Genomic DNA, 111,244 nt, shown 5'->3' on the forward strand with positions numbered 1-111,244 from the left:
CTTGACCACTGGAGATCCACTGGTAGGGCCTCCGGAGGAAGGAGCAGATGGTCTGGGCAGGGTTGGGTGGCCCTCAGGATGCCTTCTGGGACGCCCCGCTCTGGGATCACCACATGCTTACAGGCAGATCAGTGACGCATTAGATTAGCTGCCTGATCATCTTCGGGTGGCCCTTCTCTGCCCCATCTGGACATCTGTGGAAACTCAGCTTGGAGATGAGGTGTCCCGCTCTAGACAACAGGGAGACACACTGATTAGCTACAGAAAGGAGAGGGGCCCTTACAGTCAACCGTGCTGAGGATTCTGGGATCTGACAGGCACCAAAAAAGAGTGAACTGTCCTGTCCCCTGCTTTGCCCACCTGAGAAGTGCAGGTGATGCGGGGCTGGAGCCAGACCAGCAGTCTCTGCTTCTCCACTTGTTTACTTTGAGCAGGTTCCTTAATCTCTCTGAGCCTCATCTGTAAAGTGAGCATAATAATAACAACACACACCCCCTTAGGTGGATAATTCAGGTAAAGCACTTAATACAGTTCCTGGCACGTTGGAGACACTCAAGTTATTATTAATAATTTACACAATAATTAATAATACCATTATAAAATATTTTTGTCATTATCGAACTAATGGACCCACAAGCAAAACTCAGCCTGGACCCCCAAATGCTCAGCCCACTCTCTTGTCAGAAACAGAAGCACCATAGAGGCCAGCAATGAGGAGCCTCCCAAACCACCCAGATCCATCCGAGATGAAACTTTGGGAAATGTTTCCCAAATCCAGTCCTAGGCTTAGTTTCACTTAGTTGTACTCCACTTAGTTTCACTCTTGTTTTCACTTACTGTGGCTGCTGGAGCCCACCTGGGCAGGGCAGGGCAGGGCAGGGCAGGCAGGTTGCAGAGGGATCTGAGAGCATCTTAAAGACCCCAGCCACCTGTGTCATTGGGACGGGAACTGTGGCCTCCCCCAAGGACCCAGCTCCCACCACAAGGGCAGCAGCTGTCCTAAAACAGAGTCACAAAGACAGCAGTGTCAATCTAAAGCAATGCTCCTTGCGTGCATTTCCAGACCCTTGGCCCCTGAGCCAGCCAATGGCTGGTCCGTCAGTCCCAGGGCAGCAGCTGAGCCATCCGCGCTTGGCAGCCATCTCTGGTTGGAGAGAACTCTGAAGCCCTCTCCTCAGAGCCTGGGCTGACCTGGGCGGGGTCAGAGGGCAGGGCTCACCTCAGGAGCTCGGGGTCCACGTGCCAGCCCCAGGAAGACAGACAGACAGACAAGGACAATGTGGGCAGAGGCAGAAAAAGGAAGGACATCCTGGAAGGAACTTGCACAGCAGCAGTCCAAGTTATCCAAGAGATGTGGCTCACACAGTCTCCATCAGGAACAATGAAGACTATCTCCCAAGTTGGGAAAGCTCTATGGCGGGGCGGCAGGAGGACCGGAGGGGAGAGCATATGGGACCTGGGCAGGCATTCAGGCCTTGGAGGCTGCGCAGCAGACCCTCTTCCACACCACACCTCCTTCTCCCTTTCCAGACCCTTCTCTGTGGTTCCAGGTCTGTCCCAAGCCCCTGTGACCCCCTCCACTCAGGAAGACATGGAGCCATGTCCCAGGCTTGACAGGTATGCTTATTGAAAACTCTGATGCTGGCCTGGCCCTGCCAGCTGTTTCTAGCATCTGGACCACTCACCAGTCTTGTCTGTGCGAGCTGGACAGCAGGTGGACTAGCGGGGGGTGAGAGAACAGTGACAGCCTGACGGGGCCCACTGCCACCACAGATGGCTTGTCCCTCCTCCTCCAGGCCCCAGCCTTCCTGGGCACACCTGCCACATGACAGGAGCAGAGCAGGAGAGATGTGTCACTCACCTGGCTGAGCACCTAGAATCTCAGAGCTGGCAGGGGCCTTGGCCATCTTTAACCCCTTCGGGTTACCAGTGAGGCTCAGAGAGGGCGGAGCACTTACCCTAGAACACACAGCCAGTGACTAGCAGAGCCCAGACTACCTTTCAGACATTCAGACCCCCAATCTAGTGAGCTTTTCATGACAATACACAGCTGGCTGATTGAAAATGGGCTTGGATCCATAAGCACTGATGTGAAAAGGTGCCCAAGATCTATTATATAATTTTAAAATATTTTGCAAATCATGATGTATTGTGTGATCCATTTGCATAAAATAATACTTATAACCCATGAAATTATATACATGAAAATAGTAAACCTGGAGGCATGTGATTTAAATTTGTTAAGGTACTTTCACTATCTATTTTTAAATTTCCTCTAATGTTCGGATATTTTGACCAAGAGCCCGTGTTACTTTTATAAGCAAGGGAAACAATAAAAATAAACACGTAAGGTGGGCAACGGAGGCGGCCCTCCACCCCACTTGCTTTGCGCCACTAACTGGGGATTTCTGATTCGCAGCCCTTCCTCTAATAGGGGATTTCTGGAGGAAACAAGGAGTTTGCCTCCATAGGTCTCTAGGGTTTGAGGATAGGAGCCACTTTCTTTTGCCTCCTCACCGCACCCCTCTCCAGCCCTTCCGTTCTGGGCTGGGCAGGGAAGGTGGGGGCAGGCAGGCCAGACAGCGCCAGGAGCTGAGCTGCCCATGCATTATGGAAGACGCGGGCGCCTGGCTCGCTCCCTAGCCCTTAAATGACAGCAAATGAGGTAAAGCCAGGAGGGTGGGGACGGGAAGGGGGTGGGAGGGGGGCAGAAGGAAGCGGTCTCCAGGGCCCCGAGCGAGCGTCGGGAGCCAGCCAGTGAGCGGAGCCTGGGAGAGGGAGGAGCACATCTTGATGCAGAGATGCTGCAGTGGCTCCAGCGCGCGCGCGCGCGCACACACACACACATACACGCGCGCGCGCGCCCTCACCCGCCACCGCCACTGCCGCCGCTGCCGCGCCAGGACAGCAGGGATCAGCTGAGGCTGAGGCGAGCCGGGAGGAGAGGAGGGCGGCCCAGGGGGCTATGAGCAGCGTCCACCTACCCCAGCCAACACCCTTCTTTCAGCCCAGGTAGGTGCCAACCGCTTTTGTCTCCGCCAGTCCTGGGGCTTCCCAGGGCGCTGCTGTGGGCAGGGGCTCCGCGTTCAGTTTCCTGGCAACTTGGGAGGGGGCAGGGACAGGGCAGGAACCCCAGCTGGCTGGCAGGGGCCAGTCTGACTTCTCACCCCAGCCCCACAGGGGCCACCAGGACTGGAGATGCCCTCCGCCCTACGTGGGTGGCATCCTTCAGGGCCCTAGCAGGCCAAGCCTGGCCCGGAACCTGGACCCCAGCAGTGTGTCCAGGAATTCAAGCCACAGGCTGGTAGCAACAACTGCCTCCGGAGAGGGCAGAGGCTATGGGCCTGCCCCACACCCCTGGTCCAGGGCTTGACTCTCCATGAGGACAAGTCCCAGGCCCTGACCTGCGCCCAGATATCCCTAGAAGGAATTGAGCCTGACTGCCCAGACTTGAGGTCCCCCTGGGTCTGCCTGTGCAGGGTGACCTCTTTGCAAAGTCTTGCTTCTGTTCGGCAGAGGGGAAGGCTGTGGGAGACAAGGAGAGACTGGAGCACAAGTTTGGGCAAAGCCCTGTCCTGGAGCGGGGACATAGGGAGGAGAAACTGAGGCAAGTCACATCCCTTCCCCCCTCCCCAACCTTATCTTCTCCTCGGATCCCTCCCCCTCAGCCTCACCGATGGGAAGAAAGGATTTGCAGAAGTTTGGCTTTCCAGTGGGGAAAGGGGCTAGGCTAGAAGGGGGAGGGGTACCATTTAGGGGGTCTAGAAAGAGAGGGCAATCCTTCTGTCCAGCACTGTAGGGCTTACATAATAGCCAGTGGTGGGGGAAGCAGCCCCAGCCAGTGCCCAGAGATGAATCCCATCACCTTCTCCAGGAGGGATTCCCAGGTCTGGGAGGCAAGGAGTGGGGTGAGCTAAGACAGTGCCTGTGGAAGGAGGGTCCTGACCCTACACAGGGAAAAAGCCAGGGACCCTTCAGCCACAGAGCACTGGGGGCTGAGCCTGTATCCCAGGAGGAAAAGTTGTCAGTCAAGGTTGTTTGGAGGTTTGGGAATCTAGACAGACCAGGATGGAGTGAACTGTGAGTACCCACAGCCCCTGCCCTGGAGAAGGGCAGGTTTTTTAGCCCCCAGGTTTCCTGCCCTTAACTTCCCCCACTTCATGTCCAGCCTGCAACTGGTCAGACTCTTATCACCCTTTCCTTTCAGCCTGACTCCCCAAGGCCCCAAACTCCCTTCCCATTCCAGCTGGCATCCTTTCTCTTCTGCTCAAAGGGAAGCAGTAAGAGGAAGAGCCCAAATAACCCAGGAGGTCGGTGATCTGACATCACTCTGGGCAGCAGTCTCAGGCTCCTCTCCCAACCTCCTGCCTGGAGAGCCCCTACCTCCACTTAGCCTCTGAGTCCCCGCCTCCCAGTTGCACTCAGAGGGAACCAGACGGAGCCACCGGAACCTGTGGGAGAGGCTGGAGGTGGAGCAGGGAGATGGTGCCCTGACTCCTGTCCTCGGGGGGAGGGAGTTCTTCCCTTAGACACAACAGCATCCATGCCCTTCCCCAGGGTGCCCCAAGTTAACCCCTTCTAGCCAGGCTGCAGGACCACTCAAGGAAGGCTTTGACCACAAGGTCAAAGTTCTTCCTAATTTCCCATGAGATCTATCAGGAGTTGCCAGCCGGCAAGAGGGAGGTGGGAGGTGAGACAGACAGGGAGGGGCCGCAGAGCCCACGGCATCAAAGTCACCCAAGATCCACCTGTCCTTCTGGGGCTCACCATGAGCAGTGAGGGGAGCAGGGGTGCACTGCCCTAGGAAAGGTGTCCCCTGCTCTCGCTCTCTCTTATTCCCCACGCGTCTTCTATGCCCCACCCGGCCAAGCTCTCTCCTCGCATTCCCTTCCTGGTCGAATGCACTCCTCCACCTACCCCGCACCGTTCCCCCTGCCAGATTTCACTCCTTATGCAACTCCATTCCAGCACCTTCTCTGCCAGCAGTTGTTCAAATAGAGACACGTGTGGGATGGGCCTCTGAAGAAGTGTGCTCAACGGGATGGTTGCACACATTGTCTCTGACCAACTGACCACACTTGCTCCTCAGGAGTAAGTACAAAGAAGGAGGTACCCCCAAGGTATCCTCTCTGACTTTAAGGCCATCAGGGAAGCAATACCTTTGGGGTGGTTTGGAGAATGCACTGTGCCCCACCTCCCAGAAACATCTTCAGCCAAATGTTTGTGAGAAAGCTTATCTACACACATTTATGCCTGAGGTTGGAACCACAGGGCTGAGGACTGATACACAGGGAAAGAAGAACTAGAGCAAAAGATATGCCAGTGAAGCAGGAGGGATTGAAGCTAGACTGCAGGAGACACTTCCTCACCAGGAAGACGTGCCATGAGGAAGTAGGGCAACCTCCTTTCCAATGACTCTGTGAGGGTGTGGAGAACTGGGGTCCGTCCAAGCTTAGAGACAGTTCTGCCTAGAAGTAGAGTTTGGGCTAGGTGACCTGTTAATTTCTCCCAGCCTCAGGTTATCCTCTTGCAAATGGTACAGGGGGAGGTGACTCAGGAATCCATAAGAAGACAGACATCCTTTTCTCTCCCTCCTGCATGCTGACCACCTCTCAACCTTCCGGACCTCCCTAATCTAGACCAAACCCCCCAGGACTTTGCTAACTTGGAACATTCATGGGAGTTCCCATGGGTTCTGTGCCCCAGTGGTAACTGTCCTGGAGTAAAGAAGTACTTCCATGGGTTTAATGAGTTCTCCTGATGCAAAATGAGCCCATGTTTCCTTGTTTACCCAGAGAGGATGCAAACAAAAGCAAAAGTGTGTGACATTCTCACCCAAAACCGAACACACTCTATCCCAGAGCATGTGCAAACCCAAGTGCACCTCAGCATCTTTATCTGATGAGCCCCACCCCACACTTGGGGCACACATCCAGATGAAACCTGCTGGGTCTTCTCCAGCCTAGCCCACATCCTCTCAATGTCCACCGACCTCATAGACCAAAAGGCTCCCGACACTGGCTCTGGCTGAAGGGTGGCCTTCCTGCGGTGCAACCCAACAGGTACAGTTAATCTGGGCCCTAGAGTGGAAACTAGCCTGAGGGGAGGAGCAAGTTCAAACCCACCTCGACCAGGCTTGGTTCTGAACCAGCCGTCCAGGAATTAGAGGGAGTCACCTCTCAGCAGAGATGAGGGGACATGCAAAATTGCTCCAGTAATTTCTTCCCGATTTGGATCTTCTGAACCAAGTTGAAACAATCGCTCCTATGCCTGATGTCTCAAAAGGGCCCCCCTCCCAAAGCCCTCACTCATTCTGCCCCCAGACCCCACACGGAGTAGGCAGGCAGGTAGGAAAACCTCGAGTCTGGGTGCTACTTGCCCGCCCCCAGGTCCTCCCAGGAGAATGCAAGGCTCTCCCCTTCTGCCCACTCCCCACTTTGAGGGGTCTCTTCAGTGGAGAGGGTGGGGACAGAAGGGCCAAAGACTCCCGGCTGCAGATCAAGGGCCGGACTTCCCCGGCCCGTGCCGAAAGCTCAGGCAAACCCACGAGCCTGGGAGTCACAGCTCTCCCCCGAGGGCACGGCAGTGCCAGGGCTGGGGCCTCAGGGAACCAGCTGCGAATACAAAGAGGCTGCAGAGAACACCGAGGGGTGGGAGGAGAGGGAGCACACAGAGCAGGCTGGGGAGGGACCCAGCTGCAAGGCCGCCCTGTCACCAAGCAGTCCCTGTCCCCCAGTGGGGACTGAGAAGGTCCCTATCCCACCCAAATATGCCCGGAGGACCTCCTCCAGCTCAGGGCACCAGCCCCGCCCGCACCGAGGCCTCTCAACTGCAGTCCTCTTCCTGCCGGCTCCTGCCACCAGGCACGCGGGCCCACCAGGCCACTGAAGACACCCCATCCTCCCAGGGGGTGTGGGCGTGGCTCAGACCTTCCCGGAAGACAGTGGTCCCGTCCCAGGTGGCAATTCCTTTCGTAGGCAGAGTCCCCTCCCATCGTACACCCCACAGGCAGGAGGTGCAGTGGCTGAGGCTGCGCACCTGTTTGGGGGGCCCGCGTGGGTGTCCGAGCCAGGTGCTCTCCTGCACACGCGGCGTCGGGACGTGTCTCTGTGTGTCCTTGTGCCTTGTCTGGAACGGCATGCCCGCCGGTGCTGGCCCAGGCCCGCCACGCCTGTGGGGTACAGCCCAGGGAGTCTGTGGGAGACTCTCAGCGTTCTCGACACATGTGAGCCTGGCCCGAATGTCGCGACTGTGTGGAAGTGAGCCCGACCCACAGCCGGGCCCAGTGTCTGTCGACACACTTGTGTGTCCCTCGGTGTGCTGGGGTCCGTGCTCGAGGCCCATGACGGTTCTCAGTGATGAGCTCTGATCTATCTCAAGCGCTTACTATGGGCTAGGAATTGTGCTGACCTCACAGGGTCCCGGGAGGTGGGTACTACCCCTCGCATCCCCATTTTGCAGATGGAGACTGAGGCTCAGAGAGGTTAAGTAATGAACGTAATAACTGGGGTTACGCTGGTTAGTTATACTAAGGTTACACTGGCTAGTAAGTGTCAGGTCTGTCAACGCAAGAGCCCACCCCACTAAGCCAGCGTGCTGTGCTGCTAGGTGGAGCACGGTAGGGACACGAGGGGCTCCTATAATACCTGTCAGCTTACAACAAGTCACTTAGTCTCTGCCCTCAAATGGGCTCCAAACTCCTTCTTTTCCTACCACCACCCATCCCAAAGCTGCTCAAATCTCCATTGTCCAGGGGGAAGGAGAGACAGGCTTGGGGCCAGGAGCTCAGTACCCCAAGGGAAAGCACTTGGGTGGAGTGTGTCTTTCATTTTCCGACTGCCTCTTGCAAGGGCCCTCAGCCAGCAAACCCTGGAGTCCAGCTCACAGCCTTCCATCCCCAGCTGTCCTCCGGGCCCTTTGTCTCCTGGGCCCGGCAATTCGGCCAGCTCTCCCTGGTCTCCCGGAACCCCAAGCAGCCTATGAGCCCCCCACGTTCTCCCAGGACCGGCCCCGGATGGTGACAGCCTGTGTCCGCCTGTACCAGCCTGTGCCTGCACCCCTGCACCAGGGCAGCTGGCCGGGGCCAGGCCTGGCTGGCTCAGGGTCCACAGGGCCAGCTCTAGGCCTGGCATAGCTCCACGCCGGCCTTGCACTTGACAAAAAGGCCTCCTCCATCCTGGGTATTCTAGAATGTGTCACAGGGCAGATGGTATGGGGAGACGACTGGCCCATGCAGCTCGTGAGCACATCCCCTGCTGCACTCAGCTGGGCAGGGAACTCAGCAAAGGTGGTGTTTTTATTCCTGCCTCCCCAGCACTTAGCACAATGCCTGGCACATGGTGTTAAATACGCAGTGGGAATGGACGCAGAACAAGGCTGCATGCCAACTGCCTCGTGTCAGGGAGGAAATAAGCTCCGACCTTTGACCCAGGCTCTGGGGGGTGGGGATGTGCGTTCACACAAGGCCTTAGCACGGAGCGGGCTTGGCTCAATGTACATCTGATGGGGTTGATCAGCCTCTAATGCTCCCCGAGGGCAACCCTAGGTGCTTCCTGGTACCAGCCCCGCCCCGACCCATGTCTCCTCTGAGGCTGCAGGTCTCAGGCCCCAGGGGGTGCCCAGGGCCCTTGAGCCCAGAAGTGACTGATAAAAGTCCAGGATTAAATCGAAGTTTAGGATGAACAGAGGGATTGTATTATCCATGATGTATGGTAATTACTTATGGTAAGAGAGATACCAGATAATTCTGACCACTGTGGGGTGGAGGTGAATGATCCAGGGTGCAGGGCTCCTGGTAGATCACCGGGAAACAAGGCAGGGCTGGGACACAAGACACAGACACACAGATACACACACACACAGAGGCATATATTCAATACACAAAGACCAGATATACTCATACACAGACACATGCATATACACAGAGACACAAGACCAGACCACACATGTACACAGGGACATAGAGACAGAACACACAGATACGCACAAACATCACACACATGCGTACACACGCACACACGCACACCCACCCCACTCTCTCCAGCACTGCTGGTGGGCAACAGCAGACGGGCAGCAGCAGACTCGTCCCTGGAGTCTCCAGCCCCGGCCGCAGGTCCCTGCCCGTCTGTTTCCGTTTTGCTCGGACACACTCAGGATAAGTGCCTGTCTCCCCGAGCCCACACCCTACCCCCTCGCTGAGCTCTCAAGACTGGCAGGCAGACAAAGGGCAGGAAGCAAACGATGACTGAGCACCTTCTCTGTGCCAGGCTCCGGACGGGGCACACCTGTGCCAAAGGGGTGTTTTCAAACTCTTCGGAGCTGCGGAAACCTTTGAGTAAAGGGAACCTCAGAGGGAAGTCCAGCAGATAAAGCAAGTATAAGTGGAGTTGCTCTGGCTGAAGTGGGGAGGGGGCCTGGTGCCCCATCTTCTCTCCACGCCCCTATCCCCACCGCTACCCGAAGGCAAGTCCAAACAGCCCCAAGACTGCCTCTGCAGGGCACTCTGTACCTCACTCCACACTCAGAACAGCTCTGCAAAGGAAGCGTTACGATCTCCACTGCGCAGATGAGAACACTGAGGTCCACCAGGGGAGAGAACTTGTCCAAGCTCCCAACACTGTTAGGAGATGAAGCCAAGGTCACCAACTCCTGTCCATCGATTCCAACGCCTGTTGTGGTTCCCAGTGCCCCAGTGGCTCCCTATCATGAGGACAGCTTCCTGCATTTGTGTACCATCCAGGGTCCTGTTTCTAGATTCTTCCATGGCTAAGCACCCTGCTGACCCCAGTAACCTGAGAGCATGTGTGAGAGTGTATGTGTGTATGAGAGAGAGGGAGGGAGTGTGTGAGTGAGAGACAATTTGTGTGAGAGGGCGTATGAGGGGTGTGTGTGTGTGTGCGTGCCCTGGGGTTGCCCTTGGGCAGCACTGAAGACTGGTCAGCCCACTGTGTGAGTGTGAGTGTGAGCATGTGACGTGCAGGCACACAATCACAGCTGTTCTCAAGCAGTTAAGTACAACACACGAGTGATACCTATTCTGCGCTGAGGGTGCTGGGGGCGTGTTGGACGGGCTGGAAGTGCTGAATCTCTGGGTTCAAGCCTGGAACTGAAAGTGGCAAGGATAGGGAGGGACAGGTGGAGAGGTGGCACCTGGCCCCCTTTCTGACACAGGGAGGTGGGTATGAGGCTGGAGTTGGGGCGGGGGAGGGAGTGCCATCTGTTTAAACACCACTCCCGCCACTCGAATCGGAACACCAAGCTTCTCAGCCTATATCCTCCCTGACGGGCCCTGGGCCCACTTCTCCCCTCTCTTCCCCCCACCCCCTGGCTGCTCCTTCGGTGCCAGCTGTGGCTGTTGGGAAGGCAGGAACGGGTGGTGGTGATCAATATTGAGGTTTAAGGGCATTTGGGAGCCCTCTATTTCCTGGGGAATAGAGCCCGCAGTGAGGCCGGGAGATCCTGAGCTTGCACCGGTCTTCGGACTCTGCACTGGCCCCAGAGGCAGACTCAGGTCATCAGCAGCCTGCCATCTCCCCCTCCCCACTCCCACCCAGGGGCAGCGTTCCCAGGCCCTCGGCCACCCTGCACTCTCTGGGAGAATCACAGTCTCAGAGCTGGAAGAGACGCTAGAGAGCACCCATTTTACAGATGAGGACGCTGAGGCCCAGAGATGGCATGGGTCTTGAAGCCAGTTAGTGGAAGAGCCCCCAGCCGGGCTCGCTCCCTCAACCTTAGATCACCTCCTTCTGCTCTTAGTTTTCTGCAAAGCAGGTAGCAGGGCAGAGAAGCGGAATATGCAGCAGGACGATCTGGCCCCCAGTAGCCTGGGAGCCCAGTGACCCAGACTCAGTCTGATAACCAAGAAGCAGGCCCCTGAGATCCCACACTCCCCCCACCCCAAACTGGGCAGGACAGCCTGGAGATGGGGAGTTGGTGGAAGGCTGGACCTGCTCTCCCCCCAGGATGAGGCCCCCCTCTCTCAGACTGATGGAGGGAGGCTCTGATTTGCTCTCGGTGCCCCCCAGGGAGCAGGTTCTTCAGGGCTCCAGGATCTAACCAAATCTCCGCTCATCTCGGCAAGAGGGAGGCTCCTCTAGGAGCTGCGTTAACTCTTTCGGCCCAGAAGGCCTGTCCAGGCCCACTAGCCCATCTGGTTGGGAAACCTTACTAAGGGGGCCAAGGTTATGGCTCCATCATGTACAGTACCTAAGTGCCTTACCTGGGGTCCAGGTGAGAGGGTGTGGGCGAATCAATGAAACCCCTCCTCACTGGTAGAAAAACAGGCTGGTTCCCAGAGACTTGCTGCAGCTCCCAGAGGGGCTTATTACCCCCAACCCAGGCAGCTGTGTGCGGGGCAGGGGAAAGCGGGCCCGATTCCTAGAAGATGTTACTAGTTCCCCAAACCCAGGCACGGGCCCTGCTCTCTTCTGGCCCTGCACTGAGAGCTATTACCGGGTGAGCAGGCGCTGGCTTCTTGCCTCCCAATTAGTCACTGCTTTCACTCCCTGAGCAACACCCTGCTGGCTGCATGGGAGGTGGGGTGAGGGTACAGGGCAGAGCCAGACTCGCAGGGGGCCAGCAGGAGGCACTCGGCCCTGGGAAGAGCTCCTTGGTAATGGCCAAGCCCCTTCCCCTGGGGCCCTGGGGAGGGTGAGAGCAATTCCAGCCCCTCCCCAGGCTGAGGCAAAAGCATCGCCGCTGACCCAGATGTACCTGGAGCTGGGAGGGGCGCTCCTCAGCTCAGAGTCCTCCCCCGCCTTTCTGCCTCCCTAGGTCCTTCTCAGCCTCCAGCCAGACTCTCCCTGTGCAGGGCTGAGGCTCCTCTCCTCCGCTCCCCACTTCTGCCTGGAATGCTCACCATGGGGACACCTGCCAGGAGGAAATCACACTTGCTAATGCTGGCCGCTGTGGCCCTTGTCTCCACTCCAGGTAAGAGGGCTTGTCTGGACTCCGAAGCCTAGCGGGCATGATCACAGCGTTATATCACTGCTATTATGTTAGTGATGTGACTACAGAAATAATTGACTGCACTGCGTGGCACTCCAGTTTGAGGCCATTTCCTTATAAAAGTTTCCTGTTTGTGGAGTTTACTTTCCCTTTGAGATTAGGAGGAGAGGGAATGAGTCTTTGTCGTATTGTAGATGATCCAGAGAGGGTGAGGGACTTGCCCTGGGTCACACAGCGAGACTATGGCACAACCAGATCTCCATGACATCAGCCCAGAGTTGCAGCCTCTTAAGGCTGCAAGATTAAATTTAAAATTAGTTGCTTAGTTGTACTAGCCACATTTCAAGGCCTCATAGCCGTATGGGATAGCACCGTTTATAGAATATTTCCATCATCACGGAAAGTTCTATTGGATAGTACTGCTCTAGGGTGCCCTGACCACACAACTCTGGGAGGGTTCCTCAGGACAACAGTGAAGCCTGGCAAATGGACCAAATGTGGAATGGGATCTGGGAAGAGATGAGGCAGAGCAGGGCGTGGCCCAGGAAAAAGGCAAGAGGGACCCAAGCAAAAGTTCTCATGCCAGGGGTGCTTCAAGTGGGGAGAGGGGAGGAAGGCGTTTGGCAGAAGGAAAAGGAGGGTACGGAAAACCGAGCAGTGCAGCACAAGGGGCCCGGGCTGGCTGGATTCTGGAGAGTGGGCTAGGGAGGCGGTATGGGATCCCCAGGCTGTCTGAGCTGGGGGAACCTTCCAACAGCCTGCTGCTGCTCGGAGGGGCCTACTGGAACCGCTGCTTGGCCTCTCCGCCCTGACCCTCAGCCCGGATCAATAGACGTTTCTTTTTTTCTTAAAGATCTCCGTGGGAGAAAGGGTACCCATCCTCTGGTGTCCTTCTGGAGTTCTAGCTATACCTCAGGCTCCACACCCCCACCCCCCACCCCACAGCCCCTGCAAGGCTGCAACCAGCACATTTTAAATTCTTCGTCTCACCAGGGAAGGACTCCACTGGCATAGTTTCAGATGTTCTCATTATGTCCTAACTGCCTCCCAACCCAGCATCCAAGTCAGTGAGGCTGCTGGGAAATAGGGGAGCCTCCCAGGCCCCCAGCTCCAGGCCTAGCTCCCAGTGCCAGGGCCCCCCAGATCTGGAGGAGCTGCTGGGCTGGGGAGCCCAGGCTGCAAGGGGCAGGAGACACCCACCCCAGAGAGAGTGGCGGACGTACCCGGGCTCCTCCGCGTTCCCCACCCTCAGGGTCAGTCAGTGCTGGGACCCCATCATCTGAGGTAAGCAGTATGTGCAGCCTCCGCGGTCCATAGACCCAGAGAGGCAGGAAGGCCAAGGGAGACGGGACCTGGTCTGCCACCTCCAGCAACCGCAGAGGCAGGAGCGGAACATCCCATGGCTCTTCCCACCCCCTAGGAAGGGGCCTCAGCTCTTGGCTGTCTTTGCGCACCTACCCTGGGGAGGCAGCTTCGGATTCCTGCACCCCAGTGCAAAGACGGGCAGCACGGCTTCCCCTCCACAGTCTCAGCTCCCTAATCTCCTTCCTCCATGAGATCCTGAAACCTGTGTTTGGGGGAGCAGAGTTGTCAGGATAGGGATTCAGGAGAGAATCAGAGAGGATGCCGAACAAGGACAGCACAGAGTGGGTGGCTTTCCCTGGGAGTGTGTGTGTGTGAGAGAGAGAGAGAGAGAGCGAGAGAGAGAGAGAGAGAGAGAGAGAGAGAGAAAGTGCATGTGTGGGTGGATGTGTGTGTAGCCTCAGAGGGAGGTGTGGGGTGAGTGCGGGTGTGTCTGTGGATGTTTGAGAGGGTGGAGATGTGAGTGCGTTATTATTGCATGGGGGGCATGCTACATTTGGGGGGATGATGAACGTGTATAGAAGGCCTTACACACAGCGCATGGCTCTCAACTCTATCCACTCCTCAGAATGCCCGTGAGGCCCTTTTAAAATCTAGATTCCTGGGCCTCACTCCTAGAGATTCTGATTCGGGACCTCCAGGATAGAGCAGCATCTCTGATGGTCCTGATGGGAAACTGAAGTCAAGAATTCTGAGCCCTGTGGTTAAGGACGCTGGCTATGGGGGGAGGCTGGCCAGGGTCCACACCCCTAGATCTGCTCCTTCTCTGTGTGACTTGGGGCAAGTTATTTAACCTTCGAAGTCTCAGTTTTCACATTAGCCAAACGAGAAAATGGCACTGGCTACTTTGTAAAGAGGTTATGAGAAGGAAATGTGGAGCATGGTATTTGGTAAAGAGTTAGCCCTCGATAAATAGCATCTATTCTGTTATTATGAATGCCTAGATGTAGATATAAATAAGTATATGTGGACATTTGTAGCCCTACGTGCATGGGAACGGGTGTGTGTATAAATGTGTGTATCTGACTACTGGAGTAGCTTAGAGAGTCATGTATGTATATATGTGTGATGTCTGTGTGCATATAAGGAAGTGTGTATACGTGAGAGGTGGAAAGTATGTGTCTGTGGATATTGGGTGAGGGTGTGTATATGGCTGAATGCCGGAGAGAAAGCTTTTTCTGGAAGCTTAAAGTATCAGTGTGCCCCGGGCCCACTCAGCCACCATCCGCCCCCCTCCCCCCCCCCCCCACCATCCAGACAGAGTTACTGGAAGCTGCTATTATGCAAGGTTGTTCCCAGCAGCCTGGCTGCCTCCGCTACCCCTCCTTTCCCTCCCCTCCCGGCAGTCCCAGCTGGGGCAGGGGTCCCTACCCTCCACCACCATCATTAACTTAGGATTAAGCTGGGCTCTCCAGCCGAGAGGATGCGCTGCCATCTCCGAGGCCTGGGGCGGCGATGAGGGACAGTGATGGGTGGTGGGGAGGGCGGATGGGGGATGCCATTTCAGGGAGCCCTGCCTCCTTCCTCATTCTGAGAGCTGCTTGACAGCTGCCATCACTCCCAGGGGTCCAAGGCTGGGCCTCAGCTGTGGCACGGGGCCCACCCCCACCCCTGGACCAGGGCTGACAGCTGGATGCACCGGGAGAGCAGGCACTAATTGGTTAATGGGGATCCCCCACGACCCACCAAGGAGGGCCTGAACTCAGCTTCATGGAGGGTTAGGAGCCAATTAGGGGTGGCCTGGCTCCTGCCTGACACCACAAAGGCAAAGAATGACCGGCCACACCAGTCCGCAGACAGAGGCAGATGTGAAACACTGCCCTCTGCCTCCCAGAGCCTGCCCCGGTGAGCCTGGACAAGGGGACATGGAGAGCAAGGCATCTGCCCCGGGAGGGGGCCAGGCAGGAAAATGCCATTTGCATGCGGGATACCCATCTGCCCAGCAAATTCAGGAACCCGAGGTCTAGAGCTGCGCGTGCCACAGGCTTGCCCTGTGACTGTGGGCAAGTCGCTCCCTTTTCTGGGCCTCTCTTTCTTGAAATGTCACAATGGAATTTTATAAAATGCCCCAAAGCAACGTGTACGTCATCCACCCACCACTGAGCCTTCCTCTTCCCCTGACCCCCCCCCACCCGGCCCCCTCACTTGGGTCCAGGAGACAGTGGCTGAGTACACAGCCTGTGTCAAGCTGAACCCTGCTACAGACCCTGGGAGGGGGGTTCATCTTCTTTCCATTTCACAGGTGAAGACGCTGAGGCTTAGAAGGGTCCTGTAACAGCTAATAGAGGCCCAGGGCCAGAGCACGTTCTCTCAGGACGCCCTCCCCAGAAGGAACACTAGGCTCCAGGGCCACACCTCCTCTCTCCCCCTTTTTAGCCAGTGGCTTCCATGCATCTCTCAAGGCCCATCTCACACCCTGCAGGTCAGCTCTTCCATGAGTCCCCTGACTGCTTCCACTCCGAGGGTCCCTGCTCTTGAACCTAAACCACTATTATGGCTCTCACCTACTGTCAGTTTTCTGTCTTCCTCCCTGGGTCGCAAGCTCCTTGAGGAAGAGGGACTGTGTCTTACTCATTTTGCTACACAGGGCCTCGCCCAGTGCTAAGTATACAGCAGGTACTCAATATCTGAGTATAGGAGGGGTGACTGACTGAACTAAGTGACTAGGTGGGGTCTGCCCAACCTATTGAAATTCAAATTTTAATTAATTATAATCAAATAAAATTTAAAATCTGGTTCCTCAGCTGCACTAGCCATATTTCAGGGGCACAGTGGCTAATGGCAAATAGCTACTGTACTGGACAGGGCAGAAAATGGAACCTTTCCATCACTGCCAAAAGTTCTATTGGACAGCGCTGCCCTGGAGGCCAGGCTCCAGCTGGCCCCTAGGCCCTGAGACCTCTGGTGGTGTCCCCCATCTGCAGCTTGGAGCTCAGCCTGGGGATCCCCGGCCACCTTTGGGCCTGTCTTTGAAGACCAGCCCCTCGGTCTGCTATTCCCAGAAGAGTCCACCGAGGAAAAGGTGACACTGGCATGCCGTGCCCGGGCCAGCCCTCCGGCCACCTACAGGTGAGACCCTCGCAGTGGTGCTGGGAGGCCCTGGGCAGTGGGCAATTTTTCGTCACATCAGCCCCTCTCCGCCCCCACTGCAGGTGGAAGATGAATGGCACCGAGATGAAGCTGGAGCCAGGCTCCCGCCACCAGCTGGTCGGGGGCAACCTGGTCATCATGAACCCCACCAAAGCCCAGGACGCCGGCGTCTACCAGTGCCTGGCCTCCAACCCAGTGGGCACCGTCGTCAGCAGGGAGGCTGTCCTCCGCTTTGGCTGTGAGCCCCACGGGGTGCCGGGACGCTTTGGGGTAGAGAAGACAGGGCTGGAAAAAGTGTCCAGAAGGGCGGGTGACTACTTCCCCATGGAGCCTGAGCTGGGGAGGGAGGGTCCCGCAGGCTTGGAGGACAGCGCCTGAGCACAGGGTCTCCACCTCCAGTCCTGCAGGAATTCTCCAAGGAGGAGCGAGACCCAGTGAAAACCCACGAAGGCTGGGGTGTGATGTTGCCCTGTAACCCACCCGCCCACTACCCAGGTGAGTCAGGCCCCTGGGCCATGTTAGACAGAGGGCACAGGAGGGGCTTCTGGCCGCTCAGCAGAAGAGGGATGGAATAAGAGGTGGTGAGTGACCCTTGGAAGCACTGATCCCGGGGTGCCCAACTCTAAATGATTCTGTGCCCCACCCCCCATCAGACTGGGAGGTCCCCAAGGGCAGGGGCTGTTTCCCCAGCAGACAGCACTCGCTGAGGGCAGAGATAAAGTCGCATCTTCCCTCTAGGTCTCCCCTCAGCCCCAGTTCAGAGCACAGGGGCTCTCAGGACAGGGTCTACGGATCCCCAGCAGCGCGTTGAGGTCCTACCCAGAGTTGCTCCATTAGCCCAGCACCCCCGGTTTCCTCAAACTCCCCATTCCTAGGCTTGTCCTACCGCTGGCTCCTCAACGAGTTCCCCAACTTCATCCCTACGGATGGGCGTCACTTCGTGTCCCAGACCACAGGGAACCTGTACATTGCCCGGACCAATGCCTCAGACTTGGGCAACTACTCCTGCCTGGCCACAAGCCACATGGATTTCTCCACCAAGAGCGTCTTCAGCAAGTTTGCTCAGCTCAACCTGGCTGCGGAAGGTCAGGGTCAGCGGGCAAGGCGAGGAGGAGGGAGCTGAAGGGGTCAAGGGGTATTGGGAAAGGGGGTCTTCCCTTTGAAGTTGTGAAGAGCAGCTCAAAGGGCACAGGGTCTGGGCCTGGACCCCAGGGTCTTCCTGCTACATGGCCTCAGACCCTTGCTGCATGCCCCCAAGCGGAAAGGGAGTCAAGAAAGTGTGGGCTCTGAGTTGTGCTGAGATCCTAAGCACAGGAGCACCCGATCTGGATCTGATGTGTGAACCCTCTCTCCCCAGACACCAGGCTCTTTGCCCCCAGCATCAAGGCCCGGTTCCCAGCAGAGACCTATGCGCTGGTGGGGCAGCAGGTCACCCTGGAGTGCTTCGCCTTCGGGAAGTGAGTGGTGGGGGAGGGAGGAGACAGGCCAGGGCACAGCCTCTCAGAGCCCCTCAGGGAGAGGGCAGGCAGGGCCGGCTCTCAGTCATCTCGGTGCCTTCGCAGGGTCTAGCAGAGTGCCGGACCCACGGTGGGTAGCAACCGCCACTCACTGAGCACTAACCCTCTGGGGGAGACATCTTCCCAGCAACGTGCATGATAGGCTCAGGCAGCTTGTACAACACCCCAGGCTGGGGGCAGGTAGCATGGTGCGTGGACCCCAACCCAGCCTGCCTCGTTCAACTACTAGCTCTGTCACTTGCTGGCTGGGAGACCTTGGGTAAACCACTTAACCTCTCTGTGCCTCGGTTTCCCTATTTGTACATGGTGATAATAATAGTACCTACCTCATGGGGTCGTTATGAGGATTGAATGAACTAATATATGTACAGTGCTTAGAATAGCATCTGGTATTTAGTAAGTATTCTGTGGATGCTAACAGTTATCTCTTAAAATAGAAAATGTATAATAGAACTCTTACTCTCTCAGAAAAAGGACTCACTGGAACAGGGCTAAGCAAATAGCAGGTACTCAATAAATGTTTGTAGAATGAATGAAAGAATGTGATTTGTGCATTGGTCCCCTCCTCCCTCACATATCTCCTGTGGTTACCCAAGATGCCCCCTGCTTTGTGGAAAGTTATTGGGCTTCCAGAAAATCCATATTTAAAACACATGAAGGGTAATGCGTTACCTTGTAAGACTCACCGATACCTCAGTCCATTTTAGTACACAGATTACTAACAACTTAATCCCCTTTGAAAAGTAGAGGCAAGGCCCTGTTGGGGAGAGGAGGAAGGGGACCCATAAAGAACCGGATTGCAGGCCGCTGCTGAGGAGGGCAGGCCCAGAAGAGGCCAGGGCAGGGTGGGGTCAGCCATGAGGGCAAGTCAGCTTCAGGGAACAGACCACCTGTGCTCTGAGCCTCCCTGGGAGAGGCCCCTCCTCCTCTCCTGGCCGCTCTCCCTGTCTCTTCCCGGCCCTCCTCCCCGTCGTCCCCACCTGCCCAGCATCTCAGGGGGACCTGGGTTGGGGGAGGAGTTGCAGGCACAAGGGAGTCTGCCTAGCTCAACCCACCCCCTCTGGCTTTGTCTCCCCTGCCAGCCCCGTCCCCAGGATCAAGTGGCGCAAAGTGGATGGCTCCTTGTCCCCACAGTGGGCCACAGCCGAGCCCACCCTGCAGATCCCCAGCGTAGGCTTCGAGGACGAAGGCACCTACGAGTGTGAGGCGGAGAACTCCAAGGGCCGCGACACCGTCCAGGGCCGCATCATCGTGCAGGGTACAGAGCCGGACACCCTCGCCGCCTGCCTTCCCCTGTCCTTGAGGAAGCCGACCCAGCAGTCAGGGAGGAGATTAGGCAGCCCCTTGCTGAAACTTTCCTGCCCACGGGGTGCACTGGGTGGGTATGGGACCAGACGAGGCTGGTGCTGTGGTCAGCTCAGAGCTTCAGTCAAGGTTGCAGAAAGCACATGGAAAGCATTAGAATGACTTAAGTCGCTAAAAGAGTTACTGGCGGTGCCAGTTGTCTTGAACCTGCTTCTCCCCACCCCGGAATGCGGCTGGCGCCCTCTGCTGTCTGGCGCAGGAGCTGCAGCCCTGCAAATCCAGTCCAGTTAATTCGCGGAGCTCCTCCCAGCTCCTCCCCAGCCCCTCCCCAGCCTTGCTCTCCCTTGCTCCCCGCAGCTCAGCCCGAGTGGCTCAAGGTGATCTCAGACATGGAGGCTGACATCGGTTCCAACCTGCACTGGGAATGCGCAGCCGCCGGCAAGCCCCGGCCCACAGTGCGCTGGCTTCGGGATGGGGATCCTCTGGCCTCCCAGGTAGGAGACCTGGGGCTTCCTTCCACACACACAGCACACCTTCCTCTGCTCACCTGGTTCCCTCACCCTCCAGATCTCCTCCCCTTCCGCACACTGGCAACCTTTCTGGGCCAATTAGGGTGCCACAGCGTAGTTCTAGGTGCTTCTCTCCATCCCAGAGTCACATGGCCTCAGGCTGGTCAACTGGATAGAGTCTGGAGGGTCCAGGGACCTGAGTTCAGGCCCAACTCAGCCACAAAAGCACTATGTGGTCCTGAGTGTGTCACCTGCCCCTCTGGCTTCCGGGTGCAGACGTGTGGGGAGGCCAGGGGAATCTGTGCGTCCTGGGATTCCAGGTGGCCCTGGATAGGACTGGGCATACAGGCGCCCCCTCCAGGCAGCCCGGTCTCCACTGCATCCACCCCATAAGCCCCCACCCAGTGGTCCTGATCTTCTGCACAGGCCCGGGTAGAAGTGCTGGCCGGAGACTTGCGATTCTCCAAGCTGAGCCTGGAGGACTCAGGCATGTACCAGTGTGTGGCGGAGAACAAGCACGGCACCATCTACGCCAGTGCCGAGCTGGCCGTGCAAGGTAAGGGGCCCAGGGAGAGAGGACATCCCCGGGGACACCCAGGTTGGGGGCGTTAGGGGTTGTGAGTCGCAGCATTTCTAAATGCACATGCTCACCTGGCAGTTTTCCTTAGTTTTCCAACAGCTTCTGAGTAGAACTCAGGGATTTAAGACAGGAGATGAGACACTAGATGGAGCTCCCAGAGGACAGGGTCTCTGGCTTGACCCGCGTCTGACGTGGAAAAGGAAATGTCTGCCGCCATGAAAAAAAAGTGGCAAAAGTCACTGAAAGCCAAATCAGCTAGATTTGGGTTTAATGCAGCCCCTTTGCCTGTGTGACCTTCGGCAAGTTATTAATCTCTTTGTGTTTCAGTTTCTTGAATAATAAAATGTGGGCAATAATAGCCCAGCCCTCATCCAGCTGCTGTGGGGATGAAAGGAGATGGTAGAGCTAAAGCGTAAGGAACCTGCCCATCACATAACAGGTGCCCAGTAAATGTCAGCTAGTCCAGTATCCTTAGATGTGTGACTTAAGCTTGTAGTCTGTTTCCTCATCTGTAAAATGGACAGAACGGTACCTACCTCATCCAGTTGTAGTGAGGCTTAACTAAGACTCATTCATTCATTCAACCAATATTTCTTCAACACCTCCTAAGAAGTGAACACGAAAAATAAGGTCTCTGCCTTCAAGTATCTTACAATCCAGTGGAGAGAGGGGGGCAAATAAACACAAAATCAAACAATTAAATAAGATAATTTCAGACAGCCATAAAAAATACAGTAAAGAAAATCCCGCAGAGTGCTGTGGGTAAGGTGGGCCAGTTAGAGGGGATGGTCAGGGAAGACCTCTCTGAAGAAGTTGCATTTGGGATGTGAACCAACCATGTGAAGATCTGGGGGCTTTCCAAGCGAAATGTATAGTAAGTGCAAAGGTCCTGAGGCAGGAAAAATCATGTCATCTTCACGGAACCAGAAAAAGAAGAGGAAAAAAATGGCCCAGGTGATAGAGCACAATAAGTGAGGGAAGGAATGGAGCAAGATGTGATCTGAGAGGTAGGGACTCCTTTGTGAGCCCTTGGGAGGCGTTGGACTTCATTCTGAGTGTCTGTTTCGTGTTTTTAAAATGATATTCCTGGCAGCTGGGTGGAGAAGAGATTGTAGAAAGAAAATGCAAAATCAGGAAGGCCAACCAGCAGAGATCTGGTGGCAGTGGGGGTGATGAGGAGGCGCTGGATCCTGGCTATTTTGGAAGTGGTGCTGCTAGGGGGTCACTTGTGGATTGGCCATAGAGGGAACATAAAATGTTTAACATGTAGCCAGGTGACATCTGACGCCAGGGCAACGAGTGCTGGTTCGATTCCCTGCGTGACTGTGGGGCGCTCCCCCTTCCTTCCAGCACTTGCCCCTGACTTTAGGCTGAATCCTGTAAGGCGTCTGATCCCCGCAGCCCGAGGGGGAGAGATCGTTATCCCCTGTCAGCCCAGGGCAGCTCCGAAGGCCGTGGTGCTCTGGAGCAAAGGCACTGAGATTTTGGTCAACAGCAGCAGGTACCAGCCCCACCCCACCTGAGCAATTCCTGCTCACCCTCTCTCTCCCTGGAGGTGAGTCCCCTTCCCGTGACTACAGTGTGTCACTGGGTTGGCCAGATCTGCTCTGTCCTTGCTGCAGAGTGACTGTAACTCCGGATGGCACCTTGATCATAAGAAACATCAGTCGGTCAGATGAAGGCAAATATACCTGCTTTGCTGAGAATTTCATGGGCAAAGCCAACAGCACGGGCATCCTGTCTGTGCGAGGTAAGGACCATGGTTTGGCTGAGGTTGGTGACTCAGCCACCACGGGGTGCCGTCCCTCCTCGCCATTGGGCTCTTGTGTTCCCATGTTCCTCCTAGTTTGTTTGTTTGTTTGTTTTGCGGTACACGGGCCTCTCACTGTTGTGGCCTCTCCCGTTGCGGAGCACAGGCTCCGGACGAGCAGGCTCAGCAGCCGTGGCTCACGGGCCCAGCCACTCCGTGGCATGTGGGATCTTCCCGGACCGGGGCACGAACCCGTGTCCCCTGCATCGGCAGGCGGACTCTCAACCACTGTGCCACCAGGGAAGCCCCTAGTATGGTTTTGAGGCTACCCCAGGATTCGGTTTCTCTTGGGACTGCCCCCAAACACCGCCATCCGGGATATGCTCCTGCCTCCCTCCCACGCACTCGTGGGGCTGCTGGGAGGTCAGGATGCTGTTGGCCACGCTGCCTGTTCTCTTTCCTGGGGCTCAAGACAGAGCCTCTCACCCTGCCCTGCCACCCCTGCCTGGGCCTACTTCCTCCCCTTCCACTCAGGGGCCCTTTGTCTTGGTAGATGCAACCAAGATCACTCTAGCCCCCTCCAGTGCCGACATCAACTTGGGAGATAACCTGACCCTGCAGTGCCACGCCTCCCACGACCCCACCATGGACCTCACCTTCATCTGGACCCTGGATGACTTCCCCATCGATTTCGACAAGCCTGGGGGTCACTACCGAAGGGCCAGTGTGGTAAGGCCTGAGGCCAGAGAACCCAGGGCTCTTCTCTCCTTCTGGGCAGACAAGGGACCCACGAGAGCCATCAACACCCCCAAAGCTTTTCCCCTTTCCCCCAGGAATGCCATGATGGCAAGCTCATCCCTGGGTTCATAAGCACCCTCCCTTAGACGGGCAGTTCCCTGGATTCCACCCGACGTCTATGCATTTAGAAGAGGGTTAGGGTCAAACCTGGAATTTCACACACCGAGCAAGACTCACTCCCCTACTCTTGTTATCCTGCCCCCCAGCGCAGATGATATCACTAACTTGAACCATCACTGACTGTCTTCTGTAAAAAAAATGTCGTTTAATCCCCAGTGGTACCAAGTAGAGACTAGCTGATCCCTCCCACGGAACAGAGAGGAAGAGCGAGGTGCAAGGGGTCTGGGGAAGTAACAGAGCAGGGGACTCTGAGCCCCGCCTCCTGTCCCCTGACTCATGCACTAGCCAGGGCTGCTTCCTCTGACCCGCCCCGCTTCCTGTCCCCCGTGTGCAGAAGGAGACGGTTGGGGATCTGACCATCCTGAACGCCCAGCTGCGCCACGGTGGGAAGTACACATGCATGGCCCAGACGGTGGTGGACAGTGCATCTAAGGAGGCCACAGTCCTGGTCCGAGGTGATGGGTTTCCCACCCCACCCCCACCGTGACACCCTCAGAGGCCAGCTGGGCTATTCTGACCTTCGCTCCCTAACTAACTCCCACCTCTCCCTGAAAGCCGTGGGAAGGGCTCCTAACAAGTCTGTTGAGCTGAACTCATCCCGTGGTTCTTCGCAGGTCCTAAATGAATAAAATATTCTTTCTCCAAAGCTAAAATTGTAAAAAAATCCACTCCACCACATCCCAAGACTGGAGAACTTGCTGAGGCCAGAAGTTTCAAAGCCTCATGCTGGGAAATCTATACACATCTCTGTGAGAGAGCCTCTGTGACCCCTCCAGCCTTGGACACATCCTTCCTCCTCAAAACACCCCATCTGCCACTCACTACTGCCCCCATTCCTTGCCCTCCCAACCCGGTGTATGTTTCCTGCGCCCTCTGCTGCTCCCTCTTGGTACTGCACCAGCCCAAGCGAGCCTGAAGGAGGTTGGCTCAAATTTGTTGCTCTGACCTCTTGGTGCAGGTCCGCCAGGTCCCCCAGGAGGCGTGGTTGTGAGAGACATCGGTGACACCACTGTCCAGCTCAGTTGGAGCCGTGGCTTTGACAACCACAGCCCCATTGCCAAGTACACCCTGCAAGCTCGTACTCTACCTGCAGGGAAGTGGAAGCAGGTTCGGACCAGTAAGTGTGAGGCCCCACCCAGGTCAGTACTGATTAGGCCTGGCTGTAGGGGGGCGAGGGGGGGTGCTGGGGGTCAGAGGCCAAGGCTGAGCCTGGAGCTTCGAAGAGGGACAAGTGTAGACCCCCTGCCTGCAGGGAGCTCCCAGGCCATTAGGCAAGATGGTCACACAGGCGGCAGAAGAATGGGGAGAGGCTTGGAGAGGGAGGCACTCAGTCTGCACCCTTGAAGCACTGGCAGGACTATTAATGGGGCAATGAAAACATTCGTGGGGGTGTGGGATGCACACAACATCTTACAAAGGCTCCAAGGCAGGGAGGTCTACGAGTTTCCCAATCATTCCTGAAAAAGGTATTGAACTGTTAATATAGCGGGTACCACCGTGAGAGCTGGGTATAAAAAAGTGATTCATACCCAGTCCCTGCCCTTTCCATCTAGATCAGTAAATGAAGTGCAGAACACTGACTCCCTGGTGCCTTGCAGATCCCGCCAACATCGAGGGCAACGCCGAGACCGCCCAGGTGCTGGGCCTCACGCCCTGGATGGATTATGAGTTCCGGGTCTTAGCCAGCAACATCCTGGGCACTGGGGAGCCCAGTGGGCCCTCCAGCAACATCCGGACCAAGGAAGCAGGTCAGAGCCCTGGGTGAGAAGTAATGTCAGGGCACAGACCCTAGCCCTCCTTAAAGGGAGCCCCAAGCAAGCAGCAATTACATGGAGTTCCAACCCTGCTCACCAGGCTTCGGACTCTAACAAAACAGATGAGAAAGAAACACAAGTCAGAGCAAGGCCGCAACACTGCACAACGTACTGTGCCTTGGGCCACAGCCTGTCAGGGCTGGAAGCCATCCAGTCCAAACCACTCATTTAAAAAACAGGCCAACCTTACAACTGCATGTGAATCTACAATTGTCTCAAAGTAAAGAGTTTAATTTTTAAAAAAAATGGAAAAACCATTCCATGTGAAGGAAGGGTCACACTGGCAGAGCCTGGACTTACCCAGGACCATGGGGTGATGGGCAGATATCCTCCCTGGAAGTGCACGAGCTGCAGGAATCAGTTAATGAGGAAGGTGTGTGTGTGTGTGTGTGTGTGTGTGTGTGTGTGTGTGTGTGTGTGTGTGTGTGTGTGTGTGTGTGTGTGTGTGTGTGTGTGTGTGTGTGTTCAGGGCACTAAGTAAGCAGCTGGTGCTCTAAGTCCTTCTTTAGATGGTTTCTTTGGGAGCAGGAAGAATGGACAATCTGCCCACAACCCTCCCTGAAAGGCAGGTAGGTGTCAGAACCTGAGTGGGGAAGGAAGGGAAGAGGTGAAGGGGAAGGCCCAGAATGAGAGCCCTGGGATCCTGAGACCAGCAGCATGGAATCAGGACCTGCCTCCCCTCCATACCCACCCAGGCCTGCCCCACTGAATGTGTAATGAGGGTCTGCCTTTTTGTGTCCATAAACATGGTTTCCTGTGTGCCCCATGCTGACTCTCCAGGCTCTTTCTGGAATCATTCAATATTTTTTACTTGTACCTCTCCTGAGTAAAGAATTCCAGAAGGAGCACTTTCTTTGATTGAACTTCTTGGACAGTCAAAGGGTGAGGGGTGGTCTCCTTCACTGTAGTATCCAGGAGTTGAGCACAAAGACAGCTATGATGCAGAAGAAAGATGATGAGATTTCAAATCAGAAGAGCTGAGTTCAAATTCAAACTGTGACATTTATTAGCTGTGTGACTTCAGGCAAGTCACTTAACTGCTCTGGGCCTCAATCTTTCCACTCTGAAAAGGGTAATATTAATGCCTACCTCACAGGATCAAATGGGTAATGTGTTTAAGTGCCCTTTGCAAATGAGAAGGCCCTAAAGTATCATCAGAACGAAGTGATAAGTGTCCAGTTGCTGGATCATCTACAGAAATATTTTAACCCTCAGCCAAGTTACCCCCTGCCAAGCTTCACGATCTAATTAAATGCATTCTTGTTTTAATATCAGCCTTTTGAATACTAGAGACAAGTAGGAAATTAAGTCTGCCATGAAAATAAAAAAATAAAATAATAGAACAACCTGTAACCCAAAAGAAATGTTTTTTGGATTAACTGCAGTTCTGAATTATTTATTCCCCTTAATTTAAAGCAAATTAGAGTTGGTCTCTGCTACTTAGTTTAAACCAACAAGAGGGATCAAGATAATGATCATTTATGGAGTGTATACTATATGTATATGCTAGCCACTGTCTTGTTTAATTTTATTCTTCTTACAGCCTTTGAGAGAAACATTATTATCCTTATCTTACAGAGAGGGGAATCAGAGGCTCAGAGAGGTTAAGTAACTCGTCCAGAGAAACTCAGCTAGTAAGTGGCAGAGGTGGAATCTGATCTCAGGTCTGCTTGACTCCAAAGCCCACGTCCAGAGGGACTCTTGAAAGACAAAACCAGGTCCCATTGGAATAGTTTCAGAAGGATAGGTGTTAACTCTTCTCTAAATGTTTGGTAGAACTCACCTGTGAAGCCATCTGGTCCTGGACTCTTGTTTGTTGGGAGTTTTTAAATTACTGATTCAATTTCAGTACTGGTAATTGATCTGTTCATAGTTTCTATTTCTCCCTGGTTCCGGTTCAGTCTTGGGAGATTGTACTTTTCTAAGAATTTGTCCATTTCTTCTAGGTTGTCCATTTTATTGGCGTGTAGCCAGGGCCCACTGGAAGGGTGTCCTTGTCCTAGGATGCTTTTTGGTCTCAGACTCAGAGCTTTTGTTCCCTCACTGCCCATTAACTGTCTGTGTCCCTTGGCCCTGACAGCCCCCTCGGTGGCACCCTCAGGTCTCAGAGGAGGCGGTGGAGCCCCTGGAGAGCTCATTGTCAACTGGACGGTAAGCTGCAAGGACAGAGGCAGGGCTATGCCTCCAGTTCTCTGGGGGGACAAGTTCTACCCCACCCTCACCCCCACCCGCACCTGGTGGGACTCGTCTCAGGAGTTGAGCAGCATGCAGAGAGGACCCAGACAGAGCCACTGCACGGTCCTGACTCCAGAGCAGACAAGGTCCCTCCCCTCCCCTGGTACCCACTGCAGGATGGAACCACCGCAGCCCTGGGGCCACCCCTCTTGGTGAAGGCTGGGTGGGGCTGGAGGACGGGCAGGAAAACGCAGCCGCGGCCCCTCGCCCATGCCACGCTCTTGCCCCTCAGCCCATGTCCCGGGAGTACCAGAACGGAGACGGCTTCGGCTACCTGCTGTCCTTCCGCAGGCAGGGCAGCACTAGCTGGCAGACCGCGCGGGTGCCCGGCGCCGATGCCCAGTACTTCGTCTACAGCAACGAGAGCGTCCGGCCTTACACCCCCTTTGAGGTCAAGATCCGCAGCTACAACCACCGCGGGGATGGGCCTGAGAGCCTCACCGCGATTGTGTACTCGGCTGAGGAAGGTGGGCCACCCCGGGGCCCATGCGGCATCCCCACCCCAGCAGCGTGTCCACGGGGTGTAGGGTGCGGGAGCGCTCCTCACACCCCTGCTAGGTTCCGCAGGTGGGGTGGAGAGGACACCTGGCTTCTAAGCCACTGGCTTCCTTCCTAGCCCTTGCTACCTCGTCTCCCCTCAGGCCTAGAGGAGGGAGGCTCTCTGGAAAGAGAAGTGGGCCCCGGGGGATGCTCTGCACCCTGCACCCTGGGCTCCATAAAATCCTAAGAGGGGGCAGTCCCAGCTGGCAGCTGCTCTGTAGGGTACAGGGAGTGCCCGGGAACCCAAACCCATTCTGTGTCGGTCTTCAGAACCCAGGGTGGCCCCTACCAAGGTCTGGGCCAAAGGGGTCTCATCCTCAGAGATGAACGTGACCTGGGAACCGGTGCGGCAGGACATGAATGGTATCCTCCTGGGGTATGAGGTGAGCACTGACCTGGGCTGGGAGAGGAAGGGGTCGGGGGGTCAAGGCGCGGGGGCACCTCATGGCTTGCTAGTCCTCCTCCTGGAATCACTCATTCACTAACCAGGCACACAGCACGCAGTCTATGCAGCACCATGGACGCAACCTCAGCTAAGCCCCTCTAGCTGATGCCTGTGGACAGCCTTGAAGTTACTGCTTGGCTCGAGCCGGCACTGGACGCTGTGGGAGCCCAGGGGAGGAGGAGTAGGTCCTGGAAGGGGCGTAGCCTGCCCGTTTCATGCCAGAGCCCAGTTAGCCTGGCATCCTCAGGGCTGCAGAGAACAGCATGGCCTCCTCTATGTACCAGCCGCTCATCCTGTCCCTGAGGAACTCTGGGCCCAGCAGTTTCTGACCCAAGACTTGGGCCCACTGGTGACTCCACACTGGGGTACATGCGGGGGTGGATGGAGAGTGAGAAAGCGAGAGGAAGGGAAAGAAGGGCAAGCAGGAAATGTCATTGTCTAAGGGAGAATCATCATACTAGTGATGTTGCCAGTTCCATTCAGGAGAGTCAGCTCTGGGCTTTAGCACAATGGGTTAGGCGAGCCCCACTGAGGAGATAGCTGCAAACTCTGCCATTGATTTGGAAGAATATCTAGAAGGCCTTGGTGTTACGAGGTCTATGACAATGGGTTTGCATTTACTCCGCAGCCCTCATAAGCTTGCTGGAGTGAGGGCTGGGGGACTACTTTGCAAGTACAATGTGCGTTTCATAGCCTTTAACAGAGTCCCCACGGGATTCCTTGAATTAATTAAATGGGGTTGGTTTCAGCAGGCCATCGCTAGGTTGAGTCAGTGCCCACACCCCCGCTCCCTCGTTCAGCCCACGTATTAAGCTCTCTCGTTGGACTGGGCACTCTGCTGGGCACCAAGAAGGGAGCAGCCACTTACACCAACTTGTCCCTGCTCCCTTGGAGCTCATGATCTAGTGTCTAGGTTCTGAGACCCGAGACTGAGTTACAAGCACCAGCAAGGAGCAGGATGCAGGTGTCCAGAGCCAGGGTCAGGGTAGCCCCGAGGTCCTGGGTTTGACTGCTGACCCTAGGGTACCCCTGCCCCCTTCAGATCCGCTACTGGAAAGCTGGGGACAAAGAAGCAGCTGCTGACCGAGTGAGGACAGCAGGGCTAGACACCAGTGCCCTAGTCACCGGCCTACACTACAACACCAAGTACCACGTGACTGTGCGGGCCTACAACCGGGCCGGCACTGGGCCTGCCAGCCCTTCCGCCAATGCCACGACCGTGAAGCCCCGTGAGTCCGTCAGCCTGGGTGGGGGTTGGGCGGTATATTTTGGAGGCGGTGCCTCTAGGATCACTCTTTCCCCGAAAGACAAATGCTCCAGCCCACAAGCCCTGGGCAGGACAGAAACGAGGCAGCACGTCTAATAATAACGAGGGAATGGAATTCATGGCCTCTGAATTGCCTCCCTTTTCTCCAAACTTTGTTGGAGTGTGTTTCTCAGGCAGCGGTGACAGAATGTTCTGGGTCCAACTGCTTTGGGAAGACATCTAGAAAAAGGCTGGCTAAAAGCAAGGGGGTGAGTGGTGGGGAAACATTGGGAAGTCTCCCCAACTCTCTCCCTCCTCTGGCAGCTCCACGGCGACCCCCTGGCAACATCTCCTGGACTTTCTCAAGCTCCAGTCTTAGTATTAAGTGGGACCCTGTGGTCCCGCTCCGAAATGAGTCTGCAGTCACAGGCTATAAGGTAAGGAAGGGATCAACCAGGCATTGAACGCTGAGGAAGAGCTCACTTGTATTTCTGGCAAACACAAGGGAGCTGCAGTTTCTAGCCAGAAGGATCTGAGTTAGATGTAAGCAGAGAGTTTGCGATTGTGAGAGGCGTGAAATCCATGAGCAGTTCTTCAGGGAGCAGGTAGTAGCGACTAGAAGAAAATGGTATGACTGCGGAAAGACAGGGTTCAAGGGGGCAGCAATGGACTGGGTGAAGTCTGGGTCCTTCTGGTCTAAGGAGTCTGCAGAACCAGTTCAGCTGCTTGCAAGCTTTTCTCTTCCCAGTGGGGAGCTTGTTCAAGAGCCTGGACCTGGTCAACAGGAAACGGGAGGGGTGAGGAGGCAGGACCTCGAGGGCCCAGAACCATATGGGCTCCTCCCATTCCTGGGGCTAGGGAAGAGGAGAATCAGTCCTGGTGTAAGGAAACTCTTGCCTGGCTAACCCCCTTCCCACAGATGCTGTACCAGAACGACTTACACCCGACTCCCACGCTCCACCTCACCAGCAAGAATTGGATAGAAATTGCGGTTCCTGAAGACATTGGCCATGCCCTGGTGCAGATTCGGACCACAGGGCCAGGGGGGGACGGGGTCCCGGCAGAAGTCCACATCGTGAGGAATGGAGGTGCTGTCTCTCCCCTTATCCCCCAGGAGTATCAGGGTCCATCCAGATGCCTGATGCAGGAATCATTCCCACCCAAGCCAGACCCCAACCCAGCCAGTCCCCAAGGGGGAAAAAAGCAGGCAGGCAGGAACCAAGTGCAAAGTAGCCCTGGAACTGCCCTTGCTGCCCCCTCCTTCCCACTCCCAAACATCCCTGAGGGCTGAGGTAAGTGCACTCCTTTCACGGGAACAAGAGCAAAGGCCCTACAAAACACTGCAGAAGGAGGGCTTGAGAACACCTCCCCGTCCTGAAGCCAGCCCTCCGTGAATCTCCTTAGGAAAGGTCTGGATTCTGTCCTGAGGGTGGGACAGGGATGTGCAGGTCCCAGGCCCAGCTCACTCAGCCCATTTCCGCCTGCTGGTTTCAGGCACAAGCATGATGGTGGAGAACTCAGCAGTCTGTCCAGTCCCACATCCTGGCACCGTCCTTTGTCACTCCGTGGCGACACTGATCCTCATAGGCTACCTGGAGCTCTGATCTCGGCACCCCTCCCTCTCTGCCACAGCTGGACACCCACCTCCGATGGACAGAGCCAGCTGGCCCCAGCCCCTTCCCAATGCCAAGGTGGCCCAACACTGTGCCTGAGAATGACTGGTTTTAAATACCTACTTTAAGCAGTGCCCTTTTCGTAGGAGGTAGGATATTTCATATTCTGCCACAGGATAGAACCCATGCGAGGAATTTTTTTCTTTAAAGCAAGAGGCACCAGACAGTAACTTCCATGATGATACTGAACCCTATGCCTGGGCCCTCTAGGGTGCCTGGATGGAAGGCAGGCCTACAGGAAGAAGGGGGTTTAAACAGGCATCTGCGCATCAGCGGAGATAGCACTCTGGGACCGCATATGGACTCTGCTCCAGAGAGCGGAGTCCTAAGCCCGGGAACACCGGACAGGAACGGGACAAAGCTTAAACAGCAGCATCTCTCAGTCTAAGGAGAGGGCCAAACCTGGGGACCAGGGACTCTCCTCCTTTCTCCTCTTAAAGGACAGCACGGCTGGACCCTGACATTGTCCTGGATAACTCCCTGGAGGCCCCTGCCACCTACCTTGATGGCTGAGAACCAGTGCTCTGGTGTCTGAGGCCGGGAGCCTGAGCCCCTGCAGCTCCGGGGGGCGACGCTCCCGACTGCTGGGTGGGAGCTAAGAGGGGTTGAGAAGCTGAGACTCCTGGTGGAAAGGGGCACCAGACTTGGCCTGCGGCACAGTCACAATCAAGGTGACGTTGCCCTCTTAGCCAATACTGCCAACCCAACCCTGTCACCCCAGAGTGACAGAAGCCACTACAGGTGGCTGGGTGACTAAAGGGCTTGTCTTGGGCAGGTCCCCCACCGCACCAAGCCCCAGCCTGCACGGTCCCTCGCAGGTTTGAGTAGGAGGCAGGAGTGCCTCCACCGTCCTCCTCCAGCAAAATGCAGCTGTAATTCTGTGTGTCTGGAGTCAGGAGTCTTCTGAGAAGGGCAAAGGATAAATGCGGCCCTACCTGCTCGCAGGAACGCCCTGGGCCACATGGCGACCCGCCCCCCAGGCTGCCTCGGATGCTCTTTTGCATTCCCCCAGAAGACGAAGGGGTAAATAAATGGGACATCTTAGCTTGCGCTCTGGGTGTATTACCAGTCACAGCACGTCAGAGCTGGAAGAGGCTATAGACCTCACTGGGCCCAAGCCACCACTCTACAGATGAGGTAACAGAGTTGGAAGGGGCAGGGCCTTCCTCAGGTCACACAGCCTGTCAATGATGGGGCTGGGATAGCACTCTTCTCCAACCTTCCTGTCCCAGGCTCTTTGTCTACCCAGAGGAAGGGGGCAGTGCTGAATGGCTATGACCTGGTTAAGAAGGTGGTTAAGAAGGGCGCTGGGCTATGAAAATTCTTCTTCAAGAGGTGCAGGTGGGTGATGGTGGGGTGCTCGGCATGGCTGGGTCCCAACCCAAGGCGCATGCAGACTACAGGAGACCCCAGTCTTTCTTTGCCTTCTGAGCCTAGCTTCTGCTGGGACCTCAATATGCAGTGCTGGCTTGAAGCCCCCTGCTCCCCTTGCCCTTGCTCCAAGAAAAGAGGCCAAAGCAAGGGCAGGGATTCCCCAAATCCAGGCAGCAGTGGTGGCACAACCAGGAAACTCCAAAGCCTATGTTGTGACAGGTGGCCCTTCACATATAGGAGCAGCGGGACATCTTGTAGGGCACAGGCCCCCTGAGCCTGGTTTCTGTAGTTTACAGTTAGAGCTCTATTTTGTTATGGTTTTTAAATTTTTCAAGTCCTGCTCTATTTTCCTGGGCAGGTTTATGTTGGTGTTTACCCACTACAATTTTTTAAAAATGTAAGCTCACATGCCTTCTCCCTGCCACCACTGAACCTACCAGCCTGCCCCTGGCCCAGGACTGCCTCCTTGGAGCCCTCCAATCAAAACCTCCTCACCTGCTCCCACCCTTCACCCCCATGCGAGGTGCTGGGGGCTCAGCTGAGTGACCATTCTTCCACTGCAGGGACCCAAACTTGTCCTAGCATCCACCCTGGTCCCCCATGGCTGTGATCTGGCCTGTACCCAGCTCTATCAGAAAGGGGATGCTGAAAGTAAAAAACCTCCTTCCAGGGTTTAGCCGATTCTTTCCTCACTGCCTCGGCTGCGGGAGGAGCAGCAAAGGGACAGGTGTCTAGATGCTGGGCCGAGAGGGCTGACCTCGACTGCCACAGGGACTCACCTGTGCAGCTGGCGGCTGCAGCCCCTAAGCTTGCTTGAGGCAAGAGAGAACGACTGAGAGTCTTAGTTCTGTGGAGGCACACAGACCCTCTGGGAAACCCAGGAAGGGTTTTTCTAACTAGGAGAACTCAGCCTCAGGAAAACGTAAGCCCCGTGCAGGAAGAACTTGTTTGGGGGACACAGAGCTGGACTAAAATGGATGTTCCTGCAGGCCAAGACTCAGGCAGAGTGCTGGTTAAGACTGAATAAGACAGCAGGTGGCTTGAGGACACGCAGGCACGTGAAGGGGAACAGCCTGTTGGTGACGTGGCTGCCCAGGAGCTGGTGTGGAGGCAGAAGAAGAGATCAGACGGCTTCTCAGAGTCCCTTCCTGCCCAAGAGGCCCGACTGTCGCCTTCGCTGCCCGCACGCGCTGAGGCTCGCTCCTGCTGTGGTAACGACTCGATCCTGGATCTCTCCCCTCTCACACGCCAAGCCCCAGACAGGCAACCAAGGGGAAACAGCCACAAACCAGTACTTCACCCTACAGCTCAGTGGCCAGCAAGTGCCTGAGGACTAGGGACAGGCAGCGCTTCAGGGCTCGGGAGAGTCTCCGTTCTGTGTACATTGGGGCTCAGCCTATAGCGCCCTTTGCCCCAGCCCTGGCTGCTCAGCCCTGGTTGCTCCAACAGCCCAGATGTATACCTCACCCTTGGGGGGAGGGCAGCTCTCTTCAGGTGGAGTCTCAGGGCCCAGCGCGATTGGGTTACCTACTTTCATCCAGGGAATCAAATGATACAGGTGGTCCCAGGGAACAGGAGGGCCATGGGGTGGGGGGGCTCTTTTTGATAAAATGACAGGAGAGCCATCAGAAAAAACATCTTCAAGGAGACCCTGGACTGAGTAATTGAGGGGCTTCTTCCTTTTGTAGGGACCTCTGAGAAATTTTGACAGCTGTTTGTCTTGGGGTCTAGGGTAGGTGAAGACTGGAGGGGACGCTGCAAGTGTCCGTCAGGGCTGGGATTCTTGGAATCAGAAGGTGCTCAGCACAGGAAGAGTCTTGGAGCTCCTGCCCGCTGCAGCATGCAGGGGGGAGTGACTGCAGTCACAGTCATTTACGGGGCAAGGCTCACCCCAGGCATTCTTTTCCCAGCATATACTGCTGCCTCTTGGCAGTCGCAGGAGCCACGCTAGTGTACTCTGGGCAAGAGCCCGAGCTGGCTCTAGAATGTTTCACTCCCTTCATCTCTTCTCCAGCTAGAGGTCTGTGTGCTTCCTGATCTCAGAATATAACAGCCTACTGGGCTCCTCTGTATCGGAGGGATAAACAGTATCCTCAAACCTGGGTTTGAGGCACAGGTGCAGCTATTTCCCTGGCTCAGACCTAACCTGGGCTTCATCCTGGAGATGAGCAAGGTTGCCAGAGAGGCTCCTGGAGTGGCATGAGGGATTAGATGGGCACTTTTAAGGAACTTCAAAGAGCTCCATGGAAAGAGGTGCTTGGTAGCTGTATATATGGTCATAGGCTTTGGGAAGGCAGGACAATAAAGGGAAACTGGAGAGGAAAAAAAAAATGGGTCTGATAGCTTTCCCCAGAGCCCTAGGAAGCCTCATGCCCTCAGATGGGGTGCACCCTGCTTTGGCCCCCAGACTCCAACTGACCCACCCCCTCCAGGGCCTGCATAGCTTAGAAAAACTCACAGTTGGGCAAGGGTTGGGGCTTCACTGGACCACTGACTTAACTCAGTTTTTGTTAAAATGGACCCGCTCCCACTGACCTACTGTCTGTCTCTCTTACACTTCTTATAATGGTAGTTATTTATTGACTCTGGTAGCAGGCAGTTCTTAAATAAAGACGGTTTCTCAACCTGCTGAGGCAGCTGGCACCAGCTGTGCGTGTTTTTATCCTCAGACTAAAGAGTATCTCCTTGTCCTGTTCTCTAACCCTAGGCTTTTACCCAACACCTTCAGCCTTCACACAGTCACCGCTAAGGAAGTCACAACACACGGTCCATATTGCTTCATTCAGTCCTGGGAGGGGAGAAAAATTAGGCCAAGCAACTTTAAGGCAGGCCTCAGCAGAGCAGGCATTCTCCTAGGCTGGCTGGCTTTACCTAACAGGATGGGCAGTAAACAGTGCTCATCTGATGGTACTGCTCAAGCTTCCCTGATTTTTAAGACATTTGAGGTACAGGTTTCTCCCGCTCCTCAAAAGTAGAGTGTTCCTATGAAATCTTTCTTAAGCTGAAATGGTGTAAAGCAAAGAAGCAATTACCTTTTTTTTGAAACAGTGAAAATCCTTCAGATTTCTTTTCAGTTAGCGAAAACAGGTACTAACGTAGGTTTCTCCTAAAACCAAAGTGGTGGAAAGTGAACTTTCAAAAAGCGGGGGATACCTGTACTGACTCAGCAGTACCAAAGGGAAGTCTTCTCCCTGCGGAGACATAGTGACCCCCACCTGGTGAGAAGGTGCCTCTAGCCTCTCTTCACAACAACCAAAAGAATTTGAATTTCTAGTCACATTTTCCAGCTGCAACACTACCATGCAAGGACATGCTCAAAGTCAAGTGGGACCACACCAAAAGGACAAAGGAGTTGGCTTGAAGGGACTTCTGGCCAAAACTGGGAACAATCTGAACATCAAAAATATGACAACAGTAATGGATTATATATAATTCACTGAATATAAAAGAGAATTCATTGAAACGTCAGAAGAATAAAAAGAATAGCATTTCTTTACAGAAAAATGCAGGGTAATAAATACAAAAATGAATTTAAAGAATCCATCATTTTGCAATCCCCAGCACGTAATAATAAGGCAAAGACCATGAATGGATTCTAAAACGCTTGTGAACGTTTTTTAGAAACCAGATAATCACAAAGCATCACCCCACAGATTACAAAAGGAAAACATATACAGGTCCACCACTGGAGAGATCTGGCAGTCACCACCTTAACCAAACGATCAAGCTTAGCATCAACCATGGGTCACCCTGACATTGTGCCTCCCGAGGTCATGCAATAAGTACATATTATTTTCGCTGGGCTCTTGTCAAAAATGTTTAAGATTCATTCCTCAGGAATCTACTCATGAGGAAATAATTGTGGGACACTATGCAAGACAAATGGCCTCTTCAATATGAATGTCATGAAAAAAAGAAAAGTAGGGGATCTGTTGTAAAACAAGACTTAAGAGAAATAATAATCAAATGTAATACGTGAACCTTCATTTGATCCTAGATCAAACATCAAGTTAAAAGTTCTAAGATTTTAGAAATTGGGAGAAACGAAGTATCAACTATTTGTAAGATTAGGAAACTGTTAGTGTGATGAAGTCATTGTAGTTATACAGGTGAACGTCCTTATTAGGAGATGCATACATGATTTAGGGGTAAAAGGTCACAATGTCTGTGACTAGCTTTCAAGTGCTTCACATAAAATCAATATGTATTTAGAGAGGAAGAGAACTGGAGCAAAACATTTGCAATCGGTGAATCCAGTTAAAGGGTCTGTGGATGTCATCAAACCTTTCTTTCAACTTTTCTATGGGTTGGACTTTATTTTTATATATAAAATAGAAGAAATAACAGAGATCCACTGGTCATAATTTAAATTGAATTAGCATCCTCAGGTTAGGGCTCAGGAATCTTATTTTTCAAAAGCTCATTCGGGTGATTCAGACACACGGCCAGAGAAGATAACCACTGGTCCAAGTCTTGTTTCTGCTACTTCCTCTGTGCTGAGAAAAAAGTGAGGGGAAGAAATGCTAATTATCTCATATAGAATTAGCTCAGCTGGCGGCCCAAGAGCAATTTCCCTGATAGTTCCACAAGCCAAGGCAATTATCTCAGACACAGTCTGAATGGCCTCTGAAGGTCTTAAGATTGGTTTTCCTGTTGAGGAAGGAAGGTACTAGTCCTCCGTTACGGGGCCTTGGCTGCTGTAAGAAACCTCCAGCAGCACAAGCTTCAGGGCACTGAAAGAGCTAGAAGGACAGGAACAGGGAGCAAGCCTAGGAACTGTTCAGGGGCAATCTACCAGCTGAAGAATCCAGGGTTTCACCAGGAATTCAACTTAGCACTGAGCACAAAGGTTTCACCTGGGAGTGTATAAGGGGTGCAAATAATTTATTAACATTTAGTGACTGTCTCTTACATACCTGAGTCAGAAGTCATTACTAACACCCTCGGCTCTGCCACACATGGGCATATGCCCCCAACAAAGCGATATGTTCAATGTCTATTCTAAAAACGCTGGTGTAAGTTTAACCCCAAACCAGACTGATTATGGGACAATTTAAACAACTGCAAGAAATTTTAAACTAAAGGGCAGAAAAGGTTAGGTTTCCATACAGCTACTGGGAATTGTTTTTATTGAAGAGGAAAAAAACACTTTCACTAGAAAAGCTATTATATCCTTCTACACGATTATACTGCTCGGAAGGGAGATCAAGGTAGGGAGGCATACAAGTTGTAAAGGGTAGAAAATGAATGCAAACTTGGAAGACAGAACTCTTCCCAGGAGCAGGGAGATGCCTGCAGTCAGGTTTCCTGGGTACCTAGTGGGCAGAGAAGATCTGGAAGAGATCCATCTGGGACACAGAGTTAGGGAATATTGCCCACAGCTACCATGATGTTGCCCCGCATCACAACCCCCACTCACTCCTGTGGTAGTGGAAGCCCCCCCACTTAGTTAATCCACAATCCGGCAGGCAGAACACTCCCCTGAAAAGCTAGTTTGGCTTCCTGAGCAGCCAGCCCTTCGGCAGCAAGGTTTGTCAGGTCTCAAGGATGGCACTGCTGTGGATCACCCTCAGTGCACCGCACAGGGCGATGCTCACCAACACGCCACCAGTCACACCACTGGCAATTCCTATCCCCACAGCTATGGTCACCTTCTTTTTCCACGGTGGGCGCTGAGGCCTGGAATAGTTGTCCAGATTCACTTCCAGGCCCTCATCTACTAACTTCTGATCCTCAGTAAGGGACTGATGGAAATTCAGGTTCACCAAGTCAGGAGGAAGGACCCTCAGCCCGAAATAGAGCCTCTTGACAAGTCTCAAGTTCTTTAACAGCTGCACGTCACACCGGTAGGTCCCAGAGTCATACTCCTGAGCGGACTGAAACTTTATAAAGTGGGAACTGGCTCGGAAGGGTTTGAAGACTTCATCATCAGTTGAGATGATACCCCGAGCAAGTCTCCAGGTGAATCGGAAAGCTTCCTGTCCAACCTCCAGGATGTCTGAACTCAGACAGCTCAGCTTAAATTCCTGCCCTATGAGAACGGTGAAATGGAGCATTCCACAGATCCAGTTGGTCAGACATTCCAAGCGCTGAGACTTACACTTCCTTCTCACTCCATCAGGGCCCACCTCACAGACGGTCTCCTCCTTATAGCCAAGGCCACAGGTGACAGTACAGGTTGTGGCATTGACAATAACTTTCCCCACAGCTTCTTGCAGTTTCTCAGGAATGGCCAGTGTTTTAGGTAAAGTCACCACCAAAGGGAGATAGAAGGCCAACACCAGGTTCCCAAGGATGAAACTAGTGGCCAAAGTCTTCATGTCTTAGTAGGCATTTCACCACCCTCAGCCAACACCCGACGTGTTCCAGCTAAATCCTCCGCAACGTAATTTAATTCCTTCGACATGAGATAGCCTTCAAAGTCGAAAGATATGATGCATGCATTGTCAATAAAACAATACAACTTAATAAAAGTCCAGTCCTTATTAACAGGTGAGGCCACACGGCAGAAAAAATGTCACAAGGTTGTTGCTTTACTATCACTACTTGTTAACAACCACCTTACCAGTCTTCATTCTTTTCCCATCCTTTTAATGCATTTAAGTCCACCTCTTGGGAAACAAAGATGAAAAGACTTCAGAAGCTGAAGTGACTTTCCAAATTACCTCAATGTATAGTAAGGCTGTACCATTCCTCACCCTTTCCCCTCCCCTCCAAATTGTAGGCTCTGAATTCAAAGGTTTCAAAATACCAGCTAAATCTGCCCAAATAAGAAATCAAATACCAAGTCTAAAAAAAAAAAAGAGAGGATTAACTTGAATTAAGTTATTATTAACTTTAAATGCTCCTAAACCTTCTATAAAAAGGATTAAGAACTCTGGACTGAGAGGCAAGTGATTTACCCTTCCTGAATTTGTTTCCTCCTTTGTAAATTAAGACCTCCTTGCCTATTTCAGGAAGGTCACTTTGAGCATCAAAAGTGATAAACTGTACATGAAAACACTTTGTAAAGTGTGTAAGGAATTTTAAAAAGAAATGAAAATTCACGAAGGCAAGGGCCAAATGGGCTTTTAGAATCAATGCTTAGCAGCAAGACAGGCGATGTTAAATGCAACTCCTCTCCCACTTCTAGGCACTCTTCGTTCCTAAGGGTACCGAAGATATATTCTGGGGGAGAGGATATATAATTCTTCCTGACTCTCAGTCCAGTCCCCCCAACCCCACAGAACGAGAAAGGAGCTCATCATTCACTTGGGTCAAAGTTGCTATGCAACAGCTATGATGTCAAAAAAGATTCTCAGTCACATAACAGGATTAATAAGTAGACACTCAGATTTGGAGATGATTAAAATCAAAGACTTAAATAGACTTTATGAAACATCTTATTCTTTAGGAGACAATAAGTATTCGATGGATTTCAAGGCTATTTAATCTAGGGAGAAAAAGTGCTAATGAAGAGGAATTTATCTGTACTTACACTTTAAGAAAGGTCCTTGGAAGGCAGGAACTTCCTGGCAAGAGTTTTTGTAAGCTCCACAATGTCTCCTAGCACTGAGGCCTCTACAGAGTAGTTATACACTTACTGAGCTAAGGAATTGGAAGAGAGGGCATTCCTACATGATCCTTTTTTCACTAACTTTTTGCTTGAATTGTTTCTTTATATTCTTGTCCAAAGGCAGGTATCTGGACTACCTGGCCACTCCTTAGCCCTTCCAGCTGTTATTTCTACACGGAGAAGATCTAATATCAACAAAGTAAGCTGCATTTTCTGTTGTACAGAGTGAAGTGGCCGGTGACTTTCAGAAGTGATCAGTGTCTACAAACACACACCTACACCTGTTCTTTAATAAACATCAGGTTTTATTTACAAAGCATTAAAGCTTCAGCAAGAAGTACCCAAGGCTAAGTCTCATCTCGTACAAAACTACAGAACATTAGAAAACAAAACACTGGGGGGTGGGCAGGTGACAAAAGGGAAAAAGAATATGCATATATTGTACAAATCGAGAAAATCAAACTGAAATAGACAGAAGGTTTTAGGAGCTGAAACAAATTCCAAAAGCATAAATAATTATTAGGAGCTGCTGCCAGAGACACTCTGACAGGGCTGAAGTTGACTTTCTCAGTAGCCGGTTTAGGAGGTGGACAGAGCTTGAACATCCCAATGCTCAGGCAGAGGACCCCCAGCTACTCTGCATGTGGAAATAAGGCAGAAACCTCTTGTATCACACAGTTTGCATACTACTGCACTGTACAGTACAAAGAGAAACAAAATGGAAATAATGTCTGCAAAACAAAAACATGTCTAGTGACCCACCTACCAATCTCAACCACTGGTCTAATATGCAATAGGAAATGAAATTCACAAAATGAGCATCTGAGGAAAAAGCAGTGGCATCTAAAAATATAGACATTTTGCCACTGACTCAGGGAGAGCTCTTGCTTCAACTACTGAACGTTTTGGTTCTAAAGATGGAATGGAAGAGGCTCTTGTTGATGTGTTCTACTTTGATTTCTATGCTAAAATCCAAAAGGTAATCACCTCGTTTGGCTACCTATCGGAGCAACCACCAACTGACAGAGATTTCCCAACAAGCACAGTGTTTAACTCTCCTTTGAAAATACTGTGAAAATGATGATCTAGATTAAGCACTTCCAGGCAGCTCAAAGCTCTGCTCAAGAGAGGCTGGAGAGGCCCCTCCCTCCACACCTGGTTTCTTCACTCTGGATTTTCAGAGAATTTCAAACACCTAGTGTACACATCCATCCAATCTGCTACTTTTTATACAAAGAACAGCAAAAGCAAAAATTAAAATTTTTTTTTAAAAAGCTAAGCAACCTTTCACAGAAAGGAAGTGACTGGAAACATGTAGGAAGGAAAAGGGGTGTGGATACAAGGAGGGGAAATGCAATGACTGATGGGAAGGACAGATGTCCACGAGCAATGATAAAAAAAAAAGGTGCTTAGATTTTTTGATTTGAACTGTGTTGTCATTGCTTTGATTTTGGACGGTTTTATTTTAGTCCTTGCATAGATTCCCCCACCCCCAGCAAAAAAGAAGTCTGCTGAGAGACACCTCGGTTTGTTTCTGGCTCTGGAAGCCAGTACAGGTAAAGCAATATAAACTACTGATGATTCTTTGCTGGAGACAAATGAACTAGCTATCTTCAAAAACCATGATTAATGAGAATGAACCAATACTGGAGGGAACCATGCAATGAAAAGGATACAAAGAAAAACCTGACTCTCTTATAGCTCAACTTCTGGAGCAAAATGTTACAGTATGTGAACAAAGAGGGGGCCTTTCTTATCTTTCTTTCCTTTTGGAAAATCTGAAATCTTTCCAGCACTTTCTTTTCTGCCCATCTTTGTAATACAATACGGAAATATAGGAGGTATCTGGTGAGTGGGTAAGTTTAAAAATGGAAGAAAGAATGTGCAACAGACGTTTTTCTAGGATACAGGCAGCAAAATTACAGATAAGAACAAGTCACTCAAGGACGTGCACTGTGGAGGGAAGGAAAGTAGGAGATAGGAAATGACAGGCCGAAATGGTGCTGGGTACAGTAAAGACAGACAAGCAAAACAGGAATCTCTTCTCCAGCAACATAACAAGCATTAAAGTTTAAATGAGTCAAAACTCCTGTTTGATGTCTTCACAAATCCTCATTCCTGAGAGCCTATTTGGACTTATGCTTGAAAGGGAAGGGGACATATATTCTTCTTCCTTAATTCAATTCTTCATTCAAACATAAAATTCACTCCTTCCACCTCCTGGGTGGAAGACAGAGGCCTTTGTTTTAAATTAAAGTCAATCTCAAATGACTGACCACAGTGTCCAGAGGCCACACGATGGCAAAGTAGGGAAGAACAAAGAACTTCAAGGGCCTTCATAACAGTTCTGAGATCGCTCCCCCTGCTAAAGAGATGAGACATAAAAAGATTTCTTTTAGCATCAACTTAGACCAGTTACTTTCAAGAACACAAATACAGATGCTGGACGATGCATTACAAGCACACATGGGCTAAGAACTTCCCCCCTTTAAGTTAAAACCAACTCCAACTCCCAATTACTCTTTACTGAAGCAACAAATAATCCAAACCCCACCCTCCCTCAGTACTTTTCTCAGCACTGCCCCAAAGGGAGAAAAAAAGGCAAAATGATCAGACTTCTACACATTTTCCAAGCTTCTAACCATTCTCCAAGGTGTTAACATACAATGCTTCACATTCCAAAAAGTGCAGTTAAGTAGAGGAAAGGAAATTCTAGGGTACTACTGCCTCTTTCAATCTTTCATATACTAAACTAATTCGCCACTAAATGATTAAAGGTGAGCAACAAACCCTTTTCCAAACACCCTTGTTCCTTAAATGATACTCTCAGCTCCTCAGAATCCCAAATATGGTGAAATGTTAATGAAAACTACTGTTGGCATTTCTATGCGCCAACAACTGATCAATAAATAAAATCCTAAATAGTAAAATCAAATGAACACTTCCCTGATTACTCCATAGAAGCTGTTCAATCTCTGAGGGACATCCTTAAATGGGTTGCTGTGAAATATTAACTAGGAAGTGTAAAAAGAGATCAAGGTGAAGAAAGTCCTCCCAGTGTCATCTGGAATGGGGAAGAACATTCCACTTGAAGGTAAAATAGTTAAAAATAATTGCCCAAGTTGTAAAAAAAAAAAAAAAAAAAAAGTACCCATTTATAAACCTTGCTTTTAACCTGATTTTAAATAAGTTCAAGCACAGATGAAAACTGGCAATAAAAATAAATTCCAATTTGCCTGAGAAGAGACTGAAATTATGAGATACAAACTCTCCTGGATGCTACATGTTAAAAATCAAATTTAAACTTTATATAGTTCAGTAAGATAAAAAGTATATTTAAGCATCTGTTTTTCAGATCTTTCAACATAAAATATAATAATTAACTTCTTGAATTGATTTTTTTAAAAATCGTGAGATAAAAGAATCTACTCCACAGGGCTCAGTAACAGGCCTTTAACACTTTAAGGCTAGCTTCTCTGACTGTTTCCACAGGTACCCTGACCAATCTAGTTTAACAGTTTAAAAAAAGACAACATTGACATTTTAAGCCTAACTCATGAGAGGAAAAAGTGGCTTGCATTAATAATGGGCACTCAAGATGACTAATGAGCTACATCATTATACTGATTATCTGAGGTCAGTTAATGTTTTTTCTTTAATCGCTCTCTTTCCTGTGAACAGACCAAAAACAAAGCTTGTTGAGGCATCAGGCAACAAACCAATACCAGAGCAAGCAAGTCTGTGAGCAAGATAAGATACACAGCAACAGCAACAAAGCAGAAGATCTCCAGGCTACTTAAAAATCTGCCCCAAGTATTATTTACCCGCAACATGACAGAAATCTCCAGTAATATAAAATTAAGAAAAATTCAGCTAATGGTAAACAGCTGTTATTGGTACCTCCCCAAAGCAGCCAAGCCAGGGTGGCTTAAGAAAACACTTAATTTTCAAACATTACCTTAGTCAGCTAATAAGACCACACAGAATGAGAATACCCAACTAGCCATCTAAAAATATGATTTTAGCAGGAATTCATAAATTAGTCTTTGAGAGACTGATCATTTTTCAAAAAGGGCGGGGGGGGGAAGCCCCTACCAATCATTTAAAACAATCAGATTCAGCAAGTGAACAGAACATAGTTCAGAGGCCCAGGGTGGGGGGCCAGCACCAGGAGGGCAGTGGTGCAGCCAAAGGCAGGGAAATCAGCGCGGGGCCTGTCGGCCCCCAGAAGTGGCACCTCTGCTCAGTTTGGCCTCAACAGACCATTCCCTTCATGCCCACCAACCCACAAGGCCTTTAGACCACATATGTGACAGACCACAACTTTGTCACACTTGCTACCGAGGGTGTTTACTGCCAAGGAGCCCTACTTCTAGGGCAATCTTTGAGCGGTCACAGGGCAACCGGGACACTGGTGGCTCTGCTCACATCTCAAGTTTCGATCCTGAGGACTGTCCTCTGCAGAGTATCTAATAAGGTAACCAGGGGGAATCTGATAGATGGTGCTATGTCGATCTGGACTTTCTGAAAAGTCCCCGGCTCAGGGTTACCCTTAAGCTTCACTGATGGGTCCTCCCTCATCACAGAAAGTGTGTCTTCGTGGATGTGAGTCCACTGGTACTGTTCAATACTGATGAGCTGTTTGATAGGGAAGAATTTTCTACAGTCTCAGATTCCAGATGGCTACATTACTTCTATTGGCGGTCTATGTGTCTTCCAACTGTCGCCTGAAATGCATAATCTCCTGTTGCAACATGCAACAGACTATAGCAGCTTTGTCAGGCCTATCAGGGCTTACTGAACAGTTTCTTCAGTAACTGATGAATTGCAGATATTAACAAACAGCTGGCATTTATCTAACTTGAGCAGTAGCCTACACCTACAATCTGCCTTCAAATGATTTGGCTCTAATGCAAAAGCAGGGCATTTGCGGGGAGGTCCACAAAGCACTGGATCTATAAATACACCCATCAGACTGAACTAATCTTTCAAGATGGTTCAGCCTCAGCCACTGAGGATCAGGATTCATTTCTTAATATCTGGTGGAAAATCCACAGTGACAGCATGCTGCTTTTTACTGAAACTCTCCAAGGTGTGGAAGAACGTGAGACATAAAGTTTTTATTACCTCAGAGGCCTGGGGGAGCTATGTGAAAATGAACAGCATGTGTCAGCCAGCCTCTGCCTGCTCTGGGCCCTCCAAGCTGAAAATGGTATTGGATGAAGCACCACCCTCGCCCGAAGAAACCCACACAAAAGGTATGACAGGTTGTCCTGAAACTGAGACTTCTAATGGCGCGCTATATGATACTCAGTTTCAGCACTCTCCCCCAGACTCACAGCCTTCATAAAGACCCAAACCACACTGCAGCTAGTGGCTAAAAGCCCTTCTGAGGAAGTGTCAGGACTAAACCACAATGCCTTTTTTGAGGTTTCTTAATGATCCTGCTCCTCAGCACACTCGGGAGTTTGATCTGGCCATTTCAGTTTTGGAGATTTCCATTCAGGAAAAGGCCAAGGAACCAAGGCAAGAGAAGAAGAAGATGGGAAGAAGGAAGTAGAGGTTACACGGGGAAGTATGCGATGCAGATAATCATGAGAAGTTGGTGAAATGTTTGCAGTAATCTAGACAGTTGTTTTGTCTGTGTGGTGTCAGAAAGCGTATCATCACCCTGGCCTTGTTATGTAAAAGTCTCCTCTAGTCCTTTCAAAGGGTGAAGCCGTTAAAATAACTGCCTCCATTTAAGGCTGACCAACTCAAGTCCCTGATAACAATAATGAAGAAAATAAAAATCCAGTCTGAAGCACCCTGCTGTTTCAAGACACAGGTTCTAGCCTTTAACGAGGTCGGTACCTTTTTTAACCTTGTCAGCTGAGTGAGTGGGAATAAACTTCTAATAGGCCATTGATAATGATATCCAGTCTTGCTAGAAGGAGTTTTGAAATGCTGACATGTACAAACACTATGTATTTCACACACAGATCAAAATTTCAATGCAGTATTTTGAAAACTTCAGGGAATAAAAAGGCCCATTCCTTTACGGCTAAGTAAACTTTCTAAGCAAACTTTCTAACATCTCATTTACATGTTTTTGAAGCATAGCTAAAAAATACCACTGCTGTTATACTCTAAGCTGTAAAATGTAACAGTACTTCATGGTACCTTTGACAAAAACCCAATTTGAGAAATGTCAAAAATATTTAGTAACTGTTAGTGATCATATCAGCTATAATTAAAAGTTGAAATCACTGTATTATAGAGAGAAAATTTTAGTTTTTAAAAACTTCAAATGGTTTATTTGCCATACACTTAGTATTAAAAAGCGAATGATTACTTACAGATAGATTCTGAAGATGCTGGGAAAGTATGTCTTAGAGTATTTCAATTAATTCAATATGTTTGCCTACATTTGAAATCACCCTGAAGCATTTCAGCTCTTGGGGCCAGGGAAATCTATTTGAACTTCAAATTGTTTCTTCTATAGTGGCATCTGCTTATGCAAGAAGTGGGTTATGGAAGGATGGTTTTTATTTACATTAGTCAATTACTGACATGCAATCTTTGCTGGCAATGTCCATATAACTCTTCCAGGCTATTTTTAAAAATATACAGACATGGCCCTAAGTGGACTGAATGTGGAGATGGTAACTGATTATCGGTGGAGTACCATAAATATTGTTGCTGGGAAAAAAAATGCTAGTGCTCCAATGGTATGGTGTTGGACTATGAAAGTCTAAATCTAGTGAACTTGAGGGGGAATACTCAAAATGATGACTAATTGAGTCTGTTTCAGCTTCTCTGCAGAAGAGAATTCATGTTCACAATGATTAACTGGCTTAAGGAACTCTGTTTTGCATATCATCACATTTGGATTAACACAATTAAAATTTTAAAGTGGGGGAAAAAAACCCCTAAACACAAACACTGATATTTTGTTAGTCCTGCCTCTGAATCTACTGACCTAGCCACAGAAAACTGAGAGTAATGTATTAACTAAAGCAGTGCCTAAATATAAAACAAAACAAAAAGTTTCCAAAGCCCAACAATATTTGAGCAGAAATGAACTTGAGTTTGCTTACTATTTTCCAAACAAAAGACCATTTAGCCTAGATTCACAAGTATTTGACTGGAAATTGAAACTGTTCTCCATCCTCCAATAAAAATCCCTCAATTATATAGAAGTGAGAAAACAGTAAGTTTCAAGAGGCTTAGGTGTTAAGAAGCTACAAAGTTTGTCTTTTTGGTAATCTCCTGTTTGAAAAAACAAAACACCTCATCTTCTTCCTTAACATGATGGTACTACAAACAACTCCATCACTGCTTCTAGACTACTGAAAGAGAGAAAAACACCACCTCTGGGATTTGAACAATTTGAAGAGAGAGAAAAAAGATGCTACAGTTAAATGGTCAAGGGCTGTATAAAGAAGTTCATATTTCTGGTTATCTGTTTGGATCTTTCATTTGAGACAAAACAAAAAACCTAGGAGCAAACACAGATTAAAAAAATGAATTAAACCAGGGGTTCTTACCCTTTTTCAGGTCACAGATTCCTACAGGAATCCAGTGAAATGTACAGGCATCTTCCCCCAAAAATTATTCATAAAATATTTTGCATAAGACCAAGGGAATGGAGATCCCCTGAAACCTGGTTATAGACCCAAGGTTAAGAGCCACTGAATTAAGCCAAATCTGGTTTAGCCTGCCCTCAGCAGTAGTTTAAAACTCAGAGAATATCTGCCACTGGGGAAAAGGAGGGAAGGAAGGAAAAAATGCTGCAGTTAAACGGAGTCAGGGGCTGTACAAAGCAAGGCCACGAAGCAAGCCAGACAGTGCTCCCAATGTGTCCTTACCTGTCAAGGGCTGGCTGAGCTCCGCCTGCACTTTACCCTTCGCTGATCCTTCCAGAGGTAAACCTCTGTCCCCTTTGTAGAGTTTCGGTTTAAATGGAGAATCTTTCTCTTTACCTTTTGATCCTTTAGGCCGGCCTGCTTGCTTCTTCTTGGATTTGCCATCCCCCTTCACACCCAGTAGTGGATGGACTTCTGTAAAAGGACAGATAGGCAAAGAAAGAAATCCACACATCACCCCAACTGAGTATGTGCCATGCCACCTATCCATGAGCAAAGAATTCTGCTCTTGCATCTCAGGTCCACTAATACAAGAAGAAAAGTTTGTTTTGTTTATTAATTATAAACTACAGAAGTGTGGCTCTTAAATGAGAAATAGTTCCTTGGCCACATGGCCTATGTGATTCATACGAAGCCACAGCAGCTCTAAATGGAAAAGGTAGCTCAAAGACACACTGACACTTTATCACACAAGCCACAACAGGAATGCACATGTGCACACTGGCATGTGAGAGCAGAAAGGGAATGGGCTTTGGTACGCAACAGGCCAGACTCAACCATGTAATTAAAAAGGCTTCTAGAGTCAGACTGTAAAAGTAGGTAGGAAGAATTAAGGTTGTCCAAGTCTGACTAGTACTTTACTACCTAATGAGAATCTTGGGGGAGAGGTAGGGTATTTAAACAAACTGAGCCAGATGTCAGACTTAAAGTATGTCATCTGAGGCAAAGTACTGAGGGCAGAATCTCCCCATTTTAAAAGAGACGTGAAGCAGATGAAATTATTACAAAGTTGTAAAGCACTATAAAAAAGACTCATGGGAAAATTCCTTTAAGGGAAAATCACCCAAACAGGAAATTACCAGATTGTGCTAGAGAGTGGCCTCTGTCAGGCGAGGGAGAGAAAATGTGGCTCTTACCATCATTTGGTACTCCTTGCAGTTCAATATTGGTTGTTTTGGGTTTCTTCTTAGGTGGCTGGGACCCATCTGTTGAAGACTGCCTCTTCTTCTCTGAACTAGCCCCTTCGTCCATCAAGGAGGTTTGGACTGCATCCGGTGGGGGGCCATAAGGATTTTCTTCTGGGTCTTCTACCTCAGGGGCAATGGGTAAATATAATAGAGCCTTTGAATCTTCCAGCTCTTCATCACTATTTGGAACAGGATCAGAAAAGGGATAGGAAAAAAGAGGAGAAAGTTGCTTAAACCGTGAACCCTTCCTCTAGGGCAGAATCATCTAACCATAAGCAACACGTATGGATCTAAAATTTCAAGAAAGCCAAGACAAATAAAAAGAAATCAGACAGGGGCTTCCCTGGTGGTACAGTGGTTAAGAATCCGCCTACCAATGCAGGGGACACAGGTTCGAGCACTGGTCCGGGAAGATCCCACATGCCGCAGAGCAACTAAGCCCATGCGCCACAACTACTGAGCCTGTGCTCTAAAGCTCGCGAGCCACAACTACTGAAGCCCACGTGCCACAACTACTGAAGCCCATGCACCTAGAGCCCGTGCTCCACAACAAGAGAAGCCACCGCAGCGAGAAGCCCGCGCACCACAACAAAGAGTAGCCCCTGCTCGCTGCCACTAGAGAAAGCCCGCGCGCAGCAACGAAGACCCAACGCAGCCAAAAATAAATAAATAAACTTTTAAAAAAGGAAATCAGACAACACAATTAATAAAATCAGTAGTAAAAATAAACGGCATAAACAAATTATTTCACTTCCTTAAGATTTTTCTATCAAGGGAGAAGGGAAGGGATTTCTTGCGCACCAAAGGAGTTATCTCTGAGGTCAAAGGCAGATGGGCCTGAAGGAAGAGCCGGGGAACTGAGCAGCACAACCAGAGACTGAGGAGGAGGAGCACCCCAGGCCCAGCCTTCAGCGGCAGCTCACCTGCTACAGAAGGCGGCAATAGGGTCCACACTGGTGACATCCACTTCCTCATCCTCTGCAGCATCAGCCCCTGCAGGACAAAAACACAGCAGAGGTGTGAGAAGAAGTAGAAAACTGCTTTTTACATATAGCTTATGGTTTTCATAAACTGAAATCCAGGAGAAACAAAGGAGGAAAACCAAACAGTTTGTTTTACTTAGTCGTTCTGCAAATATTTACTGAATTTCCACCACACGCTAGGCACTGGGAATAGAGCAATGCCCCAGGAAGTTGGGAACGGTTCTTCAGTAAAAATTTTAGAAGTCTAACTGGGGAGACACATACACACAGATAATTTCAGTTCCAGAATCTGTTCCTGTTACTGTAGCACAGTAAGTGCTGCAGTAAAGGTTTGTGCAATGTGCCAAGGAGATGGGAAGGAGAAAGAACTTCTGCGGAAGTTTGGGAAGGCTTCGTACAACACAGTCCAATAACACGAATACAATCCAGAATATACTGCAGCCCTGACGGTCTTTCTAAGGCACAGGAGGCATGTAAGTTATCTAATATCACAAAAGTGAGGACCAGCACTTTCAAGCTGGAGAGAACTAATTTCAATCCCAATTCCCCGATTCCTGACATCATCAAGTGGCCCAGCAGTCAATGACCCGTGGCATTAATTACTCAAGCTGACAGTGCCAACTGGGCACATTAAGCATTCATACACACAAACCCCTGCCAGATGCAAAGCCCTGTGTTTAGACAACGATGGGGCTATAAAATGAAATCTTTATTCTCAAGTAACTTCCTATCTAGAAGTTCAGAAGCCAAGAGATAAAAATAACAATGATTACGATCATAATCATAATAGAAGAGAACATCTGAATGCTCATTATGGCCTAGACACTATAGTGAGCCCTTTACATGAATTATCTCATTTATTCCCCACAACCCTAAAAGGCAGGTACTATTGTTATCCTTATTTTACAGAAAAGGAAGTTCAGGTTTAAAGAATAAGTATTCTGCCCAAGGCAGTCTGACTCCAGAGCCCATGCTCTTTACCTTCATCTTACTGACAAAGGAGTGACAATACGCAAACAGCAGCTGAGCACCCAGCGTGTGTGGGTGGCTTTGTTAGGTGCCCCATGCAAATCCTCATTTAATCATCTGCAATTAGTCAGGAAATACAAAGTGAAACGTTAAGAGAGCTGCTTGAGCCCTAGGAACGCCCATGTAAACCCTGAGTCAATGCCTTACAAATAAATATTCTAAAAACACTGTCAAAACTGTGTAAGCTTAGGAAAAAAAATTAGACTAAGTGCTGAAATGAATTTTCAACACAAATTAAGAATGAGTACTGAGTAAAACAATCATTTTTCCTTTGGGAAATACTACCTGCAATTGAGAAATATTACCTGTCTGTTCAGGCTCACTCTTATCTTCATCTTCAATATCAAACTCTGATTCCCTTTCTTCATATTCTACATTTTCATCCAATTCTTTGAAGTCTGGCGCAAATGCACTCCAATTTTCCTATGCCACAAACAAAACATACTACTTAACTGTGTGAGAAAGCAGCGGTCTGTAACCTAGACATTAATGATATAAATAAAAGGACTGACCATGAACAAGACTCAAAATTCTGAGATCAAATTTGGCAGATAATAAAAATTAGGTGTCTACAGTTTTATTACCTTAAGGCATTTCCTATCTTAAACATTCCATGGTATTAACTGTAGTTCTTTCATAAATAACAGCCTTCTTTAATCTTTTTAAGATGTAATTCTGAGGTAAAATGTTAAGTTTTCTTCTGAGTACACTGATTACAAATATAATTAAAGGTGTTCAAAATAAAACCAAGATGTAAAACAGAAGCTAACTGAACTGAAAATAAGAAAAGCACAAGAAAACTCTATCTCAGATGAGCAACAGAAAAACGTACCAGGAAGTACACTAGATTTTCTCCCTGAAAACAGAGCTGGTAAATTGACTTTGGACCAAGACCTTACCATTAAAATAAAGCAAAACTAGATGCACTGAACTATTTAATTAGAAGAATCATATGGAAAAGAAAGTATATAAGGTAATTTTGGGCTTACTATTTGTAAAGTTCTTTGATAAAAGGAAAGGGTATCTAGCTTCAAAGCAGTTAAACCAGAAAAATACTTACTACTTGATTTTGTGCCCAGATAGATACCACTCCACTAGAAATGGATGCTATGATGGGTCGAACAGGATGCCACTAAATTTTAATGAAGCAAAGAAAAATCAATTCTAAGGATGAATCCAAGATTTTCTGTATTACATAAGTAACAACAGCAACCTCTCATCCTACTCACAGCTACATCCAAGAGGAGCTCTCCTCTTGTCCCATGGAGAATCTTCACCAGGTTACCAATACTCTTCTCCCAGATGTACAGGGCATGCTGCCGGGCTGACCCTGCGACTATGTATTCCCCATCCCCAGAGAAACAACATTTCTTCCATGGGGTCCTAAAGGACAAAGAAAGTACCCAAATAGAACCAGAACCTGACCCCAGGCCATGAATTAGCACATATTCTTCTAGGTTGTGATACATACCTATTCACCAAGTCCTGCAGTTTCTGCATGGGTTCAGGCTCTCCATCTCTTCCACAGGTTAAGATTTCTCTGCCATCATAAACTCTAATTATTCGATCTGCTGTGTTAATTAAAAAGCAACTACAGAAAAGATAAAAAAATATCAACACCAGAGGTCAGAATCTGTTCCTGTTAACATTTTCCATGGCTACCAGTTACTTAGAACAGTACCATAAGACAACTAACAAATCAGGGAGAGACTGAGTGAAAATCTAAGTAATAGACTAGACTACTGATATATCTACTTGTCACCTTCCAAGCCAAAATATAGCGTGAAGTGAGAAAACGCTTTACTTCTCTTCCTGTGTAATCCCTGAACCCTAGATGCACAAACTAATCAGCAGTATTTGACTAAAATCCAAAACCTCTAAATTGAAACCAGTTTCCCGAATTCACAAGCTTACAGTTAAATATATATAAATACTTCATTCCTCTGGCCTGCTTTATATATAGTATATTCTTAATGAGTTAATAAACTAAATATATCATTCTGGATTGCCCAATTTTTTACTGTGATAACACTGAGTGTTGGAAACCTGTCTAAAACACAAGTTATTTTACCACCTTCTTACAGACTTCATTGTCTCTTGCTTCAAGAGAATTTGAACATTAATGTCCTCTAAGTATGTATGGTGGTTCCCATACAAAATAGGATGACTGTTACTTCTCTTACTGACAACCTATTTTCTTGTTGTTTCTGTTGATACATAAATCTACTTCTAGCTGGGTAATCAAACTTATCAGAAAAACATCTGAAATTAAAAGGGTAAAATAAATAGGTTTTATGTAAGTAAAGTGCATATTCAGTTACTATGTGAATTTGTGATATCAATTCTGATTATAATATAACAGCTCACTTTTACCCAGTGTTTACCATATGCCAGACATTTTGGTTCTATGCACAGACCACTCAGACATCTTTTCTGTAAAGGAACTGCCTGTTAACCTCCCAATAAGATGTGACTGCTGGCTCAAAGCAGTAAATCTTATAAACTTAAGAACCAGATAGTGACAGTTTCTATAACTATTTTCTAAGTAAACTTAAAAAAAAAAATAAGTATAATATACACAAAAACTGTGAATCTCAATGTATTTTGCATTCTACTCACTTTTAAAACTGTCTCTAAAAAGACAGGTCTCACTTACCTGCCCTTCCGAGCAAACTCTATTGACTTAATGGCTGTGGTATTGCTTGTTCCAGTTGTTACTCTGAAGGAAGCAACAAGATCCTGAGAATCTGTTTTTAGGACCAAGATCTAAAGTTTAAAAGAGAAAAATAATAAGTATTCTGATAACTTACAGTAATTAGATTTGACTTCTGTTTCTGAAGCTGGGCAAAGACTGGGTGAAAATATTAATATAAATATCTCTATTCCCATGTATTCAACTTGATCAACTGCTATTGCCTTTTACCTCTTCAATTAAAGGACACTGTCTTAACCTATTGTTAGAAGATAATGTTTAACATTATCCAGAGTCAAAAAGTAGAAGCAACCCAAGTATCCATCAACAGATAAAATGTGACACATACATACAATGGAATATTATTCAAACTTGAAAAGAAAGGAAATTCTGACACATGCTACAACATGAATGAATCTTAAGGACATTATGCTAAGGGAAGTAAGCCCATCACAAAAAAACCAAATACTGGATGAGTCCACTTATACAGGTACTAGAATAGCCAAATTCATAAAGATAGAAAGTAGAATGATGGTTTCTAAGGGGTGAAAGGGAGTAGGAAATAGCAAGTTATTATTTAGTAAGTACAAGGTGAGTGCAAGATGAAAAGAGCTCTGGAGATAAACGATGGTGATGACTGCACGACAATGTGAATGTACTTTACACCACTGAACTGTACACTTAAGAATGGTTAAGACGGTAAATTTCGTTAAGTGCATTTTACCACAATAAAAAAAAAAAACCTGCCACTCTCTAAAGCAGCCATGAAACTGTACTAGCCCACACGTCCCAGTCAAAAAAAAAAAAAAAAAAATCAAAGTGCACTGGAACTCAAACTCTAATAAGCTTGAAAAGGACCCTAAAGCTCATCAAATCCAACTTCTTAGTACACAAAACAATACATTAAGCTAGCCTAAATTATACAATATTTGCAGACCAAGATATCAGACATTTTATCATCAGTACTCCATTGATGATATGATTTTTAAATTTTATAATTTAGTAATGGCCTTTCATTACTAGCATCCAGTAAAGGCCCCCCCATCCTTCTCTAGGTCAAATTACCTCTGACTGCTCTAAATCCAAAGAACAGAAATTATTAAGGCATGAGAGAAAAATAGGCTATATTTACCACAGGCAGGAGGCATGCTTAGTCAAGGGGTAAAAGAAATTTCAAAGAAAGAACAAGCAAACATGAAATGAGCCAATGTACAGGATGACTGATGCATATTTCACCAGCTTCTAAGCTTCTACGCTTACCTTGCCTTTTGCATTTCCTGTATAGATATATTCTCCTCGCCTATCAAAAGATGCAACCACGTTCAAATCGGAGTCATCGTCTACGGGCAGAACAACATGTTTGGAATCTGAAAGGGTCAACATGACAGGAGCAGATTTCATGGGACACACGAGAACCTTGTTCCTGTTTAAAAATATGAATAGTACATTGGCTGTTGCTATGATATCAGAAGGCTGACTCTCTGCTCTTTTCTGTAATTCCTATCTACTACCTCATCAACTCTCCCAGCCCAAGCATATTTAAAATAGTGAAAAAGCCTAAACTCTAAATTCCTAATAATAGGGAAATGACTGAGTAAAGTTATGAGATCTTACCTTGACAAGATAAAATGTAATTATTAAAAATAAATATGAAGATGTAGCAAACTGGTAAAATATGTATGAAATAAAGTGAAAGGCAAAATACCAATTAAAACTATGTAAAAATACATATTTGCGTACATCTAATAGACAAATGCTTTGTGAGCTAGTAAGTGCTTTGTGAGTTATGAAGCGCTATACAATAAGCTTTATACTTAAAGAGAACTTGCCTAAAAGAAAACCTAGAGAAATGAAAATAGTTATATCTCAGTAATAGAATGATGGGTAACTCTTTTTCTTAAATATAGTTTTCATAATGAACCGTTTCCCCTACTAAAGAAATTCAAATTGGAGGAAAACCCCAGGTAAAGAACAGTTATTATACTTATTTCTACCTTTGCCCATTTCTGAAGTCTTAATTAATATAGGCCAGTTTTTAACTATATACTATAACAGTCTCTTTAAAATCTATTCACTAGATCCAGATAATCTGGAAAGATTATTTTATATAGAAGAGGTTGAAGAGATGTGGGCTTTTGCATCCTAAAACCTTAAACTGAAATTGTCATGGGCCTGGAGATAGAATTAGACCCACCCCAGGAGAGAATAGCACAGATTAAACATACTGATCTCGCGGATGATACTGGACTTTTAAGATGGGTGAAGGGAATCGAAACCTCTGGTCGCAGTCGCCTGAAAGGACATCCCACTGTGACACTATGTTATCAGTGGAAGCACTCACGAGCTTATGACCATCTCGACTCCAGCTGAGAAGGAAAAAGGGTAACTTAGCACACATTCTAAGTATATCATATCATCCTTATAGATAAAAAAGCATGAGTCACACTTATTGCCCTAACTGCATGGGTCACCAACGTTTCTTCTTCTTTATTTTTTAAACATATACTCAAATCCACAACAAGCTTTCCTAACTAAGCAATAAAAAAGAATGTTTTCATGACATCTTCATATCTAGTAATAGAAGCTCTTAACAGTTCAAGATAACAGTACAAGTGGCTCAGTGAAAAAAGGGAGACTCAAACATTTTAGAAAAGTATAAAATCAGCTGGCCCTTAAGTGTTGATTTAACAAAAAGCAGGTTTTCTTCCCCTTGGGGGGAGGGGGAGGAGTAGTTGAGCTTTCTGAAGTTGTCCCAGAAGTAGCACTATCATAGTATAAGTGAACCAGTACAGATAGGTATCTGTTATTTAAAATAATTAAGAAAAGAATTAAGGAAGGAATTAATTCCTCCTGCTAAGTACAGTTAAACATCCTAACATTATATAGAAAACAAACATAAAAAGGTAAAGAGAAGACAGACTGTCTAGGGACTACAGGATATGAGGAACGACACAGCAGTGAGGTCCTTAGATTTTCTTTTTGCCTCATATATCCTGGACTGGGTGACGGACATGCCAACAACCCATTAGCATCAATAGGCACACACAAAAAAAAGTCTCCAGAAGAGCCAAAGGACTAGGAAAGGACAACCAACAGATGCTAACACACAGATGACACAGGTGTTAGTATTACCCGACAAGGATTGCAATGCAGCCATCATTAAAATGCTTCAACAAGCAATTACAAACATGCTTGAAACAAATGGAAAAAAAAAAGTCTCAGCAAAGAAACAGAAATATAGAGAAAAGAACCAAATGGGAATTTTAGAACTGAAAAATATAAAAACTGAAATAAAAAACTCAAAAGATGGGTTCAGCAGCCAATGGAAAAGAGGAAGACAGAATTAAAAATTCCCAATCTGAATAGGAGAAAAAATGGAATGAAAAAAATTAACAGAGCCTCAGGGACCTGTGGGACTATAATAAAAGATCTAATATCTAATATCCATGGCATCAGAGTCTTGGAAGGAGAGAAGAAAGAGAGTAAGGCTTAAAGGTATTTGAAGAGGGCTTCCCTGGTGGCGCAGTGGTTGAGAGTCCGCCTGCCAATGCAGGGTACACGGGTTCGTGCCCCAGTCCGGGAAGATCCCACATGCCGCGGAGCAGCTGGGCCCGTGGGCCATGGCCGCTGAGCCTGCGCGTCTGAAGCCTGTGCTCCGCAACAGGATAGGCCACAACAGTGAGAGGCCCGCATACCGCAAAAAAAAAAAAAAAAATGTATTTGAAGAAATAATGGTTGAGAGAGGATATGGGAATATATGTATACATATAGCTGATTCACTTTGTTGTACAGCAGAAACTAACACAACATTGTAAAGCAATTATACGCCAATAAACATGAAAAAAAAATAATGGTTGAAAATTTCCCAAATTTGGCAAAAGATATAAAACACACAGCCTCAAGAAGCTAGGCAAACTTCAAACAGGATGAGCTCAAAGAAATCCACTCCAAGACACAACCTTCTGAAAACTAAAGACAAAGAAAAAAATCTTGAAAGCAGAAAGAGGAATGACACGTTACCTACGGGGAACAATAATTCACACGACAGCAGATTTCACACCAGAAACCATGAAGGTCCAAAGAAAGTGACAGTTTTTCAAGTGCTGGAAGAAAAGAACTGTCATCCCCAATTCTACACCCAGAGAGACTAACTTTCAAGAACAAAGGGGTAATCAAGGCATTTGTCACCAGCAGATCTACCCTAAAAGAACGGCTCAAGGAAGTTCTCTAAGCAGAAAGGAAACAATAAAAGAAGGAATCTTAGAACATCAGGAAGAAAGAATAATGAAAAAGGTTTTAAAAAATTAAATACTTTTTTCTAGAGTTTTGATGTTTGAAGCCAAAATTATAAGTTATATAGGTATCAATATACATAAAGGAAATGTTTAAGACAATTATACTATAAACAAGGGAGGGTAAAGGGATGTAAAGGGAAGGTTTCTGTACTTCACTTAAACTAGTAAAATGTCAACACCAGTAGACTATGATAGGTTATGTATATACCATGTAATACCTAGCAACCATTAAAAAGCTATACAAAGAAATACACTAAAAAATACTACAGGGGCTTCCCTGGTGGAGCAGTGGTTGAGATCCTGCCTGCCAATGCAGGGGACGTGGGTTCGAGCCCTGGTCTGGGAAGATCCCACATGCCACGGAGCAGCTGGGCCTGTGCGCCACAACTACTGAGCCTGTGCTCTGGAGCCCTCGAGCCACAACTACTGAGCCTGCGTGCTACAACTACTGAAGCCCGTGCACCTAGAGCTCGTGCTCTACAACGAAGAGTAGCCCTCACTTGCCGCAACTCGAGAAAGCCTGTGAGCAGCAACAAAGACCCAGTGCAGCCAAAAATAAATAAATAAATAAAAGAATAAAAAATACCACAGATAATCAAAATGGAATTCTAAAAATAGTTCAAGTAACCCACAGAAAGGCAAAAAAGAAAACAGAGAAATGAAAAACAGAAGAGACAAACAGAAAAAGAAACCCAAAATCAGTCTTCATTCAAATTTTGCAATGAAGAGGAGTTGCTGCTGAGGAACATAGAGGACGCAACACAGTTCATGGTTAAGAACAGAGGCTCAAGTCAGATTTATGCTCAAGCCTAGACATTACAACCTTCTAGCTGCGTGATCTTGGGCAAGTTATACAGCCTTTCTGAGCTTCAATTTTCTCACTTATAACATGGAAATAATAGTATCTACCTGCAGACTCTCGAGAGACTTAACATTAATACATAAAAAACTCTCAGTGCAATACAGTAAGTGCTCAAAAACCATTAATTATATTAGAGACAAGATAAATGTATTCCCAGACTTGTAACTCACAGCAGAGGAAGGCAGGAGTAAACTGAGGAAGTGAATGTGGAGGGACTAAGCTCAAGTCTGCATACAAAGGACTCAGGTGCCTGTGTCTCCCACAACCTCTAGAACACTCCCAGTCAATTAGAAGATCCTTCTGGAGAATCTAAAAAAGAAGATGCCTACAGATACTGTAACTTGAGGGTTGATAACAAAAAAGCCAATGGTCCACCCAATTTCAGTAGATGATGGGAGGGTAAAAGGGTGAGATAAAGCTCACATATACTGTAATAAAAAGTCACGGATAAGTTCTTGAAATTAACAAACTAAGAAGAAGTAATATGCATAAATACTTTAGAAATATGAAGACAAATATTAAGAGAAACAAACCAAAAGAATGGAAGTACACTGGAAATGGGACATTATTGGAATATTGGGAATGGGAAGAAACAAGGGACAGCTTCTGCTGCTGTTCCCCTAAGCATTTTAGCACAATCTGACTATGAAACAGAATGTTAGCTATATTTCCATTTTTCCTTTAAACCCTCTGCATTTTAATAACTTTTTCTTTCATAGCAGGCTTGTATTTCTGTTATAATAGAGGGAAATCTATTTTTAGAAATTAAATTATAATCAGAGGTGAAACTAAGAGGGGTTTTCCCATTAAAACTAACAATATATTCTTCAATTCCAAATTCCATAAATTCAAGAATTAGGGATTCTCATACATCCTCACATCTGACAATACTGTTTCTTTCCAAAATACAGACAGGTCTTTACTAAGTCTAATATCTTAGAGTCTTAAACATCATTTCATTCTACCTATGGCCCCCATCCAGTGACTGAATATCTTCTGTAGCATCCCTATGAAGAGACAGCAAGCCGAAGCAGGGCCAGTCCCACTGGTAAGTTCTTTCCTGGGCAGTCCATCCCATCCATAGGCACCTTTGCTTGGGAGCTCATCTCTATTCTAAGGTAACATTTGTTTCCCTATAAATCCCGTTCACTACCTACCAGTCCTGCTTCTTCTCCTTAGGTCAATTTTTGTCTTGCACATGTCAGTTCTTTAATAGCTGAAGACAGCTATCATGCCTATCCAAAACTTCTCTTTGGTGAAATTTTCTTAGTCCCTAACATGTTCAAATACTACACAACAATTAAAATAATACATAAAGTTATATACTAAATGAGGATGAATCAAAGAAAAATGCAAAATGCATATAACTACAGATCATAACTCTCATGTATACTTATATATACCAAAAATTAGGGAACAGTTAAATAATTATGATGCATACATACTAAGCAATACTATATATATCGTATGTACACACACACACACATATATCAACACAGAAAAACATCCACTATATATTAAGTGGAAGAGCAAGCTAAAAAACAAAATGTATAGTATGTCTCCGCTTTTTAAAAAACATACACATGTATATGTGTATGTGTATTTTTATACATGCTGAGGGAGATACAGATATATCTCACAGATGAAAGATATATTCCATATACTCTAATACTACTTACCTTAAAGAGTAGACAAAGAGCTTTCGTTTTTTACTCTATATACTCATATATTGTTTGAATGTTTTAAAGTTCTTAATAATCAAGTTTTGTGATAAAAAGTTTTAAAATGTTGGGGGGAGAGGGGGAAAATCTCTCATTGTTCAAACCCTTTGACCTAGCAGTAACATACTTTTGGAAGTCTACATAATGAACAAACATAGATCAAACGCCTACTGGGCATCTTCACTAAGATATCCCCACCCATCCAACAAGTACCTGAATGCCTACTACATACCAGGTATAATGCTACAGTAAAATGGCAGACAAGGTTCATGTATCACAGCACCTACCATGTTCCAGGGAAGATACTCATAAAACAACTATTTGCAATAAAATACAACAGGAGACACACAACCGTGATCTCAAATTCACCATTATCACCCTCAAATCTTACACTTAACATCTTCATCCAAGCAGGAAACCTGAGGATCTTAACTTCTCTACTTCACTTACACTCCTTATCTAATTAATGCCTAAGACCTCTTATTTCTACTATTTCTCACATCTGTACCATTCAGCTCCATTCCTACTGCACCTATCCTCATCAGCTCTAGCTTAGGCCACTGCAATCCTAACTTCATTCACTGTCCCCTTCAATCTCTTTCCCACATGCTGTTCTAGAGATCTTTCTAAAATAAAAAGCTCATCACGTCACTTTCCTTCCTAAAGTCCTTTAATGGCTTCACAGTACCTACACGATAAAGCTCAAATTCATAGTGTGGCACACAATGTGCTCCATGAGCACCTGTTTACCTTGGCTGTTGCCATGTCACATCTCTGATACCACAATCCAGCTAATCTGAACTACCTGCAGTTCCCCATTTTACCATGCTTGTTTCAAGCTGATGTGCTTTTGCCTGTACAGCACCTTCTGCTTGGAATACAACTGGCAAACACCTAGTCATCTAACAAGTTTGAGGTTAGAAATTACCTCATCTTTGAAGCCTTTTCTGACCACACTTCTTCTCCAATACAATTGATCATTTCCTCCTTTGCACTTTTGCCTCCACTAAATCGCAAATATAGTTCTTAGGTAGGACCTACAGAGCTTTAGTACATGTAGCTGTATGCACATGTACCTCCCCCTACCAATCAAGAATCTCTCCTTACTTGTTTTTGTGTCCCCCAAACCCTAACCCTAACCCTAATCGTAAATGCCTAAAGCAGTATCTGGTATATAATACATGTTCAATGTTTGCTGAAGAAATGATTGTATGAGAGAAAAACTTTATGTGCAAAGACGTTGACTGAACATTATGTAGCAGAGAAACAAAAATGATTAAGTAAATTATGGTTTATCTATCAGAAGATATTTAGCCATTAAAAAAAAAGTTTTTAAAGGCTACACAAGCAGGAAAATGTCTGGTCAGTGTTAGACAGGAAAAGAGCAAAATATAAAATAAAATGTAGCACGCTTACAAACTATGCTTTTTATTTAATTTTTAAAATTTATTTATTTATTTATATATTTTATTTTTGGCCGTGTTGGGTGTTCGTTGCTGCGCGCAGGCTTTCTCTAGTTTCGCAAGTGGGGGCTACTCTTCATTGCAGTGCACGGGCTTCTCATTGTGGTGGCTTCTCTTGTTGAGGAGTACGGGCTCTAAGTGCACAGGCTTCAGTAGTTGTGGCACATGGGCTCAGGAGTTCTGGCTTGTGGGCTCTAGAGTGCAGGCTCAGTAATTGTGGCACAAGGGCTTAGCTGCTCTGTGGCATGTGGGATCTTCCCGGACCAGGGCTCGAGTCCGTGTCCCCTGCATTGGCAGGTGGATTCTTAACCACCATGCCACCAGGGAAGTCCTACGCTTTTTAAAAATTATACATAGTAACAAATCAAACTATTTACAGTAGTAATATCAGAGTGGTAAGACTATGGGAGATAGTCGTCTATCTTCTACTTTGCTGTATTTTCCATAATTTTCTAAATTATTATTATTTTATAATAAAAATACATGTTTTTTTTTTTTTTTCCCATTACGCGGGCCTCTCACTGCCGCGGCCTCTCCCATTGCGGAGCACAGGCGCCGGACGCCCAGGCCCAGCGGCCATGGCCCACGGGCCCAGCCGCTCCGCGGCATGTGGGATTTTCCCGGACCAGGGCACGAACCCGTGTCCCCTGCATCGGCAGGCGGACTCTCAACCACTGCGCCACCAGGGAAGCCCAATACATGTATATTTTTAGTGACAGTTCTAAAATTAGATTGTGATGATCGTTGCACAACTCTGAATATATAAAAACAATGAAATGTACATTTTAATTGGGTGGATTTTATAGCATGTGAATTATATGTATCTTAATAAAGCTGATAAAAATGTATGTACCTACTTAAATCTTTATTGCAAGAGCACAACAATAAAAAAAAGAAATAAAATGCAAAGGAACTGGAAAGAACCTAAGAAATCATACAGGCCAGTTCTCTCATTTTGCATATTAGAGAAACGTTTTGGCCAAAGCCGCCAGTTCATTAGTGGCCAAAGCTAGACTGGGATTCAGGCCTCCTCCCAATCCAGTGCTTTATAATACCACTGCTGCTTATATTTCGACAAAAGGAAATATGTTAGTTTAATAAATCTAGATCTGATTAGGTGTTTTTGGTCCCAAGTTCATTTAAAAGAAGTGCTGCCCCAAAATAAAATTTTCTGAAAACAGATAGTCCCTGAGAATAAGAATGAAATCAATGGGATTTATATAATACCCGATTTCAGCTCAATATATTTGATGGGAAGCCTTAATAACTACAATTCAATGAAGGAACAGGCATGTTTGTGTTCACTAAAACTACTGTAATTCAAGAACATGGACAAGGCTGGACACTTTGACTTCCAAGCTGCCCTCCTAACCAGGATTTTTTTATTCTAAATGAAAGGTCAATACCACAAGAATACTACAGCTGCAATCTGTAAATGTCTCATTTCAGTACTGAAATATTCTCAGACAGAGCCTGATACAGATCCATATTACAATGAATTTCTCCCCCAAAGGTGTTGAAAGCAGCATGGATTCAAGGTCTCCATAGGCTATGAGAAATTATGTTACTAATGGCTGTATATTTAAAACTCTAAATATTAAAATTTATCTAATGAGACTGGCAACTACACAGTCACCGTTCATCCCCCCGATTTAAATATTTAATACATTAACTTTAAAATTCCTTACCATAAGGAACAGACTGGATGAATGTGCGCACTAATTATTTTAGCAATGCCTCTTGTCAAGAAATCCCAGATGACAATTCGGCCGTCATTACAGCCAACTGCAAGCAGTGTGCCCCACCTGTTAAAGGTGCAAGTCAGGGCCATGCTGATACAATCCAAAGTTCCATCAGCTTCCTAAAGATTAAAATGAACATAAGAATATAGACAATAATACCCAGGTATCCAAATAATTTCTTAAAGTTTCTCTAACATCTATGATAATTCTCTTGAATTTAAATTATGATGTATACCAAAATAATCTCTATGTGTGTTCTCATATCTATTAAACTAGCCCAAATAGAGAAATATTTATAAAAGCTAACAGAGAATTTTTAGAAACAGATGTGACCAATCCCTTGCATTACAACTATAACTTCGTACAAATTCTCCGGAAGGCAATTAGGCAAAATAAAACAGGATTCACTAAAAGAGTCATCTTACTGATCAAGTAATCATAGTTCTTGAAATTTATTCCAAGAAAAATAAAACAAAACCCCTGTGTAACATTAGGAAAATCAAATAAATTTATATTAATATCAAGCCATTTAAAATAATCACGACTACATTAAACACACTCTAAGTGTTACAAAATATTTTTACATGTAAAGCACACTTATACCATACGTGTTATTACTATGCAAAAACACTGATCAAAACTATAAAAGCACACAGAAAAAAAATTTACATGAAGGTGATAGTACTGTTTCTGAAAAATGCTTCAATCAAAAGTATTTTTTTAATTTAAAGGGAAATGAACTGTAAGATTTACATTATGTTGAAATTTCCAGCCAACATTGCCTATCTACCTCCCCTGCTGCTCAAAATTAAACATTTAGTTCCCTTTTATAGCAAAAGATCATCATATTTAATGCTTCTATTGTCAAGAAAAAAAAAAAAGATGAAAACGTAGTTTCCACTCAAACATAAAAGCTAGGGAGTTACCGTTTTCTAAAATCACAATACAATACTCTTACCTCTGGATAATTCTGCCCAAAGGACTCTGCAACAAAGCAAAGGAAGAAAGTTGATGGAACATGTGCAACATACCAGGAATCCTACAGCTCACAACTACCGCTCACAAACAGTGTACAGCAGTGGCTTGCAAAGTGTGGATGGAGAACTGGCGCCCTTTCAGGGACTCCATGAGGTCACACCTATTTTCAATATCACACCAAGATGGTATGTGCCTTTTTACTCTCATTATTTCACAAGTTTACAGATGAGTTCTGAGGCTATACGAGCTGTGATACTGAAACAGTATGAATGCAGAATCCAGCCAACTTCTATTGATATTTAGGCAAACATTAAAGAGATTTGTAAAAATGCAAAACAATGCCACTCTTCTCACTAAATAAGTTTTGTTTTAGAAAAGTTATTTTTCATAAAAACGTTATTAATGTAAACATGTAATGGGGTGTTTTTACGGTTATTTTTATGTAACAAACTTTAAAAAATCAAATCAGTCAACTTATCTTAAATCCCAACTACTCTCTTAAAACCTTTATTAAGAGCAGCCAACCAACAGGGTTCCCTTCCTAATAATAGTACTAAGGCTATAACACAATCTGGTAGTTGGTTAAACACACAATTCTCTGTATTAATTTCTTAAGCAAATAACATTTTGGTACAGACATCCCTGAATACTTTTCCTATATTAAATTTGGCGTTTATACATTAGTGATAAACATTTTGAGCTATAGTACGATACTGCCTGTTTGTCAGAAGTTTAAGGTTTAGAAGTTTAATGCAGTAGCAACATCTTTATCAGTATTTACTTATGTTATTACCTAAACATTTTATTAGCATGATATTTAAACTATACTCTGAGAACTACAGATCCAAGGAAGCTGTTTTACATTTAGGACATTCAAATAAGATTTCATCTAAAAAATAAGTTTACTATTTTTAGTTTTTTACCATATGATCCAGCAATTCCACTCCTAAGTATATATTCGAAGAAAATGAAAATACTAACTCAAACAGATACATGCACCTTAACGTTCACAGCAACATTATTTACAAGAGCCAAGATATGGAAGCAACCTAAGTGTCCATCAACAGATGAATGGGTAAAGAAGATATAGAGTATGTGTATATATATGAATATTTATATATCTATGAATATTTATATAGATAATAAAATAGTTCTCAGCCATAAAAAAGAATAAAATTTTGCCATTTGTAACAACATGGATCAATCTGGAGGGTATTATACTTAGCGAAATAAGTCAGAGAAAGACAAATATTATATGTCACCACTTACATGTGGAATCTAAAAAATAAAACAAATGAAAGAATGTAACAAAACTGAAATAGGTTCACAGATATAGAGAACAAACTCATGGTTACCAGTGGAGAAAGGGGAGGGGGAGGGGCAATATAGGGATAGAGGATTAAGAGGTACAAACTACTATGTATAAAGTAAATAAGCTATAAGGATATACTGTACAGCATGGGGAATATAGCCAATACTTTATACTAACTTTAAATGGAGTATAATCTACAAAAATACTGAATCACTATGTCATACACCTGAAACTAACATAATACTGTAAATCAACTGTACTTCCATTTTTTTAAAAAAAGTCTGAAAACCAGTTTTATTACATTTTGTCCTTTATAAAAATTAATAGAAATCAAAACAGTGAAAACATTAAAACTAATCAGAATACAGGCCCTAAAGTTAAGAAAACTAAAAGAAAGATGAAAATAAAGATGAATAATTGCCCCCCAACAAAAGGCAATTATTTTGATTTCTCTAATGTGCACCAGACTTCAGTGTCTGATTGCATTCAAATACTAAAGACAGGAATGAAATGAAAAGCTGAAACCAGATTAAGATAGGTTATTCTGAAAGAACCTTTTTAAAATTACTAAAGTCATACATGTAGGTAATACAGATATGTGTAATTAAAAAATGATATAGTTTCCTCCCTGCAACCCACTTACTAAGGTAAAAGCTTCCATATATTTCTATATGCTTAAACAAACATTAACATATTTAAGGTTTGTTCTTTAAACAAAATACTACACATATTATATGTATTATATGTAATATATGTATTATAATATGTATTAACAAAATATATATATTTCCAAAGCAATAATATAAATCTATATTCACATGATTGAGAGAAAAAAGGAGTATTCATTGAAAAATTAAAAACAAAACAAAAAAACACAACCTAAAAATATGAAGTACTCAGGAAGGAGTAGAGTATGACTTCTGTGTTCAGAGATGGGAAAGCCATATTTAAAATTCTGAGAGAAACTCCCTGGCAGTCCAGTGGTTAGGACTCCGAGCTTCCACTGAAGAGGGCACAGTTTCTTCCACTGAAGAGGGCAGTGTGGCCAAAAAAGCAACAACAACAAAAAGATTCTGAGAGAATCCAGAATCCTGGGACCATTTTAATGTATGATTACCCTTCAACACAGATTACCCCTGATTTTGTATTTTTGTTTTATGTTTTAGGTGTTGTGGGTTTTTTTCCCCTTTTTTGGAGGGTCATCCTAGTTAACAGGATTATAACAAGGAGTTTAAAGGAACACAAAGAAAAAGTGTGTATAAAAAAGACTAAGCTCGTCTGGGCCACTTTGGTTGAAGAGCCTGAGCAAGAATGCTGTCAAGTAGGGTTATGGTAGCACAAGGCCACTGCCCCTAGATGCTCAAGGCCACTTTTATATTCTCTATCCTCCCACCATCTAACCACCCATCATCTAACATTTAACATTTTGTTACAATTAGATTCTTAGGCTTGGTTCTAAAGACCATGAAAGGGGGTAAAAAAGATGCCCAAATGTAGCTGCCAAAGAGAAATAAACGCTGGTCAGATTTAACTTCACAGTACACTTGATAATTCAAAAAACATGAATGACACATTTCCAAAACTGATTACAGAAGAAAAGTCCTTGACTGGGTCAATGAGGAAAAAACACATTGAGAGGTTGTTAAAGACCTACCATTAAATTTTTTTTAAATGTTTAATTATAAAAAAACGGACAGCAGGCCCATATGGTTTTATGAGCAATTTCTCCTAAATCTCAAGGTGCAGGTAATTACTATGTTATTCAAGCTATTTCTGAGCAGAAAAAAATATGTATTCGTGTTTTATAAAGCCAACATAGCTGATACCAAAACCTGATAAGATGATACAAAAAGAAAACAAGAGTCTCTTTCACTTAAGAACATAAATAGTGGGACTTCCCTAGTGGCACAGTGGTTAAGAATCTGCCTGCCAATGCAGGGGACATGGGTTAGATCCCTGGTCCAGGAAGATCCCACATGCTGTGGAGCAACTACGCCTGTGTGCCACAACTACGAGCCTGTGCTCAAGAGCTCATGAGCCACAACTACTGAGCCTGCGTGCCACAACTACTGAAGCCTGCACGCCTGGAGCCCGTGCTCTGCAACAAGAGAAGCCACAGCAATGAGAAGCCCATGCACCGCAACAAAGAGTAGCCCCCTGCTCTCCGCAACTAGAGAAAGCCCGCGTGCAGCAACCAAGACCCAATGCAACAAAAAATAAATAAAATTAAATTGATTCTTTAAAAAAACCCCAAAAAACAGGGCTTCCCTGGTGGCGAAGTGATTGAGAGTCCGCCTGCCAATGCAGGGGACACGGGTTCGTGCCCCCGTCCGGGAAGATCCCACATGCTGCGGATTGGCTGGGCCCGTGAGCCATGGCCCCTAAGCCTGCGCGTCCGGAGCCTGTGCTCCGCAACGGGAGAGGCCACGGCAGTGAGAGGCCCACGTACCGCAAAAAAAAAAAAAAAAAAAAAGAACACAAACAGTACAGGGTATTTCACCTCTAGATTCTGCAGAAATGAAAAGTAATTTCTAGCAGTGTATATAAGTATAACCGAATTCTAAACACAAAAAATCTAGAGTTTATTATTCTACCATGTAAGAAGGCATAATGGAATAGCAAGGGGAAAAAAAAAATAGGCCTACTCCAAACTCACTCCAAAGGAACAAACAATAGCACAATGCACTCTAATGTATTCAATATATCCTTGGACGAGAATGTTTAAGAGCCATACAATCCTATGAGTAGATGCTGAAAAAAAAATTTTGCTAAAACTCAATAGCTCATTCTAATAACAGCCACATCTAACAGAAGACTACAATAAATGATAAAAACTATTAACCAAAAACACAACAATTATCATTCTAAAAGGTGAAATATTAAAACCATTCCAATTAGTATCAGCAACTAGAAAGGGATATATCACCATTATTAGTTAATATTCCTCTTAGAGGTTCCAGCCAATGGAATAAGAAAATGAAATAACTGGTTTAAACATTGACTATAAGAGATAAAACTATTTCTTTTGCTGATAACACTGAATACCTAGAAAACACAGAAATTCTAATTTTAAAAACCACCCAAATTAATAAGAAAATAAGGCAAGGGTGGTTTGATACAAGAAAAACATTCAAACATTAACAGCTTTTCTTTAGGTTAGCAATTAATATCCAGAAATGAAAATGAAGGGGAAAATTCCACTCACAATGGCTAAATATTTAAGGAAAAAATGTAATAAGAAAGACATGACATGTATGAAGAAGAAAACTATAAAATCTTAGTTAAGGCCGTAAAATATGAATAAGTGAAAAGACAAACTACATTCTGGGGTGGGAAAGCTTAATGGCTTTCTCCAAAAACTAGTAAATTTTATGCAGTTCCAGATGGATTAAAGACAAATGTTAAAAAAAAATCTACATGTACTGTAAGGTTGCTGATATATGATAAAGATAACATTTAAATTTAGTGGGAATTTATTTAATATATAGGGATGGACAACTGACTATCCATCTGAAAGAAAAAACAGCTCCAGTTCCTCTCTTATACCACATATAAAAATAAATTTCAGGTAAATTAATGATTTTTTAAAATCAAAAATCTTAGAAGAAAACCTAGGAGATCCCATGTATAATCTAGGGTGGGGAAGACCTTAACCAAGTTAGGAAAACCGAAAGAAAAGAGAAATACATTAGATTATATAAAAACTGGAACATTTTGCATGGCACAAGTTCCCATAAACAGTCAAAAGATTTAGAAAAAATTGGCAATGCAGATGACGGACAGGAGTTGACATCTACACTATAAAGCAAGTCTATACACCAATAAGGAAAAATGATCAAAAAGAAAAGATAAAGAATGTGAATAAACAAGTCACAGAAGAACAAAATGAGATGGCCTCTAAACAAAGGAAAACATCAAATTCAGAGAAATGTAAACCAAATGAAAAATGAGATGCCATTTTCATCCATCAGACAGGAAAATTTAGAGAGAGAACACCTGCTGGGGGGGAAGGGATATTGCCTATAAAAATGGGAACTGTTATAGCCGTTTGGAAAAGGAATCTGACAGCATCTATTAAAAGCAAAAATATACATAGTCCTCATCTCAGTAATCCTACAATTGGAAACCTAATCTCCATAGATGTAAACACAACAATGGGACGTAAGAACAAGGGTACTTAAACTATTGTTCTTGGTGGCAAAAAAAAAAAAAAAAAAAAGACACCCCCCCCCCCCACCGCATTGGAAACAAGGTAAATACTCATTATTAGTGTAATGGATGAAAAAATTGTGGTATTCAAATATGGATAAATTACACTAATTCTCTTCAAAATTTTTATTGGTGTTACTTAAGTGAAAAAAAGCAAAACACAAAGTGTATATCTCATTTTTTTTGTTAACATTATGTATATACACACACACACATATAGGCATAGAGAAAAATATGGAAGGAGATACACGGGATTATCAACAAAGAATGGAGGAGGCAAGGGAAAAAAAGAACACTTTTTAAAAAAAAGCATTTATAGGGAATTCCCTGGCAGTCCAGCGGTTAAGACTCCATGCTTCCACGCAGAGGGCACAGGTTCAATCCCTGATCAGAGAACTAAGATCCCACAAGCTGCACGGCACAGCCAAAAAATATAAAAAATAAAAAAGCATTTACAGTTAAGTTAAAATTTGATATCGTGAGTGTGTATCTACACGAACGTATTAAAAATCCTTAGTTCTATTATCTCCTAATGTGTAGGAATAGTATCTCGTAAAATTAAGTGAAGAAAGCAAGTTGCAAAAAATGTGTATAAAAAGTTCTATTTCTGTAAAAAAGCAAAAACAAAGCCCTTACAAATTGTATTTAATTATACTCATATGAGCAAGGAAAAGGTATAAAAGGATAAATTCCAGACAGTTACCATTTGGAAAGGAGGAAAAAGGCAATTTTTTCTGTATGCATATTTGTATTGTGTCCACTGTTATGATAAATATCTACTGTATATGTTAATTTGAAAAGCATGAATTTAAAGAACTTTAATGAGTTTTCTAGACTTAAACTCATGCTGGCTTATCATTTCTTTGAAGTGCTCAAGCCTGCATTTATCATTAGCAGCTACGGCTTACTGAATGCTTATGTGTCAGACTCCGTACTAAGGTCTTCTACATACTGTCTCATTTGATCCTCTCAATTCACTATTGAGTACTATCATACTCCATTTCACAGATAAAGAAAGTTAGGATTAAAGGTTATCCCCAAACTGACAGTTAAAAAGTGGCAAAACTGGAACCTGACCAAGAAACCCTACTCTTAACTATAACTGCACTAAAAAGCCTCTATAATCTTGCCCAAATTTGACCTCAAGGTTACTAGTCTATGATTTGCAAAACACATCTGCCCTTTATTGAAAATAGTCAAAATTCTGCCCATCTTCTTTCTTTCAGCATGTCTTCTTTCCTCTCCCCAACTCTCAAAGATCACCGACATTATTTCACATGCCAAGTTCCTTCACGGCCAAGGAATATAATTCGACCAAGAGAAGTGAACTAAGTGACCCATCTAAAATCTCTACCTATTGAGGACTCTTCTTGGCCATAACCAATGATCACTTTATTTGTTCAAAAACAAACAAAAATCCTTTTCCCCAGAGAAGGCAAAAGAAAAATAAGAAGTTAAGGATTCCTCATGGAAACAACCTAAATGCCCATCAACAGACAAATGGATAAAGAAGATATGGTACATATATACAATGGAATATTACTCAGCCATAAAAAGAAATGAAATTGAGTCATTTGTAGAGACGTGAATGGACCTAGAGACTGTCATACAGAGTGAAGTAAGTCAGAAAGAGAAGAACAAATATTAACACATATATGTGGAACCTAGAAAAATGGTACAGATGAACCGGTTTGCAGGGCAGAAATAGAGACACAGATGTAGAGAACAAACGTATGGACACCACGTGGGGAAAGCGGCGGGGGTGGGGGTGGGGGCGGGGTGGTGGTGTGATGAATTGGGAGATTGGGATTGACATGTATACACTAGTATGTATAAAATGGACAACTAATAAGAACCCGCTGTATAAAAAACATTATAAAATAAAATTCAAAATAAAAGAAGTATTCCACTTCCCTTTTGCCTATAAACTATAAAAGCCCAGAGTAGGCGCATGAAAGATATTTGTTGAGTGTTGAATGAATAATTTTGGTATTACACCATCCAGCCCAACCAAGCAGGAAACTTCTTTGCTCTTAGCACTCCACATAATGTTAAAAACCCTTTCTAGTTGCCTCATTTTTACAATCTTTGCCTTCAGTCACATTAGCTTTCCTGACACTATTCTTAACAGCTAGTGCCACCCTCATATATTCACCTTCAGCAACGTGCCCTTCTTTTGTACATGCCTCTTTGGAATCTGAGTTTAGACTGCTTTCAGTGCAAGCACACCAGTTCCCTCAGGTGCCTCCTCCTTTTTTCCCAGTTAGGACCCTTCCTCCAAACTACCTTTTAGCTTTCTAGGTCTTGGAATAATATCTATTCTCTAAATTGCTCAACATCCACCTCCTTAAAAACTCGGTTACCATGAACTCTAAAATTTCGTGGTCCTTTTCTCCCAGTGAAAGTATTTTCAACTTGCCAACCAATTCCTCCCTACCGTAAGTTAGGTCCAGAGTAGCAGTTTCCATTCCACTTCCTCAGTCTAACAGGTGACGACACAATCCGCAGCATTTCTTTTTAGAGAAATGCAACTTGCAGGTGGCTAAATAACTGATCTTACCACACCCCAATCTGATGCCATCGCTACCATAACTACTATATTTCCTTGGCTCCAGTCTGGCCTCCCTCATCAATCCTTAAGAAAGCTGCTACAGCCAACTTTCTAAGCCCCAAATCTCATCATGTCACTTACCTGCTCAAAAATCTCCCTTGTTAAACAATATGCTGAACTCCTAAGTATAATTTTAAAAAGCAATAATCTGGCCCCAACCAGTATTTTCCATTTTATCTTTGACTAACTCCGCATTAGCACCTGGGACAGAACCTTGCATAATCCACCCTAAGCACCAGCTGGAAACTGCTAACCATTTCCAGAATATGTATCACATGTTCATGCCTCAGAATGTTCGCCCCTACTGTTCTCTGCACTGGTAATTACCTTCTCCATTTGTCCCTCTGGAAAAATCCTCCTCCATGTTTACTGTCTGCGTTAAATGGCACTTCCTCTATAAAGTCATCCCCAAATTCTACCGCCAACCCCAACGAGGCAGAATTAATTGCTCTTTCAGCTGGATTCCCATAATGGGGTTCCCACTATTTACTGTGGTTCCATTTCATAGTTATTTGTTTATGCCCCTATCCTCCTAGTTTTATGTATTTATCCAGGGCAAAAGCTGTATCTTATTTCAGTGTTTATCAAACATTAGGAGCCAATCCACCACAAATGGATAAATCATTCAGTGAGCCATACCATAAAAGTTTTTTAATAGATCAGAAGATATCAGAGGACACTGAGCATAACAATTAGTATCATTTTCAGAAACAGTTATATGTGTATGTATGTATAATGGACTGTGATAGAAAATACATTTCTTACGATGAGCTGTAGTAAAAGTAAGTTTGAGAAACTCTTATTTAACTTTTACCTCCAGTGCCTACTGCCTAATACACAGCAAGGGCTCAGAAGTGGTTGCAGAGGTAAAAGCATTTGAGAGTCCACGTTAAGAATACATTATCATTCCTTTCCTTTATCTGGCCAGCTACGGTTTGGTATGCTCCCACAATCACATTACTCCTGTTCCTTTCTCCTTTATATCTGTAATAATTAACTTTCTTGCTATAAAACTCAAGTCATTCCCATAGAGATTTATATCTTTTGAATCCAGTCAGCCTTCTTTTAAATTGTCTAACCTTCCAATGCTAAATATTCCTTCCTAAGTTTTACCCACATGAATCTTCTGTATCATACAAGAAAAATCTTTCCCATCTGCTCTTTCTTTCAAGGTATGAGCCTATCTATCACCTTTCCTCCATAGCTAAGTTTTTAAAAATAAACATCAACCCTTTGCCTCCAGTCCATGTCACTCATCTTCCTAAAATCATTGTAACTCAGCTTCTGTTCAAGTTGCTAAGGAGCCCAAAGTTGCCCAAGAACTAAGTAGAGTAGCCCTTTCTCAGCTCTTAGCCTCAACTGCTCTACAACTGCTTCTACGGAAGACACCACACCAACCTGCATTCTCTTCTACCTCTACATGAATAAATATATGAAAAGCACTTGAAAATAGGCCTAGCTCATAGTAAGTACTATGTAACTGTTAGTTGATATATTATCATTTATTCCTCCTCTTATTCCCTAAATATAGATGATTGTCCAAGATTCTGTCCTCAGCAGTTTTCTTTTCTTCCCCTCCCACTTTCTCCCTGGGTCTTATCATCTCCTCACAAGGTTTTGTCTAGCCCACCTGTAGGAAGGTTACAAATCTCTCTCATAAATCCAAACCCATCTTCTGAACCACAGGCCCACACTCAACATACCCAATGCTAACTGTCTTTTCCAAATGTCCTTAAATGTTTATGAATAGCACCATCACAGTTCCCATCATTTTTCACTTCACTCCCTTCCTCACCACCAGCACCGCCACCAGTGCCACTACCACCATGATATGTAGTCAGTTTTCAAATTGTCAACTCTACCTTCTCAATGTCTTTTCTTTCCATTTTCTAGTTCAGACCTTCTTTATCCCTCATCTACTCTAGCCCTCCAAATTGGCAGACTCAACTACACACTGTTGTCAGATAAATCTTTTTTAAAAAAAAATCACAGCTCTGATTGAGTCACTTACCAGGTCAAAACCCTTCAATGGATCTGCCCTACTTTCCTTAAAAAGCACAGCTTTTCAGCTGGGTATTCAAACGCCTCCAAGGAGTAGATGGTACTAATCCCATCTCTTGGCCTTCTCCTTATTCACAGTACCCACAACCTGGCCAAGCCGGAAAATACCTTTAGGACTCACCTCACTGATGTCTTAGCTCAAACGTATTCCTAATAAACACTCCTTCCAATATCTTCATACTTCAGTCTCTCAAAATTTTACCAATCTTAAATATCCACTCAAAACTCCAAATCCTCCACAGGTTTGGTTTTTTGGTTGTTTGTTTTTGTTCTTTCTTGATTACCTTTCTTCCCCTGCCCCAAAGATATTCACTCCCTCTTCCAAATGTTCTTAGCCCTTAGTAAAGACTCTTTAAGGCTGGCCATATATACACTAATATGTATAAAACAGATAGCTAATAAGAACTTACTGTATAAAAAGTAAATTTTTTAAAAAAGGATGACCTATATTCTGCAATATAGTATAGCTATTTACATAAACACCTTATTCTCCACACTTAACAAAAAGCTCCTTAAAAGCAAAGACCATTCCTTAAATAGCTTTACAGTCTTTAAGACTGCCAGTATATCTCATGAATTTAACTTTTTTAAAGAGAAACACAACCACTGAAAATAGCAAGTCGCTTAGTTCTTGAAAACCTCAGACATCCTTAGGCTACGATGCTAAATATTACCTAATGAAAACCCAGAAGAACCTACTGTTTATAAACAACTTGGGTAAAGGGTAAGGAGGAAATGAATCAGAGAGGGTGACAAAAGTAAACTGCCTTGTAGTTCACCCCTCAGTGTTTTACACACCGTCCCTGATAAAGACCTTAAACAGAAAGTCAAGGTAACTGGATTCCAGTGCCACCTATATGCCAACTATACCATTTACTTTCTGAGTGCCTTCAAGTCAGTACCCTCTGAGCCTTTTTAATTTATTCAATGAGGAACTTGTACTAGAAGATAAACACGTTCCCCTCCTTAGGCACCCCATGTTTCTTCAAAACCCCATGCTTCACCCAAAACCCTGACAAGTGTTCAAAGCTTTACCTCAAGCCTCACTTCCTCAGATTCCTTCCCTCAGTAACTCTGGTCCTGCCTGCTCTGGGCTACTTCAGCACCTGTGATCCTTGTAATCGAAACTAAGTCACAAACTATCTTTCCCTAACGCTTCACAATTGAACTGCAAAGTAGCCCCGGGAGAAGCAATGCATTCCGCTCAGGCAGAAGCTCGGCTTCCTCTCCCTGTTGCTGCTCCATATCAAGGCGCCCAAAAAGATGCATCTAGAACTGTATCCCTAATGTTGCAGCCTGAGTCCCCTCCGCCTGGGTTCCCTCCTTTCCAGGACCAAAAGGTTCTCTAAGAAGCAGCCATAGTCCTCCTCACCCAGTAACTCGAGGTTCATCCCTGAGGACTCTGGCCGTCTGGTCTCAGCTCCAGCAACGACACCTTCTCTTCCAACCGCTTCCAAAACCTGCGTCTAACTGGGTGACGCCGCAAAGAGCCTGGCACAAGCTCCGGAGACTTTCTGGTTTAGAAGACCCCACGGCTTCCGCTTTCTTCCCTCGCCTTCCTTGTTCTTTCAAGTGGGCTGTCCATATATATGCCTAACCAAAAAGAAAAAAAAACTCTCTCGGAATCACTTGATTATGATATTTTTTAATGGATAAAAATGCTATCGTCACTCAGGTTTTTTTTAAAAGTGCAAGAATTTGGGGCTGTTTTCCCTCGGATCATGTAAGTGAGCTAGAGAATTTAGGCACATAGTTAGACTACTAATCCTTCCCGTGTTGTGCGTTCAGCGGCGTTGTCCCGGCGGGCTGCCTCAGCTGCCGCCGGAAGGGTTCCGGCCGAGTCCCTGAAGTAGCGCAGCAGGAACGGTTGGCCCCAGAGCTCGAGTGTGGAGCGCAGCTGTACGCGACAAGGCGGTACTCGCCCTGTATGTAGCCTAGTTATCGTGTATCTGTCTCAGTCTCGTGAGAATTGTTTCACATTTGTAAAGGTATGACATCGATCCCATAGAAACGTCCGATAGAATTTATCTAAGGATTTACCGTGTACCCAGCGTTGACCCGGACCCTGGAAGTGAATTGGAATGGGAGGTGGCTGAGTTCCCTGGAACTCAATCAGACAGAACTGTGACGAGATACCCAAAGCTACTAGAGGCTAGTTGATGAAACTAGCGAATGGGCAAATTCTGTATAAACAGGTTTTGACTATGGACGCTGTGGGCTATGACAAAAAGGAAAGATGGGCGTAGGTTGGCTGCAAAAAACGTAGGACTGGAGCTAGATCCTCTTATGTAGATTATGTGGCCTCTTATGTAGCCAGTAATCCCAGCTCCTTTCTTAGTACTAACTTCACCCCTTGGGCAGTATTTTATCTTCTGTGTCTCAGTTTTCTTATACGTAAAACGGGGGTAGTTCTTACAGGGTTATTGTGAAGGTTAAATGAGTAAACACATATGAAATACTTAGAACAGCAAGTGCCCAGTAAATGTTAGCTATTACTACTTTCCCCTAGATTATCTCACTTCCAGACTTCCCTGGTGGTACAGTGGTTAACAGTCTGCCTGCCAATGCAAGGGACACAGGTTCAAGTCCTGGTCCGGGAAGATCCCACGTGCTGCAGAGCTACTAAGCCCGTGTGCCACAACTACTGAGCCTGCATGCCACAACTACTGAGGCTGCGTGCCACAACTACTGAAGCCCACGCACCTAGAGCCCGTGCTCCACAACAAGAGAAGCCACCGCAATGAGAAGCCAGCGCACCGCAAGGAAGAGTAGCCCCCGCTCGCTGCAACTAGAGAAAGCCCACGCACAGCAACAAAGACCCAATGCAGCCAAAGATAAATAAATAAATTTATAAAAAAAAGAAAAAAATTATCTCATTTCCTTGAGAACATTAGAGTAGCTACTGGCCCCATTTGACCAAGTGCAGTAATTGAGGCTCAGAGAAATTAGATATGTTAAAGAGAAAACCACAGTACCCCAAACGGACCTGATCGAAATGCAGTTTCAAACCTTCACCAGAAATGTAATCTTTATTGGCTAGTCTGGTATTTTCAGCACCAATGAGGTAATGTCTCCTGGGCCCTCTCCACCTCTGCTTACCACCCAATACCCCCCAGAAGGAGCAATCTGCATGATAAAACCCTTGCCATTCCCTTCCTCCCAGAAAGAAGGTCTCTTGACCTAAAAATAATCCTTTCTTTTCTTTTGCTAATAACTCCCTTACCCTACCCTTCTTCCTATAAAAAGCTTCCATTTTGTACATCCCTCAGAGTGCCCTTCTGTTTACTAGATGGGATGCTGCCCATCTAGTTTAATAATGCCAATTAGATCTTCAAACTTACTTGGTTGAATTTTGGTTTTTAACAGGCAGTTTGCATTCCTTCACATATCCAAAACGTGGCCAAAATGCATCTCAAATACTGTACTACCAACAATGGTATGTAGGAGTATTTCTGCACACCTTTGTAATCATTCATTATTATCAGTTCTCTCAAACGCTGCCAACTGGGTGGGTGAAAAAATGTCATTGTTACATTTATTTCCTAATAAGGATGATCAGCTTTTCACATGTATAAGTGTGTATTTTTCTCTTCTGTGAGGTGACCGGTTCATATCCTCTGTCTATTTTTTGGATGGAGTATTCATCTTGTTTGATTTTTTTTTTTTTTTGCGGTACGCGGGCCTCTCACTGTTGTGGCCTCTCCCATTGCGGAGCACAGGCTCCGGATGCGCAGGCTCAGCGGCCATGGCTCACGGGCCCAGCCACTCTGCGGCATGTGGGATCTTCCCGGACCGGGGCACGAACCCACGTCCCCTGCATCGGCAGGCGGACTCCCAACCACTGCGCCACCAGGGAAGCCCTTGTTCGATTTTTAAGCAAGGAATAATATGATCAGATTGATGCTTAAAGAAAGAAAACAAGGACAGTGTGGAGCAGGGCTTGATTAGAGGGGTGGAAAGCAGTTAGGAGATTACTACAGTAATCTTGTAGAGATGAGGAAGACCTAGGTAATGCATTCGAGAGCGGTACGAGACAGAACTGACTGAATGGGAAAGACCTTTTGCATGTGGAAAGTAGAAGGTCAGGAGGCTGGTGTGACTCCCATGTTTCTAGTTTGGTGGTTCCATTTGCCCAAGTAGAGAATGCAGGAAAAGGAATAGCTTTGGCAATGTAGATGAAGAGTACCCCACTGGGACAAGTTGAGTTTAAGGAGCCTGTGAGAAACTGAAGTGATCCTACAAGCATGGAGTTCAAAGAAGTCTAGGCTAAAGATCTACTGTATTTCATCAATTCTAATATGTACACTTTTCCACATTTAAAAATCTCTGAAATAGGGATATATCTTACATTTGATTATATCTCATATTTACCAGTGGGTTTGTTAGTGCTAAGAATCACTAAGATAAGATAATCATGTGTCTTATAACTTGTGGCATCTTTGATTTGATGATAAACAGTGTTATTGGTCGACTTTTGCTTTACAAAGTCTTTTTTTTTTTTTTGGCTGCACCATGCGACATGCAGGATCCTAGTTCCCCATCCAGGGATCGAACCCATGCACCCTGCAGTGGAAGTGTGAAGTCCCAACCACTGGACCACCAGGGAATTCCCTACAAAGTCTTATTAATACTACCAACTACAAAGGAAGGTACCCATATTTGTGTGTTGAAGGGAAGAAAGGGAAATTTAATATTCTTCCTTCTCGCCCTGAAGCAACTTGTACCTGTCATTCAGATTCTATGTGAGAAAGAACTTTTTTAGCTAGGCTGAACTTCTGTTTCATTAAAGACTTTTACAGATCCTCCTGAAATTAGGCCAGCAGGTATTTACCTCTTCTCCAGGTAAAAATGAGGAATTCTCTGAGTGGAGCACCTCCTAATCATCTAGGATACACTCCTGCAGCTGGCTCAAATCACAGGCAGTATGGTGAAGGCCAGGAGATTATTGTAACATTTCAAGGATATAACCAGTGGTTCTCAAGTTTAGCCACATGTTGGAATTTCTGGGGGCACTTCAAAATAATATAGGTGCCTGGGTCCCAGAGATCCTGCATTAATTGCAGAATCTACCTAGAGCATTCCTAGGCATGGTATTTTAAAAGCTCCTAGGTGATTCTAATGTTCAGACAAGGTTGAAAACCACTACTGTAGTACAAGGCTGGGGGTGCCACCCAAATTATTGGCTGAGACAGGGAGTGAAGGCTTTCTCAGAAAGTGTACACTTGACCACAATCTGTGCTTATTGTCAGAGATTACAGACTTCAAACGTAGAGCTAAGAAAGAAAACATTATATGGGCAATAACATCAGCACAGCTCTTGGTTCCCTGGAGGAAAGAAGGATTGGAGGGGAAGAAAGATCTGTGCTATTCACTTGAATATACACCTCCAACAATGGAAAAATACATATGCACAGGTTATTCATTGCAGTACTGTTTGTAATTGCAAAATATTGGAAACAACCTAAGTGTTCATACATTTATGGTATATAATACAATGGCATACTCAGCAGCTATTTTAAAAAATGAGGAAGAACTCTGTGAAATGATATAAAGTGGTTGCCAAGACATACTGCTAAAAGAAAAATGCAAACCACAAAAGATTTATCTATACAATGCTGGGCTAAGAAAGAAAGGAATATAAGAAAACATTCTGCTTTTGCCCGTATGTGCAAAAGAAATACAGAAAAGATAAATCAGAAACTAAGGAGACTGGTTACCTATAGGGAACAGGTGTGAAAAGAATGGAAAAAAAGGGGGGTAAACGAGAATGGGGTAACAGGGATGAGGAGGTAGTGATACTGTATATATTTTTTAACATCTTTATTGGAGTATAATTGCTTTACAATGTTGTGTTAGTTTCAGCTGTATAACAAAGTGAATCAGCTATATGCATACGTATATCCCCATATCCCCTTCCTCTTGCGTCCCCCTCCCACCCTCCTTATCCCACCCCTCTAGGTGCTCGCAAAGCACCAAGCTGATTTCCCTATGCTATACAGCTGCTTCCCACTAGCTATCTATTTTACATTTGGTAGTATATATATGTCCATGCCACTCTCTCACTTTGTCCCAGTTTACCCTTCCCCCACCATGTGTCCACAAGTCCATTCTATACGTCTGTGTCTTTATTCCTGTCCTGCCCCTAGTTTCATGAGAACCTTTTTTTTTTAGATTCAATAAATATGTTTAGCATACAGTATTTGTTTTTCTCTGTCTGACTTACTTCACTCTGTATGACAGACTCTAGGTCTGTCCACCTCACTACAAATAACTCAGTTTCCTTTCTTTTTATGGCGGAATAATATTCCATTGTATAAATGTGCAACATCTTCTTTATCCATTCATCTGTCGATGGACACTTAGGTTGCCTCCATGTCCTGGCTACTGTAAATAGTGCTGCGTTGAACATTGTGGTACATGACTCTTTTTGACTTATGGTTTTCTCAGGGTATATGCCCAGTAGTGGGATTGCTGGGTCATATGGTAGTTCTAGTTGTAGCTTTTTAAGGACCCTCCATACTGTTCTCCATAGTGGCTGTATTAATTTACATTCCCACCAACAGTGCAAGAGGGTTCCCTTTTCTCCACACCCTCTCCAGCATTTATTGCTTGTAGATTTTTTGATGATGGCCATTCTGACTGGTGTGAGGTGATACCTCATTGTAGTTTTGATTTGTATTTCTCTAATGATTAGTGATGTTGAGCATCTTGTCATGTGTTTGTTGGCAATCTGTATATCTTCTTTGGAGAAATGTCTATTTAGGTCTTCTGCCCATTTTGGGATTGGGTTTTTTGTTTTTTTGATATTGAGCTGCATGAGCTGCTTGTATATTTTGGAGATTAATCCTTTGTCAGTTGCTTCGTTTGCAAGTATTTTCTCCCATTCTGAGGGTTCTCTTGTTGTCTTTTTTATGGTTTTCTTTGCTATGCAAAAGCTTTGAAGTTTCATTAGATCCCATTTGTTCATTTTGTTTTTCTTTCCATTTCTCTAGGAGGTGGGTCAAAAAAGGATCTTGCTGTGATTTATGTCATAGAGTGTTCTGCCTACGTTTTCCTCTAAGAGTTTTATAGTGTCTGGCCTTACATTTAGGTCTTTAATCCATGTTGAGTTTATTTTTGTGTATGGTGGTAGGAAGTGTTCTAATTTCATTCTTTTACATGTAGCTGTCCAGTTTTCCCAGCACCACTTATTGAAGAGGCTGTCTTTTCTCCACGGTGTATTCTTGCCTCCTTTATCAAAGATAAGGTGACCATATGTGCGTGGATTTATCTCTGGGCTTTCTATCCTGTTCCATTGATCTATCTTTCTGTTTTTGTGCCAGTACCATACTGTCTTGATTACTGTAGCTTTGTAGTATAGTCTGAAATCAGGGAGCCTGATTCCTCCAGCTCCATTTTTCTTTCTCAATATTGCTTTGGCTATTCGGGTTCTTTTGTGTTTCCATACAAATTGTGAAATTTTTTGTTCTAGTTCTGTGAAAAATGCCAGTGGTAGTTTGATAGGGTTTGCATTGAATCTGTAGATTGCTTTGGGTAGTATAGTCATTTTCACAATGTTGATTCTTCCAATCCAAGAATATGGTATATCTCTCCATCTGTTTGTATCATCTTTAATTTCTTTCATCAGTGTCTTATAGTTTTCTGCATACAGCTTTTGTCTCCTTAGGTAGGTTTATTTCTAGGTATTTTATTCTTTTTGTTGCAGTGGTAAATGGGAGTGTTTCCTTAATTTCTCTTTCAGATTTTTCATCATTAGTGTATAGGAATGTAAGAGATTTCTGTGCATTAATTTTGTATCCTGCTACTCTACCAAATTCACTGATTAGCTCTAGTAGTTTTCTGGTGGCATCTTTAGGATTCTCTATGTACAGTGTCATGTTATCTGCAAACTGTGGCAGTTATACTTCTTCTTTTCCGATTTAGATTCCTTTTATTTCTTTTTCTTCTCTGATTTTTGTGGCTAAAACTTCCAAAACTATGTTGAATAATATAGTGGTGAGAGTGGACAACCTTATCTTGGTCCTGATCTTAGAGTAAATGCTTTCAGTTTTTCATCTTTGAGAATGATGTTGGCTGTGGATTTGTCATGTATGGCCTTCATTATGTTGAGGTAGGTTCCGTCTATGCCTGATTTCTGGAGAGGTTTTTTCATAAATGGGAGTTGAATTTTGTCCAAAGCTTTTTCTAAAAAAAAAAAAAAAAAAAAAAAGCTTTTTCTGCATCTACTGAGATGATCATATGGTTTTTCTCCTTCAATTTGTTAATATGGTGTATCACATTGATTGATTTGCACATATTGAAAAATCCTTGCATTCCTGGGATAAACCCCACTTGATCATGGTGTATGATCCTTTTAAGGTGCTGTTGGTTTCTGTTTGCTCATATTTTGTTGAGGATTTTTGCATCTATGTTCATCAGAAATATTGGCCTGTAGTTTTCTTTTTCGGTGACATCTTTGTCTTGTTTTGGTATCAGGGTGCTGGTGGCCTTGCAGAATGAGTTTGGGAGTGTTACTTCCTCTGCTATATTTTGGAAGGATAGGTATTAGCTCTTCTCTAAATGTTTGATAGAATTCGCCTGTGAGGACATCTGGTCCTGGACTTTTGCTTGCTGGAAGATTTTTAATCACAGTCTCAATTTCAGTGCTTGTGATTGGTCTGTTTATATTTTCTGTTTCTTCCTGGTTCACTCTCAGAAGGTTTTGCTTTTCTAAAAATTTGTCCATTTTTTCCAGGTTGTCCATTTTATTGGCATATAGTTGCTTGTAGTAATCTCTCATGATCCTTTGTATTTCTGCAGTGTCAGTTGTTACTTCTCCTTTTTTATTTCTAATTCTATTGATTTGCGTCTTCTCCCTTTTTTTCTTGATGTGTCTGGCTAATGGTTTATCAATTTTAATTATCTTCTCAAAGAACCAGCTTTTAGTTTTATTGATTTTTGCTATTGTTTCCTTCATTTCATTTTCATTTATTTCTGATCTAATCTTTATGATTTCTTTCCTTCTGCTAACTTTGGGTTTTTTTGGTTCTTCTTTCTCTAATTGCTTTAGGTGTAAGGTTAGGTTGCTTATTTGAGATTTTTCTTGTTTCTTGAAGTAGGATTGTATTGCTGTAAACTTCCCTCTTAGACCTGCTTTTGCTGCATCCCATAGGTTTTGGGTCGTCGTGTTTTCATTGTCATTTGTTTCTAGGTATTTTTTCATTTCCTCTTTGATTTCTTCAGTGATCTATTGGTTATTTAGTAGCGTATTGTTTAGCCTCCATGTGTTTGTATTTTTTACATTTTTTTTACTGTAATTGATATCTAGTCTCATAGTGTTGTTGTCGGAAAAGATACTTGATATGATTTCAATTTTCTTAAATTTACCAAGGCTTGCTTTGTGACCCAGGATATGGTCTATCCTGTAGAATGTTCCATGAGCACTTGAGAAGAAAGTGTATTCTGTTGTTTTTGGATGGAATGTCCTATAAATATCAATTAATTCCATCTTGTTTAATGTGTCATTTAAAGCTTGTGTTTTATTTATTTTCATTTTGGATGATCTGTCCATTGGTGAAAATGGAGTGTTAAAGTCTCCTACTATTATTGTGTTACTGTCGATTTCCCCTTTTATGGCTGTTAGCATTTGCCTTATGTATTGAGGTGTTCCTATGTTGGCTGCATAAAGATTTACAATTGTTATATCTTCTTCTTGGATTGATCCCTTGATCATTTTGTAGTGTCCTTCTTTGTCTCTTGTAATAGTCTTTATTTTAAAGTCTTTTTTGTCTGATATGAGAATTGCTACTCCAGCTTTCTTTTGATTTCCATTTGCATGGAATATCTTTTTCCATCCCCTCACTTTCAGTCTGTATGTGTCCCTAGGTCTGAAGTGGGTCTCTTGTAGACAGCATATGTATGGGCCTTGTTTTTGTATCCATTCAACCTGTCTATGTCTTTTGGTTGGAGCATTTAATCCATTTACATTTAAGGTAATTATCGATATGTATGTTCCTATTACCATTTTCTTAATTGTTTTCGGTTTGTTTTTGTAGGTCTTTTCCTTCTCTCGTGTTTCCTGCCCAGAGAAGTTCCTTTAGCGTTTGTTGTAAAGGTGGTTTTGTGGTGCTGAATTCTCTTAACTTTTGCTTATCTGTAAAGGTTTTAATTTCTCCATCGAATCTGAATGAGATCCTTGCTGGGTAGAGTAATCTTGGTTGTAGGTTTTTCCCTTTTATCACTTTAAGTATGTCCTGCCACTCCCTTCTGGCTTGCAGAGTTTCTGCTGAAAAATCAGTTGTTAACCTTATGGGGATTCCCTTGTATGTTATTTGTTGCTTTACCCTTGCTGCCTTTAATATTTTTTTTGTATTTAATTTTTGATAGTTTGATTAATATGTGTCTTGGCGTATTTCTTCTTGGATTTATCCTGTATGGTACTCTCTATGCTTCCTGGACTTGATTGACTATTTCCTTTCCCATGTAGGGGAAGTTTTTGACTATAATGTCTTCAAATATTTTCTCAGACCCTTTCTTTTTCTCTTCTTCTCTTCTTCTTCTGAACCACTATAGTTCGAATGTTGGGGTGTTTAATGTTGTCCCAGAGGTCTCTGAGACTGTCCTCAATTCTTTTCATTCCTTTTTCTTTATTCTGCTCCCTGGCAGTTACTCCCACCATTTTATCTTCCAGGTCACTTATCCATTCTTCTGCCTCAGTTATTCTGCTATTGATTCTTTCTGGAGTATTTTTAATTTCAGTAATTGTGTTGTTCATCACTGGTTGTTTGCTCTTTAGTTCTTCTAGATCCTTGTTAAATGTTTCTTGTATTTTCTCCATTCTTTTTCCTAGATCTTGGATCATCTTTACTATGATTACTCTGAATTCTTTTTCAGGTAGGTTGCCTATTTTCTCTTCATTTATTTAGTCTTGTAGGTTTTTACCTTGCTTCTTCATCTGTAACATATTTTTTTGTCGTTTCTTTCTTCTTTTTTTTTTTTTTTGTTGGGTGGTGCTGTATTCCTATCTTACTGGTTGTTTGGCTTGAGGCATCCAGCACTGGAGTTTGCAGGCAGTTGGATAGAGCTAGGTCTTGGTGCTGAGATGAGGACCTCTGGGAAGACTCAGAGCTCCCACCACAGGAGCTCGGGACTGACCTTCTGGCCTGGGAACCAAGATCCCGCAAGCTTTGTAGTGCAGTAAAAAAAAAAGAAAAAAAAAAAGAAAGAAAAAAAGGAGCAGTACAATCTCAAAGAATAAAAAACAAAATTAAATTAGAAAGATAAAGTATATATTAGGAAAAATAAAACTATAATTGAAACAACTGCAACAAGGTAAAATAAAACCACAACAGAAAAAGAAAAAAAGGGGGGGGTGGTGGAACAAGCCAAAAGGAGAGAACAATAACAAAGTATAAAGAATAAAATAAAATTAGAAAAATAAATATTTATTAGGAAAAATAAAAATATAAAAGAATCAACATCAATGAATCAACAAAGTAAAACAGAACCCCAATCTAAAAGGAAAAAAAAAAAGAAAAATGAAAAACCTTGGCTATGGGGGCGGAGTTTAGGCGGGGGTGGAATTTAGGCGGGGGTGGGGTTTATGATGGGGCAGGACCTAGGCGTGTGGGGGGTGATGTTTGCGCATGGGGCGGGGCCTAGGCCGGGCGACATTCAAGCATGGGGCGGTGCTTCTGCTTAGTACCTGCGGCGGAAGGGGAGAGGCAGCCCGTCGAAAGCAGGGCGTCTGGAGTGAGGAGTTCTGGAGTTTGGAGGTAGGGCCTTGAGTGAGGATGTGTCGGTGGGGTTTAGGCCCAGTGAGTTGGGGGTTTCCAAGTGTAGAGGTAGGGCCCTGGGTGCGGGTGTAGGGGCGGGGCTTAGGTTCTGAGTGGCAAGAGGGAGACTCTGAGGGCAGGGGAATAGGCCTGGGAGCCCAACAGGCTCCCCAGTGCCTAAGTGGACAGGGAAAGCGCTGTCTGCGTTCCCTTCCATTCCTTCATGCCTCTCCCCCACCGTCTCCCCCAGGGTCTCCCCCGTCACCGCTGGACCCCTAACCGTGGGGTGGGGGACGCACTTGGTGTCAGAACACCTCCCCATCCCCAACCACCGCTCAGGGATGCTGGTCCTGGAGGTCCGGCCTTTACTTTTGCTCCCCCTTCTCCCCCTGCCATTCCCTCAGGAGCTGTGCATCTGGAGGGGGCCTTGGTGAGCAGAGGATCAGGCCTGGGATCTCAGCAGAGGTTCCTGGGGGCCCAAGTGGGTAGGGGAAACCTGGCCATGCTCCCTGTTGATCCTCTGCCCTCCCAGTTGTTCCCCAATTTTCCCCTTAGGGCGTGGGATCCCTTGCCCTCCCCCAGCTGCCCCTCAGGGGCGCCAGTCCCGTCCTGCCTCCACTTCTCCTCCCCCTTCACTCCCCCCATGCCCCACGTCCTACCTGATGGCTGGGGGTTCCTCCTGTCCCCTTAGGTGTCCGTGGTCCCCCACTGGTGCCTGGTAGGTGCCCTAGTTGTGAAGAGACGCGAATTCTGCATCCTCCTAGTACGCCATCTTGGATAGTGTATATTTTTGTATTGCTTTGACCCTTAGAACCATAGTGGTGTATCACATACCCCCAAAATAAACAAACAACTAAAACCAGCTAGGATGTGGAGAGAACCCAAATGGAATAAAAATGCTAACAAATGAACCTATTCTAAAGCAATAACATAACTACACTAAAAAGGATGGGAGGAAAAGAACTAAGATGAATTCTGGGAAACAGCATCTTGATGGGATACTATAAGCCTAAAGACAAAAAGAACTATAGAAAATATCACCATTAGGTAAACACTAGTAATTGTTGCAGACAAGTTCCTTTAATGAGTGCTAAAATTAGTGGGCAGAAGTTTGAGAAGAAACAGAGTTTGCATAGTCTCAAAATATCTCCCACAAGATATTTATTAACTATAAAGGAAAAGATAGTAATTTTACAGGGAGAAACCTAGTGTAAACCACCTTAAGTGATAAATGTCAATATCACCAGTAATAAGATACATAACATCATGAACCTGTGATAGAATTCACTGAGGACACACATCATACCTGTAATATTCAGTCTAGCTATTCTAAAACATCAGACAAACTCAAATTGAGGGACATTTGACAAAGTAACTGACCAGTACTCTTCAAAAAAGTCAGTCATGAAAGACAAGGAAAGACTAAGGAGCTTTTACAGACTGCACAAGGCTGAGGAGAAATAACTAAATGCAATGTGGGATCCTGGACAGGATCCTAGAAAAAGAAAAAGCCATTAGTAGAAAAACTGGTAAAATTCAAAAAAGGCCTTTAGTTAGTAGTATTGCACCAATGTTAATTTTTTGGGTTCTGATAATTGTACTGTAGTTATGTAAGATGGTAACATTAGGGGAAGACGGAGGAGAGGTATATGGAAACTCTTAAGCCTATCTTTGCAACTTTTCTGTAAGTCTAAAATTAGTTCAAGATAAAAAGTTAAAAAGAAAAAGGACAGGGACTTCCCTGGCCGTCCAGTGGTTAAGACTCACGCTTCCACTGCAGGGGACACGGGTTTGATCCCTGGTCGGGGAACTAAGATCCCGCATGCTGGGCAGCACAGCCGAAAAAAGAAGAAAAAAGAAAGAAAAAGGACATTATCTTCTCCTACGACTCTTCTCATGAAGGTGGTTAACCCGAATCAAATTTTGCACAACCTTCCAGAAGATCATTGCCTAACAATAAAAGGAAAGGACGAAAGACTTTTAAAAATACAACTAACTTACATTCAAGCAATTCCACATAAAGTTCTGAAGATCTGGATCTGAAGAGGCGATAAGGAACTAGAAAAATGGTGGAAAACATAAGTCAATCTAAAGTTACGATCTCCAAAAAACAGGAAACACTGGTTCTATTTCCAACATATGGAGTCTAAAAACTCCTTTTGGAGGCTCTTCCTCCAGGACCAGAGCATGGAGCAGCTTCAGGGCATGAGACTTGTGCAGTCACATAGGACCCCACACTTAGAAGGGCCCCACACTTGGTTTAATGTCCTGCTGTTGCCATCTTGAAAGTCTTAATTTTTGAACAAGGGAGCCCTGCATTTTCATTTTGCACAGGGCCCCACAAATTACACAGCTAGTCCAGTTTGCCTCTACTCGTCAACCACAAGTTTGCAGAAAGAGAACCCCATGCACGTGGTGCACCCTGTCCCCCTGCCACAGTTGATTGCTCTATATGTCCTGATCCAAACTGAACCCAATTAGACTCCTTTCCTAAGAATTTGAAGTAGGAATTAATTGGCCTCCATAGTCTGATACATCTATTGACGAGAATAGACGTGTATTACAGGGCCATTGTCTCCTAAACCATGGTAGTTGGCTGCAGATTGAATAATAAAAAAGAGGTTCAGAAACAAGTCAAAGATAATGCTCTCTGCATCCAACTTGTTTCCAGAACATGTTGCATTAAATTCCTCTCATTCTGTTAAATAGCCTTGGACCTTTATAGAAGACAACCTTTTTTTTTTGGCCACGTGGCATGTGGGATCTTAGTTCCCCTACCAGGGATCAAACCCGCGTCCCCTGCATTGGAAGCACGGAGTCTTAACCACTGGACCACCAGTAAAGTCCCAAAGACAGCCCTTTTGCTTGTGCTATCCCAAAACATTTTTGTTGATTACAAGGGTCCTAACTAATTCCACTCCTTAACAGCAGAGAATGTTCAAACCCCATTTGTGTTGGAAGGGGTTAGGGAAGGAAGTATCATTTCAAACTGAAAAGACTTACAAAACTATTTCTAAAACCAAACCCAGCCATTCAAAATCACTTTGATAAAGAAAATCCACAGTTGCTTCTCTTCAAAAACAGGAAAACATTGCATAAAGGAAAAAGCAACAAAGAAAAACCATATGAAAAGAACAGGTTGGTTTCTTCTCAATTCTCTGACTTTCCAATTCTAATTATTTTGATCATCTTTTGTGGGCTGGATGCTAATATTCTTGATGAAGTTCAAATTAAAGCCCTTTAAGAACATTAGACAAAAACCTGATGGGATTTTCAATGCAGTTTTTTCCCTGTTTACCGTCTCTACCCCCTAGTCCAACAGGACCTTTTTTTTTTTAAGGGAAGTTAGATAACTTGTTATAGAAGTCAGAGTTCAAGCTATGGGTGCTTCCAAAAAGAGAACAACTGTTCTGTTTGGCAATAAATCTTTATAGGAGGAAGAAGAAAAGTTTATTCCCCAATATCTCCACCCTCAGTGCTCTGTAAATGGAATCTGAAGTCCACCTCATGCCAGGCCAGAACCCAGTTTCTTTTTAAGTCAGAAGTGAATATCTTTATTAATTTTAATACACTCTTTAAAAAATGTATTAAAATTTTTTTAGGTTTTTTTAGGTTCACAGCAATATTGAACGAAAGGTACAGGAATTTCCCACATACCCCCCTGCCCCCCCACAGGCATAGCCTCCTCCATTATCAACATCCCCACCAGAGTGGTACTTTTGTTAAAATTGGTAAACATACAATGACACATCATTATCACTGAAAGTCCATAGTTTACCTTAGGGTTCACTCCTATGTTGTATATTCTATGGATTTTGACAAATATATAATGTCATGTATCCATCATTATAGTATCAGAATAGCTTCATTGCTTTAAAAATCCTCTGTGCTCCATTCATCCTGCCCTTCCCCCAACCCCTGGCAAACACTGATCTTTGCACTGTCTCCACTGTTTTGCCTTTTCCAGAATGTCATAAAGTTGGAATCATACAGTGAGTAGTCTCTTCATGTTGGCTTCTTTTACCTAGTAATAAGTGTTTAGTTTCCCTCCATGTCTTTTCATGGCTTGATAGCTCATTTCATTTTAGCGCTAAATAGTATTCCATTGTTTGGATGTATCAGACAATGTTTATTTATCAACTTACCTACTAAAGGACGTCTTGGTTGCTTCCAAGTTTTGGCAATTGTCAGTGAATCTTCTATAAACATCTGTGTGGAGGTTTTTGTGTGAACATAAGTTCTCAGTTCCTTTGGATAAATACCAAGGAGCATGATTACTGGTCTGTACCCTAAGAATATGTTTAGTTTTGTAAAAAACCACCAAACTGTCTTCCAAAGTGACTGGGACTGCACTGGGACTTCCCTGGTTGTCCAGTGGGTAAGACCTCACGCTCCCAATGTAGGGGGCCTGGGTTCAATCCCTGGTCGGGGAACTAGATTCCACATGCATGCTGCAACGAAGAAGTCCACATGCCGCAGCGAAGATCTGGCACAGCCTAAATAAATAAATATTAAAAAAAAAATGACTGTACCATTTTGCATTCCCACCAGCAATAGATGAGAGTTCCTGTTGCTTCATATCCTCATCAGCATTTTGTGGTGTCAGTTTTCTGGTGTGTAGTGGTATCTCTTATTGTTTTAATTTGCATTTCCCTGATGACATATGATGTAGTGCATCTTTTCATATGCTTATCTGCCATCTGTATATCTTCTTTGGTGAGGTGTCTGTTCAGATCTTTTGCCCATTTTTTTAAATATTTATTTTTTATTTATTATTTTATTTTATTATTTATTTTGGCTGCACCGTGTCTTAGTTGCGGCACACAGGATCTTCTTTTAGTTGCGGCACCGGCACGTGGACTTCTTAGTTGTGGCATGCGGGATCTTTTTTTAGTTGCGGCATGCGGGCTTCTTAGTAGCGACGTGAGTGTGTGATCTAGTTCCCTGACGAGGGATCGAACGTGGGCCTCCACATTGGGAGCACAGAGTCTTACCCACTGGACCACCAGGGAAATCCCCTGCCCATTTTTTAATCAGGTTGAGTTTTAAGAGTTCTTTTCTTTTTTTCATGGATCATGGCTTTGGTGTTGTATCCAAAAGTCATCACCATATCCAAGGTCATCTAAATTTTCTCCTAGGAAAATGTTATATTCCAGGAATTTTATAATTTTATATTTAGTTCTGTGATCCATTTTGAGTTAACTTTTGTGAAGGTATAAGGTCTGAGTCTAAATTCATTTTTTTGCATGTGGATGTCCAGCTGTTCTAGTACCGTTTGTTGAAAAGACTACCTTTTCTCCATTGTATTGCCTTTGCTCCTTTTTGGAGATCAGTTGACAAAATTCATGTGGGTCTATTTATCTATTCTTTCAGTAATATCGCACTGTCCTGATTAGTGTACATTTATAGTAAGTCTTGAGGTCAGGTAGTGTCAATCCTCTGACTTGGTTCTTTTCCTTCAGTATTGTGTTGGCTGTTCTGGGTCTTTTGCCTCTCCATATAAACTTTAGAATCAATTTGTCCATATCCACAAAATAACTTGCAGTTGATTGAATACATAGATACAGAACCCGTGGATACAGAGGATTGATTATGGGACTTGTGCAACCGAGGGTTTTTGTGCCTGTGGCAAGTCCTAGGACCAGTACCCCATGGATACTGAGGGATGATTTCACATTAATTGATTTTCAAATGTTGAACCAGCCTTGAATATGTGGGATAAATCCCACTAAATCATGGTATAATTCTATAATTAATTAATTAATTCTTTTTTTTTTTTTTTTTTGCGGTACGCGGGCCTCTCACTGTTGTGGCCTCTCCCGTTGTGGAGCACAGGCTCTGGACGCACAGGCTCAGCGGCCATGGCTCACGGGCCCAGCCGCTCCGCGGCATGTGGGATCTTCCTGGACTGGGGCACGAACCCGCGTCCCCTGTATCGGCAGGCAGACCCTCAACCACTGTGCCACCAGGGAAGCCCCAATTAATTAATTCTTTATAGACATTGTTGGTGCTAATATTTTGTTGACAATTTTTGCATCTATGTTCATGAGAAATATTGATCCATTGTCTTCTTTTCTTGTAATGTCTTTGTCTGGTTTTGGTATTAGGGAAATGCCCTGGTAGAATAAGTTGGGAAGCAGTCCCTCTGCTTCTGTCTCCTGGAAAAGATTGTAGAAAAATGATATAATTTCTTCCTTAAATGTTTAGCAGAATTCACCAGTGAACCAGTATGAGCATGGTGCTTGCTATTTTGAAAGGTTATTAATTATTGATTCAATTTCTTTAATAGACACAGACCTATCAGATTATCTGTTTCTTCTTGTGTGAGTTTTGGCAAAGTGTGTATTTCAAGGAATGGTCCATTTCATCAAGGTTATCAGATTTGTGGGCATGGAGTTGTTCATAATATTCCTTTATGATCCTTTTAATGTCTATGTGATCTGTAGTCATGTCCCCTCTTTCATTTCTGATATTAGTAATTTGTGTCTACTCCCTTCTTTTCTTAGTTAGCCTAGCTAGAAGCTTATCACTTTTACTGATTTTTTCAAAGAACCAGCTTTTGGTTTTGTTGATTTCCTGTTTTCAATGTAATTTATTTCTGATTCTATATTTTTATTATTTCTTTCCTTCTGCTTACTTTGGATTTAATTTGCTCTTCTTTTTCTAGCTTCTTAAGGTGGCTTAGATGACTGGTTTTAGATCCTTTTTCTTTTCTGATTATATACATTCAATGCTATGAATTTTCCTCTAAGCACTGCTGTACTAATCAGGGTTCTCCAGAAAAACAGAACATATATTTTTAGAGAGATTTATTATAGGAATGGGCTCACGTGATTATGGAGACCAAGAAGTCCCACAGTCTTCCATCTGCAAGCTAGAGAACCAGGAAAGCTGGTGGTATAATTCAGCCAGAGTCCAAAGGCCTGAGGACCAGGTAGGGGCCATGGCATAAGCCCTGGTCTGAGCCTGAAGGCCTAAGAACGAGGAGCTCCAATGTCTGAGGGCAGGAGAAGATGGATATCCCAGCTTAAACAGAGAATGAATTCACTCTTCTTCTGCCTTTTTTTTCTGTTCAGGCCCTCAGTAGATTGGATGATGCTCACCCACTTTGGGGAGGTCCATCTACTTTACTCAGTTCACCAATTCAAATGCTACTCTATTCCAGAAACACCCTCACAGACACAGCCAGAAATAGTGTTTCACCGGCTATCTGGGCATCCCTTAACCCAGTCAAGCTGACATATTATAAAATTAACCATGACAGTTGTTTTGCTGTATCCCACAAATTTTGATAAATGATATTTTTTCAGTTCAAAATATTTTAAAATTTCCCTTGAGGTTTCTTCTTTGACCCATGTGTTATTTAGAAGTGTGTTGTTTAATCTCTAAGTATTTGAGGATTTTCCTGCTACCTTTCTGTTATTGATTCCTGCTTTAAGTCTATCATGGTCTAAGAGCAAGCATATGATTTCTATTCTTTTCAATATGTTAAGGTGTGTTTTATGGCCCAGAAAGTGGTCTATCTTGGCGAATGTTCCCTGTGGGCTTGAGAAGAATATAATATGTATTCTGCTGTTGTTGAATGAAGTAGTCTACAGATGTCAATTATATCTAGTTGATTGATATGCTGTTGAGTTCAACTGTGTTCTTACTGATTTTCTGCCTGTTGGATCTGTCCATTTCTGATAGAGGGGTGTTGAAGTTTCCAACTATAATAGCAGATTCATCTATTTCTCCTTGAAGTTCTATCTGGTTTTGCCTTGTGTATTTTTACACTCCGTTGTTGGGCAGATACACATTAAAAATTATTATGTCTTCTTGGAGAATTGACCCTATTGTCATTATGGAATGCCCCTCTTTATATATATATATATATATATATTTTTTTTTTTTGCGGTACACGGGCCTCTCACTGTTGCGGCCTCTCCCGTCGCGGAGCACAGGCTCCGGATGCGCAGGCTCAGCGGCCATGGCTCACGGGCCCAGCCGCTCCGCGTCACGCGGGATCCTCCCGGACCGGGTCACGAACCCGTGTCCTCTGCATCGGCAGGCAGACTCTCAACCACTGCGCCACCAGGGAAGCCCCCCTCTTTATATTTGATAACTTCCTTTGCTCTGAAATCTGCTCATCTGAAATTAAAATAGCTACTCTTGCTTTCTTTAATTAGTATTAGCATGGTATATCTTTGTCTATCCACGTACTTTAAACTATATGTGTCTTTGTACTTAAAGTGGGTTTCTTGTATACAACATATAGTTGGGTTCTTTTTTTGATCCATTTTGACAATATCTGTCTTTTAATTGGTATATTTAGATAATTGATATTTAAGTGATTATGGGTATAGTTGGATTAGTATCTACCCTATTTGTTACAGTTTTCTATTGGGTGCCCTGTTCTTTGTTCCTATTTTTGTCTTCCACTCTTTTTCTGCCTTTTGTGGTTTTAAATGAACATTTTATATTATTCCATTTTCTTTCCTACACATGATCTTAGCCAAAAGGCCGAGGAGCGATTCCATTTTCTTTCCTTTTTTATCATATCAGTTGTATTTCTTAAAAAACATTTTTTTAGTGTTTTTTCTAGAGTTTGCAATATATGTTTATAAATAATCTAAGTCCACCTTCAAATAACACTATACAGTTGACCTTTGAACAACATGGGTCGGGACTGCACTGGTCCATTTATATGTGGATTTTTTTTCAATAAATACATACTACAGTATTACATGATCCACAGTAGTTGAATCCGTGGATGCAGATCTGCATACATATGGAGGGAGGACTGTAAAGTTATATGCAGATTTTCAACTGCATGGAGGATCGTCATCCCTAACCCTTGGGTCAACTGTACTGCTTCATGGGTAATACAAGTACCTTATAATAGCAAAATAATCCTTATTCCTTCCTCTCGTTCCTTATATCATTGCTGTCATTTATTTCAATTATACATAAACATATAAATTATATATACATATATTTATACATATGTAAGAATACATAGTTGAACAAATGATTGCTATTATTATTTTGAAGAAACTATTATTGTGAGATCAATTAAAAATAAGATAAATAAAACTCTTTATTTAACTTCACTATTCCTTCTCTGGTGCTCTTTTTTTTTCATACTGTAAGTCTGAATGTCTGACCTATATCATTTTCCTTCTCTCTGAAGAACTTTTTTTTTTAACATTTCTTTAAAGGCAGGTCTACTGGCAACAGATTCCCTCAATTTTTGTCTGATGAAGACATGATATACTGGGTAAAGGGAACTATGGTAAATAGGCCTTTAGTAGTGTGATGATGTGGTGTGGGGAGAGGAACTGTTCTGTAGTCCTGTGATTAGGTGTCAGTCTTTTAATGAGCCTGTGCCTCTGGACTGTGAAATTCGCAAGTGCTTCTCAGTCCTCCCCTAGCCACCCCTTAGGTGGCACAGGATGGCCAGAGTGGGCTGGAGTTGGGTGTTTCCCTTCCCCCAGGTTAGTTGGTCTCTAAAAAACAAACCCCAATAGTTTAGACTCTGGTAAAATAACTTCTCTTTAGGGCAAGCCTTGTTAAGAAGAACAGAATGTTCTGGCATAGTTCAAAATGGTTCCTTTTCCCCCACCCCTACTGGAAGCAAGAGGGGATTTTTCTTCAATATTTACTGTGAGAAATGGCCAAGCTACTGGAGGTAAAACTCATAAAAGTGTGGGGGTCCCCTATGACTGGGTACCCCTGGAGTTTCTAGCCCTCAAACTTGTCCACACTGAGCCTCCAGCAGTTCATCAGTTACAGTTCAGGTTTTCATACCCTGGCAATGGCTCCTGCAGGTTTCTGCTCTGTATTGGCCTATCTCTCTCTCCAATTTTAGGGGCAGTAGTTTGCTCTGTGACCTCACTTCTCTGATGGATCTGTTTATTTTTCAGTCTGTTCAGTGTTTTACTTGTTGTTAGGATGGAGTGGCAACTTCCAAGCTTCTTACAAACCAGAAGTCTTACAAACCAGACTGGAAACCAGAAGTCTTGAGTTCTTTGTCAAACTTGTTCTTTTCCCATCCCTCATCTCAGTAAAGTCCCCTCATCAGGGACTCAGCTGCCCAAGCCAAAACCTAGGAATCATTCTCAATGCTCCCTTCCTCAGCACACCCATATCCAAATTACAAGCAAATTGTATTAGTTCAATCTACAAAATCTAACCTGATTCCATCTATTCTGCTCCATCTCTGCTGTATCACTACAGTTCTTCAGTACATCTCTCTGCTTCTTCTGTGGCTCCTTTATGACCCATTGTCTACCCAGCAGGCAGTGACCTTTTCATAACATAAGTTAAATATATTATTCCTCTGCTCCAGTGTTTTCTCACTGCACTAATAATAAAATCTAAAATCCTTACCCTGGCCTTCACAGCCCATAAACTGATCCTAACTTCTTTTCCTACCTCACCTTCGAACTCTCTCCCTTGCTTTCTGGGCTTCAGCCACCTTTACTTTCTTGTTTCATAAACATGCCAAGTTTGTTCCCATTTAGAGCTTTTGCTGCTCCTACTGCCTAGAACATCCAATCTCCCTTGCCCTCTCTGTAGCTCTCCAACTTTGTATAGTTGATTAAATTTTATTATTCATTTTTCTGCTCAAATGTCATAGAGTTATTCCTCATAGAGTTATTTCCTTACAACCTAATTTAAAATGACACCTTTCATTTTATTGTCTTCCATCTTGTTTTCCATGCACTTACCTCTTTCTGGTATTAATTTATTCTCTTGTGTTTTTATATGTTATTTTATATCAACTGCCATTGGAAAATAAGTTCTAAGAGGGACTTTCTTTTTTTAAATATTTATTTATTTGGCTGTGCCAGGTCTTAGTTGCGGCACAGGATCTTCGTTACCGCTTGCGGGATCTTCATTGCGGCATGCGGGATCTTTAGCTGTGGCCTATGGGATCTTTAGTTGCGGCATGTGGGATCTAGTTCCCTGACCGGGGATTGAACCCAGGCCCCCTGCACTGGGAGTGTGGAGTCTTAGCCACCAGATCAGGGGTCCCCAAACCCCGGGCCACGGACCAGGACTGGTCGGTGGCCTGTTAGGAACTGGGCCGCACAGCAGGAGGTCAGCGGCAGGCAAGCGAGCGAAGCTTCACTTGCTACTACTCCCCATCACTCCCCATCACTTGCATTACCGCCTGAACCATCCCCCAGCCCCATCCGTGGAAAAATTGTCTTCCACAAAACCCGTCCCTGGTGCCAAAAAGTTTGGGGACTGCTGCCCAAGAGGACTGGACTGGTGATATAATCTGTGATATATACATTATTGTGATATAACCTCACAATAACTCTGCAAAACATAGCCACTGACATCACTATTTTCACATGAGGTGCTGAGGTTTTAAGAAGAAAAATGACCTGCCCCGACACATAGCCTGGCTAAGGGGCAGAGTCTGAATTTTAATTCAGCTGTGTCTGGCCCCAAGACCATGCTCTTCCTATAAATTAGAGACTGATAAGGGCTGCAGTTTACTCCACTGTGCCCCAAGCACTGTGGCGAACATTAGACCTCTTTCAGCTGAATCAGCACTTCACCCCAAGGAGATGGGTGTATTCTCCCAATTCTAGAATGTGGGTGGGCAGCTGGGGGCTCCTCACCAGGAACTGCACGTTTCCTGGACAGTAAGATACTTAAGGACAAGCTGGGGCACGTGGGCCACTAGGCCTGAGTGCAGCCCTCTTGCTCGAGTCCCTTGTTGTGTGTGGCCAGGGAGGGATAAGACACAGGGATGAGCATCTCTCGGAAAGCCTCCACCTTACTGTCCCACTGAACCTGCTGAGAATGAGCGGCTTGAGCTCCCTGCTAGACACCACACCTTCCCTGCCCATCTGCCTACTCCTGCCCTGCAGTGTCAGCGCTCTGTCACCCATGCTCTTGTCCTCCCACTGTGTTGGCAGTCTGCCCTTTCTGCCTACCAGGTTCACAGTCTAGGGAAGGGAAAGAGGTAGTGACCACTCAGACTCACCACTTAATCACAGCAGTACACCAGTCACTCTCCCTCCCCCCATCTCGTCCTTGAGCATGAGGATCAGGGGCTCCTGGTTCCAAAGGACACAATGGTAGGTCCCACAGTCAGGCCCTGCAAGTCTGGACATAGTACAGATTCAAGAGGGAGAGAAGGAAAGGCAGTCACAGGCTTGACCTATAGGTTCACATCTACCCCAGTCTCTTTTCCCCCAGGGTTCCAGCATCAGGGAAAGCATCCACCTAGCCTCTGCCACATTTTTCCTCTATCCAAATGCTGACATGAAAACCTTTGTCCCTCTCGTCCAGTGGCTTGGCCCACGGAACAGGCCTATGACTTACAGATTCTTCTGCATTACTCAGAAACATCTGTTAGGACCACACACACCAGAGACAGCACACAGAGCTCTCCTGAACACAAGCTCTCCTGAATACAATCTCAAGAAGTACAGGACCTGCAGCCAACAGCTGACAATTGAAAGCCACAAATGGCACAAATCTTCCACCTCCTTGGGCCAGCCTGACCTTCTGAGATTGTCTCCAACCTCACTCAGCTCTCCAGGCCCACCAAAGACAGATACCTTCTCTAGATGCCCAAAGCCCTCATTCTCTGCTCTGCCACACCCTTCTCTTCCTGCTGCAGTTGGCTCTTCTGGATCCAGCTTGCAGTGTTGTCCAGCGAAAGGTCCTCCTCCCCTGTGTCTGGGGAGGGAAAAGTTACCCCACAGGGAAACCCTGGCCCAGCTGGTGCCCCGTCCCCCAACCCTCAATTTGTGAGCACTTGGTAGCATCCTCAGGCTGCCTCTCCCCTTACCTGCCCTGGCCGGCATCCCTCAGCTTAGCTTCTGGTTCAGCAAGCTGTGCTTCTTAAGCTATTCTCACATCCTAGCATCCCAGGACCATGGGATTGATGACATGAGCTGCCACAGACTCCTTTCTAGTGCCTGACATTGGATGGGGGTTCCATACATGAGGCTATGCCAGACCCCATGGCTGGAAGAGATGAAGGAGCCCATCTGCCAGCCTCCTTTCAGCTCAGAGGGCCAAAGGGAATAATTAAGAAAGGAAAACTGGCCTGGGGATCAGGAACATGGGTGTTAGTCTTGTCCTGGCCTCTAACTAGCTGTGTGGCCACCTTTCCTCTCTGGATCACAGTGTCCTCTGCTGAAAGAGAGGGGCTTAAACGGGGTGCTTTAAAAAGTCTTTCCAACTCCAAGTCTGTCTCTAAAAGCCTGAGCTGCTGCCCAGGGATCACCTCTCTTAGGAAAGAAAAGAGGAAGCAGCAGAGATCTTTTTCCCAGCTTCTCATTCCACTTTCTAGGTCTTCATGATGCTAAATGATGAAGCATATCCAGAATTGGTTCTGGCACCAGAAGGTGAAGGAGAAAAAAGTAACTCTCTGCTGAAGAACGCAGGCTCCAAGGTCTTCCAGCTCCGGCTCCAGCCTTGGGGCCGAGGACATGGGCTGTGCCCTCTCCTGAGTACTGTGTGACATTTAAAGTGGCAGAGACCATGAACTTCTACCCTGTAGCCTCAAGGGAGGACATGGGCTGTGCCCTCTCCTGAGTACTGTGTGACATTTAAAGTGGCAGAGACCGTGGACTTCTACCCTGCAGCCTCAAGGTAGGACAGTTTTGTAGTATTCTTAAAGGTCCACAGCTCCCCATGGAATGGCTCGGGCCTCCTTTGCAGCTTCATTGCACTTCAGATTCTCCTCTGCTTGTTCTCGCTTCCTTTGCGTCTCGAAGGTGTTGATCCTAAGTGGTCTAGAGATCTCCCCAATAACTTCCTGCATATAAATATCGATCTCAGAGTCTGTTTCTCAGGGAACTAGACCTATAGGAACATAACTCATGGCCTACAGGGTCCTTCATGATCTGGTCCCTGCCATCTCTCTCGTCTTATTTCTCTCTAGTGCCCCCTCGCACTCTACTCTTCAGCATCACTCAACCTGAGCATCACTCAAACACCAAGTTCTGTCTTGTTCTGTGAAAATTTGTGTGTGATGGTTTCACATAATTCATTCTACAAATATTCATTATGCTACTGTATCAATCATGATGCTATCAGAAAAGAGATGGCATACTCAAAAGGAGGAACTGAAGGAAGTTTAATGAAGGGACTATTTAAAAGATGTAAGCAGGGTTATGGGAAATCAGCAAAGCATCCTAAGACTAATAGCAGTGGGAAGCTCCTAGGCTTGATGGGGTAAAGGGAAGAGTGGTTAGTGGAAGCTACACTGCCAGAGCTGTAGCTACAGGCAAAAGCCATCTGACAGGAGCTGTGACCTTCAGGAAGCAGGCAGCCATTGCCAATCCAGCCCAGCTGGAAGTGAGCTCGGGTGAAAAATACCCCAATCTCTCTCTCCCGCCACCCTCCAAACTCCCACGGGTATAGCTGAACCCAACTGGAAACCCCAGAAAAAAAGATGTGGTCCACAGAGCTGGGTGGAGAGGTGGAAGAGTAGATTTGGAGGGGCGAGGAGAAATCATTCAGCATAATCCCTGTTGTGTGCCAGACACTGAACAGCACAGAATAGCAGTGCCCTTGTCTCATTTAGTCTCAAAGGGCAAAATGGACTCCCATCAATGAACCATTAAAAAGTAATGAAAATACTGATTATTTTCATGTTCACATAAAACTCTCATTAAAAATTCACCATGAGGCCCCGCCCCGCCTGCTGCTAAGTTCTGCGGAGTTGGCCAGGCCGTGCTCCTAGGTTCCCGTGCCGCGCGCTCCCTTCCGCGTTCCGCCGTCTGCCTCACCTGCGCCCCAGCCCGGCCGCTGGGGCCCCGCGCCATGGCCCGAGCGTCCGGGGCGCGGCGCTGACGGCAGCTTGCAGAGGGCGCCATGTCTAGCAGGACCGGCCGCAAGATGGACAGGAGCGGCGGCCGCGGACACCTGAAGGCGCACTACAGCGGGGACATCCTGATCACCAGCCTGGACTCCACCACCACCTTTGACAAGCTCTGTGAGGAGGTGCGGGAGATGTGCCACCTCCACCAGGGCCACCCGCTCACCCTCAAGTGGGTGGACAGTGAAGGTGACCCCTGCACTGTGTCCTCCCAGATGGAGGCCTTCCGCCTGTCCTGTCAGCGCAAAGACGAAGGGCTATCCTTCACGTTTTCCCCAGCATCCCCGAGGAGCCAGCATGCCCTGTCCTGGAGAAGACAGTGAGTACCGCCTCTCCCACGACGTGTGTCACGGTGATGGGTTGACATGTCTGCTCTGCGAGGCGGGGAACGATGGAGCTTGGTGGCCCGAGGCTTAGGTGCTCCTCGCGAAGAGTCTGAAAGCAGAGTGGGCAGCGGGTGTGGCCTCGTGTGGGGTTTTCACTGGTGTCCTCGCCCTTGGCTAGGGGTGTGTCCACCATCAGGGCACCGGCTTGGTCAGTGGTGCCGTGAGGTAAAGCCCAGGAGAAGCCCTGATGCCCCCCGGCGGGAAGGGCCCTGGCTGGGATGGCTGGACACTGCTCCCGTGTGTCTGTCCCAGCTGCAGCCACCCCCAGACCTGGTCATCGGCCCCTCCCAGTCCCTACCGGGCCCCCCAGGGAGGCATCCGTTCCTCCTCCACGGCAGGTCTGTTGGTTGAATATAGAGTCCCAGGGGCTGTGGGTCAGAGGAGAGCTTCTGACCATGACCCGGAGGCCCCGACCCTGAACAGCGTGCCCTGCCTCGTCTTCCAGGGCAGGGCCCCCACTGGGCATAGAGAAACTTTACACCAATCACCAGACCCTCCTCGGGCCCTGGCCTGGTGCTGAGGGGCTCTGGACCACGGTGGCCGCTTGTTCAGTTAGGGGAACTTGGCTCAGCCTCCTGCCAGCAGGGGTCCCAGGGTGGGCTCCGGATCAGGTCCCTGGGCCCAGCTTCTGGGTGCCAGCAGCGTCCTGTGTGGGGTGGGCGCAGATTTGAGCAGAGGCCGGACTCAGTCTGTGGTCCGTCAGACCCAGTGAAGCTGTTCAGTGGGCACTTGGGTGCGTGAGTCTTGCATTTTGGGGAGCAATCGGGGCTGAAGAGAGATTTGGGAGCCCTTAGCATAGAGGAGGTTGTTGAGGCCACGGAGGGTGTGGCCAGTGATGAGGGCCAGGCCCTGGGGTCTCCCAAAGAGAACAGTGGACCCTGGAGGAGCAGTCAGCAAGACCATGGAGACATCCCGATGGTGGAGTCCTGGTGGGAGTGGAGCAGGCAGTCTGAAAAGGCCGGAGCAGCCCAGGGGCCGGCGGGAGGTGCTGCCCCAGCAGGTGGTTGTGGGGGCAGACGTGCGGGCAGGTCTGGGAAGGCTGGGGGGAGAGTGAGGAGTCCCAGTGCGTCCTGGCTGGGAGGCAGATGTCCGCCGGTAGCAGATAAAGCTAGAGGTGGGGGGTGAACCTGGAGCTTCTGAGGCCTGGAAGTCGCCCTGAGAAGGTGGGCGGGGGGGGGGGGGAGTCAGTCCCATGGGTAAGACTTTCTGGCCGCCGCCCGCCCCGTCCAGGACAGCAGGCTCCTGTGTGCATGTGTGGTTTCGCTGCGAGCGGCCCTTGGACCTGCCAGGACGTGGCTCAAGGCAGGACACTGAGGGGGTGGAGAGTGCAGCCCGCTGGGAGCAGACCCCATGAGCAGAAGCCCACCCGCAGGAGCCCCAGGTGGCCAGAGAGGAGCTCGTCGGTGGGGGGCTCGGAGGCGGGTGGGCCTCCCAGGGGGTCCTCATCCCCCGCGGGGTGCCCCTCCTCATGACCCCCCCGCCCTGGGGTACCCACGTATCACAGAAGGGGCGCACTTTTGATAGTTCACGTTGTCTTTTCAGACACATAAAAGGATAAAATAAGGTAGACCTTCCTGCTGGAAGGAGGGTCCCCTCCATTGTGCTCTGTACGAGGGGTCCCCCAGCTCGTTTCTTTGCCCCCTTGATGGCTCTCAACCACAGTGACAGGCTGTCTGTCTACCCAGAGCCGTCGCCAGCAGCCCGTGCTGGCCCGCGGCACAGGGGTTGCCCAAGCATCTCTGCATCTCGGTCTCCGGCTGCCCGACCATCAGCTCAGGCCAGGGCCCTGGCAGTGCCGCCCCGAGGGGCTCGGGCTTGTCCGTTCTGTCCCCGACTCGGTTCCCTCCTGGCTTCATCCCCGCGTGGACGCCTGTCTGGGGCCTCACGTAGGGGATGGTGATGGGGGTCGGCACAGCCGATGCGGTGCCCTCCTGGGGTCGTGGGGGTCACGGGGTCTCTGCTGGAGGGTGATGTGGGGTGACGCGTGGGCAGGGGCTGCATCACCGAGGTGGAATGCGGAGAATGTGGGGCCATCCCCACTCGCAAGCAGGTCCTTGAGATGCTCACCAGGGGCGGCTCCGAGCTCCGGGCCACTCGCTTTTGTTGGAACATTCCAGTAGCCTCTCGGCGGCCAGTGGGGGGTGGGGTGGACGGAGGGTGGGGGTGGCGTCCTCTCCCGGGCTCTGCTCGTCCAGCTCGATCGTGACAATGACCTTGGGCAGTTAGGACGGCCCTGCGCTGGTCCCCTGATGGTCCGGGTGCAGGCGTGATCCTGGCACCTGCGTGGGCATTGGTGTTCACTGCCAAGGCCGGGCGAGTGAGAAGGGTCAGGCTGGTGGGACAAATGGCACCCTTGACCCGGGTCAGGACCGCATGCAGATGCCGGCGGGTCTGACGGGCGGTAGCCAGACAGGGACACACGGCAGAGATGCAGCCTCGAGGTCATGCCTGGGCATGTCTGGCCGGGCCTGTGTTCGTGGCAGCAGAGCCCCTTCCAGCACCTTCTGTGCAGGTTGTCAGCCTGAATTTAATCGGTTCTATAGGGTTTTTAAAAAATGGTGTAAAGTACACCTAACATAAAGTGTGCTATTTTGACCACTTAAAAAAAATAAACTGAAGAATTCAGTGGCATTTTGTAGGTTCACCACCTCTGCCATTTCTGAAACACGTTCAGGAAATAAACCTCGTGCCCACGAGCAGTCGCAGCTCCTCCGCTAAGCACCCGACAGCCACCAAACTGCACCGTCTCTACGGAGTTACCTGGTGTAGACATTTCATGTAAATGGAATATATGATGTGTGGTCTTTTGTAACTGGCTTCTTAGCGTGATGTTTTTGAACTTCATCCATGTTGTAACGTGTATCAGAACTTCAATCCCTTTTTTTCCCCCAATTTTTTTATCACGGTGAAATACACATAAAATAAATTTATCATCTTAACCATTAAAAAAATAAAATTCACCATGAGCTAGTTCATAAAGCAAGTTCCCACAAATTTTTAAAAACTGGCATCATACAGACCATGCTGTCTGCCCACAAAAACATAAAGGAATTTATCCTCACACTTAGAAATTTTAAAACATGCCTATGTAAAACTCAGGGCAAAGAAGAAATCACAATGGCAATGAGAAAACACTTAAAACTGAATAATAACAAAAAATGTTACATATTAAAAGTTATGGGATGCAGCAGTAGTTGTATTTAAAGGGAAATTCTGAACGTAAATGTTTACATTAGAAAGATTGAAAGAAAGATTAGAAAGATTGAAAGATTATAAAATGTTTACATTAGAAAGATTGAAAATCCTTAAGCTAAGCATCCAACTCAAGAAATGGGGGGAGGGGCTTCCCTGGTGGCGCAGTGGTTAAGAATCCGCCTGCCAGGTTCGAGCCCTGGTCCGGGAAGATCCCACATGCCATGGAGCAACTAAGCCCGCAAGCCACAACTACTGAGCCTGAGCCCACGTGCCACAACTACTGATGCCCGCACGCCTAGAGCCCGTGCTCCGCAACAAGAGAAGCCACCACAATAAGAAGCCTGCGCACCACGACGAAGAGTAGCCCCCACTCGCGGCAACTAGAGAAAGCCCACACACAGCAACAAAGACCCAAGGGAGCCAAAAATAAATAAATTTATTAAAAAAAAAAAAAGAAGGTCCTGGGAAAATGGACAATGGAATAACCCTAAAAAGAAGAACAAAGATAACTAAGACAAGAGCAGAAATTAATGAAATAGAAAACAAGAGATACAATGGGAAAACAACCAAACCAAAAGTTGGTTCCCTGAGAAAAAGCAAATGGCTCGACTGCAGTACATGTGCACATTGGAATAATACACTGCAGTGAAGTGTATTATACTACAGTGACAACAAATTAGCTTGGATAAAAATCAGAGACATGGGAGTGAAAATAAAGTTACAGAAGGTTAAATACAGGTAACAGCATTTTTGTAAAGCTCAAGAACATACAAAACCAAATTATGTATTGTTTAGGGTACATGTGTATTTGGGGAAAAAAATTTTTTTTTAAGCAAGAGAATGATAAGCACAATAGTAACCTTGAGGTGGGGGAGAGAGGCAGGGGACTGGCATCTGGGAAGAGCACAGAGGGCCTTCAAGACCATGGTAATGTCCTGGTCCACAGATTTACAAGGATGTTACACATGCTTTTTTGCAGGTAGCAAATAGTAAGTAATAATTTTTTTTTTTTTTGCGATACACGGGACTTTCACTGTTGTGGCCTCTCCCGTTGCAGAGCACAGGCTCCGGGCGCGCAGGCTCAGCGGCCATGGCTCACAGGCCCAGCTGCTCCGCGGCACGTGGGATCTTCCTGGACGGGGGCACGAACCCGTGTCCCCTGCATCGGCAGGCGGACTCAACCATTGCGCCACCAGGGAAGCCCATAAGTAATAATTTTTAAAAATTGTAAGCAAATCCTGCTCAGTAGAATGTCTCAGACTAATTCTGTGTTGTTTCTCTACGTTGCCAGCTTGGAACCAGGAGCAGCTCCCTTAATTTTCGGAGCCTGTGGCTTCACATTGAGCCTGGCAATCGCCTCATCCTTTTAGCTTCCCAGTTCCTGGAATCCATACATAGAAAGCCTCTGAGCAGATACAAACTACTATGTACAAAATAGATAAACAACAAGGTCCTAGTGTATAACACAGGGAACTATATTCAATATCTTGTAATAAACTATAATGGAAAAGAATATATATATGTGTATATATATATATATATGTATAACTGAATCACTTTACTGTACACCAGAAGCTAACACAACATTGTAAATCAACTACACTTTGATTTAAAAAAAAAAAAAAAGGCCTCTGATTTAGCACATTGCTAGGTGCTTGAGTGACTTTGTGATTAATCTTGTTGGGAAGCCATGCTAAGAAAACAAGGAAGGCGGAAGAAAGGAAACAGAAGCTAAGGGGGTCTTCTTACAATGAAAAAAAGTCCAGAGATTTATAAATGAACTTACCAGAGACCCAGCTGTTTCCCCTCCATGCACAGGTTCCAATCTATAAATCTCCTTCCACGACCTGGCCTCCCAGTAGTGCCAGAAGACTGGAGCAGCCCAAGAGGTGAACTGTAGTGGACATCTGTCAACCTGGAGCCTGTCCTGAATCTAGGTCCCTTTTCTAAATGTTCTTTGATTACCTTTCAGGAATTACTTCTCCACTGAATGCGGTTTTAGTGAGCAGGCAAATCTAGGCGCTTGTCTCCCACCGTGGAATCTGGAGGGGAGAGAGCCTTCCAGTTCAGAACCAGTACAGGTAGGAGATAGGCCTGGGGCCCATACTGGGCCAGTTGAGAAAATCCTCCCTGGCTGTGGACGCATCAGGAGTGAAGATGGTTCTTCACAGCCACAATGAAGAAGAGTTGCTCTGGTTCCAACCCACTGATTCTATCTATGAGCCTGAACTTATAGTTTCCTGTTGATTTTGTGAGCCCTAATGTCTTTCCAATACATATTTCCTTTCTCCTAAATTAGCCATTTCATTCATTTTCTTAAATTACAAAAAAAAAAATAGATGTTCATAGCAGATGAACAATACAATAACAGAAAATCAATACACTAAAAGTTGGAAGTTCTCTCCCTAGGAAAACCACTGTTATCATTTTGATATATATTCTTACAGACTTTTTTCTATGCATGTATATAAAGAGATGGACTAGATCTCCAGATAATTTGGTGTTATGGAAGAATGGAAGGGATTTTTATCAAAAAAGGGGTCATACTAAATATATCCTTTTTTTTTTTTTTTTTTTTTTTGCGGCACGTGGGCCTCTCACTGTTGTGGCCTCTCCCGTTGCGGAGCACAGGCTCCGGACGCGCAGGCTCAGCGGCCATGGCTCACGGGCCCAGCCGCTCTGCGGCATGTGGGATCTTCCCGGACCGGGGCATGAACCCGTGTCCCCTGCATAGGCAGGCGGACTCTCAACCACTGCGCCACCAGGGAAGCCCTGCCTCCAACTTTTTAGTATTACAAATAATGATGCAATAAACACCCTTGTACTTACATAGCTTTGCACACATGTGCAAATATTTCTGTAGGTAGGGACTCCCTGGAAGTCATTTCTGGCGCAAAGGATATATACATTAACATTTTTTGTAATATTTACTGCCAAATTGCCTTTTGCGGCTGTATCCACTCCCCGACAACATAGGTAGTGCTCATCCTCCACACTTATGAATAGGTTTTTCATATTTATTTTTAGTAATTTGACAGATGAAATATCATCTTGGTTTTCCCCGATTGTTAGTATAGATGAACATCATTTTTCAAATATTTATTAATCAGTTTGCCTTTAGATTTTTTTGATTGATTTCTTCATATTATTAGGAATATGAACTTTTTATCAGTTATATATTGCAATTGTTCTCTCTAAACTAGTGATTAGTCTTAATTTTGGTTTTGGTGTCTTTGGCTCTTACATATGTTCTTTATATAATTTCTATCACTTTTTTCCTTATGGCTTCTGGGTTCCTGATCATATTCAAGAAAGTTCTTCCTCAGAAATCTCTGGCATTCCTATACACTAATGATGAAAAATTCGAAAATGAAATCAAGAAAACACTCCCATTTACCACTGCAACAAAAAGAATAAAACATCTAGGAATAAACCTACCTAAGGAGACAAAAGACCTGTATGCAGAAAATTATAAGACACTGATGAAAGAAATCAAAGATGATACAAACAGATGGAGAGATATACCATGTTCTTGGATTGGAAGAATCAACATTGTGAAAATGACTATACTACCCAAAGCAATCTACAGATTCAATGCAATCCCTATCAAACTACCACTGGCATTTTTCACAGAACTAGAACAAAAAATTTCACAATTTGTATGGAAACACAAAAGACCCCGAATAGCCAAATCAATCTTGAGAACGAAAAACGGAGCTGGAGGAATCAGGCTCCCTGACTTCAGACTATACTACAAAGCTACAGTAATCAAGACAGTATGGTACTGGCACAAAAACAGAAAGATAGATCAATGGAACAGGATAGAAAGCCCAGAGATAAACCCACACACATATGGTCACCTTATCTTTGATAAAGGAGGCAGGAATGTACAGTGGAGAAAGGACAGCCTCTTCAATAAGTGGTGCTGGGAAAACTGGACAGGTACATGTAAAAGTACGAGATTAGATCACTCCCTAACACCATATACAAAAGTAAGTTCAAAATGGATTAAAAACCTAAATGTAAGGCCAGAAACTATCAAACTCTTAGAGGAAAACATAGGCAGAACACTCTATGACATAAATCACAGCAAGATCCTTTTTGACCCACCTCCTAGAGAAATGGAAATAAAAACAACAATAAACAAATGGGACCTAATGAAACTTCAAAGCTTTTGCACAGCAAAGGAAACCATAAACAAGACCAAAAGACAACCCTCAGAATGGGAGAAAATCTTTGCAAATGAAGCAACTGACAAAGGATTAATTTCCAAAATTTACAAGCAGCTCCTGCAGTTCAATAACAAAAAAATAAACAACCCAATCCAAAAGTGGGCAGAAGACCTAAATAGACATTTCTCCAAAGAAGATATACAGACTGCCAACAAACACATGAAAGAATGCTCAACATCACTAATCATTAGAGAAATGCAAATCAAAACTACAATGAGATATCACCTCACACCAGTCAGAATGGCCATCATCAAAAAATCTAGGAACAGGGGCTTCCCTGGTGGCGCAATGGTTGAGAGTCCACCTGCCTATGCAGGGGACGCGGGTTCGTGCCCCAGTCTGGGAAGATCCCACATGCCGCGGAGCTGCTGGGCCCGTGAGCCATGGCCGCTGAGCCTGCGCGTCCGGAGCCTGTGCTCCGCAACGGGAGAGGCCACAAAGGTGAGAGGCCCGCGTACCGTGAAAAAAAAAAAAATCTAGAAACAATAAATGCTGGAGAGGGTGTGGAGAAAAGGGAACACTCTTGCACTGCTGGTGGGAATGTGAATTGGTACAGCCACTATGGAGAACAGTATGGAGGTTCCTTAAAAAACTACAAATAGAACTACCATATGACCCAGCAATCCCACTACTGGGCATATACCCTGAGGAAACCATAATTCAAAAAGAGTCATGTACCAAAATGTTCATTGCAGCTCTATTTACAATAGCCCGGAGATGGAAACAACCTAAGTGTCCATCATCGGATGAATGGATAAAGAAGATGTGGCACATATATACAATGGAATATTACTCAGCCATAAAAAGAAACGAAATTGAACTATTTGTAATGAGGTGGATGGACCTAGAGTCTGTCATACAGAGTGAAGTAAGTCAGAAAGAGAAAGACAAATACTGTATGCTAACACATATATATGGAATTTAAGGGAAAAAAAAAAATGTCATGGGCTTCCGTGGTGGCGCAGTGGTTGAGAGTCCACCTGCCGATGCAGGGGACGTGGGTTCGTGCCCCGGTCCGGGAAGATCCCACATGCCGCGGAGCGGCTGGGCCCGTGAGCCATGGCCGCTGAGCCTGCGCGTCCGGAGCCTGTGCTCCGCAACGGGAGAGGCCACAACAGTGAGAGGCCCGCGTAACAAAAAAAAAAAAAAAAAAAAAAAATGTCATGAAGAACCTAGGGTTGAGACAGGAATAAAGACACAGACCTACTAGAAAATCGACCGCAGGATATGGGGGGCGGGGAAGGGTAAGCTGTGACAAAGTGAGAGAGTGGCATGGACATATATACACTACCAAACGTAAAATAGATAGCTAGTGGGAAGCAGCCGTATAGCACAAGGAGATCAGCTCAGTGCTGTGTGACCACCTAGAGGGGTGGGACAGGGAGGGTGGGAGGGAGGGAGACGCAAGAGGGAAGAGATATGGGAACATATGTATATGTATAACTGATTCACTTTGTTATAAAGCAGAAACTAACACACCATTGTAAAGCAATTATACTCCAATAAAGATGTAAAAAAAAAAAAAGTTCTTCCTGCCCCCCAACTATAAGTATACATAGTTACATACATTTTCTCCTAGAGGCAGCACAGTGCAGTGGTCCTCTGTAGAAGCAGAGTTTCTGGTGCCGGACTCCTTAGTTTCACATCCCAGTTCTGGCACGTATCAGTTGCATGACCCTTAATCTCTCTATGCCTTAGTTTTCTCATCAGTAAAATGGGGTTGTGGTGAGGATTAAGTTAGTGAGTACAGGTAAAGCATTTAGAATAGTGCCGAGCATATGGTAAATAATGTGTGTGCTATTATCTAGTTCCTTTACAGCCTTTTTTCACATTTAGATCTTTGGTATACCTTTTTTTGCATGATGATTTGAGTCTATTTTTTTCTCAGATGGATAGCCAGTTTTGTTAAATAGTCGATTTTCCCACTGATCTGAAATGCTACCTTTAGAATATGCTAAGGAACAGGCCATCCCTAGAAGTGCCCTAAGAGGTCTCAACCAGTACATAGCCACCTGTGATAACTACACTTGAAAGCAGGCTATTCAATTAGCACTTTGTGGACTCCTTGGGGACCTGTTAAAGACAGAAATTCTGAAGTTGAATTTAATAATGTTCAGAAACTAGGCCTCTCCCCTCTGAGCCCCACCCAAACGGGTTTGGAAGGCCAGGAAGGCCACCCCAGTTGCTCTGCTTAAAGAACAAGGCCG

General features: G+C 45.6%; 3 protein-coding genes across 6 annotated transcripts; 1 reads left to right on the forward strand and 2 right to left on the reverse strand.

Annotated features, from left to right (window-relative positions):
- Positions 1 to 2,902: 2,902 nt before the first annotated feature.
- On the forward strand, positions 2,903 to 30,861 carry CNTN2 (contactin 2; the record flags this gene model as incomplete). The annotated part of the gene is made up of 23 exons (XM_079924191.1): positions 2,903 to 3,012; positions 11,773 to 11,928; positions 16,233 to 16,377; positions 16,461 to 16,636; positions 16,798 to 16,893; positions 17,274 to 17,483; positions 17,756 to 17,855; positions 18,998 to 19,173; positions 19,578 to 19,714; positions 20,156 to 20,285; positions 21,660 to 21,810; positions 21,932 to 22,059; positions 22,613 to 22,788; positions 23,312 to 23,432; positions 23,936 to 24,094; positions 24,576 to 24,725; positions 26,872 to 26,942; positions 27,259 to 27,493; positions 27,837 to 27,949; positions 29,054 to 29,240; positions 29,582 to 29,694; positions 30,177 to 30,345; positions 30,752 to 30,861. Exons 2-23 carry the CDS (start codon positions 11,850 to 11,852, stop codon positions 30,859 to 30,861), a joined length of 3,132 nt encoding a protein of 1,043 aa, XP_079780317.1. The 5' UTR covers positions 2,903 to 3,012; positions 11,773 to 11,849.
- A 5,754-nt stretch (positions 30,862 to 36,615) lies between these two features.
- TMEM81 (transmembrane protein 81) lies at positions 36,616 to 39,953 on the reverse strand. 2 transcript variants are annotated; one of them, XM_079935234.1, is made up of 2 exons: positions 37,956 to 39,953; positions 36,616 to 36,800 (listed from the first exon to the last, which is right to left on the reverse strand). In XM_079935234.1, exons 1-2 carry the CDS (start codon positions 38,622 to 38,624, stop codon positions 36,738 to 36,740), a joined length of 732 nt encoding a protein of 243 aa, XP_079791360.1. In that variant the 5' UTR covers positions 38,625 to 39,953; the 3' UTR covers positions 36,616 to 36,737. The 2 variants fall into 2 exon arrangements, with proteins under 2 accessions (XP_079791360.1, XP_079791359.1); XM_079935233.1 differs by having other exon boundaries at positions 36,669 to 39,953.
- A 183-nt stretch (positions 39,954 to 40,136) lies between these two features.
- On the reverse strand, positions 40,137 to 76,336 carry RBBP5 (RB binding protein 5, histone lysine methyltransferase complex subunit). Of its 3 annotated transcripts, none has more exons than XM_079935212.1 (14): positions 76,005 to 76,335; positions 64,420 to 64,445; positions 63,408 to 63,580; positions 55,604 to 55,744; positions 54,639 to 54,801; positions 53,343 to 53,452; positions 52,158 to 52,277; positions 51,916 to 52,069; positions 51,747 to 51,818; positions 50,992 to 51,109; positions 49,598 to 49,667; positions 48,624 to 48,853; positions 47,824 to 47,901; positions 40,137 to 42,224 (listed from the first exon to the last, which is right to left on the reverse strand). In XM_079935212.1, exons 1-14 carry the CDS (start codon positions 76,021 to 76,023, stop codon positions 42,196 to 42,198), a joined length of 1,503 nt encoding a protein of 500 aa, XP_079791338.1. In that variant the 5' UTR covers positions 76,024 to 76,335; the 3' UTR covers positions 40,137 to 42,195. The 3 variants fall into 3 exon arrangements, with proteins under 3 accessions (XP_079791338.1, XP_079791337.1, XP_079791336.1); XM_079935211.1 differs by having other exon boundaries at positions 47,710 to 47,901; XM_079935210.1 differs by lacking the exon at positions 40,137 to 42,224 and having other exon boundaries at positions 42,238 to 47,901; positions 76,005 to 76,336.
- Between the last annotated feature and the right edge of the window lie 34,908 nt (positions 76,337 to 111,244).

The sequence above is a fragment of the Stenella coeruleoalba genome, assembly GCF_951394435.1.
Source record: "Stenella coeruleoalba genome assembly, chromosome: 1".
In the NCBI taxonomy this organism is placed as follows: domain Eukaryota; kingdom Metazoa; phylum Chordata; class Mammalia; order Artiodactyla; family Delphinidae; genus Stenella; species Stenella coeruleoalba.

Excerpts from the sequence above, each read along its gene's own strand:
- RBBP5 (XM_079935210.1), bottom strand. Across the intron at positions 52,070-52,157 it reads CTGCAGGACTTGGTGAATAG|GACCCCATGGAAGAAATGTT; the intron begins GTATGTATCACA and ends TTTGTCCTTTAG. Across the intron at positions 48,854-49,597 it reads ATTGCCGCCTTCTGTAGCAG|TGATGAAGAGCTGGAAGATT; the intron begins GTGAGCTGCCGC and ends TGTTCCAAATAG.
- TMEM81 (XM_079935233.1), bottom strand. The coding sequence starts at position 38,624 with ATGAAGACTTTGGCCACTAGTTTCATCCTTGGGAACCTGGTGTTGGCC.